Below are 104,714 nucleotides of genomic sequence, written 5' to 3' on the forward strand. Positions count from 1 at the left end.
AGTGGTAGGTGGAACAGACAGAGAACAGGGTACACATTATTGCGTATTATTATTTTATGCTTCAACTATTAAAAAATAGCAGATCTACAAGCTCACATCCTCAAGCTAGTAGATCTGCTATTTTTGAAAAATCGTGAACATTCGAATTTTGACCCGATTGTGTCTTCTACGTGAGTGGTTCTCAAAATATTTCATGTCAAGGACCCCTAGAATTATATGTATTTGACAAGAGCAACATTTGAGTTACAAATGTTCGCTTTAAAAATACGTAAATTCAAAGATTTGCACACATTTTCACGACGACAAATAGCAGATCTACAAGCTTGCAGCGTTGCACTCGATGCCGCGCTGTGAGCTTGTATATCTGCTATTTTTCTATAGTTAAAGCATTACATAAGTCTAGGCCTAAATGGCTTAAAGACAGAGGGGGAAGAAAGTCAGAATGGTAGGCACTAGGCAGCGGAGTGGTCGGCTGGAGAGAGATAGAGATAGATGGGCGAGAGAGAGAGAGAAAGAGCGTGGTAGGAGAGAGAGAGAGTGACAGTCTGTGTGGGTTGACATTCCCTCTCTTTGATGCTATGGTAACACGCACAGCTGAAGCTAATTAAGAGAGGAGAGGAAACCTATAGATTTTAGACCCCTAATTTCCCTATTCTTTTATGTTTTTGTAGACTATATTGTTCATTTGTACTTGAAGGAGCAAGCTGCGTGGTTCAAGAGAAAAGATAAAAGTACATTATATGCATTGATGAGGTTTTCACCCCTTGTTCATACAAGAGTTTGAAGACTTGAGTTCAGATTATGTATCTAATCGCAACTGTGGTGGATTGTTGATCAGCTCTTGGACTGTGAAATGACGAGGGAAATGAGAGAAAGAAAAACTAAAGTGAGGTTAATTCAGACTTCATGGATAGGATACAGTAACTATAGTAACTATAGGCTTTCTCCATGCTGTCCTGAACACTCTTTGTTCTGAATTGCTAGTATCATTTAGTAATACTAGTGTAGATTAGGCCAGGATAAAAAAAGAAATGGATGAACAGTGACAAAAACTACTGCAGCTATTCGGATGCAAAACTAGATGTATTTACATAGTGGGTATAGCATAACATCGTTGTAGGCTGGAAACCTCGTATCTCCAAGTTGCAAATGTGTACGTTCTTTCGCACAGTAAAGCCCTGCTTCATCATACAAGGCCGTCGCACAAAAGTAGTGAAAACAGCAGATCTACAAGCACACAACGCCTCGCGGTGTGAGGCGTTGCGTGCTTGTAGATCGGCTGTTTTCACTAGTTTAAATCATTTTTAATATGATAAATGCAAAACAAACGGTTTTGGACATACAAGGTTTTCACCCGACAACGACGATAACTTAATGAATAAAAGTTACTTTTTAGGCCCAGTTATAGATCAGCACTACTTCCATGTTTTTCATATTGACTTTAAATACACACACAAGAATGCTCTCACCAGCACAAGGTCATACTCAAGGTCATTTTCAGACAAATTCACACCTTCTCAGAGAGGAATGTGCTTACATTGTTTCCCCATGTTCATTGGAGCCCCACAGCATCCATACCAGACATACTGGACATAGATAGGTAAACCTTGGAATTCCATTGATGTCAATTCTAGATAGTACTTAAACTCTCAGTGTCAATACAAAGTATGCGCAACATCCATCCATCCATCCAAAGTGGTGCATTTTAGAAATCTTTCAACGCAGGGTCTGGGTTCAGTGTCTGGGCTCTTTTTCACAGCAAACTGCTAAAGCGTACAAATATTCTGGTTTGATCTTAACAGAATTCTCAGATGCAATAAAACAGTCAAGCATCTAGCAATGCATGCATGCCAGTAGAGCTCTGGGTGCAATCATAGCCAAATATACAGTATGTCTATGGGGTGGTTTTCCTTTCAAATGTTATATCCAGTACAGTATATAGTTTTTCTTTTGTATTTAGTATTTAGCTTTTTACAGTACTATAATCTATGTTTTATTTGTTTTTGATAAATGTCTCACAACTCCTTGTGAGTGGTCCACAACTTTTATTCTGGTACTTTGTATTTTAATATGTATCTTGTGGAGTAATCTCTCAAGATGGAGAGCTGATGGGTTCCCAGATTGGTTGTGGAGTGTCACTTTAATTAAAGTTTGTGTACAGAATAGAACTTGACTCTTCAGTTTCTGCATCAACTCTGGTATCCTGTGTTTTCCCTGAATCTCCAGTTCAAGCTAACAGTCCTAACTGATAGATTGATAGATTGAGTGGCCCCTACAGATTGAAATCTAAATTAAGTCTGATAAGGATGTACAGTACCAGTGCATGTTTAAATCATGTATATTTTACATTATTTAAGACCGTTTCCTTTCTTCTTCTTCTTTTTAAGCTGTTTTAACATTGAGGTGCACACTAAGGCGCCCACCTTTCCTGTAGTCAGTGGAATACGTTCCCACTACGTATGGTAACAATGCTGTGTTTCCAAATCATCACTGCTACAACCTTGCATCTCCAATCATAATGGTTTAATGGACAGATGGCATTGTCCACATTTGTAGGAAATTATTCATGACAGGGACTCTTTGAAAATATAATTGACAGCAGTTTGTTTTCTAGACTGAGTGGTGAGGTTGGGGACTAGGGTCTCTTGAAAGGTGGAGGGATATGATTATGACGTTGAGTTTTGGTTGATTAGGCCAATCAAATTAAAGTAGGTCCTGTGACAACTGGGACACCCTGGCCTACATACGCAGAATGATAGCAAGGCAGCTAGACAAACAGACACATCACACAGACAGGTGTATTATGATTGAGTAGGTGAACCTGAAATATGTTGATCTCTCTCTCTCTCTCTCTCTTTTGATGCCATAATCTTGTTCTTAAAAGTCCTTAAATGTCACTTCACTGTCATCTTGGGACCCCCTCCAAAAAAGAAGAAAATCGTGTGGGGACCCGACCCACAGTTTGAGAACCAATAGTCTATCTATTCTATAGTCAAATATACCCCCCATAGGCTATGCATGACAAATAAACCTCTCTATTTTCTCTCTCTCTCTCTCTCTATCTCTGTTTGGCTGGCTGCGTTACTGTTTGGTTGCATCATCCACAGTAGGATTATGAAACTGAGAGAAATGAACATGGAGGCAAGAAGACATTTGGGTTGAGATATTTAGACAAGGACACAAAGCAAGATGCTCCTTCACTTCTCAGAAAGGCCTCGACTTGAGCAGCATATCACATTGCTATGCCTTAGTAACAAACTATGGGATTCAGCCCAATCATAACAAATGATGATATGCGCCCAGAAGTATCACTTGACAGGTATTGACTCGTGTATGTTGATATTTAGAAACAAGAGATTCCCAAGAAGTTGATCAAATATATAATGAAGACACACATGGCAATTCATCACTGTATGGTTTATCTGGTAACAGTATAGCATATTGAACAACCTGGGATTTTTGTGAACTTGACAGTGTACTTAGTCATCACTTTTTTTAATAAACCAGTTATGTTTGACATGTACAGTAATCCTTCACTGGTATATTCTTTCACAAATAACCATTTCACATAAATGTCACACACTTTTTAGCCACAAGTGTTTGCCCCTGACACTGAGTCGTGTCCATTCCCATAGTTATGATGAAACAGAAAATACATTCTCAGCTCAGACAAGCAAATAAGAATTAAAAGCAATAAAGACCAAATAATAAATACAGTTCCAGCTGTTAAGCATGGTTTAGGCTAATATATCTTTGCATTCTGTACTTCCAGGAAGTAAAAATGTCATACATTTACCAAGACACAATATCTGATGTGTGTGCTGTGTACTGTGTATATATAGCCTACATTGTGCTTTTTAGGGTGAGAGATAACACCATGCATAAGAAAACAGTTGATCCACCAACTGAAAGGGAATCCATGACATCCAAACTACAGCAGGGAGCATGCTGTACTGAAGCCAGGCCATTTCAACAACAAAAACATCAATACCGGTAAATAGCTACAAATCGCTACACATCTGTAAGATAGACTCCATAAAGGCAGCAACTATCGATTATTTTCCTTGTGATACTTCTATCGCGCATTTGTTTGTCTTTATAAAAGAAAATAGAAAATGCATTTTCAGGTCGGAATGCCAATTTTATCCCATCAGGATACAGGATAAATAAGAGAAATTTAAGTGAAGACGCAAAGAAATGAGCAGACAAAATTGAAAGTGTTGGCAAAACAGTGAAATCGTTTTTGCCAGTGGTTCTCAACCTTTTCAGGCTGTGACCCCCAAAATAATCATATTGTGAGCTTTCAAGATTTTTAAGGTCAAGGATTTATTCTTTTTTCTTTTTTTTTTTTAAAGTTATTGGGGTTAGGGTTAAGGAATAAAGAAAATGTAAATTAGAATCGACGTTATTGTCACAACACAGCTTTAAAAGTGCAAAGAAGTGGGTGAAATTCCAATCTAATGCTGTGGATGGAAATGTCAGGGTAAAATGTAATGCCTTGCATAGACTACTCCTGCATAGAGTAGACTTCTACTTCCACTTAATTTGAGAATCATGAACTCATATGGAGCCCAAAGTACACAGTAAAATCCTTGATGATGGACCCAAAAGTGTCCATGATCCTTGTGTTAAATTTTGCTGAAGGCTATAGTTGCACCATTGCCGAACTACAAGCACATGAACACAACAGTTCCTAAGAGCAAGAGAACACATTTGGATTTCGATTCATAGGGTGGTGATTAGATTTATATCACAATTATAGATTTTTCTGCGATTCGTGATTCGAATCGCGATTATTGCGATTCTTTCCCACAATTTATATTGCTTTTTTATATAATGGTTGAAAGATTGACTATGTAAAGTTCAGGTGTAGTGACTGACAGGGGGGTGAGCAGGTGGTCATACGTAGGACCACAGCACTTTATTCTCTCACACAACCTTTTTTGTGCAGGCCTGAGTGTGTGTGTGTGTGTGTGTGTGTGTGTGTGTGTGTGTGTGTGTGTGTGTGTGTGTGTGTGTGTGTGTGTGTGTGTGTGTGTGTGTGTGTGTGTGTGTGTGTGTGTGTCGCGCTGTAAACTACTTCTGAGCAACGTGTATCAAGAGGTCAGGTCACCAATAAGACCTCTCAGAGAAGTTCAATAGATTAAGAAGCTTAACAAGCGTCAATTAAGAGCCGTATTCCTTCGGCTGAATTTCTCCTAAAATATATATAAAAATAAAATTAAAAACGATTCACGATTCACTTACCTCTCGATTCGATTAATTGAATTGTGGCATCAACATCGCGATTAATTGGTGAATCGATTTTTTGGCACACCCCTACTATTTTCACTATTTTGTTTGACCTGTCAGTCAATCTGGTTACTAGGGAGTAGGGACTACATTATGTCTCAGTCTAGTTCCAGTCCGGTCAATCATCTAATCATTTCAGCAACCATAGACCTTTTATTGATCCCATCATGAGGACAATTCAGCTGTCATGGCAATACCACACACGCAGTACGAGACACATTACAGATACAGAAAAAGTGATACAAGGCTGGAATTAAAACATATCTAAAAAGCAAAAGCAAACTACTTGAAAAGTACACTCCTTTGGGCAATTGGGCCTAGATAGAGTTGTATCGACATATGACAAAATGAAGTATATCAGAGTATCAGTGGAGAGAGCATGAAATACACCCCAGCTCTAGAATCATGAAATACATAGTCTCCAAAGCATCATCATAACATGGTGCTACGAGTACGAACATCTCCTTACCATTCCGGTCCACACAGTATTATAGCCAGTCAACTTCTACTATCAAGTCCGACAATCACCTGTTTGTCTTTGAAAGTTTATTTGCACTGTATTAAGCAATGAAAACCTTCTAAGAGGCACTGATTTTCTCAACGTAGTCCAACCCTCCCTGAGCCCTTTTATAAGAACCCATTTTAAAGAGTCCCAGATGACACGTCGTGCAGTCAGGTGGTCAGGCAGAGAATTCTCCCATCTGGGAGCAGCTGAGCATTTAACCGAGTTCCCATGATGTTACAGAGCTCGGTCTAAAAGAGACGCAGGATGTTGGTGGCCCACCTGAGGCGGCACTAGATCCATACCACGCACGTCATCACAGGCCTGAATCCAAGGCATGGGCAGCTCTCTGCCGTATTTCCTGTCCCGCTCCACTGGCCTCTATCTAATCAACAGGAAAGTGCAGCACCTTGAGAAGAGGCTGGAGGGGTGTGATGTGATGACGTTCTATGTGTGTACTTTTGACAGCTAGCACACAAAATATTCCGGTGCCAATAGAGCACTCAAGCACTTTGAAATTAAAACAGAGATCAGGGCACTGCAAGCCTATACACAGGCTCACAGAATGACTCTGACACGCACACACGCACACGCACACGCGCACACACACACACACACACACACACACACACACACACACACACACACACACACACACACACACACACACACACACAATACATAAATTAAACTGTAAGAGGCTTCTAGCCACAGCCCATATGTCTTTCTAGGCTAAAGCAGGGAACAACATGGCATGCTCCTTCATGCACAGAATGACAGAAACAGCATTAACAGTCAGCCTGGTGGAACAGTGGGATGCTGCACAGCTCAGCTACATAGAAATAGCTCTGATACTGGAGAATGCGTTATGTAATGAACAGTCCTCCTCCATGTGTGTCCATCAGACTAATCTAGCAGTCCTGGCCCGAACCAGGCATGTGCACACATAGACATCAAAGGGGGCTTGAGCCCCTATATCCGTCTGTAAGAAGTGCCTGCACACATTGACATCAAAAGGGGGCTTGAGCCCCTATATCCTTCTGTAAAAAGTGCCCTCTCCAGACCATGAATGCAGTTTTAACTATGGTGAAAGAAATGCAAATGCCCCCTTTCCTTGCCATATACCTGAAGGCAGCATTCAAGAGAATTGCCTTGTCCAAACTCTAGCATTCAAGAGAATTGCCTTGTCCAAACTCTCCTGAACTTGAATGCAGCATGTTGAAAGAATTGCCCTCTCTGTGTAGAAATCCATGCCTCATCTCCAGTATTGACTTGAAAATGTTCAGTGAGGTATCACGCACCAAAAATAGCCGACCTCCATGCTAAGCACGAAGCGTTGTGAGCTTGGAGGTCTGCTATTTTTGATATTTCCACCAAAAGGCCCTGTTAGAAATGTCAGCCCCTGCCTCTCTAACATTCTCTGCATGTCCCTGGCCTGAACTATAACCACACACAACTCTGACACGACTAATACACTTGCTCTACCACCATCAAGAACACATTCTGGCTCTTGTGGTCCCTTTGATGTAAAATATCCTGACTGTAAATGCATCAATTTGTAAGTAAAATTATTATTATTATTTCATTAACCAATATGTAAGGATGACGGCACTGTTGATGTTTTAGTGTGCATCAACACATTCAACAGTGTTAAACCTGAAGTCATTTCTATATATGCACAACATCTCCATTCAGAAACATTGCCATTCAGAAGATTGACTTCCATTATTCTAAATGGAGGTGTCACCTAAACCTAACCTTAACCCTGACCTCAGTGGGGGTGTTTCTGAATGGGCATGTTTCTAAGTGGGGGTGTTTCTGAATGGAGGTCTGCCCCCCAACAGCACAACACACAACATAACAAAACTAAACAACGCAGCATTAATAGGCTATACATTACATTCACAGCATGTCTCAAAGCCCAAAGTAAAGCAGTGTTTACCTGCTGTCCAGATCCCAACATTCACCCACGGTGACTGTTGTTAAACCGACACAGAAGTGGCGTGGGCTTCTCGAGAAGACGCGCAGTGAAATTCCTCTTTCGGGATCAAGCCGACTTCTTCTAACACATCATCAGCGTTCATCTTCTCAAGAAATCAAGCAAATGGGGAGAGGCTTTAAAATATAATTCCTCTTGCATTTTTCACCCCTTCTCCTTCCAGATTTCTCTAAAAAAATCTCCCGGGGAAGAAAGCAGGAACACCAGTGAGTGACACACACACCACCGCGCGCTGCGCAGCAGGAGTCCAAACGTCAATCACACGCAGGTAACCTAGGTAACTCAAGGAGGAGCCCTCCCTCTAGCCAACGCTGATTGGTAGCAGGTACGTGGGCAGGGTACCACAAGTCAGGAGAAGTCAAAGAAATGCAGATGGCAGCAGCAGCATCCCCGGAATGATGCTCAATGTACAATAAACAGTCGCGGAATGCAGTGCCTTGCAGTATGTCTGTCTGTCTGTCTGTCTGTCTGTCTGTCTGTCTGAGTCTCTCTCTCTCTCTCTCTCTCTCTCTCTCTCTCTCTCTCTCTCTCTCTCCCTCCCTCCCTCGCGCAGCACCAGTCTCCACTTATCTCTCCCCCGCTGTCTCTCACTCCCTCTCTGCCTATCTCTGCCTCCATAGCCTGCTGCTTTACAGTTGCTAGGCAACAGACCAGCGCGCGTGTGTGTGTGTGTGTGTGTGTGTGTGTGTGTGTGTGTGTGTGTGTGTGTGTGTGTGTGTGTGTGTGTGTGTGCGTGCGTGCGTGCGTGCGTGCGTGCGTGCGTGCGTGCGTGCGTGCGTGCGTGTGTGTTGCAAAAGGAGAAAAGTGTGAGAGGGAGTTCAAGTCCTCAACTCTCACAGTGTGGAGGATTATTCTGCATATCCAGTCAAATCAATTATGGGGCAATGATGCACTGTCACTCACAGCTTTGATTAACTATGGATGCACATCAGAACGTGAGTATTGGTATATCATTGTGTATGAACTGTTCAGGCTAACATTCTGATCCAGTTCATATCTACCCCAAGCCAGCATGGCTGAGAGAGATTTGAGAGAAGCTGAGAGAGATATTTACACCCAGGCCTCAATTTAATCCAAAACATATATTAAACATGAAATGAAAGGAGTTAACCACTATTTGTTTAATTAAATAACACAAGTCAGCCTGTCCATCCAACGTGAAATACTGTGAAAGAACAGAATCTAACAGGTGTCTTTCAAATCTGTTTGGAAGATATTGCAAATGAAGCAATGGAGCCTGTTTCAGCATCAGGGAAACTCTCAATTGGGCCTACCATTCTTGCCTCATTTTTCAATCTTTAAAACTGACTAGCCCTTAACCGTTCAAAGATATGAGCTCCAAAATGATGTGCAGTGTGTGGGTTATGGGATGTGCACTGTGCACACAGTATATGAGGGATGGAAAGTAACTTTAACTGGTGCTTGCATGATGTACTGTAGGAGCATCAATGTAAGAAACCCGTTTTGTTTAATGGCTACAGAGATACTGTCCCCCCCCCCCCCCCCCCCAGCCCACCCGCCCACCCGCCTGCACACACACCCGCCTGCACACACACACACACACACACACACACACACACACACACAGAGCTGGTTAAACATTTTGCCTCATGCTAGATGCAGAATAGATGTGCCTCAAGCTAGATGCAGAATAGATATAGATACAGCATAAAAATGCTAATATACAGCATACGATTTGTGAAAGTGACAAACGGGCTTCACAGTTATGTCAGGTGTGTTCATATGCTAATGGTGATGCGATTTCAGATCAATTGCTCCAGCCACTGAGGAGAAACGCTGTGACAGACACTCACTCACTCACTCAGACAGACATTCGCAAAATTATAGTATAGACTAGCCCTTACCCGTTCAAAGATATGAGCTCCAAAATGATGTGCAGTGTGTGGGTTATGGGATGTGCACTGTGCACACAGTATATGAGGGATGGAAAGTAACTTTAACTGGTGCTTGCATGATGTAGGAGCATCAATGTAAGAAACCCGTTTCGTTTAATGGCTACAGAGATACTATTTGCAAAAGTATAGTATAGATGGTACATCCAGCTGTCTGCAGGGGGCATCATTGTTCAGGAAGAGGCAATAAGGGAGATTTGTCTGATAGTCTGGTGATTGTAAGACAAATCAAAAGCAATGTCCACAGTGCCCAGTAATCTACACGGGTCTACAATGAAACTATTATGTGGCAAGACGAGTCACAAGCACCAAAAATAGCAGACCTGCAAGCTCACAATGTGTGTTGTGAGCTTGCAGATCAGTAATAACTATAGGACCTTGCCCGGGGGGTGTGCACACTGCACAGTATAGGAGGGATTGAATGTAGGAGTCTCAGAGGTAATGTTGGAGAACCCATACGTATCAGTGATGTCAGTCATCTCCAAATTTGGGCATTGTTTCAGCATGCAGATGTTACCATGGCACAGACGCATGCGCAGTACAGGCGGCGGTATCAGTGATGTTAGAAATGTGGTGTTGAACCTTCCTTGCCAGTCTATATTAAGCTGACCAACATTCAGAGATAAACTAAAGTAAATACTGTACTGTAGGCTATAATATGGACTCATTTGGCAACCACAAAAAGAAAAACATTTATCTCGGTATAGCACACCATTTATTTGAATAATTTGGAAAAACAGTGTATTGTGTAGAAATCACAAGTTATAGTAATTTAGGACAGGAAACAGTACAATAGGTAAAGGTATTTAAAAAAGGCATATTTAATGTGTAGGTCCACTGTACAGTACTCCCCACACCCTCACAACAAAGTCATTGACATAGTGACAGTTGCTACCAAACATTAGAGCAAAGCAACTCAATTCATCATGTATCTCTAGTGGTAACAACAGTAGTCAAACACAGGGACATGGCAGACATTTAGTCATCTGAACCATCTATTCTCCAATTATATAACAAGCTTTTTGGTTTCTTCTGGGACTCATTTGTGAAAAACATTTGACTGGATCCCATCAGATGTTTGGACTTCAGTGAAGAATGCTGGCCTAACAGGTTTGATCCTTATTAGAAGGGTGCAGTGGTGGGCAGCTAATGTGTGTTAGTTAGGGCTTGGCAATCTCCATATTATGTCAATATCTATTGTTTTGGGCATGCTGATAGAATTGTTTTTAGAGGTGTGCATTCAAGGACAAGGTTGGGAAAGAATACTATGGCCGTTAGATTTTTCGCTCAGTAGATTTTACATCACCTTTATGCTGCTTCCTCATTAGCTAAAAGTTACTCTATAATACATGAAGTAACTTGAATAGTAAAATGCAAAAACGTCAACCACACTCGCAATTTCCCAGAATTGCATCTTTCTAATTACATTACACATCATGTCTATTGAATGTGGGAAAGTAGTATACTGTGGCCAGACCACTGGGGAATATTGTGGGCAAAACCCAGGTGATTTTGAGTGTTCCTGGGTATCAAGGTCCATTATTTATTGGGCATTTGAGCCGCGGACCACCATTTGATGAGATCTAGCCTCTCAGACCCCAAAAAGATTTTGTCCAAAATTACATGCTTTATTGATGTTGGTACCATAGAGATACTAGGCAAACAAAATAGCAATTCTTCTACATTCTCTAAATGTGTAGACTTCTTGTAAATTAAGTAATGCAGATGTTTAACAATAATTAAACTCTTGGGAACCATAAGGGTCCATTTGTTTTTTGTTTTTTTTTTCTCAAGAGTTAAAGATCTATAAGGGTCCATTTGGTTACCAACTCTCCATCGTTTAGCTGTGGACCACCTGGAATCCAATCAAGGACCACTGGTTGAAAACCACTGCTCTATACAGAATTGCTCTATACAGAATTTTAATGGTATTCATTAAAATACGTTCCGGATTGCAGCTTAAATGTTCCTGTGATGATCAACCGTTGTCTCTCTGAAACACTGACTCAGATCCCAGAGGGAGAAGATGATGGAGTCACTGGGCCAGCTGAGGTGTGTAAACTGTAGCATGGTGTTTCGCTCCGGTGGGCTCCTGGACAAACACAAAGCATTGTTCTGCATTGGAAGTGACATCGGGGACCCTGTAGCCCTGAGGCAGAGACCTGAACATCTCACCAGAGACCGTGATAGAGGTTTACAGCCTAAACAAGCACGGACCCCTGATCTTGTAAAGGTAAGCAAGCCAATCCTGAACCTACCCAGCCAGTCAATAACACATACCCCTGGAGCAAGAAAATCCACACTCAACTATAACACATTGTTCAAGATAAAAATAGTAAACTACAAGAGTAAATTGGATTCTCGGTTGGATAATCTCTTTAATTATTAAAGTACAGAGTAGTGGGGAAAAAAGTGCTAAATGACGTGTGTGTGTGTGTGTGTGTGCGTGCGCGCGCGTGCGTGCGTGCGTGCATGTATGTGCACCTACTAGCTGAGAGGAGGGCAGAGACTACAACAGAGGAGAATAAGATGGAGTGATACTGATGTGTGTCAACCAGAGAGCCTGGCACTGCAGACCCTCACTGATGAGGTACCCTCCAGTGTTGATTCCGTCGACTAAAACTATGACGAAAAATGTTTGTCGACTGCCTTTTATCACTGACGGAAACTAAATAAAAACGAAATAAAAAACTAAGCTGTGATGACTAAAATTAAGACTAAATATATTGACAAAAAATAAAAACTAGACTAAAACCTTCGGGAGGTACTAGTGGAGAAGAGTCATTTTATGTTTGGTTGCTCTCAGGTGTTGCGTGCTGAAAATAGCTGATCTACAAGCTCACAACGCGTCGCAAGGCGACGCGTTGTGAGCTTGTAGATCGTCTATTTTCAGCACGCATCCAAGTGTAAAATCAGTCATTACGATGCCATCAAGGCCTGCCGAAAAACATTTCAGTTGACTAAATCAACTGTAGATTTAGTCGCCTAAAATCTTATGACATTTAGTCGACTAAAATTAGACTAAAACATTTCAGGTGACTGGTGACTAAATTATGACTAAAACAAAATGACATTTTATTCAAAAGACTATGACTAAAACTAAATCAAAATTTGCTGTCAAAAACAACACTGGTACCCTCTGATAAATAACTTCATCTGTCCCTATGACAACAGCCCAAGACATGAAGATCGCAACATCTTTTGCATCAACTTTAATACACAGTGAAATCCTCAGTGTTCATTTATCTCCCTGAGTTACAAATGGATAAAGTAACTCTGAGGAGTTTGTTTACTGTGTGTGGATAATCCTTCACGGTTTATGTAGACTCAAAACAAAACAAACTAATCCTAAACACAAAGAACTCATCAGGGCCAAAGGGCTCTGTTTATTCCTTAAAAGATCCCTTTGTTTTCTCCTGACTAATTAGCATCTCAAACATCAATTTCATGGCTTGAAAAGTGTATTTTTGTGTATTGCTGCTGCATCAGAGTTGAATGAGAGGGATGTAATAAACACCACTAAAACAGTATGATGTTATGCCTCAACAGGCATGGTCAGATTCAGTGATTATTCAGTGACTATGCTGTATATGGTAAGGTAGACAAATACATTGATATCAATATTGTGACGATTTGTATTGTGATAATTATGTTGTACAAAAATGTTCGTAAATAGCTCAAATAGATCTACAGCACAAGCTCATAACTGTGAGCCATGATGTGATAGTTGTGAGCTTGTATATTGGCTATTTTTTTTATTGGCTAGTTTTGAACAAAGTGAACGAAGTGACTGAAACCAGGAAAAGGAAATACTTCCCAAAGCCAGGATGATGTCTCAATAATCAATATAATGCCCAGTCATCGTCAGTAGACATATGCAGAAATAGGAAGGATGAAATGTGAGTTACAAAGCATCTCTCTATGGCTCAGTTTCACAAGTTGAGGAAGTCGATCGAAGAGACTCTGCCAAAGCCATCCAAGGGGAACACAGATACAGAGGTGAGCCCTTGATATGCTCTCTTCATGTATATCTGTTCATTCCACATCATCACACCAGTTGAGAAGTTAGACACATTTAGCTTGTATAAATCTGGTGTCATTCATATGGGCAACTACAGATTGTTTTTGTAGGGATTATTATATAGATTTTTGTATTTCTATTATTCAAATAATCAAGATATCTGATTATCTTTTTTAGATATCTGATTAAGTCCTATTTCATAACTGCTATTTTATTTTGTCGAAAAAGAAAATAACACATTAATTAAGTTGATTAACTGTTGCACCCCTACATATGGGTTTATTCAAAGAATAAAAAACAAACTGAAGAATATACTTCTACATGTGACTCCCAGCTCTGTGGGCATCAGGTGGGTCACGGTGAGAGAATGAAGGAGATGAAAGAGATGGCGTCGCTCCATGAGCGTCAACTAGCAGAAATAAAGGCACACAACCAGCACCTGGAGCTACAGAGAGATGGTAGGAGACCTTCTTAAATCTCAGCACCACTCATCTCATCCAGGGAATATTTGTGTGTTTTGGAAATCCCAGGATTCACTTTTACACTGTATATTTCTAGATAGTTTGTTTGCCTGCAAGTCTCTATGAGCCTCGCTATGACTCTTCCTGCGTGTGTGGGGAGTCTGGGGACAGATGGGTGTGTGCCTTTGTGTGATTGTGCATCAATGTGTGTGAATATACCTGCCTGTGTATGCAAATTGGTAATCATGAATCATAAGACTGATCTGTACTTAGGCTATTCAAAATGTACCAGTCGCCGATGCAATGTGTTCTTAGATAGGCAATTTTCTAAAAGTTAGAGAAAATCTGAAATTGAACATTTTGAAAAATGAAAGTGTGTGTGTGCGTGTGTGTGTGCGCGCGCGCGCGTGTGTGTGTGTGTGTGTGCGTGCGTGCGTGCCAGAGCTGGCCCGTCGGCTGGATGCCCTGGCGGGTCAGAACAGCACCAGTCACCTGGAGACTCTACTGCTGGAACTGAAAGAACAGGAGGGGAGGAACGAGGAAACACTGCAACAACTCACTGAACATCTCAACGCTCTGCAGTAAGTGTGAGTGTGTGTGTGTGTGTGTGTGTGTGTGTGTGTGTGTGTGTGTGTGTGTGTGTGTGTGTGTGTGTGTGTGTGTGTGTGTGTGTGTGTGTGTGTGTGATAGAGAACATGGAGGAGTGTAATTAATACTGACAGATCTGGTCTGTGATCTTTGGACTTCTGCACGCCTTCTTTTAGGGTCAAAGTGGTTTCTGTGCCCGCTGACCAGCCTGAACCGAGGATGCATCCTGTGATGTTTGACCTCATAGCCTCTGTGGATGGTCCTCTCTCTAACCAGATAAGGCAATGGTCCTCATTCATCCAGTCATTACCGTTTCATTTTGATGCTTTTTGTTACCTTTGTCTGGGTCCTGTTTAAAAAAAGTCACTGTAAATAAGAACTTGCCCTACTGATCTCCACAGCTAAATGAGTAATTAAAGTCAAATCTCTCCTCTGTCCAGAGCCCTGCGGCTGGCCTACATGCAGTCCGGTGGGTTAGATCCAGCTGTTCTGGCCCAGATGCACGACCTACAGGCCGAGGCCCAAACTCTGGAACAGACCCCGCCAGGACCTGGAGCCAAGGGCAGGAAGAAGAGTAAGAACCATAAAGAAGAAGGGTCAAATCTACTGTTACATGCAGTGGGCTTTATGAAACATGTGCCCTACAATGAGGCCAATTCTGTAGGATGCAGCAGCAACAGACAAATAAGTCGATGTGTCTTTACCTTGATTTCATATTGAACTGCTCTCTCTCTCTCTCTCTGTCCAGAGGTGAAGCCTCCTCAGGGCGGTCAGAGCTGGGAGTTGCTGGCTATGGAGCAGGAGAACCACAGACTTGAGGAGGAGATCCTCCGTCTACAGCTGGCCAGAGAGAGACACCATGGACATGAAGGTAGGATACCCGTACGCTTCACGGAGGAACGAAGATGAAAAGCCCCTCTTTTGATCCATGGAGTTCACAGAGAGTACAGAATCGACTAGTATTCCATAATATGACAGGTCACCCCTCACAGAGAGTGCTTGTTAACGTGTAGTGTGCAGGCTTTAGGATTCAAAGATATTGCTTCCACATCAAGTCTCAGACAAGTCAGAACCATCATGATTATATAAAACATGATTTTTAGTAGGCCTAATGGAATCTAGACAAATTTGAAGGTCACCCTGTAGTTTGCGCTGCCCAATCCTTGCTCATCGAAGTGTGTTGCTCCGCCTCTATTATGGAATATGCTTCTCAACAACTGTAATCTGACAATGTCTTCTATTGTGTTTAAGGCATGAATCATTGACCTTAACGTGAGGATATCTTCATATCTTTTAATGTGCTATCTAGCAGCAGCGGGCACAGAGATCCAGCTGTTGCAGAGAGACAACCTCCTCCAGATAGCCTCCGTACAGGCAGAGATAGAGAACCTTCGCCGGGAGATGGAGAGAGCTGGAGAGGCTCCAAGGCACCACAGACAGCCCCCTCCACCCCCACCTCCGCTCCCATTCCCTGTGGCCCTGATGGTACAGTACACTGTTTTCCCATTACCACTATTACTGTACATTTAAAAAAGCTTCTGTGTTCTATGCAGACTTACATAAGACTCATTTATGCCTTGTCATACAGTGGTATTGCTTGCAGTAAATCACGTTTCAAGCTTTGCACCATGTTGTTAGCTTGGAAATCAGCCCACAACTAATGTGATGGGTAATAGGTTAGATAGAATAGATATGCCTTTATTGATCCCGCAAGTGAAATTCATTTGCAAGTGTGACTCAAGTTGCGGTTGGTTGTTTAAGTTGGACAATATGTGTCCAAGATGTGGCCAAATGTTCCCAGAACAGGTCAAATATATCCTTCTGCTGAGCTGGGATGAGGTGTCATTGTGATGTCAGAAGAGTGGACAGACAGACAGACATGAGCTAGAGGTTTTCATACTTAGTTGGAGACCTACTGGCGCAACAAGTTCTTCCTCTTGCTCACTTGCTTCTCGATCTCCATGTGGAGTGGTTGGCCCTGATAGCCTCCAGCTTCCTCGGTACGCACACTTCCATCACATCCTTCACAGCGTCCAGTGTAGCCCCTACAACAGAGCCAGCCTTCCTTACAAACCTGTTAAGGCTAATTGTGCCCCCAGCCCTCATTCCCCAACCAGCAATCGCTAAGGAGAGGGCACGCCTGTTACACATGCCAAAGGGCCTTAGAGTACAGTTGCTGGCATCAGACAGAATTGGTGACATTAAAACAAATTACAATCTATTACGCACAAATCATAGTATTGTGTTGATTTCGATATCCTCTCCATTCCACAGCACCAGGCCAGGCTCCCTTCCTCTCCACTGGGAAGACATGTGATGGGCTCTCTGGACTCTCTGGGGCCAGCCCCCTATGATCCTACGTCAGTCTAAAAGTCCAAATCATAAGTCTATTTAAGCATCCAACTCAAATCAAGTAGTCAGTCCTATCAACTAGAGTTTACAAACATCATGTCAATCATATCTGTTTATTTCTTTTGAATGTCGTGCCATTCTAGAAGTGAAAATAAACCCGGCTTTCAGAGTTGGTTTGGTGTTAAGTCTATTGTATTCGATTCTATTTAGCATACATTCCCCTGGTTTTGCAGGGCTGGTTTTGTGATTTTCTATGACCTTGTGCTGGGAGTTGACGCTACTCTGAGCATGCTGCGTCTAGTAGTAGCTCTGTACTTGGGGGGCCAGGAGGTAGGACGGCCGACCCCACTGCCCACTGTCCAGTGCCAGCCAGGAAGAGTACTGCCCTACACCCACAGCCTATCCCATAGAAACTACGCCCACCTTTCAGCAAAGCAGCCAGTTCCCAGGTATGCGTCATCAAGAGGTATAGTTTGTAAACTAGCAGAATGTGTGTTGAGCGTTTTGTGACTAGAATTCACCGCTCCAAATTAGGGTAGACTAAATATTTTATACTCTCATCAAGATAATATAATTTCTCATCATTTAACAAAGCTGTAATAAATAATACCAGTACCTTTCTTGTCCTAATATGCAGATAAAGTATTATACCATATTATGGTTTACCTTCTATTCATAATCATAATACCCATTTTTGCTGTTCTCTCTGAAGAATGCAACCATCTCCCTCACTCTCTCTGGTGGTGGAGTTGCAAGCAGCAGGAGGTGTGGATATTTATGGCCAAGAAGTACAGAGACTGGTTTCCCTGGGCTGGGCCCGCCTGTCGCTTTTTGACCAATACAACCAGGTTCACAAATTCTCTGACATCACACACACATTTTAGCAAGGGTCTGCCAATGGACTCTTTGTGCATAACTGACTGTAGTCTCGGGCTTCCAGATGGTGGAATACACAGGGCCTGTTCCTGTTTCCCATAGTTTCGTTTGATGGTCTCTGCAACAGATTTGAACCAGAATTGTATATGACACCTGTGTTTCCAAATCGAATCTACTGCAGAAAAACATCTCTGGAAAGCTGAACAGGAAGAGAAAATGGGTATGCACCTTCTGGAAACCTAATAAGACAACATTTGAGCACAGAGCCTACATGTATATTAAAGCACAAAATCAAAAGTTAAGTGAAGTGGCCAATTATCAACTATACTTTAGTATTTCAACTGGAATTTAATGTACAGTAACTGCAATTGTGGGAATCTTGCACAAAATAATTACACACTCCTTTACAATTGGAGTATAAGTTGAATTAATACAATTTAAGTCAAATTTATTTGACACACACAAACAACTCTTGTTGACCAAATAACTGTATAGATAGACCATATAGAGACCAGACATACAGATGCAATTCCAAGACACAAATAAATGTGAGCCAATAAATATCTGACATTTGAAAGTGTGATATTTTTGCTACACATGAATCATTTGATGTGAGAAACAAAGGAAATGACTTGGGCCTAAAGCCAATCCCCACACTACCTCAGTCTGTACTGTAGTATGAGTACTAACTTTTCATTACTTCCCTCTAATACCAGGTCCATAGTGGCCACTGGAGGGTGCCAGTGCGCTGTCTGCCTGTGAGACCCTCACTAAGCGCTAGCCAGCTCAACTGTGTACCACAGGTATAAGAACACATAAAACATGTACCATATGTAAATATCATACACAAACACATACTGTATGTCAGTATTTTCCTATGAACACATTTACAACCAACCTGTATGGTAGAAGTGTAGGCTTATGTTAATTGGGTGTAACTGGTACATCTGCAGTGGTTAGAGATGGTCTCCCTTAGATCCTGTCGGGCAGGACACCTTCTGGTTAACAAAATAGTACTGCCTGAACCTCATAAATGCAAGTGGGATTCTGTTTCGACCGGGAGGTAGAAAGTTGGTCTCCCAAACAGGAACACCTGGGTTCACACATGGGGATTGCTTGAAATACTCAAGTTTAAAAAAAAAAAAAAAAGGGGGGGGGGGGGGGGATTAAACCCAAGAAAGCACCATCGCTTGTTTCCATTGGGGTCCCGTCTCCCATGTATTCAATTCATTGAAAAATGTAGGACACTAAACATATAGACTGCAGGTTTACGAAAACATTTGACCTTAATGTTATGGGTAAAGTGTAGAATGTTAAATTAAAGGTTGTGGGTCACAGTCTAGTAGGGATTTCTATTTGGATCAGGGATTAGACAACAGGTATAGATAACATGCATCAGCCTGACAGGGGGGGGTGTGTGTGTGCGTCTCTTTGAGGTGGGCATCATGGAGTTGTGTCTTCGGTTGGTCAATGCACGAGATGGGGATATACAGACCATGGTAAAACCTGATCCCAACAACACCGGCCATTACATGTATCCTATTATGGTAAGCATGGCAAACTTTGTTTCAGATATAAGATTAATGCTAAAAAGCCAGTCCACATAAATGCTGCATCTCCTTGCAACCATTGGTGCGGTCTGGCCTTAAAACACTATACAATCAACCGGACAACAAAAATAAAGCACTGACACTTGGAGTCCATTATTGAAAAAACTAAACTATTTCATTGCATTTCTGTCATACAGGCATCATCTAGCCTAGCTCCACACATTTCAATTCACCACCCCTTTGAAGACAATCAGCTTTCCACCAACCACCACTCTAATGAAGACAAAACCCCTCCTCCCACAGAGAAGCCCAAGCACAGCTGAGGAACAGAAGAGGGCCTTTCCATTACAAATCAAGATCTCACCTTTAAATTATGGCTTATCAGACAAGTTTGTATAATAATTTCCAGTTGAAGGCCAATGACAAGAATTGTTCACTGCATTGTATAGTAAATATTCTGAACATACATTTCCAGAGAATTTGTCACTTTATTCACACAGAAAGTGTGTGGGGGGTGTGGAAGGGGTTCAGCACTAAGTGTGTGGGGGGTGTGGAAGGGGTTCAGCACTAAGTGTGTGGGGGTGTGGAAGGGGTTCAGCACTAGTTTTTGCACTCGTGGAATATAGGCCAATACAGTCAAAAATTGGATGTAAAAGGGAGGGAGGACAAACGTCGCATCTGCAAATCTCCTTTATTAATTCATTTTTACTACAAGTATACAAAACTGGACCGACCAATCTGAAAATGGGTTCTTATTTACAAAAACAAAGTGTTGAAGGGAGGGGCTGGACAGTGGACAGGCATGCTGTGCTGGTTTGAGGATCAGGAAGACATGGAGAAGACCATCACGCTGATGACTGTACAGAGGCAGGCGGCTTTGCAGGCTACAGGAGAGAAAGAAAACACCATGAAACCAGAATATAGACTCCTTGTTCAAGATTAAAGTGACAAAGCTACGGCCAAGTATCAGTGGAATGCTCCATTTATCGCTACATCGAAGTTTACCTGCCATTTTAAGTGCACAACCTGTATCTGACCGCTATACTGAATTTATAATAGCTCGGTAAAATTGCATCTTTACCGCTTACTACAGTTCAGAGGCTCTTGATGGCCAGCAAACAGATACGCAAATGTGGCAGGATTAAAGCCAACACCAACTTTAAACAGACAAATTCATCCCAGGTTGTCTTAAAAAAAAACATCCAAAACTCAAAGCGCTTTTATAGCTCAAGCTTATTTTAGAGCAATTATCCAGCGCACCAGCTAGTACAGGTGTGTTAAGCCTAGCCATCACTCGCCTCCTTTGCCCCTTTCTCCTGGACTCCATTGCCGTTGCTGGCAGTGGAGCCGCCGCTGCCATTAACTGTGGCCTCCTGTTTGAGCTGCTTTGCCTCAGCGTCCTTATCTGGGCTCTCCTCCTCTGGTTTCCTCTGCAGATACAAAGACGAGGATCAACAACATAGTAAGGCTTCAAACTAACTGTACAGTTTGACCGCCCTCTAAAGTGGATATAAAAAAAAAAAAAAAAATCTAAATTTGGGTCTGAGAAAAAGTATATATTAGCCAGTTATACTGTATATAGACCAACTTCACCTCCAACTCAAGATTGCCAGCAGAAATATTACTGCACTTGTCATGGATGGAAAACCAGCAACCCGTGTTTCTTACTTTGACTGCCTCCATCTCGACACAAGCCCAACAAAAACGCCAACCGTTACCAAGCCACTATGCCAAAACTAACATGCAGAGCCCTCACATCAGATCTCAGATACTGGCAGCAAAATAAACTCACTGATAGCAGGCAAACACCATGCAACACCAACATATGCACTGGGGTGGTATAAACTGACACAGGCATGAACAGATGGAACATCAATGGTTCATCAGCACCTCTCCAAAAAAAAAAAAACTAAAACAAACACTGAATTTAACTGCATGGACTTCCACACACCATAAACATTATGCCGCCCCACACACAGAAATGTCAGTTTGTCTTCCCAAATGGTTTTAACCATTAGGACAGATTTAAAAAAAATGTGTTGAACATACAAAATAGCGGATCAACATGCTCACAACACGTTGCAGCGAAACGCACTACCAACTTATGTCACACAATGTCCTAGATCTGACATTTTCGGTGTGCGACACGATGTGCAACCAAGTATAAATCAGGCGTTAACGGCAGGATTAATAGAGTTGAGGTTGTATGCCCCACCTTTTTCCTGACGAGGTGGGAGATGTCCGAGACTGCCTTAGAAGATGAGTCGCCATCAGATGGCTTGACTGGGATCTGAAAGGAAACATCAAACTTAGAGGGGTACTGCAAAGCTTCATGATGCAGTACTAGGGTTTTTAAAACATTCTTGCACAAATGCTAAGTGTTTGCACAATACAACATGTCCAGTGGACAGGATGCCTACCTGACTGGGTGTTGCAAACGCTGATGAAGGACCACCGTTTGCTGATGAAGGACCACCGTTTTCACCGGTGAATGCTGACGAGGTAGAAGCCCCACCCTGGAAGAGAATACAGTCTTGTGTTATTCAAGTCAATTTATGCAACAGATGAGTCAGAACATCATGACCAGTAAGTTACAGAAAATGTAGAAGTCAAAGCAAGGGGAGCCTTACTTCCATTGGGGAACTACACTACCAATAGGCTGTGTGCACACCTTGAACTGGAAACATGTATGCCCCCTTTGATAAAACCAGGGTAGTTTGCCATAGCGCTGTTGGCGCAACATTTTTGCAGACAAACGCATAGGACAATTGTGTGTTTCGGATTTCAATTTGCTGCAGCAAGCAAACCTACAGTAACTATGGGAAACTGAGCCAGACACAAGTAAGCCACCTTTGGAAAAGCAGGACAATAATGAAAGCAGTCAATGAGTTGAGAGTACTCGAGGAATACAGACCTGGGCCTCCCATTCCTGCGTATCAACGTCTGGGTGTGGTGGATTTGCGTGACTTGTCCCTAAAGTAACCGCTCCTAGATCAAGGTGAGCAACACACCGAACTGAATCCTTTGTTACAAGTGTGTTGGTAGCTTAGCTTACTGTGCTGCCTACTCACCAGTGTGTGTTGGATGGCCTGAGAGGCTGCGCTGGCGGTTCTCTGGCTCTCCTTGGCATCTTCTACCTTCTCTTTGATCTCAGGCAAGAGCAGATTCAGCTCCTCCATCTCTTTCCTCTCATCAGCCACACCATCTGGGCCCTCTGCTGCGTCGATCGCCTCCTGCAGCACGGCTGCACACAAGACAATGCTTTTATCACCCTCTGCAGCGTGGCTGCCCACAAGACAACACACCCATCACCTCCTGTAGCATGGCTGCAAACAATAGTTCCATGTACAAGTCTTGCTCTCCCCCCCCCCAAAAAGTGTTGAAAAGTAGTCTCCAGGCACCACAGTAGACATTCCTAGAGACTAGAGACCACATATTGGATTTGACTGGCAAACAAAATGTGACATGCTGATTTGAGTGTCTACGCTTTGAGTGATGTAGTGCTGATGAGTGATACTAGATGTTCAGGTCTGAAATGGCAATCCCCCAAAATATCGATGCATTTTTCATTCAAGAATATTGTGTTGGAACATTTCGAACATTTCATTATCCAGGCTGTCTTACCGAGCCGATTCTCGATGACCTTTATGGAGCTACTGTAGTGCTGGATGGCCTGGCTGTATTGGTCCATGTAGCAGAGAGTGGTTGCAACGTGGTAGTGGCTCTCGGCCAGCAGACGGCTGTGGGGAGCGAGATGTTTCAGCTGCAGTGCAAGGCACTCCTGGAAGTCCTCCAGTGCCTGGGGGTAATTACCTGGAGGACAGACCTGCCGTTAGACACTACAACCACTGTGATGGCATTCTGGAGGAAAGATTTGTCAAGTTATGGTTTGAGATTCAGTTTAGTGTAGATTTTGACAGCAAACTGTGGTTTAGTTTTAGTCTTCTGAATAAAAATAATTTAGTTTCAAGAGATGTTAGGGTAGGGACAAACGAGTGCTTTGTAGACAAACTTTATAGCATGGACAAAACCTAGTAGTCAGATTGTTCTTCATGGCTGTTAAATGCCTAGATGGAATCAATGAGGAAGACAAGGAATGGGTTGGTCCCATTTTGTTCAGTAATTGTAAATGTCCTACCAGTTTCAGCACCGACTTCCCCAAGCTTCAACAAGGCCTGTGCTGCCATCAGCTGATCATCCTTGTTCTCTTTTCTGTGAAGAAAAACCAAGGACCAGAAGTTTTTCAAAACAATGTTGCAAAGCATTTTACAGTTAACACATTTTTCAGTTTCAGTTCAAACAAAAGGCTTGAAAAGCTAAACATGGAACTGTATTGTGAACATTATAAAGAATAGTTTCATCATCAACATTGAACAGGCAAGTAGAATTAAATCCCATAAACATAACCTAGGAAAAGATTATTACAGAACAAAAACAGTACTTTAAAGTGTTGGAGCTGACTTGACTTCTTTAAGAAAAGAATGTGTAAGCTTATTCTTCAGGGTGGGATTAAAAACACCTTCCTGACAAATTATCTTGAAGACTATACTTTGTCACGACAAAACATAAGTTTCAACTGAACTGAAAGTGCTGACAAACGAAAATATGCTTCGTTGAGCAACATAAATTAAGCCTAGTATGCTTTGTTGAGCAACAAATAAATTAAGCCTAGTATAATGCACAGCATTTTAGAGCCAGCAAGCTTAAATCAAACTGACATTGCCAGGTAGGCTACTAGTCTTCCAGTGCACAAGTCTTACACAAATGGACAACAATCAGATCAGAAAAAGCTTTCAGTACACTACTCCCATGAGTATAAATGTGACCTTTCAAATAACACAATGAAGTTGTAGCCAATATAAAGTACCACCATGAATGTCAAACTCTACAAAACAAGCCGTTATGTGTTCTGTTATGAATGAGGTGTTAAGATTGGCCAAAAAAGGAGAAAAAAAGAAAAGTGTATGAAATATAACAAAATGTACCTTTTGTAGATCACTTTAGCCACCTCTAGCATCTCCCATGCCAACTGCAAGTTGCCTACCTCATCTTCTTCCTGGAAACAGAAGGGCATTACAATCGTAACGTCAAAAGATAAGTGCTGTCAGCTAGACAGCATCTACAATAGACAAGACGCCGCTTTGGCCATTGCACGTCAACCTCATTGACAAGGCGAATTGCCACAGCATAAATATGCCCTAGTGACTAAACCATTTTTGGTTTTCATAACCGTTAAAGACTAGTGAAAACATTGAAATTCAGACCGCTGCTTAAATACATTTTCATTTTGAGAGGCTGCTAAAAGACAATCATGCAATAAGAGGCACAGCGTGCATCAACAGTAGTAGTTTAATTAGTTTCCAATTTATTAGCACTGCTGCTAACTAACACCCCAAGCATTCACATAACTTCTCAAAGGTGCACAGTCAGGTCGTAGCCAACGAGACTTGGACGCTTACCTTTTCTTCAGCATTTTCTCCATCTTCGTCGTCATCTTCATCATCGTCATCATCTTCTGAAGAAGCAAACAATAATTAGATGGCACATTCACAATGATAATGTAGTTCAACAGTTGAAGGAGCAAAACCATAATATGGCATGCAGTTCACCCAAGTGCATTTTTTCAGTGTAGACCTTTATTCCAGCAACCGATTCAACACCTATAACTGTGCTCCGATACTGTGCTCTGATACCAATAATTCCCCCAACTTATGCACCAGCTGACCAGTGGACTGTACGCAAAGTTCTACTACCCTCAGCTTCATCCGCAGCAACTTCCCCCAGAGCCTCAGCCTTGTCCTGTTCAGAGTTCTGCACCGTCTCAACGTTGACACAATCCTTTCCAGGAACTGTCCCGGCGTCGGTCACAGTAGGACTGGGACTCTTCTCAGCTCCATTTACTGGTGCCTCTCCAGAGCTGGTGGCCGTCTCAATCACATCACTCTCTTCCGCTTCCGTCACAACAATCACCACAGGACTCTTGGCATCAGCAATCACCACAGGACTCTTGGCATCAGCATCCACCACAGGACTCTTCCCAGCATCCACCACAGGACTCTTCCCAGCATCCACCACAGGACTCTTCCCAGCATCCACCACAGGACTCTTCCCAGCATCCACCACAGGACTCTTCCCCACGTCAGTCACAGGAGGGCTGGGAGTCTTCTCTGCTCCATTTACAAGTCCCTCTTCAGAGCTGGAGTCTGCCTCAGCAGAAACGACACTCCGATCTGCCCCAGTCACAACCTCATGACCCTTCTCCCCTTCCGTCACAGCCGTACCGTCGTCAGCCTTCACCTCTGTGGCACTGCCCCCATCACTAGACTCCACTTTGGAGTCTGCCCCCTCAGGCTTTTCCGGTTCAGCCATTGCATCATAAACCTGTCTGCGTAGAGCGTCTCTCTCATCGTCTGTACCCAGGGATTAAAGCAAAATAAATAAATAAAATCCCAAGACGTTGTATAAGTGGACAGCCCCCCCAACCTTGCATCCATCTGTCTACCTGTCCTAAACAGGGATAAAAGTTGGTGTAAGAGCTGTAAAACTAACATGGTGCACACAGCGCGCACCAGTTTTTGGGGTAGTAAAATGGCGTTTCTCTGAAGTTCTCAACTGCCTTCACTGTGAAGGTGTGTGCCAATCTATGCTTTATTTTATAAAAGCAGCTTATTTAGTTCCGTTGCATTCTGTAGTCCTGCCAATTCAAATACTCAGATCTTAAAATTACTGTAGGGTTTGGCCTTACAGCCACATGGTGCTTATAGCAGCAAATGCAATGTGTCAACTTATAGACATGTAGCTCACAATGAGCTTGTATATCTGCTATTTTTGGCAAAGATATAATTTGTGTAGTGGGAAAAGAGCAGATCAAGAACAGAACCAAAGGTTTTAAATGTCCAAATTCAACATATCATTGAAATTAATTCAATAATACAAAACTGTCACTGACAATAGTGCTGTTAAACACATCTATGAAAAAGTTTAATCTGGAACACAATTTGATACAATATGAAGTCCCTGCTTCATCTCTCTAGTAGACTCTCAGCTAAGGGGCCTTGACCTGAAAGTACATGACGGCAGACACCTTATTTTAATTGGGAGGATGATGAAAATCCACATCGGAGCGCAACATGTGTTGCAGACCAGATAGTCGCTGGTGCACAACAAAAATAACAAACGGAAAATTAAATGGTGTGTACCTGACATTATCAGAGCTACAGCTGTGTGCATCCCATTACTTTGCAGCATGAAATAAGTAACGCCACCACCACACCACTCACCTAATTCAGTGGAGGTCCAAATGGTTTAACACACTTCGAAACAGTGTACAATGTTTAAGCCACTGTTGAAGGTTTTCTTATCATAAATATTAACTTTAGCCAAACTATTGGGGGTAATCCACGTGATTTATATATCCTAACAGCATGCATCGTCGTAGCTTCCCGGTAGCTGCAACAAGTAGCCTAGCCAACAAGCAGGCATTTCCTCTCAGTACGCGGATATCAAAATAAGAGCCCATCATAATCTGATCAAGTCAACAGTCAAGTCTCGTCAACGTTTTTTAAATTTTTAAGTCTACTTACAGGAAGTAGTTGGCATGAATTAGAAGTACATGACACACGCCAGGCCAGTACTCTGTACCACACCACAGTAGTAACTGACGCTATGAAAATAATCAGCGCAGACGGCTCAAATTATTTTTGCGAATCTGCACTGATCTCATAAATATCCTAGTCTAGGGAATCCTCAAGACGGAAATCCGTCCCCAGGACAGAGAACAGCATGTGATCAAGCATCTGAGCATCTGAGCATCTACCAGTTTAAGGACACCATTAGGTGAATTCAGCATTGTACATGTGGATAGAAAGCAAGCTTTGAACACAATGAACTAAGTTAAGCCGTAAAAAGAAAAATACATTTTAGTAAACCAGAAACTTTTCTGGTCGCCACAACGCAATTCATTCACTTTACTGGTCATCGCAGAGCTTAACATTTTCCAATAAAGCATACTGACCGTCAAGGTTGTTGGCACTCTCAATGTTGGGGTTCTCAGGTTTATCCCCCTCCCCGTCTGATTCCTCTGGGACTCCCTCCAGAGCATTGCCAAGAACAGTGTTCTCCATCCTGACAAAACAATCCTGAAATGTCATCTGGGCAACCCGACGCTACTAAATGATAAGCCATTTTAGCAATCTAATACAAGACCAAGCATATTCTTCACTATATTTTATTATACAGTCATTTTTGCTTTAATTCACACATAATTCTCACCTCCTTACTCAACCCGTAAAAAAAAAAAAAAAAATCCATTTCAGTAAATTATCTCCTTGCACTACACCCCTCCCCAGAGGAAATTGGCACCACTTCAACACATGGGACTCTATAAACACTATGTGAAATATTTTAAGTGGTGGACGACGAAAGTCAGGGTGAACATGGTCAAATACGTGTTGGGCCATGGCAGTGGAAAATCAGCATGACCCCCAATAGTTGTTGGGGTATTTGCCAGGGACATGCATTTCATTTGTCCTCATTTACCCATCATAACCATTAGGTGCAGTGATAAGGTGAACCAGGGCCTACCGATTCCCAACTCCAACATAACCCGTTACACATTACGATATGTGCATAATGTAATTTGTGAACCAAGTAGCATACCAACCTGGCTAGCTCCAGCAGGGACTTCCCACACAAGAAGAAGGCCTCTCCACACTCATCTGCAGTGTCACCATACCTTGCAGCTCTGGACAGCACACGGACAAAGTACCACAATTAATCTGAGGGCCCATTCACAAATCCAGGTGTACTGTATACATCCCATTCAAGACTAAGCATATACACATTTTATTTAAGGCTGCCGAAATGCCTTAAGACAAGATATTGAGGTTTAATTGCCAACATAACATTTGAGTGTCATCAGTATGGATGCACCATGTTAATATATATATATATACACACAGTATATATATTATATAATAGATATAATTTGAGTACATCTTCTAGTAGCCCTAGCCTATATGTTTATAGTACTCACAGCATTCCACAAGCCTCCTGGAAGACATTGACAGCTGAAACAAAGTCCTCCATCACCAGATGTCTCTTCCCCGTGCCAATGAGCTTCTTTGCCTCTTCCATAACATCAGTACTGTAGATTAGAACACATAGTAAACACACAGACAGTAGTCTAGGTTCAAGCAATGTTTTGACATCCAGAAAACAAGCAGCTGTCCATCTGCTCACCTGTCCGGTGCAGAAGTGGATGAACAGGGCTTCTCTTCCATGCTGTAAGACCAATAAAGAAAGTGATGTTACAGTCTGTATGTGATGGACGTTTAACCCATTGGTTCTTAAAGTGGGGTCCGGGGACCCCAAGGGGTCACTTGAGGGAGTTCCAGGAGGGTCCCCAGCAAAATGATAGTTAGGAACCAAATGGACCCTTATGGGCATGTAACTCGAGAGCATACAAATGTAACCAAACAGATTTGTACACTTATTGTTAAATTAACATCGATTGTACACTATAAAAATATATTGTTCAATTCATATAAATTGGCGTCCCAGAGATGGAAATGCCATTAAAATAGGGGTCCGTAGCCTAATGCATGTCAAACTAGAAATTATAATGTTGGGAATCACTGCAGTAAAACTCTTGTTATGGCAAATCTTTTAGCATTTATTTTCAAATAGGGGTCCGCAAAGTGTCCTTGTTGAATGAACAAACACAACTAAACTTTTTTCCCCTTTATTTTTTTTATCCATGCCCTCCACATTATCAAGATGCAAATCGTGCTTCATTAGAGTTGTGGATGCGTTTATGTATTTATAAAACAGACCAATGGCGCGCCACTGTGAAGTGGAAACATGAAAAAATGCAGCCGGCATCATTGCGTAAACAGAGTGGTGTTGGTCGCTGCTTATGGACTCATACCTATGCTCGATACATAGAAACCATGAACCAAGGTCGCTAATGTTATGCTAGCTGCCGGGAAAAGGCCGATCTACAAGCTCAAAGCGCTTCGCGGAAACGACGCGATGTGAGCTTGTAGATCGGCCTTTTTCGACAGGGGGCACCGTCGTACGACGAACTTCGGACGAAGTAGGCGTTAGCTACACGCCAACTAGCTGCCTACCACCAGTAGTGTAAAGTAAGTACATTTACTCGAATATACTTTTTAAACTTTACTGGAGTGTTTACAGTTTTCTGTACTTTTACTTCTACTCCACAGCTCAAGGCAAATTTGTACTTTTTTTTTTACTCACTTACAATTTGAACGTAGTTAATTTAGATTTTGATTATTATTAAAAAAAAAACATAGGCAACAACTACTTTTAGACATTTGAAAATAGCCGATCTAAAAGCTTGTGAGCTATTAGATCGGCTAATTTCAGATTATACATTTTGAGCTGAAATGGATAATTCTGCACAAGTATTTTTACTTTTAATACCTTAAAGTACATTTTGATGCCAATACTTATACTCAAGTACATTTTGATTAGCTGACTTTTACTTGCAACAGATGTCATTTCTACACTGCATTATCGATACTTTTACTCGAGTAAAAAAAAAAAAAAAAAAAAAACTACTTTTCACCACTGCAGTATTGAATAAGTGGAGTAAAATTATCAATACTATTGATACTAAAAAAGAAGATTCCTTTCTCCACCACTGTTAGCTACCAGTGCTAACAATCCATGAGTGGCTGCAGACAGCGTTGTGTTGTGTTGTCTTACCCTGAGCTGGACGCGGCGGAGCTCTCCTCTGGCATGGCGGTCACTCTGACAACTGTAGGGAGAAGAGAAGAGCAAGCAAGCGGGGAGCGATGTGTTGTGGTGGTGAAGGTGAATGGAGGACAGTCTTTCTCTCCTTCGGCTTGCAACGCTCTTTCTCCAGGGCTTTGTTGGCGCGCTTAAATAGAGAAAAGGACACTTCCCATTTCCGCTGTGCTCTCGCACAACGCGGGAGATGCTCATTAAAGGGGACGTCGCTGCGAAAATGGCCTTCATTCTGTGCGCGCCAGTGGCGCCAGTTCAGACAAAGCTAAGGTATGGCAACATGACTGGTGTCTTGCACGCGCGCGAGCATCAGTCATGTTGCCATACCTTAGCAACAGGCACGATTATAGTACATTTTATTATTTCCCCCTGGAGCGCGCGTCATCTTTTCCGATCAGACAGTACAGTAGGGCTATATAAATAGAATAGAATAGATTGATTGATTGATTGATTGATTGATTGAAGTCTTATTATAGGTTTGCATAGAAAAGGTACAGTACAGTTTCATGACGGTACAGTTCACTGGTACAAGGTCAACTAAAAGGAGATCCTAGGAAAGCACTTGGCTTATTTACACAGGAAGCCATTGAAGTATCTCATATAACATTGAATGACAGACCATAGGCCTATATCAATATTGTCGAATTTAGCAGCAGTACTTGCTTGTAGAAGTTAGAACATAGCGGGAGTGCAGTGGTGGAGTGTAGAATATCTCAAAATGTATACCAGCACAAATGATAAAATCTATGGCTGACAATTCAGCACATAATCCAGCACTAAAGAATGATACCATTTATTCATGTTTTCATCATATGGGGTGGGGTTCCAATTTACTTCAATCACGGAGGTCCTCCACGTACACCTACCGTAGGCTATGTCGCTGCTGATCCACAGACAGGGCCCCTGGCCCTGTGGCTGTGTGGCCATCATGTTTTTGATCTCCATATAGGCTACATGTGCATTTGACTCTATATGGGTTGGTAAGCTTTTGACGGCAAATTCTTCATTTATTCATAATGTAAATTTCCATTTTGTAATTGATTTATGTGAAGTCTTCAGTCATTCATTAAATGTATTCATATCTAACATATAATTCACCAAATGTCTGAGTGAGTGTCTGAGTGAGTGTCTGAAACAGCGTTTCTCCTCAGTGGCTGGAGCAATTGATCTGAAATCGCATCACCATTAGCATATGAACACACCTGACATAACTGTGAAGCCCGTTTGTCACTTTCACAAATTGGCCTCATGGTGGCGCTATAACAGTCCACTTTACGTTTCGGCCTGTAACTCTTGAACCGTAGGTCGGAACATTAAATTTCTTTTTTCCCTGGATTCCTTGGGTCAATACGCATCTCCCGATATAGGCCCCGCCCATTTGCGTCAGGATAGATTTTCCGCCATTTTGAATTTTCTCCAAAACACACTTTTTGCTCCTTTTCCTACATATTTTCTTCAAATGTCACGAAAATGGGTACACATGATCTCTGAACCCATGCAATGAACATAGTCAAGGGATATTTTGATAGTCCATACCGTTCGTTCGTAACGGGCCTCCAAAGTTAGCGGGAGGGGCCCGTTTTGCAAACAATAGCCATAAATCACAAACAAAACGTCGAGTCAACACTGAATTTCTGCCACAGGTTGCGGGTGGCTTACTCAACGAATCCCCAGAAGCATTTCCAATTCGACCCGTAGAGGGCGTCACAAACGCGCAAAACGTAACCGTTTTGTTCCAAAACGCGTTTTTCAGGCGGACCGACCCTCTCAAAAAGAAACACAGACCACTCTGCGGATGGTCTCACGGTCCAAACCGCTGCACACACACACACACACACACACACACACACACACACACACACACACACACACACACACACACATAGCCATTAAACGAAACGGGTATTTCTTACATTGATGCTCCTACATATTATCATGCAAGTACCAGTTAAAGTTACTTTCCATCCCTCATATACCGTGTGCACAGTGCACATCCCATAACCCACACACTGCACATCATTTCGGAGCTCATATCTTTGAACGGGTAAGGACTAGTTAATGTTCATTTATGTGTAGTCTGTTGCAGTGGCAACAAATGACCACGAGGTGGTGGTCATGTCCCATTATATTTAGGTCTATGACACAGCCTTAGCCCTTAGCCTACCTTATTCAATGTGATTTCAAATCAAACTTATTAGTCAGGACAGTTAGTCATGTCATGTCTTGTGATCACCATACACGAGCATGTTGATTCAAGTGTAGCAATAATAAAAGTGTGTGTGTGTGTGTGTGTGTGTGTGTGTGTGTGTGTGTGTGTGTGTGTGTGTGTGTGTGTGTGTGTGTGTGTGTGTGTGCGTGCGTGCGTGCGTGAGAGAGGGAGAGGGAGAGGGAGAGAGAGATTAAACTACATTTCATAGTCTAGCCTACATAACATGTTGCGTCTGGACTGTGGTGTGTCCAGGCCGAGCGGTCATTCTGTAGAGCCCTCACAGAGACAGACCATAGGTCCAGGCTACAGATGAAGTTTTTTGGACACGTGGATGTGTTGACGATACCACGGACTTTTTGGAGCCCTTATTAACCAGCAGAACTCCTCTCTCCCCATCTCCACTCTGAGATGGTGCGATGTTCCGTCCGGCTCTTCAAAGCGTTGACTTGTTGCGGTTGAGTTTTATTTTTGTACTCATGATGAACGAAGCCGCCTGGTCTGCTGAGGTTGATAGTTGTTATGAGGTGAAGATGGCTTACATGATGCGACAAATAGGCACGGCGGAGTTGGTACCTGATCGACCGGGAACAGGTAACACAATCTTTCTTTTAATTTAAACCAGTCAATACATTTAAAGTTCATTGCTGCAGGTTTACACTTTGTGAGAGGGCATGAGTCCATTTCCCCATGACTAAACAGTTTAACATTAATAGTATAATAGGCATATAAAGTTTAAAGTTATTTAGACTGAGCTAAAATGAATGGGCTGGCTGACAGGCCTATACTGCAGTGATCATAAAACCTATTTTGACCTTTAGGTTCAGTCTAATTATGGGCCCATGTGTTATTAAAATGTTTTTTGTACTCTTGTCACGTGTGGCCTCAAAACAGCAACTGGGTCCCATTTGGGGGTGAGCATAACATTTTGAAACATGGGGATGAATTCCAAACTGGGGATCTCAAGGGATCATACAAGTGTCCTGTGACAGATTAAAAACACCAAATTCTTTTCATTGGCTCTGGAATGCCCCATAGGCTACACAGTACAGACAGAGCACACACTTTGTATATTTAGATGGTGGTGTTGGTGCAGACACCAGTTTATTATCTTCCTAAATAGGCCTACTCACATTATTAGGCAATTTAGGCCTATATATTCTCAGTTCTCACTTTTATTTGGTATATTGCTGACATTATATTTACACTGGAATTCATCAGAGGAGCATTCTGTTATCAGCATCATTAGACGAGCAATGCTGTGTCATTATGTGCCAGTAGTACTGTGTCAGACAGTACTGTGTTCTATCTGTCTTTCATTCAATGTTATACAAGTTAAAAAAGGATCTCAATTTAAATAATTGATTGTGCTTTCTTGGGCGTATCCTTTTAGTTGACCTTGTACCAGTGAACGGTACTGTCATGAAACTGTACCTTTTCCTGTGCAAACTTGTAATCAAACAATCAATCAATCAATCAATCAATCAATGACTAGGGAATATGTAGGCCTACACAATATGCAAGGAAATGTATGTCTGGCACCAGCACTGCCAGCATATGGCCTCAGCTCCCAGCAGAATGCCAGAGTCACTGCAGAAGAATGCATTCCTCAGACATAAATACACCTCCTCAACAGTATGCTAGTCACCTGGCCTGGGGAATGGAGCCCTTCATCAACATTATGCAGACCTACAGGTATATAGTAATTTTGATTTATGTTTTCAGCTGTAACAGCTACATCAAGGCAGGTGCTTACATCTTGGTCCCCATGAGCCCAATCTGTTCAAAACCTTTAATCCCTACTATCCGAGTGGATCAAATTTGGATTTTGGGTGTTAAAGGTATCAATTGATTAATCAAACTTATGTTTCTCATTGACATCATGTTTGCTGAGATAATTCAATGATCACACATCAGACATCAAATGCATATTTATTTTCCTTCTTTCTCTCTTTTTTTACTACACACAATCCGAATGTTATCCACTCCAATAGGGATTAAACGTTTTGAACTCATGGGGGGGGAAATTGTGATAACTGCTTCATCAGACAGATACGATGGCTGCTCAGACGGCACAGAGGGAATATGTTAGGGGTTATAGTCGCGCTCAGGGACACTTTGAGCCAAAATTCAAACTGGCAACCTTCCGATTCCCAGACAGCCTCTCTAGCCGCTCAGCTATGGCTTCCCCTAATTAACTCCTATTCGCTTAGAATACACTCTTCCTCAATATACTTGTAAGTCATTGCTACTTACAGAACATTTGTTTCGACCTGCTTGGAGTTGGAGACAGTTGTGTCAGGAAAATACCCAGCTGTTTTTCAAATAAATAAATCTGTTGTAAACTATTTATGTGAACCTCCACTTAAAACAAGCTCCTGTTTTATTTTTTCTCTCCTCCACTGAATCCTGTCTGACCGAGGTCCATGTGTGCGTGTGTGTGTGTGTGTGTGCATGCATGCGTGTCTGCAGTACAAGGCCTTATTAACCTTCTCTTTTACTGACATTCTTCCACTCTTGCCCTCTTTGATCTCCTCTCTCCCTGGTCCTTCTTTCAGTCTTTCCTAGCTCTCCATCTCTCTCTCTCTCTCTCTCTCTCTCTCTCTCTCTCTCTCACACACACACACACACACACACACACACACACACACACACACACACACACACACACACACACACACACACACACACACACACACACACACACACACACACACACACACTTGATCCAAGGGCAGCTGCTGCGCAGCTTGGCTTACAACAGTGCCAGAGTGGTCCTAATATCAGACACACACACATACAGTACTACACACACATTCATTGAGTGGTGAAGTATCACCCACTGTGCACGTCATCGGCTCTTGGCCCTGGCTCAATGAATTATCATTTTTGGAAAGTTTCAAAGTCACTCATGCATTTCATTCAGCAATGGTTCAATTGACCACACCTGCAGGATTTGAAACCCTGTCTGTTATTGAGGTGTTGATGTGTGCTAGCATGTTGGACTGTTGCATAGCTCAGTGGTTCTAAAAGTGGGGTCTGAGGACCCCTAGGGGTCCTTGTGGGGGGTTCCAAAAGTGGTCCCCAGCAAAAGTAGTTGATTCAGCATCACAATTCTAACCACTTTATCCATATGTTGGCTAGTCAAAAATAGCAGATCTACAACTCATATCATGTCACTTGCCGTGCTGCGAGCTTGTACATCTGATACTTCTGAACATTTTTGAACTCGGCTCAGTCATACTAATCGATGATGGACATAACAACTATCTCCACATGACTAGTCAAAAACCAACTAACTCCACTTCAGCTGGATCTGGGTAAAGTGATGATAATATAATGACATGCAAGTATCTCTTTGATTAGGCAGTGAAAACATGTTTATCGACATGATTTAGTAGGTTTCTGCCCGTTAGTAGAGATATATCAATTTGGGGGTCCTTGAAACAAATGCGTTTGAGAACTACTGATCTATGACAGTGTTTCTTTTCAGGCTGTGACCCACCAAAATAATCATATTTGAACTAGTGGGGACCCCCACATTGATAAGCATTTGGAATGTAGGACATGATAGCCTGGTAACCAGACAAATCTGCCGTTGCAAATTATTAGTCTGGCCACGGCAGGCTAAGGAGTTGGGGCTTTCAATTTAGTTTGACTCGGTTCCACAGATAAATATTGGGAAAATAGCAGTTCTACAAGCTCACAACACCTTGCAACACATTTTGCCTCTTTCTTATATTATTTGACAATTTGGCCAATGTCTTTTTTTTTATATATATATAGTTTGTTTGTTACTTTTGATGCAGCAAAGGTATTTCTTTCTTTGTCCGAAACAGTTACTTTTCAGGGGGAAAAGAAAAAAGAACAATATTTTTGGATGTGTAATTGTAGGCGAAAATGTTCTAATGTTTTCAGAATTTATCATGAATGGCGGAAAAAAACAACATACTGTATCTTGCTTTATTGGATGTTTTGAAATGTGCACTCACTGATCTCTTTCTCTCTCACCCTCTTCTTCTGTCTGTTTAATGCACGGGGGAGTGTTTATATGTTATTTAAGGGGCACAATGGGATGACATGCTATTATGAACCTTGACTTAAAAAACTTAAGGCATACCATATACATTTTAGAGGTGGTCAGACCATGTTTGAGCACAAACAGAAATGTTTATTTGGCCACAAGATAGAGCGCGCCTCCTCAGTGGCTTCCCATGGCATGTTCCCAAGTCCCAACCAGGGGCATAGTTCCACCGATTTAAAACGAATCCAATACGGAACTAAAACTTCCTTTGTTTGGCCGCTAGTTGCGCTGTTTTCCCCCCACGAGGTACCAAAAAGAATTTGTCTACATTGGACCCCATTCGTTTTCCCCTTTGATTTTCTAACCTTAATAAACGTTGTCATAAATACTTTATGGTTCCTGTCGCTAGTGAAAAACTCCCTTTCAATCACCATGATATGCGTTTTGTGCAAATATGGTCCCATTTATGTTAAAATTGATGATAAATTTGCGGGGGGAGTGGTCAACTAAACTGATACCAGCCGGCTGTGTTCTTCGTGTGCTTTATTTCGAGAGGCTCAACACCACATTCTCCCATGTATCCCTGCGGTTCCACATGACCGTTGGCAGGCAAAAGCATTCCTTGTGATTCCTGGGGTACCATTAAAACAATGATGGCTACACCCATACAAGGGACAAAAAAAACACAATTTTCGCAGCATAGAAACCAATGGCTTCGCATCGTCCATATTTTTTTTACAGTCTATGGTCCCAACGCGGGCCCATTTGGTTGGATAAGGACACAGCAGATTGACTCGGCCCCATCTCAGTCAATTCTGATCCGTTCTTTAAAATTTGAACTTCCACATATCCCCTGGGAAGTGTACATTCTTGTTTTGTACCAGCCGTCACTGTATTGTCTCACTATCAAACGAGATCAAGCTAATACACGATTTAGGGGGCTTTCATATCCATGCAGGATTGTGGCCATCGGGCAGATGTTTCGTTTTCGCTTGCTTTTGTACACAATACAGTCACGGCTGGTACCGGAAAGGAAAGTAGGCATCCAAAGGAGTATGGGGATTTATTTTAAAAATCGCCTTAGAATTGACGGAGATGTGGCTTCAAATCCATTTTACCATTGACCACTCTTGGCATCATGACCCATATCTCAGTCAATTCTGAACAGATTTCTAAAATAAAAAAAATCCCCATATTACTTGGGTAGCCTACTTTCCCTTCCGATACCAGCCGTGACTGTATTGTGTACAAAAGATAGCAAGCGAAAACGAAACATCGGCCGGTGATGGCCACGCATGCATGAAAGCCCCCCACTCCAGTTTCAATCCATTCACCAGTGGTCCGGGGACCTCCAGGGATCCTTGAGGGGGTTGCAGGTGGTCCAGCTAAATGACGGAGAGTTGGTAACCAAATGGATCCTTGTTAGATCTTTAACTCCTGAGAGCGTAAAATGAAACCGTGTAATGTTGGGACATTACACAACACATGAATCACTAAGATCCGCTTGGCTACCGCATTTGGGGAGCATACTTGTTGTTGTTGTCATTTGTCCTTTAGCTCTTAAGGCTTTTAAAGGGAATGACAGCCACCACTCTTATTGGTTTGATTAAATTAACGCCCAAACACGCCCATGACTAATTCAGAGCCTTTTTGCACATCGCCTTCCCGTAGTGTGCAAAATACTGATAGCATAATAGCAAAATTGCAATTGGTCACGCCTCCATCTCTTAATGAAAAAGCCGGAATTTCCTTAAGAGTTGCTCTTATTTGCATGTTCAAAATAGACCTCATTGTCTATTTAATTTAATTTAATTTAATTGTATTTAATTTAACTTTATTTTATTTTATTTTATTTTATTTTATTAATTGCTCCATCTTCTCTCTGTGTCTCAGGTGAGTCTCTCAGAGTGTGCATGCACACCGGTCCCAGCTGCTGTACCAGTAAGATGGAAGACAGCTATGTGGCTGCCGTTCGCAGTGAGACACAGCAGAAGATGCGATCCTACAGCTTCGAGCTCAAATACTTGATTACTGGACATACCAGGGCCTACCGCGGTAAGACCAGAGGGTAGAGAATAAAGCAAAGAGCAGCGGTTCCCAAATGCTTTCAGCTCGAGACCCACACTTACATTACTACACACTTAACATTTCGGGGAAAACTTTGAAAAAACGAAAAGCTTTGGGTCGGAAAAGGAGGAAATGTACTCACGAGTCACGATCCATGAAAACTGGTCTGTGACCCAATATGGCTCGCAAATCTTATGTTTGGGAAGCACTGCTTTTAGAGGGGGGAAATGTATCAGCTTGTCAGTTGTTCTATAGATAGATTAGGCAGGATTCCGGTGAAATTCCAGCCCATCTATTTTGGGCAACGATACCAACGTCTGAATGAGAGTGCAGCGGCTACACTTTCTAATTAGTGTGCACTCAGACATGAAGCTGTGTTCTTTCAGAAACAAACTCACTAGCACAGAGAACAGCGTATCGTTGCTGTCGGGCAGAAACCTGTTATCTTCATGTTTTATCTTTTTGTGTATTTTCGTAAATTAATGGCCAACTTGATCACACTACAGTGTCACACAAAAGCCTTTATAAGTAGCAGACCCACATGCTTGTACATCTGTTACTTTTGCTATTGTTGAATCCTGAAAGTAACAGTTTTGGACATATGAGGTTTCCACCCGACAGATGGTATGTACACAATGTACATGCCAGGCCTATAATTGGTATACAATGTAATACAATGTGAACTTACAATATGTTTGCATTCCTTTGAAAAGGCTGAATAACTTTTATTTCCTATCATTCCTCAGTCAGACAACAAACCTCTTTGTTAAATTGTTTCTATCTCAACTTGTGCTTTTCAAACAACCAATTACATCTACTGCATGGATGGGAGCCAATGTCAATACTTGACCAATTAAAACTCTTAATGAAATGTCTGCTGATAATGCCTGTGGTAACAGCACTTTGATGTATCAGTCAGGGCTGTCGTTGCATCTCTCATCATTAGTATTGTGTCGGTTCATCTTGAAACTCCTGGTTTGTTTGTGGTAGTGTACTCCTGTTTATTTTGTGCGGCGCCACAGTGGCTAGCCAAACAAACAACCAATGTTCGATTGACTCTTTGAGCGAGCAAACTCTCAGTGAGAGAAGCGGAAAACGTTGTTACTACTCTCTACACCCTCTCTCTGTGTGCCTCTCTCTCCGTCTGTGTGGTAATAAGGTTTTGTTCTGGACCAACGAGAGAGTGCAGGGCTAGAGAATGTTTACATTCAGTGTGTATCCCTGGCAAGGCGTTGTTGCTATGGGTAACAGCCGGTCTCTAACGGGCTGCTCTGAATAGGAGGAAGAATACTCTGCTTGTCCACTTGTCTCTCAACACTATTCACTAGCCTGCCTGCGCGTGTGTGTGCGGGATGCGCATGTGCGAGTGGCGAGTGCATAATGTGTGTGTGTGTGTGTGTGTGTGTGTGAGAGCGGGAGAGAGAGAGAGAGAGAGAGAGAGAGAGAGAGAGAGAGAGAGAGAGAGAGAGAGAGAGTGTGTGTGTGTGTGTGTGTGTGTGTGTGTGTGTGTGTGTGTGTGTGTGTGTGTGTGTGTGTGTGTGTGTGTGTGTGTGTGTGTGTGTGTGTGTGTGTGTTTGCGAGTGATGGTGAATATGACAGTATCTTTTATCTCAGGTCCTGCTGCCATAGAATGTGTTGTTTTATCTTCTGTTAACCTACTGTCCCTGACTGTAAATATAAAAATGGCCGCAAATAGCAGATCTGCTATTTTCAACAAAGAGATTTGTTATAGAGGGAAAAAAGGAGGGGCCATGTATAGACCCCTAAGGACTCCAGTCAATGTGGTCAAGTGTCTATTTGAACTCATCTAATACTGGTGATAACGCAGAGCTTGAAATCCATGGTGAATCTCTCATTGAACTACATAGAAATTAAATAACTGTGACTCTTTATATGGTCCTAGTGTTCTTGGACCACAGTTGGAGACCCCATTAGTCTAGAGCAGTGATTATATCTTCCTTTGGATTTCAAGGAACCCCAGTTTGATTTGAATTTAACAATTTTCCCCATTTTCCCTTTATTTAAAACCCTGGAACCCCATTCTACACTGTAAAATCCTGCTAATTTGGTGAATAAACGTTATTTTTGACCAATCTGTATTGAAGAGTAGGATAATACAATCTATATACTTTATGTATATGTATGTAAGTACAACTGCAGTGGTTGCATTTTGGTCTACCTCTGCTACTGAGAAATTTGGATTTAGCACCACTACTGGTTGAACAGGAGTATAGCATGAAGGTCAAAGTGCAAATTGTCCTCTGGCCAAGCAGGCTTTGAGCCCCATTTGCACCCAAGTGGCCTTTAATACCCACTGCATGGGGATTTAGAATGGCACAAGGGGCGTTCCTGTGGCCAAGTTGCTATCTTCTGACACCAGCCTAAAATATCCCTAAAAAAAACTGCGCTACCTGTTAGATTAGTCATAGGTGTGATATGGGCGTTACATTAATAAAACCAGTCAGCGTGCCAGATGCCATTGCCTTTAAGAGAAATGTCGCAGCTTGTCTCCGTCTGTCTGTCTGTCTGTATGTGTCAGTCAGTCAGTACACATTTTTACAGTCTATTGGTACCCTTGTCATTGTGACATCACGCTGATGTTACTGTGATGTCAGGGGAACCACTCTTAACAGAATGGGTTTGCTGCTCTGACATCATGCACGCTCTGGCTTGATGTCCCTTGTATGCCCATATATTTTATGCCCATATATAGTCGACAATGTGATGTCAGAACATGCCCATATATGGGCATTCCCAGATCACACTTGCAAATGAATTACATCCTTGTCCGGTTTATGCCCATATATGGCGATCCGTGTCCCAGTGTCATCAATATTAAGGGCATATCTGTGCATTCCCAGATCACACTTGCAAATTAATTACGTCCTTGTCCGTTCTATGCCCATATTTGGTAATGCCCATATATGGGCATGTTCTGCCAATCTCAACAGGCACTGTTGAGATCGGGTAACTGGTCCGATATACATCACATGGCCAGATAGCCAAGAATTGGCGCCCTGAGGCGTCTTACTAGTAAATTTAACTGTCAACTGCTGATAAAAAATAAAACGTATTGACTCAAGGAAATAACAGTCACACTTTTGTGGATTACAGTAAAATTGTGTAATGACAATCGCATTCACAATCACTTAATTCAGAAGTGTTGTGCTGTTTAACTCTGCAGCCGCAAACGGGTAGCGGGTAGTGCCATGGGGGAGCGTTTCGCTGTTACTATGTGTCATCTTTTCGACACCCAACCCAAACCCTTACCCTTACCCTAACCTCCGTGGGGTGAGTCGCTAACCCTCCCGACGCTCCTTTGTCGAAATGACGGTTGTTCGAAAGAGCGAGATTTCCCTGTGCCATGATATTGCGCAAGAAGGAAAATAGGGCCCTATAGCCTTTAGCTCAGCAGCTGAAATTGTGGCACTCGCACTAGGTGCCCGGGTTCGCTTCCCCTCAATTGCCTGCAATAAGTCGGTCGGAGCTAGCTTATCACCATTGGTGTGTGAATGTGGGAAGTGAGGACGCTGCCGTTGACCTCCCAATGTATCAATGAGTGGACCGTTGTAAAGCGCTTTGAGTGCTTAGAAATGCACTATAAAAATGCAATCCATTGTTTTTATTAACGGTCACGATGTTTAGAAAGCCCTTTCGACCGTGCTATCAATTAAGTCTTTATAAAAAGAAAAGTTGATGGCATTTTAAACGGAATTATTAAATGAAAACCTTCATGACACTGATTTTGGCTAACAGCTGAGTCTAATGAACTCTGTGGCTCATTGATTGAGGGCCTCTGGGCCAACTGAGACATGCCCAGTGGGGCTGTAGTCAAATGCCACCTTGTGAAGGCTCTATTTACACCCAGTGGATTACTGTTAGGATGGTAGGACTGCACGCGCACGTGTGTGTGTGTGTGTGTGTGTGTGTGTGTGTGTGTGTGTGTGTGTGTGTGTGTCTACTGTATGTTCTGGTACTGTAAGAGCCGTGTGCCCTCCCTCCCTGCCCAATCACAGAGGGTGAAAAAGTAATCACATGACTCCAGAGTAATCTCGCTCCTGTCACTCGATGCCGTTGTATTTGAGCTGCTGTTGCTAGGACACATGCATGAATGGATACGCACGTGCACGCACACGCACACACACACACACACACACACACACCACACGCACGCACGCACGCACGCACGCACGCACGCACGCACGCACGCACACACACACACACACACACACACACACACACACACACACGCACGCACGTACACACAAACAGAAGCATGAAGTACTGCGCTGTATGCTGTTTGGACAAGCTTTGCCCCTCAATACCCCCCCCCCCCCCTCCTCTCCCTCAAACTGTCATCACCCCAGACACTGCCTCCCCCCATTCACGTTTTTAATGCAGAGACTTTGTCATATCTGTGTATTGTCTAGTAAAAAGCCTTTTTATTGCAAATGTGTGAGTGATTAATTGCTGTCACTCAAAGAATGGCCACAGCCAGAGCTGACAGTGGAACACTGATCTGTTAGCAGTGCACCCCCCCCCCCCCCCCCCCCCCACACACACACACACTGACAGGCTGAGTGCCTCAGTGAAAGTTACAGACACACAGGCATCTCAAAGACAACAGTCGGGATCAGGTTTAATCCTCAAAAGCTCTCTGTCCATCACCCCTTCCTCCCCACTCCCCCTCTTCCCTCTCTCTCCCTCTCTCTCTCTCTCTCTTCTGTACACGCTCTCTTCCTCTCTCGTCCCCTCCCCTCTACCCTTGTCTCTCTCACCCCTCTGTCTTTCTCTGTGCCAGTTGTTGCCTCTTCTCTGTCTGTCAGAATGCCATCAGACTGACCTCACTCTCTGTAGAGTCCACTGGTCTCAAACACAGGGGCGTCGCACCAAATTCTGGGCCATGGGTACAAGGATTCACACACTTTTTGTGATTTAACTATTGAAAAATAGCAGATATACAAGCTCACAGCACTTCGAGCTTGTAGATCTGCTATTTTTGAAAAATCGTGAAAATTTGTGCAAGTCTTTGAATATTTCATGGGTTTTTTGAAAAACCCATGTTTCTGTGTCAGTGGTGCTCAAACCTTTTCAAGTGAAGGACCCCCAAAATGATATGTATTTGGCCACGGACCCCCATCTCAAAATATTTAGTTCCAGGGACCCCCCAGAAGCAAAAATTTAGTTACAAATGTTCGCTTAAAAAACAGCAGATCTACAAGCTCGCAGCGCGGCACTCGGTGCCACGCTGTGAGCTTGTATATCTGATATTTTTCAATAGCTAAAGTATAAAATAGTTAAGGCCCCTCCACCTTGGGCCCTAGTAACTCAGTCCCCCCCCCCCCCCCCCCTTGTGACACCCCTGTTCAAACAAACACACACACACACACACACACACACACACACACACACACACACACACACACACACACACACACACACACACACACACACACACACACACACTCGCTCCTGCAGTGCAGACACACAATCCTTTCTGTAAGCAGCGGGAGAAGTCCACTGTGCTAGTTGGGCATTGACTTACATAGGAAGCACAGTCACGAGATCAGGCCTCTCATTACCACCTGAATGTGGAAAAGTGGACGTTGAAATTGAGTGGCAGGAGGATGAATTCATTTTGTGTGCTATTTTGGACCGTGCGCTGCCAGTCAGCTCAAGGACACTGAGACTGAGACTGACTGGTCACCCGTGTTTCTTTTTATAAGTCTGAAAGCTGCCGCGATGCAGATGGCTGGGGTGGTGGCAGTACACACACTAGAAAATAGGGCTGTCACAATTATTACATAATAATCGTCTAATCGCAATTATTTGACATAATCGCGATTATTTTTCATAATCGTCATAATCGTTTCCATGTTGAAAAACTTTCATACCGGTATATGTTTTTTAAGTAAAACAAAATTTGGAAATAGCAGATCTACAAGCCCACAACGCTTCGCATCGCGACACGTTGTGATCTTGTAGATCGGCTAATGTTTTTTAAGTATAAAGTTTCAATTATGTCAGTCATTTCTTTGTATATTTAGGTTATGTGTCATATCTACCATGTGCAACTTCAAAGCCTAAAAGCCAAACAGTAATGTGATTGTCAACGACAAAAACACAATTAAATCGTTAATCGCAGTTAATTGAGTGACAATTAATCGTCATGTAAAATGTTATAATCGTGACAGCCCTATGGTCATTGTCATCCGACGTATGAGAGCATGCGTGCCTAATTTGGTGAAGAAATTCACACTTCTGCAACAGTGATATCAATTGTAGTATTTGTGGTTCCCCTGGGTGTAAAGGAAATCATTTTTGGCCCAGCGTTGTTTCAAGGCCCTTCAACGTGTGATTTGGGGCATATCAGACCTCTCTCTGATCATGTTCATGATTTCGGTCATTCTGGGCAAAACGGGCCCCACCTGCAAATTCTGGAAGCCAATCATAGCCAATCGGAATGCGATGTAAACAATGTGACGAATACTTTTTGATCACATAACTCCAGAGATAATGTGTACCGAGTTGTGTGATTTTGGACTAAATCTGTAAGAATAGTAGCAAAAAGTGTGTTTTGAGGAAAATGAAAAATGGTGGAAATGAGCGGGCTCATCAGAGAATTAAAGTTTCTTTGAAAGGACACTTTAACACTAGTAAAGTGGGTAGTCGGTCAATACTGGTGAAATGTCCCTTTGTGTCAGATTAGTCAATAACTCTCATGGGAAGCTTGCAAAACGCCACCATTCCCAACGGTTGCATAGGCTCCTCTGCAACCGTTTGCAGAGGAGCCTGCAAAGGGTCCAGCTTTTCTAAACAAAGGCCTGCATCACATAACTTGATCACATAACTCCAGAGATAATGTGTACTGATTTGTGTGAAGTTTTGACAAAATCTGTAGGAATAGTAGCAAAAAGTGTGTTTTGAGCAACATGAAAAATGGTGGAAATGAGCGGGCCTATATGGGGAGTTGTGTTTTATTGATTGTACGACCTACAGTTCAAGAGTGCCTCCATTATTATGACATGATGATGTCCAGAATAGGGACAGAAGGATGAAGGTGATTAAAGTTCTTTCCAGAAGCCATGTTGATATGATGAAGGCATCATCCTTTCCAGACCTGACATTCATATATTCCAAGACTTAAGAATTGTGTGGCCCTTTCAGACGGGGGGGATGCGCCCTTGTAATTCATTTTCAATGAGAGGCGGATGATTATTTGGGATGCGCGAAGAATTTGAGGCATGGAGAGATGAGCGGGCGCAGTCCCGTGAAATTCCCACGTGCGTGCTCGTTCATGCAGAGCTGGATTGTGGTCATCTTTGTGAAATACTGCCCGGCGTTTACTCGCGGAGCGATTGTGTTTGTTTCTCCACCGCGGTGCGATTCCCCGCTGATCCAAGCGAGAAAGACCACGGCAACCGCGCCCCATCTGTAAGGTGCTTAAGGGGCCAACCTTTTGAGATTAAGCCATCAGAGAATGAAAGTTTCTTTGAAAGGACACTTAAACACTAGTAAAGTGGGTGCTCGGTCACTACTGGTGAAATCCATTGGCTGAAGTGTCCCTTTGAGTCAGATTAGTCAATAACTCTCATGGGAAGCTTGCAAAATGCCACCATTCCCAACCGCATGTTTGCAGAGGAGCCTATAAACTATAAAGGGCACAGCTTTTCCAAACAAAGGCCTGCATGCATCAGGGAGGGTTCAGGCAGGCCCATGTGTTGCGGTGCCATACATCACCACGTCCCCTTTTGGTAAAAGAGGTTACGTTTGAAAATGACACAATTAAAACAAGATTTCATCATGGTTTAATTTAAGTCGCACTTTAGATTATCCCATGGTTTGGATGTTTCTGATTGCCAGTAAAAAATAAAACACCACAATATTAAAATTTGGATTAGTTTATTGCAGTGTTTCTCAAAGTGGATTCCAGGGACTCTGTGGGTTCCTTTAGGGGGGTCTAAATTGACTCATACAAGTCTGTAACTCTTGACAGTATACAAATGGAACCTCATTTGGTTCCATTTGTATACTGTCAGAGTTAAGGGGAGACCTTGAAATGTGAAAGTTTGAGAAACATTGGTTTAGTGAATGTCCATTGTCAATTCTATTGGCTCCAATCCATTCTCTTTCTTTCTTGCATTGTATATTGATGTATGAATATTAGGCTCTGTTCTCTTTTCCTTGTCACCCTCTCCTGCCCTCCATCTTTCCAGAGACCTTTGACTCACTCGTCTCCTTCACCTCTAACCTGACCAGTACTCTCTTTGACGAAGTCTACGCCCCTCTGGCCACCGACTGTCGCCCCCTGGTGTCTCAGCTGTTCAACGGCATCGGACTCCACCTCTCCGGAGACCCCGACGCCTCGCTGGAGCGCGCCGTGCACCGCTTCTACAACGACCTCTTCCCATTGGTCTACCGCCGCCTGCTCAACCCCGGGATTGGCCACGGCAGCAGGCCAATCAGAGACCCTCCTTTTCACCCCTCCTCCGCCAACCACGACGACTGCCTGAGGCTGACGCGTCAGGACGTCAGTCCGTTCGGGCCTCACCCTCGCCTCCTGGCGGGCAGCCTGGCCCGGGCCCTGGGGAGCGGCCGGGCCATGAACCTGCTGCTGAGGCTGGCCGGGGAGGTGGTGAACGCCACGGAGAGGGTGGGGCTCTCCCGAGAATGTGTGCAGGGCTTGGTGCGGATGCAGTACTGTTCCCACTGCAGAGGGCTCACGCTGATACGGCCCTGCACGGGACTGTGTGTCAACGTCATGAGAGGATGTCTGGTAAGTATAGTGTGTGTGTGTGTGTGTGTGTGTGTGTGTGTGTGTGCGTGTGTGTGTGTGTGTGTGTGTGTGTGTGTGTGTGTGTGTGTGTGTGTGTGTGTGTGTGTGTGTGTAGTGTGTGTGTGTGTGTGTGTGTGTGTGTGTGTGTGTAGTGTGTGTGTGTGTGTGTGTGTGTGTGTGTGTGTGTGTGTGTGTGTGTGTGTGTGTGTGCACGTGCACGTGCACGTGCACATGTGTGCGGCGTGTGTATGCATGCGTCTGTGTGTGTGTGTGTGTGTGTGTGTGTGTGTGTGTGTGTGCGCGCGTGTGTGCATGTGTGCATGTGTCACTTTCAATTGAACATTTTCAAGATTTTACCTAACATTGTAGGCATTCACTCGTTTAGGAATTATGTTAAAGGAGTAAATTACTTTTTTTCTATTGATTTCTCACGCCATGGAGACTTGATGAGTTCAATAATATTTTTTGTTTTTTGTCACATTCATAAGACAAAAAATTTTATTATAGTAAACCTGATGGTTTCCCCATCCCGGGTCATGCATTTGGGTCCCCATCCGGAATTAATGGGAGTACATTTTCTATAATCACATTTTTGTCTTAGGAATGCGACAAATACAAAAAATATTATTGAACTCAAGTCTCCATGGCATGAGTAATCAATAGAGAAAAAGTCATTTTGGGGGTGAACTACTCCTTTAAGTCAACGTTCTGTCTTCTTTAGCCTCTGTCCTGGCTGGCACCACGTCACGTTCTCCTTCTCTCCTTCCTTCCTCCACCTCTTCCTCTCTCATCCTTATCTCGTTAGGTGGGAGTGTCAGAGCTGGGCTCCCCCTGGGGGTCGTTAGTGGTACTGCTCCAACGGCTAGCCGCTCTGCTAGCAACTAGCAGTGGCCACCCCAGCATGGAGTTGGCGCTGCTAGCGGTCCGAAACCATGTAAATGATGCCATACTGCACGCTCAGCTGCACGGGCCCCGCATCACAGCCACGGTGAGCATATTGTAAAAAATAAAACACTCCCAGTGTGAAGTGAGCGGTGCTATTTATGTGTTCATTTCACTAAGCGTCCCGTGAAGTTTGGCCAATGTGGACAAAGTCAAACCTCACGACATAAGAATTGGAATGGATATTAGCTATATAAGCTCTTTCTACTGAACAATTAGTCCATTTGGGGTGAGTTTATGATATTAAAACATCCTTATTTACAAGCCACAATAATGCAGTGGAGACAGAAGACATTTCTTTTAGCATACGATAGTGATTGTCTCACTACAGCTTTGCACCTAGATAGGCTAAAAACTGTTTGCTCCATACAGAATTTGGGGTCCCCTCAATGTGTGTGTGTGTGTGTGTGTGTGTGTGTGTGTGTGTGTGTGTGTGCACAAGCGAGAGTGCGTCCGTGTGTGTGTGTGTGTGTGTGTGTGTGTGTGTGTGTGTGTGTGTGTGTGTGTGTGTGTGTGTGTGTGTGTGTGTGTGTGTGTGCATACAGATCCAGCACCAGACAAAGACTGGTTGGCTGGACAACCACTACCCAGAATGCAACAGAGGATGGTGTGATGAGAAAGTTTCTGTGGCTAATCTCTGAGCAAACACGCGCGTGCCCACACACTCACACACTCACACACACACGCACACTCACACTCACAGACAAGGTGATAGAGTAGCCATGCAACTCCAGTACATTGTGAGTAGATTCCTCAGAGGTAAACAAACAAACAAACAATCTCTCTCACACACACACACACACACACACACACACACACACACACACACACACACACACGCACACACACACACACACACACACACACACACACACACACACACACACACACACACACACACACGCACACACACACACACACACACACACACACACACACTGGAAACATTTTATTCTAATCTGAACAAAAACATGATTGTTGAAATGAATAAAAAGGTGTAATATATATGCAAAATCTCAATATTTCGTAGTCCCGCTGTTTCGAATATAGTAGATCTACTGTAGGTACAAGCTCGCAGCGTATATATCTGCAATTTCTTAATAGTTAAAGCATAAAATAATGGTTGAAGTGGTTCAAATCTAAAGCTTCCTTTGGCATCCCTATTTTGGGGGGAAAGAAAATATAACTTATTTTCTAATTCAAAATGTGTCCAAAATGTTTCGCCTCCTGATGCAATGCATTGTGAGCTTGTAAGATCGGCTATTCTCGCTATTTGTCGCGAGACAAAGTACATACAGTAGTGCTTACGTGGGTAAGAAAATGTTTTCTTTACAAATGGAACCCTTCCCTAACCCAGTGTTTCTCAACCACTGTGCCTGGGGACCTTTGGTGTGCCCCGGCCTGAGAAGGGTCAAGTGTGCCCCTTGAAAGTGCTTGAAAGCCAGTATTGTATTTATCATTTTAAAAATGATTTAAACTAGTGAAAACAGCCGATCTACAAGCACACAACGCCTTACTGTTGTGCGACAGCCTTGTATGATGAAGCAGGGCTTTGCTTTGCAAAGAAACGTACATATTTGAAACTTGGAGATACAAGGTTTCTTCCTGACAGTGATGATATTTACATCCCTGTATTATGTTGGTGTGCCCATGGATTCTTGGGACATGAAAAGTGTACCCATGCAGAAAAAAGGTTGAGAAACACTGCCCTAACCCATTAACCCCCCCCCCTCCCTCCCAACTCCCCCGCTCCACTGTCAGGTGGAGAAAGTGTGCGGGCCCCTAGAGCCCGGTGGTGTCACCGTGTCAACAACCCCGAACACCGTGACCTCTGCGACCCCCGCGGCGACGACATCAGTGACCTTTGGAACCTCGTCCGTGTCCCCGCCCACCCCACCCAGTCCTGCTGCTCTTCAGGAACTCCCGTCACAGCCCAGGAGGTGTGTGTGTGTGTGTGTGTGTGTGTGCGTGCGTGCGTGCGTGCGTGCGTGCGTGTGTGTGTGTCAAAAGATTTTACAGATCTTCTTTCCCAATTCCATGGCCACTTATTCTCATTGCACGTACCCTGTATGTGTGTGCATTTTTCAGGTCTCTTCCACTTAAAGGTTCCAGAGCTGATAAGCCTCGCAGCCTGAAGAAACTGTCCAGGTAAGACTAGATACGCTTTGCGCTCACATTAGCAGCGGCATGCAGGCTGCGTTGTCCATGGAAGCCTGCGATATGAAGATACCAGTAAGACTCCCTAATCGGGAGATAAGCGACCGTCAGGTCGCAGCGTGATTTTAGGGCAAAATCTGTAGGAGCAGTGTCCACAAATGTGTTTGAAAAAATCGGTCCTGATGGTGGCGCTATATGGGACAGATCCATGTTGAAGGCAAAATATGTAGGAGCAGTGTCCAAAAATGTGTTTTGCAAGAATCAGCCTCATGGTGGTGCTAGAAGAGGGTCATGTGAGAATTGATAGTTGGAGGTTGTGGTTTGGCAGGCAAGGAGTGTGTGCAAAATTTGGCATGGATCGGGCCAACGGTTGCAGAGATATGAGCAGGGCAAAAGTGTGACGTGTGACAGACTGACGGACAGCTGGTCGAGGTTTTGATAGTAACTGTGACCTGACGGTTGCAACAAACAACTGACGTACGGCAAAAGCTGCGAAACAAAGTCGAGCCGGCTTCAACCTTTTTCAGCACTCCGATGACGCAGTGAAGTGAATCATAATGTTTTTGTTTGACCATTTCCACTCCCTTTCTCTCTCTCCACACAAGTCCTGCTTGTAACTGGGGGAAAACAAGTCAGCCAGTTCCCTGTCATTTTAAGCCAAAGCCTTTATATCGTCACTGTCGGGCAGAAACCTTGTATCTCCAAGTTTCAAGTTTGTATGTTTTTTCACCAAGTAATGCCCTGCTTCATCATACAAAAGTAGTGAGAACAGCCGATCTACGTTGTGTGCTTGTAGATCTACTATTTTCACTAGTTTAGTTCATTTTTAAAACAATAAATACAAAATGAAAGGTTTTGGACTTACAAGGTTTCCACCCGACACCGACGATATTTTCCTTCACATTTTCCTCGCTCGTCACTCTCATGCGGACACACGCTCGCGCTCGACGACAAACCAACTGTCAGCGAGATGTCAAAGAGTGTGTTGAACAATCCTCTAACAGTAACAGTGACAGTGCGCCTGGCAACGCTTAGTCGTTTTGTAGCTTTTGGAGCTGATAAAGTGACAGGGATAAATTCATTAACCCATTAAAGACCCGAGGGCCATTCTACAAATGCCTTCTAAATCCTAAAAGTTCTCTGACGAGCACTAAGAGTTGAGGCATTACATTTTGTATAACACGATTCTATATATGCTCACAACGCCTCGCAACGCAAGGCAAGGCGTTGTGAGCATGTAGATCTGCTATTTTTACAATTTCTGTCTAATATTTGAAAATTTGGCCAATGTTTAATTTGTCATTTTAGATGTAATAAAAAGTCCTTAAATTGTCACTTTAGAAATGTGCAGATACCCTCTATACACTTATTTACTGTTGAGTGAGAAAACAATGTTGCACATTAAGTTAATCATCTGGGGACCCCCCAAAATCCACAGGTTGAGAACCACTGTCTTCCACCACTGCATGGGGGGCCCTTGCAGGTCTTTCATGCAGGTCAGAGCCAAATATCAATTGCTAGATATCTAGAAACGCTCGGGAAGAAATCGCAGAGCGCTATAATTGCGGCCAGATCTTCTCTCAGAGCTTTTCACACAAAACAAGCAAAACCTCGGCGAGCAGCCCAATCTTGCGGCAAATCTCTGTTTTTGTCGGCGAGCTCCAAAAATGGTCGGCGACAGCACAATCGGCTAGAACGGTCGGGCAGTGTGTTCGAGCCCTTATTCGATTTCTAATTAGAACATAATGTAGGATAATTAAGGTATAACTGTGTTTGTTTCTGTCTAATGAAAACATATTATTTCTAATTACAAACACATTATTTCTTATTATGGCTTTATTCTGTCTTATTCTGTACTGTAAATTAGGGTGGGCACAGCAGGTCTTTCTGTGTGACTCATGGTTGTTGTTGGTTGTTGTTCCAGGGAGTTCCAGGGCTCCATCCAGAGGTACCAGGGCTTCCTCTCTGAGCTGCCAGAGATGCTGTGTGAGAGCGAGATGGAAGTGGACCAGCACACCTGCTGGAGCGGAGACGACGTTGTAGAGAGGTGTGTGCGTGTGCGTGTGTGTTTGTTTTGTGTCCGTGTGTGTGTGTGTGTGTGTGCGCGTGCGAGTGAGTGAGTGCATATTTTTGTGTTAGTGTGTATGTGTGTATGTGTGTCTGGTAGAGTTGCCAGGGTGGGGGGGTGGCAGGGTTGTGAAGGTTAGGGAGTTCGTTTGGAACGTTCCAGAGTCTTTCTCATGGTGATTAGATTGGCAACTTTAGTCTAATGAGACAAATGGGCGCGCGCACACACACACATACATGCGCACGCGCATGTGCGAACGAAGTCAGCGAACAAATCACACACACAAAACATGTAAAAGTTGTACTCATCTTAATATCTGACATCTTCACATGCACACACACACGTATCGCACGCACGCACGCGCGCGCACACACACACACACACACACACACACACACACACACACACACACACACACACACACACACACACAGTACAGTATTAGCCAATCCATTCGATTGCAGACAGTTGGAGAATGCTTTGGAGACAGTACTGCATTTCTGCTCCATCAACCATGTGGAACGAGTTGAGTCGAGACCTCCAACACATACAGTCAAGTTGTCATGGCAGGAGCAGTGGGGAAGGACTTTATATTTGTGATTCAACCCGTCACAGTCCCACAACACAACACACATGACAACAGAGCAGGATTTCTACTCTCCTTCTCACTTTTAAATATAACCTAACTTTTTTTTGTGCAGTGCTGGGCAACATATCGAATTCTCCAATATGATGAATGTATTCTATAGTGCAGTGTTTCTCAATCTTTTTTGGCTTGAGTACCCCCTTTCCCAGATTTTTTAATCCAAAATGTTTTCCTTATAAAACTGCAATTAAAACCATAAAACCATCACAAATAAGAAAGGGAGTGAGAGTTTCGAACGGTGCCTCCTGAACAGATTTATTTTCAACACTTTCAGTCTTCGTGTCAATAACTTGCATTCAAACATCATTCAAACACATCCCAGTTGCCTGCCATAATTTGGGTTAGCAACTATCAGGCTCACAACACGTTTCTCCAAGTGTCATCATTAAACATAACAGTGATTTATAGGCCTACTTCTATTTTTTTTCTCGAGTACCCCCCACAGTACCTCCGCGTACCCCTAGGGTTACACGTACCCCCATTCGAGAAACACTGCTATAGTGAATATTTCTTTTCATAATGATCCATCAGCTTTTAACCACTTGAACCCTTTCGTCCCTATCCAGGGGTTGTGAGGTTGGCGAACATTCAACAAAAAAGCTTAAAGCTCGCATATGGGCTTTAACTGGTTAAAAATGGGAAGTGATGCTCCGTGAGCTTGTACAGTATCCATATAGGCCTATCTGGTATTTTTGAATAGCCAACGCAAAAACCTAAATTAACACAGACGCTTTCCTGGTTTAAATTAATCATCTAGATTTCTGCTGTGTAAAGTACATATAGCCTAGTAACATCTGATAGACTGGCAGCGGATGACAGCAATGGTACCATAACTCACTGTTTCCCAACAGTGGGTTGCAACCGATTTTTGTGGGTCCCAGTAAATATATATATATTTTTTTCTTTTAGTTTCCAACACTTTAGTTTGGGCCTTAAATGTTCTTATTTCAAAATATTTTAAAAAGTTGAAATCCATTAAAAACAATTCCAAACATTTTCAAAAGTATTTCATAACAAAAATCAGAAAATCTAATAATCTTCATAAATAAATGTAAAAAAAAAAGAAAAAAAAGGGGTTCCCAGTTCGATCCCGGGCTCCAACAGAGTTGGCTTTGAAGAGTCCTTGAGCAAGACTCTGAACCCCTTGCTCCCGGTGAGCAGGTTGGTGCATTGCATGGTTTCCTCTGCCATCTGTGTGTGAATGGGTGAATGTAATGCACAATCTCTCTAAAGCGCCTTGGATAAAGACGCTATATAAATGCACCATTTATCTACAAGCTCACAACACGGCGCGAAGCGAGCTTGTATATTTGCTATTTTCGCTAGTTTGTGTCCGAGGCAAACGTTTAATTTCGAGCTAAAAAGTCTGGGAACCACAGCCATAACTGGTTAATCTGACACCATTCACATTGTAAACGACACAAATGACATTCTTGGCAGACCACATACAACCGTGAAATAGGAAAGGTTTCATATTGATCTTGGACAGGTTCATCCAAGAAGGAGCTGACTGAATCCTCTCTAATTAAACAGTGTTTTTAGGGAATATTTCCGTTCGGAGGACTGAGAGAAGACGCTGGACTTGTTCTGTCCTGGAGTCCGGCCAGTCTGCGCCCCTCTCTGACCCCTTTACATCTTCTCTTCCCCTCCATCCATCCTGCTATTCATCCATGCATCCATCCTTTCATCCATCGAACCATCCATTCATCTATCCCTCCTTCCATTCAGTCATCCATTCATCTCCCCTACCCTCTGACCCACTTCACTGACAAATGTCTCAGTTTGTGTGTGTGTGTGTGTGTGTGTGTGTGTGTGTGTGTGTGTGTGTGTGTGTGTGTGTGTGTGTGTGTGTGAGAGAGAGAGAGAGAGATAGATAGATAGGCGGGTGAAAAAGGGCCACAATGTGAGAGAGAAAGGATAAGGCGGAGAGAGAACAAATGAGAGCGAGAGGAAAGAGTAGAGAAATAGAACCGGAATCAATGTTATTGACCAAGTGTGTTTTCTCATTCCAGGAACATAGTCTTGGTTGCTTTACACAATTGTCCAACAAAAAAGTCTCATACAACACTAAAACACACGCAATACCTTCTATGAAGACACACTGACTGTGGATAGTTTTTTACAGACTAAATCAATCGCTTAAACCCTATCGTCACTGTCAGGCAGAATCCTCGTATCTCCAATTTTCAAATTGTATATGTTTATTCGTAAATTAAAGCCCTACTTCATCATACAAGACTGTTGCACAAAAGTAGTGAAAATATCAGATTTACAAGCACACAACGCCTCGTGATGCAAGGTGTTGTGTGCTTGTAGATTGTCTATTTTCAATATTTGATTTATTTTTTCCTTTTAAAAAAAAATGTTTTTAAAATAACAACAAAAAAAGGAAGGTTTTGGACATACAAGGTTTCCACCCAATGCTTCTTTTACCGGTGTCCCGCAGGTCCCCTCCTTTCTCCCCTTCTACACAAAATCTCTGCCAAAAATCTATCTCACAACAGGTCACGTGTGAGTGACCCGTTGTGGGCTTGTAGATCAGCTAAGTGGCTGATTAGATGATAATGACCAAACGTTTTTTGTTTTGATTGATTGATTGATTGATTGATTGAAGACTTTATTAGAAGTTTGCATAGGAAAAGGTACAGTTTCATGACGGTACAGTTCACTGGTACAAGGTCTACTAAAAGGAGATCCATGAAAAGACTAAGCTTATTTCCACAGGAAACCATTTAAGTATCTCATATAACATTGAATGACAGACGAATAGAACACAGTACTATGCAGTAGACATGTAAAGAAAAAAAATGAGACCAAAAAAAGAAAACAGTAAGTCTAAACAAACAGTAAGTATATACAAAGAAGGGGCAGGGGAGGGTAGGGTTGGGCTAGGTTAGTTTTTTTTACCAGTTGCGAACGGCTGCTGCCTGTAAGTGGTTTTTCAGGGCAATTTTAAAGGATGCTAGTGATCCACACTCCTTTATGGCCTTCGGTAAGGCTTTCCACATTTTGGTGGTATAGCAGTTTGTTTTCCACTTCAGGTGAAACACTGCAGCAGTGTAAAAACATGACAGGCTGCAGAGTTTACGTGTCAATACTGTCTATCATCATGCTTGCACGTTGGTGGGCTCTGGACACTTCTATGAAAGTCTAACACACTCATTATTCATTTGTTTGGTGCAGCTGTGTTGCTTACTTTTCTGCATCTGCTGTAGTTTTCACCTGAAGTGGAAAACAAACTACAGAATCAGCCCTAGGGTGTTGTTCCCAGGTTGTGCAGGGCTGTAATAGCTGAGCATCACCAGTGGAGGGCATAATTACATAAGGAACCTACAGTACTATGTAACAAGGACAGCACCTCTCCCTTTGTTCTCTCTCTCTCTCTCTCTCTCTCTCTCTCTCTCTCTCTCTCTCTCTCTCTCTCTCTCTCTCTCTCTCTCTCTCTCTCTCTCTCACTATTGTCAGCTACCAGTATGCACAGTAAAATCAACAGTGTTCATTAGTCAATTAGTAACTCCCAAGCGTGTACATTTGGTTACTCTTCTTCATGTTCTTCAATTAGCTCAGAGGATTGTACTGTGTGTTAATTAATTAAGAAACCAGCATAACAAAAAGAAAGAAAAAAGAAAATACAACATTGAGACCTGTTTTACAACATTGAGGCTGGCAGAGAGAAAGGATGTTGGACAGGAGGGACAAGAATGTAGAGCAGGGGTCTTCAACAGGGGGACCGGGACCCCTAGGGGGTCCTCAGAGTTACCACAGGGGGTCCTCCAAATCTTTGTGTGAGAAACTCCCCCCCCCCTTTTTTTTATAATCACATTTTTTATTGAGTTTTCACATAAATGTGTGACAGAAAAGTATTACAATATTGTACAAACTGCAATAAAACAAATTAAAGACATACCAAACGGAAACAACAAGAACAGCAAAAAACAGACAAACACAAAAACAAAAATACGGGCGAACAGCACAATAGAATATTCATACAATTATCCATACTTATCCATACACAGTCAATTATTCAGAGTGGTAACTCCCCATTTTTATATTAACCACATGAACCCTAGCGTCCATATTCTGATAACTTTAGCCAAAAATAGCAGATCTACAAGCTCGTAGATCGGCTATTTTCAGCAAAGCGGTTTGGTGTAGAGGGGAAAAAGAGCAGATTAGTACAGAGTGAAAGGTCAAGTGTATTACTTATTCACCGTTCATGTAGTTAGATATTTGAAAACACACATTAACACGAATCCAAAATACACTGATGATTGTGCTGTCAAACGATGAAACTATATGGAATCTATGAAAAGACACACTGAACTGAAGCGATGGACAGAGAAAAAGTTGTTGAGAACCAGGTAGTTTGAGAAAGGCAGCCAGAGGGCAGAGATAGAGAGAAGGGGGGTGGGGGGGGGGGGGGCACAGAAACAGACATAAGAGAGGGAGACAGAGAGGTACAGTACAGTTCACTTTAACCAAATCCCATTAGACCACAGCATTGTGGTTGGAGATGTGGTACCTGAGCTGCATGCCTCAACTGTCTGCCTCTGTGTGCGCGTGTGTGTGTGTGTGTGTGTGTGTGTGTGTGTGTGTGTGTGTGTGTGTGTGTGTGTGTGTGTGTGTGTGTGTGTGTGTGTGTGTGCGTGCGTGCGTGCGTGCGTGCGTGCGTGCGTGCGTGCGCCGTGCGTGTGTCACAGCTGTGTAAATGGCTCCGCAGGAATGCAGCTTACATGTCATCACTGTAGGGCAGAAAAACCTCCTATATCTAACTTGTTGTGTCATTCCCCTAGATTGATGTTCCACTCGGTCGTACTAAAGTGTCACGCAGAAGTAGCAAAAATTGCGGTCTACAATCTCAAAACGCATCGCTACGCAAGGTGTTTTGAGCTATATTGTTTATAGCGCTTTGAGCTGATTTGAATCATGAAGTAACCGCTTTGGACCGAATGCAACGATGTACAGACCGCAACCCTTAATAATTACACCACATAATAATATCACCACAGAGATCACTATCTCTGGTAATTTGCTTTTAAACGTGTGTGCGCGAGCGCGCGTGCGCGTGTGTGTACTGACATTGCTGAGGTTTTTAATTGTTGCCTGCAGGGCTGAGGCAGAAGAATGGATCTGTGTGCATGTGTGTGTGTGTGTGTGTGTGTGTGTGTGTGTGTGTGTGTGTGTGTGTGTGTGTGTGTGTGTGTGTGTGTGTGTGTGTGTAGGTGTGTAGGTGTGTGGGTGTGTGTTTTATCGTAATCCGATGGCAGCAGCGAAGCAGCATTGCCATCACGTGCCTTACACATCTGTCATTCTCCAGATCTCCTTTAGTGTCTTTCACACTCATTTATCAATCATCACACATTTATCAATCATCTATTATCTGTTTCTTCAAGGTGAGGAGACATTAAATCTAAACTATAATCTTCTTCAGACAGACAGAAAGGCAGATATACAGACTAGGGATGGGACGATACGCGATATTATCGTTTATCGTGATAAAAAACACTCACGATAATCGTATTGTGGAGATTTAATTTATCGTGATATCGTCCTCCGTCATGCACTGGGATCAATTCACCTTTTATTTGCCGAGCTGCATATCTTACCACTTAAACCCTCTATAATTGGTAAAAGGTACTTCTAATATACCTACTTGATACAGTCTTTTTTCACTCTATCAAATGTCTTTGCCAAAAAATAGATCTGCTATTTTTTGGCAAATGTTCCACCCCAGGATAATGGATTTTGATTATCGCGATAATATCGTAAATCGCGATTTATTTTTTCACAATAATTGTGATCGTCCCATCCCTAATACAGACCAGGCAGCATGATGCCGGTCTGCAGGGCTCTAACCGCAGATTATTGAGAAGAAAATCGGAATAGGTTTCGCAGTTGTTATCATAAAAACTATATTGAATTATGCTATTGCTGTGCCACATGTATTCATTATCATAAACTAGTCCTGTGCCTGGGGGTGTGCACAGTATATGAGTGCACACTGACAGTATATGAGGTATATGTCCCACAGTCCCTGAAGAGTCTCAGAAGTAATGTTGGAGAACCCAGACCTGTGCTCTTTGGGCAGAATAGTCACCATTGACGTCCAGTTGTGCAATACCCGTTGTATCCGACTGTGTCTGTGTTTCATGCCCATACATTATATGGAGATCTCTTATCGCTGTCAGTCTGGCTCTCTTTTATGCCCATATATGGTGTTCCGTGTCCAGGCCAGTCTTTGATGTCATCTTCAAATTTGGGCACTGTAGTGATGTCAGTCATCTCCAAATGTGGTCACTTGTTTCATCGTGTCAGACAGACATTATTTGGATATTTTTTCAGCATGCGGCTGTTACCATGGTGGCGACACTGTTTAATATCAGTGATGTCAGCATGCCGACTGTTTCACCCGTTTATGCCCATATATGGTGTTCCGTGATGTCGGGCATTGTTTCAGCATGCGGCTGTTACCATGGCGTCGACACTGTTTAGTATCAGTGATGTCAGCAATAGTTCGATTTCATGGCAACCACCTTTCTTGTAGTGCTAAATGAAAGTGTCATCTTCATATTATGACCTCATAGTATTTGAGAGGAAACCAATCCAATCTGTAGACCAACGTGTTGTAATCGGTGGCATCTTGCCTGATTTGCACTTGCATTAGAATGCCGGTGTTGATTTACTCGGGCCATTATGCTCTAACGCCATACTGAGTATGACATGATGTAAGAGCAACATGATGGCTGGCCGTGTGAATGTGGTCAATGGGAGCATAAGGGTTTTTCCCCCGGCTGAGAACCACTAATCTCTCAACGCTTTATGAAATGTACGACAGCATATCGTCACTGTCGGGCAGAAACCTTGTATCTCCATGTTTCAAATTTGTAAATGTTTTCGCAAAGTAAAGCCCTGCTTCATCACAAAAGTAGTGAAAACAGCAGATCTACAAGCACACAACGCCTCACGGTGTGAGGCGTTGTGTGCTTGTAGATCGGCTGTTTTCACTAGTTTAAATCATTTTAAAATGATAAATACAAAACAAACGGTTTTGGACAAACAAGGTTTCCACCCGACAACGACGATAGATCTAATATTGGAGAGAAGATGAGTGAATGAGAATCACTCGTTTGAATAATAAAAGAAAAGCCTTAATATAAGACAATATGCAACGCGCATTGGAAAACGTATTATTAAATGACCACGAGGTCTATTTTTACTACCATTCCTATAAACTCCACGGTCTGGTGTTGGCATGTTTGGACGAATCCAGACCGAAAGATACGAGGCTCGTTCGTGGTACATTCCTGGTCCTAATTAAGATAAAGCGTGTCGTGATCTACTGTATGACAGAATGTTTGTGCGGTGGTGTCTGTGGAATGGCTGTGACAGATGTGTTTGAAGGGCGGCGTTGACAGTGAGCCCGGCAATCTTTGCTGGAGTCAGAAGAATTAGGGGATTTTCGCCCTGGGTCTCATTCATCTGGGTTCATAAAGGAGGTTTGTTTCTTTCATCCTCCTTTACTCACAGCTTTTATTTATTCTTCCTCTGTTCTGTTTTCTCTCCCCTGTTCCCTCCTTCCCTTCTTGTCCTTGTTTCCCTTTGTTACCTCTCTCCTCTCCTCTCCCCTTCCCTCCCCTCCCATCCCCTCCCCTTCCCTTCCCGTCATTTTATTAGATCAGTGGAGGATTCTGCAGCACCTATAATTACATTTGTGAGTGTGTTGACATGTACGGCGATATCCCGCCGTTACTGGTGATGGTCACATCTTGTGTTTTTGAGCACGCGAGTCATGTACGCATCGCGTCCTGTTTACATTACACAGATAAGCTCTTGTACCAATCCTAAGTAACCCCAAAGTAGCGTAGGCCATGTATACATCCTCTCACACACCTTAAGATCTCAAGCTGTCTACATCAGTGGTTCTCAAAGTGGGGTCTGGGGACCTCCAGGGGTCCATTTTCAGATCGGGGTCCACGGCCAAATATATATATATTTAAATAACATAGTTAGTTAGTGAGCAGAACTTGGACAAAATAAACAGCTTATCCCAAGTGAGACGGTAGTCCTAACAGTCCATTGTATGGTGGTGTTTTGCTCACCTAAAGTAACTGATCTACAAGCTCACAATGTGTTGCGATGCAACAAGTTGTGAGCTTGCAGATTTTCCCTTCGCAAAAAATCTCTCTGCTGAAAAATGTTTGTTGAGGTTAAGGTTAGGGTTAGGGTTAAGGTTAGGGTTAGAGTTAAGGTTAAGGTTAAGGTTAAGGTTAGGGTTAGAGTTAGAGTTAGGTTTTGGTGCACCTCTGCCGCGGTCCAAGTGACTACAATGGAGCGCTCCCTACCTCCGGTTCAGCCAATCACAAGCTTCAAAAATGAGTTTGGGGTGTCGTTATCCATCTTTCCAAGTGGGATCCATAATCACGCGTCCGGGACCCCTAGGAGGGGAGTTACTACAGGGGGGCCGCCAAATCTTTGTGATAGGATCATGTTTTTTACATTAACCATTTGAACCCGAGCATCCCAATTCCCAGTGAAACATTAGCCAAAAATAGCAGATCTACAAGCTTACAACGCCTTGCACTGCGAGGCGCTGTAAGCTTGTAGATCGGCTATTTTTGTCAAAGAAGGTTTGTTGAGGGAAAAGAAGGGCAGACTTTTGACAGGGCAGTATTTGACAGGTTCAAGTGGTTAAATGTCTGAAAATACACATACTCCAACAGCGCTGTCAAACAAGTCTAAGCTGTCTAAGAAATCTATGAACATTCTTAATCTGCAACACAATTTTATACAATGTGTAGTGGGGGTCCCTGCTTCATCTCTCTCTCAGCTAAGGGGTCCTTGGCCTGAAAAAACGTTGAAGACCCTGGCTGACCTAGATCCAACCCCCTGCCACCCCAACCCGACTACCCGCCCACCATCCCTCATCCCTGACCCCTTTGCCATAGGCTGTTTGTATTCTAGGGTGTTGGCCGAGTTTGTGGGTGATTACATCGCAGCTAGACAAACTGGTTTGGTGCGATTGATGATTTGCAGAGCGCTTCTGCCTCGCCCCGTAAGAATTGGTGTCACCTTTTTTTAGGTTTTTCCTCTCGTTGCGATGCCGATGGCGATCCAGGTAGGGATGGGACGATATGAAAATGTCATAATGATTATTGTGACAAAATATATTGCGATTTACGATATTATCGCGATAATCAAAATCCATTAACTCTCCCCACGCTTTGAACGTTAACGTTCGCCCCATTTTTTACAGAACCTCGATGCCAATACGGCGCTCGTTCGGTTCGTTCGTCTGATGACTGTAAGCTGATGAGGGGTCGCGCGGCCGTGTACTGTAAACCCATTTTCCGCGGTGATGGTGTAAAAAATCCATTATGCGTTAGATCAACGGAGAACAATTCACTTCCTTGTTGATTTCCTCTGGCTGTAAGGCTCTGTGGCCAGTGACTGGTCTTCTTCTTCTTCAACACATAACAGGCAAATTCACATTCATTCTCGCATGACGCCGCCCTCTGCTGCCTGGCAGACCAAAGTGCACTATTGCACAATAAAAAAAATAATAATAAATAAAACAAATAAATGTCTGTCTATCTACTATAACGTCGCAAAGGTAAGCCGCTTTTTGATGGCACCAGACCCAATAAATAAATAAATAATCTGGCAGTAGGAGAGTTAAGCTGGGGTGGAACATTTGCCAAAAAATTGCAGATCGGCTATTTTTTGGCAAAGACATTTGATAGAGAGTGAAAAAAAGACTAATACGTATATTATAAGTACCTTTTACCAATTATAGAGGGTTTAAGTGGTACTGGATATGCAGCTCGGCAAATAAAAGCTGAATTGATCCCAATGCAAGAAGGACGACGATATCGCGTTAAATCAAATCTCCACTATACGATTATCGTGAGTGTTTTTTATCATGATAACTGATAATATTGCGCATCGTCCCATCCCTAGATCCAGGCTCTGTATGTTCCTGCCGACAGCACTCAATCATATCACCTTGGCATGAGTCATCATGGGACTTCAATGATTCAATGACTTCCTGTCATGAGTGAGAGCCTGCGCTGCGTTATGGCCATGCAGGGTTAGCCAATTAAGAGCTGAGGCTGATGCTACTAAATGCCTTCTGAACCAGTAGTTCTTCTCAAGACGTTTTTTCTAAACTTTTCAATGATAGCAGATGTACATATTTCTGAATAGCCAACGCTAAAACCTAAAATTACACGGTTTAATGGGTTAAACTAATGTGTGTACATGTACTGTATACGCTATACAGTATGTGTGTGTGTGTGTGTGTGTGTGTGTGTGTGTGTGTGTGTGTGTGTGTGTGTGTGTGCGTGCGTGCGTGCGTGCGTGCGTGCGTGCGTGCGTGCGTGCGTGCGTGCGTGCGTGCATGTGCGCGCGTGTGTGTGTGTGTGTGCGTGCATGTTTTTGTGTATGGGGAATATTTAGATTAGCCCTGATAAAGCAGACTAGTATGACGGCGAGTAAACTGGGGCAGGAGAGCCATACACTCACACGCGCGCGCGCGCGCGCGCGCACACACACACACACACACACACACACACACACACACACACACACACACACACACACACACACACACACACACACACACACACAAACACACGCACACACACGCACACACACGCACCCAAACACACAGAACTGGGGCAGAAAGTAGCTGTTCTCTCTAGAGGTTGCGTGGATGATGTACTGAGGACTTACAGGTACTGTATGGTGGCAGTATGTCTTAGGCGAGAGAGAGCGAGAGACTACATCCATCTAAGGAGAGAGAGAGAGAGAGAGAGAGAGAGAGAGAGAGAGAGTGTGTTTGGTCTGTCTGGATGATTAATTTGTTATTCCCTAACTAATTTGCCTGACTACCTGACTTTATATGAGCCACCTGACTAACTACCAAGTTGGCCGACTGACCGGCTGACTAATAGTGAATGTGATTAATATCTTTCTCTCTCTCTCTCTCTCTCTCGGCAGCTATGTAGGTCATGTGGTGGGTAGCAGCCTAAAGGCCCAGAGAGAGAACCCAGAGATGACAGTCCGGAACAGCGATCATGTTCTGAAGGGGGTCAAACGGAGACTGGAACAACTCTTAAAGGTACTACTGGCACACACCCTCCACTCAGCGCTCAGCCATGCCTGTTGCCCAAAAATGTCAAGCTGTCTGTCAGCGGCATCATCAAGAGAGTTCTGGCTTCTGGTGTTCAATAGAGATAACATTTGTCAACTGCACCTCAGGGGGGATTTTCGCTTTCATGTACAGCAGTGGTTCTCAACCTGTGGGTCAGAACTTAATGTGCGATATTGTTTTCTCACTCAACAGTAAACGAACCAACATGAAGTTTATGTGTATAGAGGGAATATGCCCATTTCAAGTCATAATTGTCTCCACCAGCCGAAGGCATGGGGGAGAGTATGTTTTCCCCTCCGTCCGTCCGTCCGTCCGTGCGTGCGTCCGTCCGTCCGTGCGTCCTCGCAGTTTGTGAGCACCTAATCTCAGTCGCCGTTGGCCCGATCGCTGCCAAAGTGAGCACACACATTCCCTGGATGCCAATCTAGAACCTCTGCCCTAAATTTTTTAAATGGGCCTTTTCCAGCGCCACCTAGTGGCCGATGTTTGCAAAACACATTTCTGTGCACTACTCTTACAGATTTTGTCCAAAAATCATACAAATCGGTAGGTAGTATCTCGACAGTCATGTGATCGACACGGATCTGTCCGATTTTGCATATTCCATCCTGATTGGCTAAGATTGGCTTCCAAAGTTTGTAGGATCGAGCCGTTTTGAACAAAATGCCTCAAATCACAAACGCAAAGTGCGATTATCATGAAATCGCGCACACATGTTCCCACTAGGCCGAGGAAGAAATGCCACTTATTTTTTTTTAAATCAGCCTCATGGTGGCGCTATAACAGGCCGATTTGTGGTTTTACCTATAACTCCACCGATCAGTTTCAAACTTTGCAAGCAAGCACACTCCCTAGAAGCTAAGGATAAACCTTTGCCCTGCATCTTTCACATAAGCCTTTTATAGCGCCACCTTTGGGCCGACTTATGTAAAACACATTTTTGGATATTACTCCTTGAGATTTTATCCAAAAATCACGCAAATCGGTACACAGTATCTCTATAGTCATGTGATCAAGTCCGATCCGTCTGATATTTCATATGCCATCCTGATTGGCTAATATTAGCTTCCAAAGTTTGCCTGGTGGAGACCTGTGCTCGGAAGAGCACTGCTTCTAGTTTACAGACTTTTTAATACCTCTAAAATGTCAAATTAACCATTGGTCAAATTGTCAAGGCAGAAATTGTGAAAATAGCCGATCTACATGCTCACAACGCCTCTCAAGAATCGTGTTATACAAAATGTAATGGCTCAACTAGCGCTCGTCAGAGTGGGGGGTCCCCAATTAAAATACGATTATTTTGGGGGGTTGCGGCCTGAAAAGGTTAAGAATCACTGATGTACAGAAACAAGGTGGAGTTGTTTTGTTCAAACCAAACATTCTCAACACTGAGCTGTAGCTTGTGTTTGGCCCATTCCATGGTGTCGCTGTTGGGGCGGAAACCTTGAATGAACCCAAAACGTTACTTTTCAGGAAATGGAAAAAAAGAATGTGTTCCAAATGGAATGTAGTTATTTAGTCACAACCTCTTGTTAATACGTTTCATTGGTTCCGTGTTTATAAGACCCACAGAAACTCTTAACTGTAACTTAAAAAAATGTCACTCGTTGTGTCACTCTATGTGAATGCAGAGACAATAAATGTCTCATCTTATTTTCGTTAATAGCGGAAAGAAAGCCAGCTGGCTGAGCTTGTAGGTCTATTTCTGCTACAATTACGCATCGCTCTTGCGCGACGAAGTAGGACGAAGTAGGACATTGATTTACACCCCCAAATAAAAAATATATATACAATTTGAAATATGGAGATACAAGGTTTCTTCCTGGCTGACAGACACACATGTGTTTGTGCAGCGTGACATTCTTCATTCTTGCCACCAGTCCCGACTATCGACGCAGTAAATCAGCGTTTTCATGTAGCTAAGTGGTGACGTGAAGCAGATGAAAGCCAGACAGCTCTTAAGTGCAAGGTCCCATGTGGGAGATTTGATAAGCCCATCTCTCCCACACAGGCCTCATTCCTCCTGTCCTCACCCCGCGCTATCACGCATTGAGTTATGACGCTGTTAGCGTGCTGTTAGCATCCCTGCGCAGCGCACTGAGGGATAATGTTATCCCCACCTGTTCCTGCCCTTTTATATTATATACACACGTGGTCACCAGCGGCTTCTGTTGGGGCCATTAGCTTGTCAGCATCATAGCGGCGAGCTAAGTTCAACGAGCCTACGCCAGTGTACTATGGGGTCTAATGCCAGTGCCGAGTGTCTAATGCTATAGTGATGAGTGTTGCTAATGCTAGCAGCAGGGGTTGCACATGTAAAGATCAAGAAGGGAGTAGAGGGAGAGACGGAAAGAGAGACAGACAGACAGACGGCTCTTCTTTGGTTGTTACATCCCAAGGGAAGCATCATAGTGTGCGTGCATGTGTGCGCGCGCGTGTCTGCCCACATGCGAGATGCACGCTATCTCAGCTGGCTGTCATTTGTTGTCACCTTGTGTGAGAAGAATGTCAGAATCCAATAAACCTAAATGTCAGCCTTCTAAAGGCCCGTAGATAATAACACTCGACAAGGATTAAGGAATACATGATGAATTATGAAACTGGGTTTATTCAGCATTTTGAACAGGGTGTGCCAAAGTCATGTGCAGCTTTTTTAATATGGTTTGCATGTGTGATTCATAAGTTGTTGTTTTTCATACTAATATGAATCACAAAATGTTTCACAAAGATCATTCCCTGGAGATGGAGTTGATGTGGTGAAGAGCTTGGATCTCTGCTTGCCTTGATGAATGTCTTTTAGGACACAGAGCAGGCAGACGCAGAACACACACGTGCACACGTCCATTCTCATTGAAATGCATTGGCGGAAAGCGGATTCCACTCTCATAGGTATTTTGGTGTGTGGGCACCCTTACAAGTAAAAGTCCGGTATTCAAAATGTACTTGAGTAAAAGTACAAAAGTATTGGCATCAAAATTTACTTAATGTACCAAAAGTAAAAGTACAAAATGTTTGAAAATAGCAGATCTACAAGCTCGCAACGCATCGCGACGCGTTGTGAGCTTGTGGATCGCCTATTTTCAAATAGCCAAGGTATAAAATAGTTCTAAAGTAGTCCATGTATGTTTTAAAATATTATAACTTATATCTACAAAGTAACTAGTCACTAAAGTTGTCAAATAATTGCAGTGGAGTAAAAATATAATATTTGCCTCTGAGATGTAGTGGAGTAGAAGCAAAGGTATAGGAAATTGGAAATACTCCAGTAAAGTACAAATACCTCAACATTGTACTTAAGTAAAATTTACTTTGTTACTTTACACCACTGCACTCAAAGGTGTTGACAGACACAACACAAAAAGCTGGTCAGATAGGTCATGAGTCACATACTGTAGGTGTCTCAGCCTGTCAACGGGCTGGGCATTCAGTACCAGGTACACAGTAAACTCCTTGAGTGTTTCGTTAACTCTGGGAGTGAGTGAGTGAATAAACCAAATGGACCGTAACGGGTGTTGTGATGTGTGATGACAGGGCTTGTCAGATGAGCCAACTGGACGTGCAGATACAGCAACCAAGAGATTCAAGTCAGATGGCAAGTCATTATGTCATACTGTACTTGATCCATAAACTTGTGTGTGTTTGATTTCTCCACCATCTGTGCTCCGCCACCAAGGCTCGGTGGCTGGTATAGATCTGAGTGGCTTTTAAGGGGATAATAATCAACCCGAATAGCAAATGGAAGTAGTCATGGAAAAGTCATGGGATTAGAGGGTGCTTTCTGCTGTTGAAGCTGTTTCTTCTAACTCTCCTACTTGGCGGAGAGTCCATTAATCATGTTGCATTTACATGGAAGAAAAAGCCCCAGTCAGCAATTTACACAGAGGCACCCCCCCCCCCCCCCCCCCACCCAAAAAAAAGATAACACACACACACACACACACACACACACACACACAGACACACACAGACACACACACACACACACACACACACACACACACACACACACACATATGCACGCACGCACACATACACATACACACAAACCCACACACCATGCAATCATTTATGTATGAGATTTGCTTTTCCCGGTCTATTAATTCTGGTTATCCCCCCAGTGTCCCGTTAGCTGGCTATTAAAATAACGTTGAGGCTTCTGTACAGTAAATGTAAATGTTCCAGGCACACCCAAACACACACACACACACAGGGTGCAATAGAAGTAGTGTGTACACTTCTGATCCATTTCTCTCAGACTGGAGGGTTTCAGACCTTTAGACATTTAGACCTGAACGCAAATCTGTGTCACTTTGGATTTGAACCACTTTAACCATTATTTTATGCTTTAACTATTAAACTAGACCAGGTCAACCTGGTTGTGCCAGACCCCCTGTCTGTCATCATCATTTATGACATCATGCCTTTTGTAGGCATGTGTCATCATCATGTCATCATCATATATACCCTTTATATAGAAAACCCGGACCGACATTTGCTTATGTAGGCCTACCCATTTCATGGGTCTGGCAAAAATAGCAGATATACAAGCTCACAGCGCGGCTGCGAGCTTGTAGATCTGCTATTTTTGAAAAATTGTTGAATATCTTTGACCCGATTCTATGAATGTCATCTAAATCCTTCTTCTAAATCAGTGGCCCCCAAAATTACATGTATTTTTTACCACGGACCCCCATCTCAAAATATGTTGTTCCAGGGACCAACAGAAGCAAATATTTGAGTTACAAAATCTTCGCTTTTAAAAATATATTTTCAAAATCACGATTTTTCATAGCAGATCTTCAAGCTCACAGTAAGCTTGTATATCTGCTAAGCATTAAATAATTCTAGGTCTAAATGGGTTAAACCCTACCCAATATACTTAGTTGACCGGAGTCCCCTACAAGTCTACTTGGTCCCCTACTTATTAGCTGACAATAGCAGATCTAAGCTCACAGCGCCTCATAACGTGACTCGTTGTGAGCTAGAAGACCTGGCATTTTCACCAAACACTGGCCTTTTATGATATCTATTCCCAGAAAAAGGGATGCTATGGTTCATGACGTGGTTAATCACGAGATAAAATGTATTTATAGATTATGGGAGGTTGTTGCTGAGTCAACTGTAGAACCATAAATAGGCCCTGATACGTTTATTGATCCCATGGGGGAAATTCAGGCACCAACATCACGATAAAATGACAATATTAATAAATAAAAGTATACAGACGTACAGTATATATATATCTCGTCACTGTCAGGCAGAAACATCTCCAAGTTTCAATTATTATAATTTTCTTTTGTAAATTAAAGCCCTACTACTTCATCATACAAAAGTGTCGCACAAAAGTAGTGAAAATAGCAGATTGCAGAATGCTTGTAGATCGGCTATTTTCACTATTTTAAATCCTTTTTTAAATGTTAAATACAAAACGAACGGTTTTGGACATACAAGATTTCTACCCGACTACAACGATATACAATCCTCCTGCCTGGTGTTGAACACAAAGACACGGTCAATAAATAATAAAGCATACGTACAGTATGTATATGTGTCATAAGCCATACTGTACTCCCAACCTGCTGCCACTGCAGTTGAAAGCAGGTCACATGCCGGGGTTTCTCTTTTCACTTTGTTTTAAGGGATAGTTCAATTTTTTCTCTCCTATCAATTACTCACTCCATGGAGACTTCCATTCCATTCAAGGATATTTCTTTTGTTTTTGTCACATTCCTAAGACAGTAATTTGAGGAGACTCTGTGTGTCTCCATAGGGAACAAAGCAGGCTTTTTGTGTCTCCGTAGGGAACCACTGCTGGTCATCAAATGATTGGCTTAGGAATGCTACAAAAACAGAAAAAAATATCCATGAATTCAAGTCTCCGTGGGTTGAGTACAGTGTTGTACCTGAACGCGTTCAATGAACGATCGTTCACGAACGCGTTCATATTTTGGGCGAACGTGAACTGAACGTTCTTTGTTTCTGCTTGATGAATGCTATTGTCGAATGCGTTCATTCTGACGTCCATGAACAGTGCTCGTCGGCTCGTTCGCTCGTTCGGTCCGCGGTCTTCTGTCCTCGCGTCTTTCTTTTCATTAACATTTCACATTATGCTCCAATAACACCCAGATGCAGACTTGAATAGCCAAAAGTATAAAAATATTATGGTTAAAAAAAGAACTAAAAATAACTAAGTTAGTTCATTTTGAGGAACCATGAACTTTAGTTCAAAATGTAGAATTATGAACTTGGAAATGAACTAGTTCATGTTAGAAGTTTTGAACTTGAACCAGTTCATTTTGAAAGTGAACTTTCCCTATAACTATAACACACGCTGTAAGAAAAAGACAGAGAACATCTTAAAGGACAGCAGTCATCCCGCCCATTCCCTGTTCTATCTCCTCCCATCCAAAAAACGTTACCAGAGCATCTCATCGCACACCACTCGTTTCAGTAATAGTTTTTATGCTCAAGCAATCAGGTTGCTTAACGAAGAGATGAAAGCGAGACGTAGGTAGTCATGTGCACTGTACGCAGTTTTTAAACTGTACACTGTTACACTGTATGGTTTTTGTTGTTTTTGGGTTGTCTTGGGTGACTTGTTGTTGTCTTGTTGTTGGGTTGTTGTTTTTGTGTGTAATAAGGCTGAGAGTGCTCCTGGCACAAGCATTTCATTGTATGTCTGTACCTGTATGGATATGCGTGTGACAATAAACCTGAACCTGAACCTGAACCAACACTGGTTGAATAATCGATTAAAAAAAAAAAGTAATTTTGGGGGTGAACTATCCCTTTAATGGTGAAACAAAATGCGTACTCTACCAAAAACAACAGCGACAGGGTGGAACCACAGCAGCTGGAACATGTTCTGGCTTTCCCACGGCACAGGAACAAACCGTCATTGTCAGTCCGCTGCGTGATGACTTGCTGGTGATATCAGCCTCCACGTCCCCTGGGACAATTAAGTCACACAAACAGCCCGGTTTCTTTATGTTTCTCTCACCTGCGGTGCATTGGCACAAATTGCAGATGTCCCTCGCGCATCAATCATCATGTATTCGTCCCGTTTAGTTATTAGAAATATAATTAAAACTAGTACACCGTCGTTGTCGGGTGGAAACCTCGTATGTCCAAGACCGTTCGTTTTGTATTTATCATTTTAAAAATGAACTAAACTAGTGAAAATAGCAGATCTACAAGCACACAACGCCTCGCGGTGCGAGGCGTTGTGTGCTTGTAGATCGGCTGTTTTCACTACATTTGTGCGACAGCCTTGTATGATGAAGCAGGGCTTTGCTTGGTGAAAAAAGTACATATTTGAAACATGGAGATACGAGGTTTCTACTTTCTACTATTTTCTACTTGCCCAAAGGTCATGCCCACTTGCTCGAAAAGTAAATTGCCCATTAGAAAATGATAAGTAAATTACATTGTTTTAATCCAAATACCTACATAGTTATGATTGAATATGACTTCACATATCACACCTATTTTATATTTTTACAGTGAAAACAGCACATTATAGGCAAACAGTGCTTTTACTTTGCATTCCAAAGACCAGAAGACATAGTGCTTTGGCCACGTTCAGGTGTTTAGACAGATATCTCGTGCTGTGTTTATAGATGATTGCGTCCCCTTTCAAACTAGCACTTGCCTGGTCGGGCAACCTGAAAGCAAACCTAGCCTGCCCAAAAGTTTTATTTACCTGCCGGGGGCAGGTGGGCAAGCCTTAGTGTCAATGTCTGATACAGTGTTTTATAATTGCGATGATATTGAATGCTTCTTTTGCTATTTTATAAGTCGATGAATTAAGGGCTAAGGGCTTTTTGGGGGTGTTCCTCTTAGGCAGGGTGTTTGTACTTGTACTGTACTAAATCTTTTGTTTTTGTTTTGACTTTGTAATGTTCTTAATTTTTGTCTAATAAAAACAATTCAATCAATCATAAATAATTAAGTATTGTAGCCGTAGGTAGATCTTTGTTTACCCCGAGGGGCAAATAAAAAACACATTTTCTAAATACATTCCATTTACAGATTCGAACTTGTTGTTGTTTTCCAAAATAAGTTCCCTGGAGAATGGAACAATATTCAAGTACAAACCAGTGCGTGCTACAGGAGATCGCTGTTACTGTCGGACGAATATACCTTATGACAGGGGTCTTCAACGTTTTCAGGCCAAGGATCCCTTAGCAGAGAGAGAGATGAAGCAGGGACCCCCACTACATAATATTGTATAAATGTGTGATGGAGATTCTTGTCGATTTCATAGATAGATTCATAGACTTGTTTGACACTTAACCACTTAAACTCATAAATCGTCGATACTTAGTAAACTTGACCTTTCACTCTGTACTTGGTAGTTGGTACTGTACTTTTTTACCTATACACCAAACCTATTTGCCAAAAATAGCCGATCTACACACTCTCAACGTTGCGAGGCGTTGAAAGCTTGTAGATCTGCTATTTTTGGCTGAAGTTCTCCTCAAAGTATACGGATGCGAGGTGTTCAGTTGTTCATTTAAAATAATATCCTATCACACAAGGATTTGGCGGCCCCCCTGCAGTGACTATGAGGACCCCCTAGGGGTCCCGGACCCCCTGTTGAAGACCCCTGCCTTATGACAATGCACAGCACAATGTGTATAAGATGTTTAAGGACACTACATCATATTATCCACTCAACACTAGCCTCACACTGCCAGCCCCCCAACCTCACTCCACTCTGAGTGGAGGTCTGGAGAAACTCATTTCAAACAGTAGATAGAATGAGTGAGCAGCTCCCTCACTGGGGTGTGGCTACACTGTGATTGAGCCCTTTTTCGCACCGGGTGCAAACCAAAATTAGATTGAACAATTTATGTTGTTTCTGTTGGCTTTTTGTGTTTTTTTTTCTCGTAAATTAACGCCCACTACAGCATCACACAAAAAGGTTTCCACCCGACAGAGACTATACTGTATATATCAGCAAAATTGGAAGAGATGTATATTAAATTGATTGATTGATTGATTGATTGATTGATTGATTGACTGATTGATTGACTGATTGATTGACTGACGCAATGAACCGTATGTGTGAGATGTACATAGTGGTCAAAATGGACACAACAAGCCCAAGATCTTATTATCTCCATCTCCTGAGTCTTCACAACTGAGCAGCAGAGTTAGGATTCATACAAAGACAGGGTTACCTCAATTAGCATCTAACCTGACCTCTGTGTTCTTGTGTGTGCGTGCGTGTGTGTGTGTGTGTGTGTGTGTGTGTGTGTGTGTGTGTGTGTGGATGTGTGACTGTGTAGGTGTGTGTGTGTGTGTGTGTGTGTGTGTGTGTGTGTGTGTGTGTGAGTGCGTGCGTGTGTGTGTGTGTGTTAGTATGCGTGTGTGTGTGCGGGGGGTGGGGCACGGCGCCTGTGCGAGGGCGAGTGCGTATGTGCTTAGTGATTGATTGCGTACATCCCACACTACATGTTATCTATAATACATGTGTCCTGTGTGGGTGGGGGGTGGGAGGGGTGCATGTGACTGCATGTGCAGTGCCTGTGCATTTGTCTTAAATACGCTATCATGACATCATGAACCATCCAGATCTCTCAGGTCATCTAGGAAAGCTCTGCTTTCTGTCCCTAAAAGCAAACATTTCCGCAGGGAAGCAGCATTTATTGTCTCCGCCAGGCCGACAGGCATGGCCGAGATTATGTTTTGCACACTGTCTGTCTGTCCGTCCATGCGTCTTCCCGTGTGTGTGTCTGTGTGTGTGTGTCCTTCCGTTTGTGTACACTGTTGGCACGATGGCAGCGAAACTGTGCACGCGCCCTCCCTGGGTTTGGAACTGGATTTTGTCCAAAGTCTCTACACAGTATCTATGGTCATTAAACAAAAATGTTTCAGATTTTTCATATTCCATTAATTTTTTTCTTCTATAATTTTCATCCCACGATTTTGTAACCCATTTTTTTCACCCAGTGCCAATTGCCTAACCTGTAATCCTGGTTTCTGCTCTCCCTCTACCACACATTATCTCTATATTCAAGTGATCAAGATTTTTCATATTCCATACTGATTGCCGACTTCCGAACATTGCTCGCCCACAATATCCTACCTGACCTGGCGGAGACCTGTGCTCCGAGGAACACTTTTCTAGTTTTTTTTATGCACCACATAACAAACCCTCAGAAAACTGCAGGTCTGCTGCCACTCTTATTTCTTTTGAAACACATAAAGACCTTTCTGTTTGCCACTGCCTTTGATTGAGTTACTTTTCTTTCCACCCCCTCCTTTTGTCTCTTCTGCACTGTAACTGTATCTGTTATCTTTTACATCTTCTGTTTCACGCATCCCAATGTCGTTGTATAATATTGTGTTTCCTTTGCTTGGTGTATTCTGTGTAAAGCACACTGCATTGCCTTGTTGTTGAACTGTGCTGTACAAATAATCACATAGGAAGTGCATGCAGAGCTGGGCTGGGAAGACACGGCCAGACAGAAGAAGGAGGAAGAGGAGGGAGGGAGTGGACAGAGAGAGACTGGCAGCGGAGATGACTGTGATGATGAAGATGGCTGTGAAGGATCTGGAGGAGTGGATGGTAAGTCTCTCTCTTACGCACACACGCACACGCACACGCACACACACACACACACACGCACATACACGCACACACGCACACATGCACACACATACCTACTGTATGTGGATTGACAGACAGATGTGCAAATGAGATTCAGATTCACACTCATTCACGCACGCATGCACCACGCACGCACACACGCACAAGCACACATACTGTACACACACACACACACACATGCGCGCGCGCGTGTCAGTGTCTTCGCTGATATCAACACTAACACACACAGTCTCAACTCCTTGGCATGATGGAGGTTTTAAATTGCGGCAGCCTCCTTCTATCTCATGCCTGCATGGAAATACCCACGGGAACAACAGTTCTCTACTAGATGAGTTCATCTGTTTCACCCTCTCTCTATCGCTCTCTCTCTCTTTTTCCCTCGTTCTCTCCTTTCATCTTGTTTTCTTTCGCTCTCAAACTCTTCTCTTCTCTTCTCTTCTCTTCTCTTCTCTTCTCTTCTCTTCTCCTTCATCTCAGTTTCTTGCTGAGAGCAGCAGTTCAGTCCTCACTCGGTTGGAATGAATGATGCAGTAACAACTGCAGTACTGTGTAGGTCACACTGAAAACACACATGGAGTCATGTACTTATTCATTTGTCTCTGGACTTGTTCTTCCTTCTTATACTACTGTAATACATTATACCCCCTAGGGGGGGTCTGGAGACCCCCTAGGGGCCTTAAAATGATCCCAGCTGTGACCAAAAAAAAAAAAAGATATAAATAGATAATATTTCCTCTGCCATTTAATTTACTAATTAGGAAATCCATTCGGGCAGATGTCTGATTTAAAGCCTGAAGGCCTGAAAATGTGGAGATCTCCCACTGTGATTATTTCAATTGTGCATTTTAAATAATGGATAAGTCTAAACAAAGAGTCTCTTTCATCGTTCTCAGTAGCTATAGCTGGTCTACATGCATAGCTCCACGCATTCTTCCCAATTATGCTGTAAAGGTGGGATAGGACAGAAATAGTTCTTCCTGAAGTATCCTGGTCTTCCCATGTCCCTCACACAAGCATGAATGGAGGATATTAGCTTGTGACTGTCAACGCTAATTTAAACACCACCGTAGAACAGAAATAGCTGCTCTGCAATCTCAACGCTTGTAGATTTATGTGGCCAAACTTCATCACACAGCCCTTTACATAAAATAAAACAGAATTACTTTACTTCTGTTGCAAAACGGGTCATGCAGTATAATCAAGTATAACCTAGCCTAAGGAGGTCAGAGCGTCCTAAAGGGGTACTTCCGTAGTTATGCTCACTTATAGCTTAACCACTTACCCTATATACTTGATGCTCAGAATAGGGATGCTAGGGTTCACGTGTTAAAGCCCCACAGCAGAATATCCAGCAAATCAGTATCTATATTTAGCTGGAAAAACATATATGTTGATTGTCTGCTCCATACAGTGCCTTGGCAACATGATGTCATAACTTTCCATGATCCTGTTTGCTTGTGACTGTACTGTAGTTTCCATGGTGTTATAGTATTCGCTGACCACTGACCTGCTGTACTGTGTTGGTCAATCACTTTTCCAGCTACAAGTTGATTTTTGTAAACAGGAGAGCAGAGAGGCGGTTAGCGCTCTCCTAAACCTGGGAGACCACAAAGTCGAGCATTTATTTTTTTATTATTCGAATGTCAAAGTATCCTTGTATTACAATCAGCAGAGTGGCACCGGGGCACATTTTGATTGATTTGTTTACCGCTGTAAGAACTCACTACACAATGTACTGCAGCCCCAGCCTGACCCGTGACCAGAGGTTTTTGGTCGCAAAAACATCATCACATGATGCTGCTGCGGTGGTGTCCATCAGTGGAGGCACATTGTTATGTAACAGAGGTCAACCATCATCACTAGATCACTACCAGCCTCGCTATCAGCGCTCGTTATGCTAATGATTATCATGCTGTGTGCATCAGCTCCACACACTTAAAACCTCAGTGTTCATTTAAACTCTGTCAATGTTACTGATGTTAACCAGTTGGAAACCGTCTGGTTGCATTCGTACACTCGGGAGTTCCAAATGGACACATTAACACTGAGGATTTTACTGTGTATGAGGAGGTAATGCAGAGAGCTACTCTGTTTGCTTCAGGTGTAATAGCATTAAGCACAGCGGAGCTTTGGACATGCCAGTGAAGGCAGTGGAATGAGCAGACGAGGCACAGGGTTAACCCTGCAAAAAAAGAGTATAAATAATTAGTTTTCCTGTTCTTTTTTCACCTAAACATACTGTAACCATTGGATCCTATTGTTTAGTATTACAATGCCATTGGCCATGATATTTGCATATAAATACCACCTACAGAGGCTGACATTCACGCCACTTCAAGATCTCTGGAGTCCAATGTTTGGAGGGACAACATCTCACTTTTTCACTGAAGCTATTCCTCACAAAAACATAAGTAAAATGCCTGTAATAATGTTTTTGGTGATCATTAGAATGTCTAGATTAGAACATATACATATGTTATTATTGTGAAGAATATCCCCAAAATATAAATTAGGCCATGATTTATGATTTATGGCTATAAAACCTTACAAAAAACATAAAAAAATATATACAAAAAGAAAAGAAAAAAATCCCTCTGATTAGGACTTTTTTAGAAAAGTAGAAAATTCGGGTCTTGCAGGGTTCATTTTCCAGATTATTCTCACAAGCACAAGCTTTTAACATGAGCTCGACTACTCTGAGCCACATAGAATCAGAATCAGAAACCAATCCGCCTTATTGTCACATCACAGGTTTACAGGTGTAAACGACTTTTAAAATGTTGTTTTATGTGTTATCAATACTGCATAAATACAGTCTGGATTTGGGATGGGACGATATGCGATATTATCGTTTATCGTGATAAAAAAACACTCACGATAATCGTATCGTGGAGATTTAATATATCGTCCTCCGTCATGCACTGGGATCAATTCACCTTTTATTTGCCGAGCTGCATATCCGGTACCACTTCTATAATTGGTAAAAGGTACTTGATACAGTCATTTTTTTCACTCTCTATCAAATGTCTTTGCCAAAAAATAGCCGATCTACAAGCTCACAACGCGTCGCAATGCAACGCATTGTGAGCTTGTAGATCAGCTATTTTTTGGCAAATGTTCCGCCCCAGGATAATGGATTTTGATTATCGCGATAATATCGTAAATCGCGATTTCTTGTCATAATAATCGTGATATGAAATGTTCATATCGTCTCATCCCTAGTCTGGATGTTCATGAATGGATTTAAGGAAGTGGACTTGAATCAGTGATCTCTTTGTTGTTTTGTTGTGGTGAAGGTTGGCTCTTTCTCCACAGGTCTCTCTTCTTTACCTCATTACTACTCTTACTCTCTTCAGGAATTCGCCAGATTAAACTGATTGATTTTCTCTCCTCTAACTGACACAGTCTCCGCTCGCCCCCTTCAATCTGTCTGTGTCCCAAGACATGTCCACGTCCTATAATGTCAATAATGTAAATGTAATCACAGTGCGTCTTCTCTTCTCTTCTCTTCTCTTCTCTTCTCTTCTCTTCTCTTCTCTTCTCTTCTCCATACTAAAAGGCATGTTGTCTTACCCACAATGCACTGTGGCCCATTGAGGAGTGATTTGTATCTTCCGTGAGTGCAAGGTGCATTTTTGTGTTTGTGTGAGTGTGAATGTGTACTTGCAAGGACCTCTCATCTCAGTCCCGGTAACCATGGTTACCAGGTGGTCTCCCATCCCAAGGGATGGCTTTTAATGACGAGGATAGGATAGGGGTGGGCTCGGGGGGACTGTCCCTCTTTGGCAAATGGTGGGGTTTTACATGTGTTGCATACTCCCACATACAGCTTTATTTATCTCCATTCCAATACAGTGCAACATGATTCATTCCAACCCACTAAGGATGGGAGCTGATTGGCAGAGAGAGACATGCAGAGTGCTATAATGCATTCCAAATCCATACAAAAAAACTCAATATTTCAAGAACACAATACATTAAAATGTTCAGCTCACCCCATTTTCAGTGTGTTATTTATCCTTTCACCAAAGTCTGTTCTGACCTCTCTTTCATCTCGGTTCTGCTCTCCTGGACACATCTCTGCTTCCCTGGGGTCAGATTTACAAAAAGCCCTACACTGTAAAATCCTCAATGGTTATATAACTCGAGAGTGTATGAATGGTTCAATGTGTGCACTGTCAGTCACATTAACGCTAAAGATTTTACTGTGTCCATATTTCATCATAAGAGGATTCCAGTTTCAATCCTGCATTAATGGTTTTGCCATGTAAAAATATGTTCTATATTGTTAACATTCACTGTTGTTTATTTATCAAAAGTAGTAGGAAAAGAGAAGTGTACCACACATACAGTACAATCTGTGATGCCCCATTGATGAATGGATCCTTATACTGTATATAGAATGCATTTGAAAAAAGTACCTCATTAGGAATCTGTAATCCTGGCATATAAAAGTACAAACAAGCCTCATTTGGATGTAAATGACAAACAGTCCATCCATCCAGTCCCCCCTTTAGGCTGTTACGTAATTTGAAACGTCAGCCTGTAACGTATTACATTAATTAAAAAGCCGTGCTGTTCCTTTCTATTTCTTTGTAGCACATCCCCTTTTTACAGGCATCAAATAAAATAATAAATTGTGAATTAAGCTCCCCTCACTCAACTGAAATCACGTTTTTGCTTTATAATTTTTTACATACATGAGCGTTGCTCCGAGGAATGTTCACACTCCCAAAGAGAAAAAGAGTGAGAGGAGAAGAAGAAGAGGCAGGGGGGGATGAGAGCGGGGAGAGACAACGGTTGGGGGTATAGAGATAATATGGAAAAGAAAAGGAAATGACAGGGCTCACATACTGTGAGCGCGTGTGTGTGTGTGTGTGTGTGTGTGTGTGTGTGTGTGTGTGTGTGTGTGTGTGTGTGTGTGTGTGTGTGAGCAGGGCGTCACAAGGGGGGGAACGTGGGAATGAGTTACTAGGGCCCAAGGAGGAGGGGCCTTCATTATTTTATACTTTAGCTATTGAAAAATAGCAGATATACAAGATCACAGCGCTGCGAGCTTGTAGATCTGCTATCTTTGAAAAGTCGTGAAAATGTGTTCAAATCTTTGAATATATGTATTTTTAAAGCGAACATTTGTAACTCAAATGCTTGCTTCTGGGGGGTCCCTGGAACGAAATATTTTGAGATGGGGTTCCGTGGCCAAATACATATCATTTTGGTGGTCCTTCACTTGAAAAAGTTTGAAATAGTAGATCTACAAGTTCGCAGCGCAGCGAGCTTAAACCCCCTCCCCCTTATGAAGAACATTCATGGGGGGCCCACAGTGAATCCTTATACCCAGGGCCCAGAATTTGGTGCGACACCCCTGTGTGTGTGCGTGCGCGCGCACATGTATTATCTTTATGCAAGCGTGTACGAGGTGCCGTGCACGTGCGTGCGCAGCATGTGGCAGTGGTTAATAAACAGTATAGAGCGTCTCTGATAGATCCCATGGGGAGGAGATGGTCCTCATTAAAGAATTACACATTCACTTTGCTGTGCCGCTGTAGCTGCAGCGATGCAGGCCGCGTGCTGGTGGTGGTGGGGAGCCTCCGCTCTGGCTCCGTTAGACACGCCCACGGGGAGCTAGAAGAATTGATCTTTACACAGAATGTCACAGGATAGCTTGTGAATAACTAAGTACACGGCCCACTCCCCTGCTCTCCCACGTTATTAAGTCACATAAGACATCCTGTTGTACATGTCTGTCTGTCTGTCTGTCTGTCTAGAGCTGCAGCTGTCTGTCTGTCTGTCTGTCTGTCTGTCTGTCTGTCTGTCTGCCTGCTTGCCTGCATTCTTAGGTATGAATGAACGTGATTGTGTTTCCGTGCCTATACCCACCGAGGTAATTTTGCAACCGTGTCATAATATAGACATTATGCAACCAAAAACCAAAAAGCTCAGTGAATAATTATGGGACCGAAATCAATCTCGGCCACAGTAACCTCAATCTAAAGTATTTAGTCATTAGTGGAAAACTGAACTTTGGTTACTACCTGGCGTGTGTGTGTCTGTGTGTGTGTGTGTGTGTGTGTGTGTGTGCGTGCGTGGGTTCGTCTTTCTCCTTCTCCTCTGCGGGCCATATTTGACCAAAATATGCTCCCCTTGCTTTGTCTAGCGGTGTGGGCTTGTCTTGTGTTGGTGGCTTGGGGTGGGTGGGTGGGAGTTATTCCTGTATTCTAAATGGGTGTTATCATGCCACTCACCTGAGACATCCTTTTTTGGCTGACATTTTACACGGGTCATTAACCAATCACAGTGTTCACACAGTTGTTCACACAGTAAAATGTCTTCATTTGACCCTGAGAGGAGGGTCAATGTTTATACTCTCAGAGTCCCATTAACTGTACGGTAGCCTCTGAGCTCTCTTCACAGTGTTGCTTGCTTTCCTGCATCCCTCCTCCATCCATAGATTTTATAATTCCACCAGAGGCTCTGCTTGACCTTCATGTCCATGACCTTGGGTTGACGCTGCCCCACTGCAAGCAAGCCAGCAGTAGTAGCCTACAGTCCGTATTCTACCCAATTATTATTCATATCTCAGACTCGTATGTCACACCACAGTTCACGTCTTGCCTCATTAGCTTGCCTACTAATAATAGCTGGAGCCTGGGTGAAGATTTTACACTTGCCTCGATTGCTAGAAATGGCCATTTGAATGTTACAGAGATAATCCTACCACCACAATGTTGCCCACAGTTCTTTACTCTTTGCCCTCTACTCCTAAAAAAACAAGGCCAATAAGAAACATTTGGTTTCTGTGGTCTAGAGACCATTGGTTCCCAAACGGTGTGCCAAGGCACACTGGTGGAATGTGAGACATGTTCAGGTGTGCCTTGGGACCACCACACATTACTATTGCAATATAAACAGCTGTACAAAACCTTATGAATGTTATTTCAGCGACGCAATGTGAACTTGTAGATCCGCTAGAAACGTCTGATTTCTCTTTTGGGTCTCGAGCTGAAAAGTTTGCGAACCACTCGTGTGGAGGACAGTGATTCAGAACCACTGGTGTGGAGGACAGCGATTCAGAAGTCCTGAGTTGGTGTCGGTGTCACAACCTGGCTCAGAAGTGGACAAAGTGGAGACCGCACAAGCAAGTCAGTGGTGTAGTGTGTGTAGTATATGGACGTGTGAGGAACCAAAACAAATCAACTCAACCAAACCAAGCAAGAAGGAGAGACAGGATGAAGACTCAACCTCAATTTATAGGGTGAGCAATCACCCAGGTGTTAAAGATTCCACCACTAATTAACCTCCTCAGAGCCCAAGGAACCCATGGAAACATCGGTCTGCTGGGCCGTCACAGTGGACTACACTAGTCAACACTCTTGTGCCGCATCGCATCACATCGCATCGTGTCTTGAGATCTTGACCTCTTCCTTGTGTGAAAACCACTGGTCCACTGACACACCCCCAGCATCAGAGACACTTCCACTGCCAGTTACAGCAAATATCACATGGACATTGGTGGTGGCACTGTAGCAAAGACATATTGAAGGGCTTTGCACACAGGCGCGATTTTTCTTTTTTTTTTTTCTTTTTTTTTTTGTTTGCTGCATGATTAAAACACATTGGATTTGGTGTGCAATGCTGTGCGGAAATCCACGCTGCGAATCCAAAAAGGAGTCATAGAAGGAGCAATCTCTCGAGACAGAGTCAATGAGGAAGAGAGACAGACCGAGTGGGCGTTGCCCTTTCTTTGCGATGGCTCGCCAGATTGTAAAAGGAGTGATGAGTTTTTACCGCATGCGACAAGACGCACAAATCGAACTGGGTTCGATCGGGGAAAAAACGCACTGCTGCAGCCACCTGCCGCATGACAAATTCGGAGCCGGTGTGTATGAGGTCATAGAGAATCATTGTTTTCTTTAAAAAATCAAATCGTCAGTTCTTTTCGTGCTAAAAAACGCGTCTGTGTGCAAAGCCCTTTACAGTATACTTTCTGTAGTTGTGTGCCGGTGTCATGCTCGGTAAATAGCAGATCTACAAGCTTGTATATCTTCTATTTACGGCATGCAACAGCAGCGTGCAACTAAGTATAAATAAGCTAGGCTTCGCTCTCCTCATAATACAAGGTTATTCTGTGCATTCCCAGGAAAAGGCAACTCACAACAAGTGCACTACTTACCGTCTTTCACTAATTCTTTGTTTTCTTTTGTCGGTTGTTTTTGCCCAGTTTCTTGTTTCTTTCTACTTCCTTTCCTTTTGTGAATGCTCTTTTGTCTCTTATCTGTCTCTGTCTGTTTAGAGTCTGATAAATATTCGCTGAGGGCATAATCTACTGCTCCTTGTAACTTTACTCTAAGCAGTGTGTGTTTGTGTGTGTGCGTGCATGCGTGTGTGTGTGTGCGCGTGTGCGTGTGCGTGTATGTGTTGCCTCCCCAGGGAACTTGGGCCAAGGTAATGAAATTCTCATTACTGATTCAGCTGGAAATGCTGGGATACGTTTACCCGCCTACTCACACCCAGCACCTTGTACAGACGCTCGTCAAGGTCACCTCACATCTACACATCATTTGTGTATACGTATGCGTGCGTGTGTGTGTGTGTGTGTGTGTGTGTGTGTGTGTGTGTGTGTGTGTGTGTCCATTGTATACATACAAATTGAGTAGCAATGAGAGTGGGTGTAATGACAGTTCTGTACGCCACAGGCATCTGACATGATATACCGTCATTAACGCTCACACACGCACGCACGCACGCACACACGAACACACGCACGCACGCACGCACGCACGCACGCACGCACGCACACACACACACACACACACACACACACACACACACACACACACACTGCTTTTACCTCTGAAATCAAAGCATAGCTGACATAACTCCCTTCTACATGGATGTTATTGAAACACACACACACACACACACACACACACACACACACACACACACACATCTTTGAACCACTTGACATGTGCATAATATTACCTTCTGAGGCAAGACAGTTTCTGCTTCTGCTTTAGCCACGTGTTTATGGACCACACACACACACACACACACACACACACACACACACACACACACACACACACACACACACACACACACACACACACACACACACACACACACACACACAAACACAGGAGCTATTGTTTCACAAGATGTTATGCTATCTGGTATATATTGTGTCAGGCGACAGATCCGTAGGAATGTATGAATGTCAATTAAATATTAATATGCTGAGGGATGTTTTTTGATTTGACCACATAAACCCTAGCGTCCCTATTCTGGTGGGCCAACATTCGGTGAAAGTAGACGATCTACAAGCTCACAGCACGTCGCGTTGGAGTAGATTTTAAGTGGTTAAAACTAGGATGGCACAGAAAGGTTAGAAGAGATTTGATGTGTATTGAGATAACTATTTTGGCAAATTTGTTATCTCAAAACTATATGTCATATACTGTGTTTAACTTGGCTTAAATTGTGTGTGCTGCATCAAAGATGAGATTCTCAGGTTTTAATATTGTTTACATGTGTATTAACCTTTGTACTGTAAACATTTTCAACGTTTCATGATGTTTGTCATCAATTCGCTCGTTATTTACTCCTTACAAGAATCCATCAATAATAGTTGTGACGTACAGTATCCTCAATACTCAATTTGTAACAGAGGTGTATCAGAGGGGACTGGGGAGTGTACAAATGTTACCAATTGGGTCCATTTGATTACGTTTGTACACTTTCACTAACATGGAGGATTCTACTGTGTGTCTGTCAGTCTTTGACTCTCCTCACCAACAGGTCCTACCTGCTAAACAACAGTGAAGGAAATAGAAACCCATCTGTGACTACTGTTGATAGGCTTGTTCATAATTAAGTATTCATAAATATGAATTATTGTCATATAACATTTGTTCCTAAACGGTTTGCCGACACACCCTGGTCAGGTGTGCCTTAATTGGGATTTTGTGATAACCACACATTATTATTGTAATATATACACATACAATTAGTTATGAATATATATATACATATATTTTTATTAATTTACTATATCAGTATTTTAGTTTAGTATTTTGCACTCATTTACCAATGAAAATTTGATACCCTAAAAGATATACTTGAACCACTTTCAACCTGGTGTGTTTGGGGCACATGTCATTTTTAAAATGAGAATTTGTGAAAGTAATTAGTGAAAGCATAAACTTTTTTATTTGGCATTAGTAAATAAATAAAAATAAACACACAAAGTGAAAACACTTGCTATAGGGGCTATCTTGCATGCATGTGATATGTGCCTTGAGAGTTTGTTCCACTGATCTATTAGAGAGAGGTTTATGGCCAACAACACATCTCCAAATTATGGCCCAGCGGTCCGGCCACCTAGGCTCCATTGCAGCCTGACAGCGTGTCACAGGTTCAAGTCCCGAGACCTCTGCTGCATGTCACTCCCCGTCTCTCTCTTCCCATTTCCTGCCTGTATACTGTTATGTAGTGTATACTATCAATAAAGGCCAACAAAAAGCCACAAAACATAAATCTAAAAATCCAGAATGCAGACAGATTAGTTTCCATGACGTCCATGACCTCTGTCTGTAGAGTCATTTTCATACAGTTTACAGTTACCTTGAAGGCAACATAAATTACATTACTATGTTGTGAGTACATCAATGCCATCAAAGCACACACAGTAGTTTTTCCACGAGTTTCCACAAAAATAAATGTGTCCGTTTTAGACAGCTATTCCTGTAACTGCGTACAACTGTGTGTGTGTGTGTGTGTGTGTGTGTGTGTGTGTGTGTGTGTGTGTGTGTGTGTGTGTGCGTGCGTGCGTGCGTGCGTGCGTGCGTGCGTGCGTGCGTGCGTGCGTGCGTGCGTGCGTGCGTGTACGTCTACTTGGCAATACCTCTCCTGTTGTCATGGTCATGTCTGTTTCCTGTGTGTGTGTGTGTGTGTGTGTGTGTGTGTGTTACCGCAACGCTGATTAATGGCCCCCACCCCACCTGGTAGAGACCAGTGCTGTCGCCCTTGGGAAACCCCTTGGATTGGGGCCAAACCCACTTGAAAGCATTACATTTATAAATACATGGTTCACAAGAATTCATTCGTTTTTTTCCCCCGCGCTTGTGATTTCTGACTGAGCGTCCTTTGTTTTACACTTGGTGTCCCTGTTCGCCCGCAGTGCCGTTTAGTGGCCACCATTTTTGTCAGGAGCATTTGTCTGCTTCCTTTTTGCGGACGCTGAGTGTTGAGATTGAAGAGCTTTTAACCTACAGGTATTCCTTTGTTTTAGTTTTCCGTGACCAAGTTTTTACTCAACGATTTTCTGAGCGGAAGGGACATTACGTTTTGCAAACAGTTCACACAAATTCCCACGACAGATTAAAGGGTTGCATCATGTCCATCAGTCTGTGGTCATTGAGTGATAGAGTTCTTTGTTTCTTTCTTCTTTGTTTTAACCACTTGAACCCCAGGCGTCCATATTATCGGGGGAGGGGGGTAGCCAAAATTAGTAGATCTACAAGCTTTCTGACCTGTTTTTTGGCAAAGAGATTCGGTGTCGCTAGAAATAATCTGTCCAAATAAGGAGTCAACTCAGGTCCAGTTTACTACATCCTGTAAAGGGCCATGCACACTGAGCACTATAACTATAAATATATCGTCGTTGTCCGGTGGAAACCTTGTATCTCCAAGTTTCAAATGTGTACGCTCTTTCGCAAAGTAAAGCCCTGCTTCATCATACAAGGCCGTCGCACAAAAGTAGTGAAAACAGCAGATCTACAAGCACACAACGCCGTTGTGTGCTTGTAGATCGGCTGTTTTCACTAGTTTAAATCATTTTCAAAATGATAAATGTAAAACGAACGGTTTTGGACATACAAGGTTTTCACCCGACAACGACGATATCATTTACTGTTGTATTTGTTATAGTTGTGGTGTGATCTCTGCCATCCACTTACTGTACATTAGAACAATTTTTATTTATTTTATACCATTTTTATTCCACGATTTTGTAACCCATTTTTCACCCAGTACCGCTTCTTTTCACCTGACAGGGGGGAGTTATCCCCGGTAGAACGTAGCGCATGGAAGGAAGGAACACGTTATTTGAACCAGTTCCTTTCCGTTCCATCAGGCGCCCCGGCTGACCAGGGGGAGGCAGTATATTCTACAGCATGTTTTTTTTGTGAGGGTACCTGCCTAGCCTAGGGGATCCACGGAGAACATGCAAACTCCACACAGAAAGGCTCTTTCACCAACCCCACCTACGTTATGAGCCCCAGCGTCCACAGCGCACCCCCGGGATCTTCTAGCTGTGAGGAGACAGCGCCACCGTGCCCCCATTAGAACCATTTTTAAACCATATTGTCTATAATTATAGTTACAGTTATAATTATAGAAAATATGGTTTAAAAATGGTTCTAATGGGGGCACAGTGACGCAGTCGGTGATGCTGTTGCCTAAATCCATATTTTCTGTCATTATAGTTACAGTTATAGTGCTTGTTGTGAATAGCCCTTAAGAATGTTTAATGGTATTTTCAATGGAGCTGAAAATGGGCCGATCGGGATGATGCAATCCACTGTAGTCCAGGATTGTGCTTGAATCCTTCAAATGTCACTCCTACATTGCTATTAACACACACACATGCACACACAAACTGTACATGCACACGCGCACGCACGCACGCACGCGCGCACGCACGCACGCACACACACACACACACACACACACACACACACACACACACACACACACACACACACACACACTCATTACTCATCTAGGGAAAGGTTAAACTCCCCCATGAGCATGACCAGTGACACTATTCATCACTCACCTCTGTCACACGCAACGTGTGTGTGTGTGTGTGTGTGTGTGTGTGTGTGTGTGTGTGTGTGTGTGTGTGTGTGTGTGTGTGTGTGTGTGTGTGTGTGTGTGTGTGTGTGTGTGTGTGTGCGCGTGCGTGCGTGCGAGCGTATGCACGCGCGTGTGTGTTTTACAAATCTGCCATATGTGAGTGTTGCTAAGAGACAAACAGGCTGAAGGGCATGCAGGTGGAGATGGCACGTAGCCACCAGCCTCTTAAGACATACACCAGCATGCACACAAACACATTGTCGATGTCTAGCCGCAATTTGCAACTCTAGATTTTCTTTTAATATCGTCACTGCAGGGCAGAAACCTTGTATCTCCAAGTTTCAAATGTGTATGTTTTTTCATAAAGTAAAGCCGTGCTTCATCATACAAGACTGTCGCACAAACCTAGTCAAAATAGCAGATCTACAAGCACACAACGCCTCGCATTAAATCGTTTTTAAAAATGATAAATACAAAACGAACGGTTTTGGATGTACAAGGTTTGAATCTAGAGTTGCACCATCAACCATTGAGGGCCCATACATCCAAAAAGTAAAGTACTATCTGATTGTATTAAAGGTACTGTATAGTTCACCCCAAAAATATATTTTTTTTCCTATTGATTACTCACCCCATGGAGACTTGAATTCATGGATATTCTTTTAGTTTTTGTCTCATTCCTAAGCCAATAATTTGATGGCCAACAGCGGTTTTCCTATGGAGACACAAAGAGCCTGCTTTGTTCACTGTGGAGACAAAAAAAAAGAGTCTCCTCAAATTATTGGAGAGAGAGAGAGAGAGAGAGAGAGAGAAATTCCATTATTTTTCTAAGTGTAGGCGTTTTCGGTAACGCAGCTTCAAACGAGCGCTTCCACACTCACCACACAACACTTACGGTAAATAAAATAATCACCTGCGCAGAATTTCTTGACAGAAAATAGCTCATAACATGTCTAAAATGGATTTTTATGAAACAAACACTTTACAGATAGAAAGAAAAAACTTTTTGTTATTTGCTTTTATTTGACAGTCTTGTTTGATGAAGTAAAGCATTCATTTACGAAACTAACATAAAGAGCTTAAATATGAAGAAATTAGGTTTCTGCCCGATCACAATGATACATGAGACACATTATTGTTTTTAACTTTTTAAATTATTATATTACTCTTAGTTGTGTCTTCTTAATTTCTTTCTTATGTATCTGTCCTGTGTTTCAAACTGCAGTACTGCCATGACATAGACATCAATAAAGGTATATCTATCATTTGACATGCTAAACGCAAGCCTTTTCCAAAAAACCTTCAGACGGACACGTTGGGTTGTAACACTGTCACGATTACAACATTAATTGTCATAATTGTAATTAACGATTTAATCGTGTGTTTTTGGCTTTGAGCATTGGAACATAAATAACATGTGTCTTCATATTATGAAGACACATGTTATTTCTGTTTGCCTTTTAGGCGTCGTAATCAAGAATAGCACAGGTCCGATATGACAAATAGCTTAAATAAAGAAAAGCTTACAACGTGTCACAAAGTGATGCATTTGTATAGTGTAGATCAGCTATTTCTGCTTTCTTTTAGTATTAGAAAATGCATGAACATTTTTCAACTTGACGATTATGCAAAAGATTCGCGATTATCTCAAAATAATTGCGTTTAGACGATTACGTCATAATTGTGACTGGCCTAGACACCTAGTGAGCTAGTAGATCTGCTATTTTCAGTACACGGCACCGTCATACAATGGAGTATAATGCCTGATTTGTATTTGGTTTGCGCATCTTCATTCGTGTATCATCATCATACCACGCATCGAGAAAGAAATCTGCTATTTTCAGTGCGCGACAAACCGCACGCGACTAAGTGTAAATCTGGCATTAGCGCAGCTGATCACTTCACAGGCTTTTCTATTCTTGCGGGACGTGGGGAGGTGGACGTGCACCGGAGTGCACACACACACACACACACACACACACACACACACACACACACACACACACACACACACACACACACACACACACACACACACACACACACACACACACACATTTACACAGCTGCAACTCCCACAGTCCCATATTGCTCCATGCAGCTGAGAGAGTATGAAATCAAGGGCAGATGCTTAGTTGGTAAACAATGAATGCACTGCTGATAAATCATCTGAGAAAACACACACACACACACACACACACACACACACACACACACACACACACACACACACACACACACACACACACACACACACACACACATTTAGAGCATTCTCCTGCACGTTCACCAGTCAATCTGCGGTCATATGCTGATATCACACTGACAGCGCCACATGTTGAGACTTCTTGCCAGTATGTTTGTGCATATTTTGGATTACTATCATATTATATTGCTGTATTTGGGTATTAGTGTGTGTGTGTGTGTGTGTGTGTGTGTGTGTGTGTGTGTGTGTGTGTGTGTGTGTGTGTGTGTGTGTGTGTGTGTGTGTGTGTGTGTGTGTGTGTCTGTGTCTGTGTGTGTGTCTGTGTTTATGTAATTGAGATTAGGATGTATATTGGATCTATTTGCAGCTACTAGCTAAACGTGATCATGATTGATGGTGTGTTCCTTGCTATAGTGAACGTATAGTGTTACAGTCACATCGTATGTTTGTGTGTCTGACTGTGTAATGTGTGCCCATTCCTAAACTATGTATGCATGTATATTTCATTCAGTGTGTGTGTGTGTGTGTGTGTGTGTGTGTGTGTGTGTGTGTGTGTGTGTGTGTGTGTGTGTGTGTGTGTGTGTGAGTGTGCGCGCGTGCGCGCGTGCGTGCGTGTGTGTGTGTGAATGTTAACACCTCACCTCATTCCTCTGCTGCTGAAAGAGTTTCTTTGTCTATTGTACTCCAAAACAATGTCCATTGTAGGTAGACGGAATCACATTTCTGCACAAGCAGGTGTGTGTGTGTGTGTGTGTGTGTGTGTGTGTGTGTGTGTGTGTGTGTGTGTGTGTGTGTGTGTGTGTGTGTGTGTGTGCGTGCGTGCGTGCGTGCGTGCGTGCGTGCGTGCGTGCGTGCGTGCGTGCGTGTGTGTGCACGCGAAAAAGGGATAGTGTATATTTAAGTGCGTTTTTGTGACAGAGGAGGTGTGTAGGAGAATCCCTTTTCTATGTCTGATCCCTGTCGCTCTCTCTTGTGTGTGTGTGTGTGTGTGTGTGTGTGTGTGTGTGTGTGTGTGTGTGTGTGTGTGTGTGTGTGTGTGTGTGTGCGTGCGCGTGCAGTGCGCGTACGTGTGCGTGTGCGTGCACTGCACAGGCATTATGCCCACGGCAGTGTCTGTCTCTCTCCTGTCCTAATCCACTCATTTACCTGAGTTCCTCCCAGGAGGGGTTTGGAGAAATGCCAACACACATGCGCACACACACGCACGCACACACACACACACACACACACACACACACACACACACACACACACACACACACACACACACACACACACACACACACACACACACACACACACACACACGAAAAGTGTTAAGCAGCTGGTGGGATCCAAGGGTGTGCCAATTAAATTAAGCAACAAATTCATGCGTGTGTGTGTGTGTGTGTGTGTGCCAGTGTGCGCGTGTCAGTGTGTCAGTGTGTCTGTGCGTCTGTGCACAGTGAGTGTATGTGTGGGCGGTGGAGCCAGGACCATAAATTATCCTGGCCTTGACAACAACAACAAAACAATTAGGTTTCCCTGACGACCATGAGAAATCTGGTTGCCGTGGGACCAGTAATGGGCCCAGAATCCCTTTTGGACCAGGCTGACCTGTTCTTACTGGGAGAGAAATATGTTTGACACTGATGTTCAATGTTTTAACCACTTAAACCCTATATACGTCCCCCATTTACACTCCCCCAGGGGTCTGTAAATGGTGCCCTCCTTTTCTCCCCTCAAATCCCTTTGCCGACAAGGCCTTGCACCTATTGTATATATATTGGCTGTTTTCACTAAATGCCTGCCGATTTTTTGGCCGATTTGTCGCCTATTTTGACCAGAATAGGAATAGGATCCCACTGGTGCAGGTGGACTGGTGGTGTCGTGAGCAACCTCAATTGCTCACCATCACTTGATGAGTAGTCTAACCTAACGCGGACATTCTATGCCCCCGGCAGATCTCACCGGGTCCTCCGGCGTCTCGGAATGGACGCGGTGCGGGACGTGACTCCTGCTGCTGTCCGCTTTGAGTAAATGAGGAAGTGATCCGTAGTGATAAATGATAGCGATTTCATAATATAATGGATAAATAAGCCTAAACAAACCAGTTCACATGAACAATACTGATGTAAAATAAGATATCTGAACGGCTACATATATTTCATATACAATTAAAATGTTGTGTGCCACAGCAGGGGCGCTAGCCCAGGCTTTTCTCTTTGAAATGCCTGGATCCTGAGGCTACTTGATGAGAGCAATCAAGTATTCCTCATGCTCTTCCAAGTGTTCAAAAGCATTTTTGGTTTCCCAAAAAGGGTTTACAGTGTGCATCTCAGCCTCTCCACGAACAGGGATCGGTGCCCGGGAGAGTGTCGCTGTTACTACATGTCATCTTCTCGACACCCGACTCTAACCCTCACCGTATCCCTAACCTCTGTGGAGTGAGTCGCTAACCTTCCGGTCGAAATGATGATCGTTCGAAAGGATTTTCCCTTGGTACCCACACATGGGGAAGGTAGCCTACAGAAAGGTTTCTGGGGCAGTAAAACAATAATAATAATAATTTTGAACCGGGGAGATAGTGGAGCACACAGAGGTTTTATTAGGTGCAGACTAGCGGGTCGACGCCACACACGTCTTCATCAGAGTCGGCTCAGACTCAGATGAAGACGTGTGTGGCGTTGTTAATCTAATTAATTCCCTGTGGGCTCCAGTGTCTTCCTTGGCCAAGGATTTATATGGCGTGGCTCTTCAGGAGGCCAGCTGTCTTACTGTATAAGAGGGTCTGCCTGTGTGCGTTTGTCTGTCGGTCTGCTTGTCTGTCCATTGCATTTTCCTGTAATTATTCTGGTACCTTTTTCCTATTTTGAAAAGCCATTTATTTAGATATCTATATAAAATGTACCTATTTTATCCAATCAGCTGAGTGAACTCACACAGGATAGAGATGAATCAAGTGAAATTGGAAGTGAAGACACAAAGAAATGATCAGATAAAATTGGAACATGGATCACTATAACATTGAAGCCGATGAGTGGGTGCTCTCCTGAACATGGCAACGTTGGGTCCAGGCCGCCCTCTGGTTCCTGGAGAGGGGTTCCACATGGACCCTTCCAGGTCTGTATCAAGGAAGTTCAGATAAGGAAAGGACGCTGAAGCGTTTTTTTTGGCACCACGGCTATGCGCCATGACACTCTCGGTGGCAAAACTAGCACCGGAAGTTCGGTGAATAACATTGGAGTTTAATAACATTATGTACTGTGCACATCAAAAAGCATGTGATTGTAAAAATACCTGTGAAGTGTCTTCTTTTATATTCCTGGAGCGATTATATAACAAAGGTCGCAATAGTTCCGAATTATTTTTTGTTCATGAGCTGTCACAGCCGGCTCTCATAGACTCCAATGTTATTCATCGAACTTACGGTGCGAGTTTTTCCACCGAAAGTGTCATGGCGCATAGCCGTGGTCACTGTGTGTCTTCTCCTCGTAGTCTTCTTGGTCTGTATGTAACTCTGCAGTGGTTCCATTTGTATACACTTTTATTAAGGGGGTCCTTATAATTAGTTTGAGAACGACTGAGCCGCATGCAGTCTGTTTTTACTAGAATGATGCCGTTGCTGGACGTAGTCAGAGAATTACAAGTACAAGTACTGTTGTCTCCAAGGGGTAAAATCCATCTGGAGTTTACGATTCATTTTGTTCCAACACCGCATCACTGTGCTGTGTACTATTTATTTCCTCGTGTCCCGCTGTCAGGAACAGTAGCAAAGCTACTGTATCTCAGTGAGATGACACACAGAAACAAACACCCGCACGCGCACGCACGCACGCACGCACGCACGCACGCACGCACACACACACACACACACACACACACAGTGGAACCAATGTGCACACGAGAGATGCAATAAGTAACAGTCAGGGCTATAGACTCTGTGCTGAGGACAGCTTAATGTGATCTCCCTCCACTCGTAACTTTTTATTCTGTTCTTTTTCTGCTGTGTCTCTGACTCTTCCTGCTTCTGTTGCGGTCTTCTCCTAACCCCCCCAACCCCCACACCCTTCTCAATTGATTTCCAGTTCAGTTCAATTCCTCTCTATTCAAATGACGCGTCATTGGCGTGGCACTGAAAAACCTTACGCTGCCAAAGCGGAGGCGAGGAGTGACAAAACTGATTACTAAGAATTATCAGAGCCATGTGTCTTTCTCTCTCTCTCCCTCTCCAGGTGAGAATGAGTCAGGTGGTGTTTCCAGTGGACATAGTCCAGTTGTAAAGGACGTACCCCCTCTTCATCACCCTGTCACTCCTCAGCGCCCCCCGCCTCCTCAGGTAGGTCATAGCAACTGATTAGATGTATTTCCTTTCATTTGTATCCTATCAAGCTGTACACACCATCTGTACTGTATATCTGTATTCCTCCATCCTTCATCCTTCACATTTCTCTCTTATCAATGATGATTAAATTAGATTTGATCATCTCTTTTTACATCTCTTATTGTTCTGTTGAGTTTAGTAGCACACCTCAGTAAGGAATGAACAACATAGTACAGTCTTTTTTTATATTGCACTTTTCATTGTTGCATTTCTCAATCAGTTTGGTCAATTGACTCTATCTTCCTTCCATTGCAAGACTTTTCTTCGATATATTCCGACCGATGCAGTTGTCATTTTTACGCCAGGTGCCCCCGATATTTAGATAGCAAATCTAGGGATGCCAATGGAAATTAAAACTTTTCAATATTCTTGGCAGTCTCCAAATTGATTTTAACATTTCATTTCACAGAGTTTTTATTTCCCTTGTGTCTCCTGACATCAGTATTATCAAAAAAAATGTACTGCTCCTACAGACGTCCAAATTAAATTGTTTGCGTCTCTTCCAACGTGCTAAAATCTGTCGAAGGTACACCTGCTGATTGGGTTCATTAATGAAACGCCCCAAAACACACCCATGACTGATTCCAAGAGTAAATACCCTTTCATGCTCCAACCTTCAATGCATGCTAGCAAAACTGACAAGGACACAACCCGACACATTTTGCACCCATTAAAGATGGGGTTCTATGATTCTTTCCCCCTCTAAAACATGATTATCAACTATTATGATTATACTAGGAGGAAGATTTTTTCCAAAAAAGTTTACAGAAAGAGTTAAAGGTCCGTTGTAGAATCAAATACATAGCGATGGGATGATATGAAATTTTCATATCACGATTATTGTGACCAAAGAAATCACGATTTACGATGTTATCGCAATAATCAAAATATCCCCAACATCCATTATACTGGGACGGAACATTTGCCAAAAAATTGCAGATCTCCAATTGTTTTGGCAAATAGATTTGGCAGAGAGTGAAAAAAAGACTGTATCAAATACGTACAGTATATTATATGTACGTTTTACCAATAGAGGGTTTAAATGGTACCGGATATGCAGCTCGGCAAATAAAAGGTGAATTGATCCCAGTGCATGACAGAGGACGATTTCACCATAAATTAAATCTCCATAATACGATTATCGTTTTTTTTTATCACGATGAACGATAATATCGCTTATCGTCCCATCCTTACAATGACATAATGCATCTATCCTCTCACCCGCCCTCAGGTGGCCGTTCGAAGCTCCGCCCACACGCTGGCCTCCTCCCGCCTGTCACCCTTAAGCCTGACGCCGTTGCTCTTGCTGTTCCTGCTGCTGTGCCCATGGGAGGAGCCTCTCTGACCGGCGCCCCAACACAGATACTGGAGAGAGCGACAGACCCACAGATAGAGAGACAGCAGCGCAGACAGCCAGGCACGCAGCAGAGGCAGACAGACAGACAGACAGACAGACAGACAGACAGACAGACAGACAGGTACTCGGAAGGAAAGGAACACCACAGACAAGGCGCAGAGAGTAGGCAGTCAGTCAAGCAGACAGACAGAAGACCCATGTCATGTGATGGCGTTTGAAGTTGCAAAGGTCTCCGTATCCATAATGGAGACCCCGCTTTTTTTTTTTTCAGTTATATCTCTGTAACCTTGTGTTGTAGACAGTCTGGTCATATGGACTTGAGAACTGCTGTTCATTTTACAATGTTTGTTTATTTGTGTATTTCTTTTTTTCTATCTACTATACTTACCTTTGCATGTATTTTGTTATTCTATATTGTATTTAACTGGGATAGTTTGTACAGCACTACTGACTCTCTGAAAGAGAAATGTAAATACGGAAATATATATTTATATAAACAGAGTTTGTATAGGATACGAAGAGGGCTTGACGTGTAAATATATAGATTAATTATGTAGAACAGCACAGACTGACTTGGGGTCATTGGTATAGGAAACATGAGTGTATGAGATTATGAACACGGATTACGTTTCGCTCAACTATACAGTAGATACTGGCTGTAAACCAAACGAGTCGAGTCGATTCAACTAGTTTATTTGTTCCCAGATGGGCAATTGGATGTCCAGCAGTAAAAAACACTAATGACACACGCACGCACACGCACGCATACACACACACACACGCACGCACGCACGCACGCACGCACGCACGCACGCACGCACGCACGCACGCACGCACGCACGCACGCACGCACGCACGCACGCACGCACGCACGCACGCACGCACACACACACACACACACACACACACACACACACACACACACCATCGCTGTCGGATGTCCAAAACTGTTGCTTTTCAGGAAATGGAAAACAAGAACACGTGTTCCAATCTAGTTGTTGTTTAGTTAAAGTTATACCATGTAACTTTTTTTATAAAACAAATCTTAAAATTGTCCTAACTGTTAAATCGCTAAAGTTTTAGAACCCCCACTCCGTTAATTTCAGCTTCTAAAGCCTTCTCTTTATATGTTTTCTATGAGCCGTGAGGGGGGGAGAATTTCGTGGCAAAATGACGTCATCTGCATCATGTGTATACGTTGGCCAATCATATCGCCGATCATAAACACATGGTACACTACCGGCCAATCACAGGCGCATCTTGCTGACTTCTCAGGAAGTAGCTTGCCTCAACATAACAACAACATACTCGGGTGAAGGAGTCCGTTTCTCCGGAATGCCTGAACGCACAGGAACCAGGGACCCCTCTAAAGATAGATCTCGGCGAGCTGCAGGCGGACGCGGTGGCGAGAGGCCCGGTCCGCGGCGGAATAAGGCCCAAAGACGCGGACGCGACCGCGGTTTGCTATACAGCTCTGACCACTAGTTGAGCAACTTACACAGTATAGCTTTAAGCTCTTGTTAATACCTTTCATTGGTTCAATATTGATAAAACCTACTGACAGACACTTTCACTTGAATATAAATTCATATATAGAAAAAGTAGGGCATTAATTTATGAAAAAACAGTTGAAATATGGATATACAAGGTTTCTGCCCGACAGCAACGCTATACTGTATGCATACATATACACTAGTGTAAAACACACAAGTAACACAAGTACTCTATGTTTAAGTAGTCTATACTAAAATTAAATCCATATTTATCAAACATTGTTGGGTGATCAAGCTGATATTACCTTTTACTATTGGGGGTTTAGCAGTGAAAATTGCTACGGTCATTGGTTCTCAAACTGGGGCCCGGGGACCCCCAGGGGTCCTTGAGGAGTTATGGGTCTGTAACTCTGAGAGTGTATGAATGGAAACATTTGGTTCCATTCGTACACTCCCAGAGTTAGACTTTTAGATTAGGGTCCCACTACAGAGATAGAAATTTGTTTCTACCACTTTTTGTGGTCACATGTTCAGATACTGGATTCTGATTGGCTTAAAACAGTGGTAAATCAGTCAACAACCTTGAGTTGGCTCATGGACCCCGCCCACTGTTGTGTTGCAGTTGTATAACTAAATAACCTTGCAAGTTACAACTGTGTTTTCTTTCATTTATATGGTAGAAGTGGTAGAAAAGCAATTTACCATTCGAGGGTTGTTTGGCACTCGGCTTCGCCTCGTGCCACAACCCTGAAACAGTGGTAAATCAGCCAACAACCCACTCCCTCTCATGGTAAATGGCTTACATTTAGTACGTCATGCACATCAAACTGGGGGTCCTTGAAATTAAAACGTTTGGGAAGCTAAGGGTATGATATTGATAGCTGATATTACCTTCTCCTACTGGAGTTTAGCGGTGTTTTGTTAATGGGTACATGAAGTTCACTATGTGTGCAGGAGGGGAGCTGATAAGACAGGATACATTCTGCTTTAACCACCTAAACCCTATACTTTGTTGACCGTAGTGGAGTCCCCCAGGGCTCTGTACTAAGATTTCGGCAAAAATAGCCGGCCTACAAGCTCACAACGACGACAGCCCAGAATATGGGACAACATAGTGTTTGTTATATAAATCAAACAAACGTTTCTGTTGAGTACCTGTGATTCTACTATTTTTTATTTCACTGTTGGTGTGAAGTAACGAAGTACAGCTTACAGTAAATAGTTTTGGGATTGATCTACGTATACTTTACTCTATTTTTTTGTAATTATCACGACTCTTACTTTATTTCACTGCATTAAAGAAACATGTACTTTTTACTCCACTACATTAACATTGGACACCTCGTTACTCGCTATAAAATAAGATCTGAACATATTTAGTGTCAGTCTCTCATCATCATGACCGTGGATTTATTGGGACTGTGAGTATATGAACTGGTGCTCTCGTCAAGATAAGGGCATCTACAGTACCAGTGCATAGCAGTGGTTCTCAACCTGTGGGCCAGGGCCCACTGGTGCGCCATGAGGACATTGCAAGGGGGGGCCTCCAACATTAATATAAAAAATATATACAATTAAATTAAACACAAAATGTCATGGTATTTGTTCTTTAAAACCTAGATTTTCCCCCCCATTTGCTAATTGATCAATGATCAATTGACTGATTGATCAGAACGGGTACACATTATTGCGTATCATTATTTTATGCTTTTTAACTATTGAAAAATAGCAGATATACAAGCTCGCAAGTGTCTTTTGAATCCTTCTAAGGTTTTTTGAAAAACCTAGGTTTCTATGTCAGCAATCTGGCTGGCCATCGTCAAAGAAAAGGTCCTTTTCACTTAACTGGAGCTCAGTTAGTCTGTTCTTGAGAGACTACTATGTCAGTGGTTCTCAAACTTTTTCATGTGAAGGACACCCAAATGATATGTATTTGGCCACGGACCCCTGTCTCAAAATATTTAGTTCCAGTTTGAGTTACAAACTTTCACTTTGAAAATACATATATTCAAAGATTTGCACACATTGTTACGACTTTTTCAAAAATAGCAGATCTACAAGCTCGCAGTGCGGCACTCGGTGCCGTGCTGTGAGCTTGTATATCTGCTATTTTTCACTGGTTAAAGCATTCAATAATTCTAGGCCTAAATGGGTTAAAATAAACATGCTCTGATGTGAACACCTAACAAGTGGTCAGATGGGCGGGCCTGGGCCACCAACGCTTGGGCCCTGATCCAGAAGAGGTTGAGAAGTGAACCAGTGTGTACCAGTGAGTAGCATTCAGTGACACACCATCATTAGAATGTTCAGTTCCCGCAACATTTCTAATTGCTTAATGTGAGATCGTTCACCTGAAACAATGTTACAGGGGCAAAATAAGTATTTTTCAAAAAGTTCAGTTAATAAAGCTTGGAGAGAACAAAAAAAACAAAAAACGTTTTTGTCTGTTTTGTTTGCTTCGCACTTTTAAAAGCACGTTGGGCCCGATTCATCAAGCACTTTACGGCCGAATTACATCCATATTTTGATCTTACCGGCATTTATAGGACAATTCCCAAGTTAGGGGTCAGATTCAGCAATGTTTTTTTGTCTGGGATTTTGAAGGTAAGACAGAAGCCAGATTTAGTCACTTTATTTACATTATAAACGACCAGATTGATGAATCGGACCCAATGAGCTTTTACCTTTCATACTTGAAGTTTTACTGTGTATCTTTTTTTATATTGCGACCGAAGGTCGCATATACTCTGAAAAACCGTGTCGCTTGAGTGTCCTTCCTTCCTTCCTTCCGTAACCTCTGTGATGTCAGTGTGATGTCAGCGAGTTGTGACATCACTTCCTGTACGGGGCGGCTACACGAAATGTGGATAACACTATATATGGAGATAGTCCAGTCCATCATGTCATATGGGACTACCGTCATAGACAGTAGCCAAAAGAGAAGGATACACAAGACTAAGAAAGACAAAAAAAGGAGGAGGAGGATAAAGATACCAAAAGGAGAGAGAAGAAAGGGTGGATGAGGTACAATGTGCGGTATCCTCCTTGTCAAGCTCGACGTTGGTCATTTGGACCTATACATGGAGAAATGGAGCGAACCTGTTTGGCCTAAACATGGAGATGTGGTACAGAATGACTCATATATGGGCATAAAAAGTATGTCATTTGACATCACTTCCTGTACAGACAGTCAGACAGACAGACAGACAGCCATTGACTCCGGCCTAACAATGGCTACTGTCTATGACGGTAGTCCCATATGACATGATGGACTGGACTATCTCCATATATAGTGTTCTCCACATCTCCATGTTTAGGCCCTATCTCTCACACCCTAGGTGGGGTTGGCGATAGGGCCTTTCTGTGTGGAGTTTGCATGTTCTCCCCGTGTCTCCTAGGGTTGATACCCCCACAAAAACATGAACAAACTCCCCCCAGAATGATAACAACTAGAATCGTCAGAGAAACGCTGTGGTTGGCCAGATAGTCAAGAATTGGCGCATGTCACCCTGAGGTCGCATTCCACCCTCGGTTGTCTACTAGTAAGTATGCTTTATTGTCTCAAAACTAGTGAGGCTATACATCACTTATACACTTCCTGATAGAGATATTTTTATTTAGATTTAGATTTTCGCAGATCTATTGATATTTTTCGACCAACTTCACACCTTGTACCGTACTCCTTTGTGTCTTCAGCGATACACACACAGAATTTGTAGTCGATCAGTCTGAGCGAGTGACAGAAACACATGCACACTGACACACACGCACACAGAGATTTTGTGAATGTATACTGTAAAAAAGGAACATAGTGAACGTAGGCAGCTTCCTCAGACAAAAAAGGCACTGATGGCATTTGACCACATACTGTATTGATATCCCAATCAATGCTCAGCTTTATTGCCCAAGTGCTAGTGCGACTAGTCCTGACCATACATTTTAATGTTGACAGTAGGGCATTCACCAAATATTGTGAAAATAGCAGATCTACAAGCATGTAGATCGGCTATTTTCACAATGTTCGCCTCTTGCGTACTTAATATTTGACAGTTTGGCCAGTTTGGCGAGTCCTGTCGAATATTCGACTATTCGAATACTTTGAGGTCGAATAATTCGAATACTATAAATCACTGTTCGTGAATGCCCTAGTTGACAGGATTGATGACATCTAAAGTCAATACACATGCTTTGGTCTTGGTCACATTTAAATCTAAAAAGGCTTCTTGACACCATTCAGAAACATAATCTATGACAGGACCATGGGATATTTCATCCTCCTTCAGAAGACTCACTATAACCGTATCATCTGCAAACTTTACAATGTGATGGTTTTCAGTGTCAGCGCGGCAGTCATTACTGTACAGGATGTATAGAAGAGGAGAGAGGACACAGCCCTGGGGAGTTTGGGTGTAATATTTTGTCATTGTTCTATATTCAGCATCAGCAGCAAGCAGAATAACATTTCTTTTTCTTTTTTTCTTTTTTTACTGTGACAGACCACAAAACGGGTCATGTAAACTTTGAAATAAGCGTCAACCTTCGGGCCAGTTATAAATTTAAATCTAATTAAATGTAGCAAGTGAAATTACTCAACTCTATACAGTAGCAGGTCTTTTTTTCTTTCTTTTTTTGCAAAGCATTTCATGAGTTCCTGTAACAGTATACAGTGATGAGAAGACAGGAAGACTGACAGTAGCGTACAGTAACGGGAGTAACCGAGTAAGACATAACTCGAGACTCTCAGACCCATGTGTGCAGTGGTGTAAAGTAACTAAGTGCATGTACTCAAATACTGTACTTAAGTGCAATTTTGAGGTACTTTTACTTTCCTGGAGTATTTCCAATTTTTGATACTTTTACGTTCCTGAAGTATTTCCAATTTTCAATACAAACTACTATTATTAGTCAAGGAATTACATTTATATCAGTGCGATTCAGAGCTGGGAAATGATTTAGTATAATAAGGCCTACAGTATGAAATTGGTGGATTTTCTGATGCTCATTATTTCACTCCAACAGTGGAAAGGAGACTGGATAATGACATTTTAAAAACATAGTACAGTATGCACCACAAACCACTGAGCCACCATGCAGGTTACATAGCATTATTTCACTTTTTCCCCCTCCAAAATGTGCTTCGTTACCAAATACAGACGAAACCCCAGTGCTAATGTGCACTAACTCTCAAATACCTGGAAGGCGCCCGATTCGCGTTAGATTTTAACCACTTTAACCATTATTTTATGCTTTAACTTTAGAAAAATCGTGAAAATGAGTGCAAGTCTTTGAATATCTTTGACCCGATCTTTGACCCGACTTCTAAATCCTTCCTCTAAATCATGCTGTTCTCAAACCTTTTCATGTCAAGGACCCCCAAAATTACAGGTATTTGGCCACGGACCCCCATCTCAAAATATGTTGTTCCAGGGACCACCCAGAAGTAAATATTTGAGTTACAAATGTTCGCTTTTAAGTAGATATATTCAAAGACTTGCCAAAAAAAAACATGATTTAAAAAAAAAATAGCAGATCTACAAGCTTGCAGCGCGGCACTCGGTGCCGCGCTGTGAGCTTGTATATCTGCTATTTTTCACTGGTTAAAGCAGTCAATAATCCTAGGCCTAAATGGGCTAAACCAGAGACTGTCATGCACAGCTTTCTATGAACTTGCCTAACAGTTCCCTGCCAGAGTGCTATGCCATACTATGCTTATTACAGTGCAGAAGGATGTTTCATTATTATTTCATTTTGCTATAAAGAATATATAGAGAATATGTCAAGCTGTCACAGTTGTCATTCCATCTTGACATGATTGACAATAATATACTGCAACTGCACCCACATTTCTTTCACAAAAACTAATTGGTTGTGTGGCTGTCTTCTTGTATTATGACAAAGCACATCATTAGCCTAATTTCATACAGATTCCATATTTTCAACCCCAGTTCATTTTGGAAGATCAATACTAAAATTATTATATGTTTTTTTTTTTTTTTTTTTACTTTACACAGCAACATTACTCAGTCAGCATGCTATAAGACCATTTTTACACCCTTGGAGTTAAAGCTGAAATAGGCTATACGTGTACTTTGGTTTCCCATGTGGGAACCAAATATGCTACCTTCCAAGAGAGAATCTCCGCTTGGCTGGGAGAGATATTTCGCTTATGAGCTTAGCTTGTAGATCTGCTATTTTTGCTTCTTTTGTATGAGACATGACAAAGTAGGACGTATAGCAATAAGCAATGTGGCCCTCTGCCTCTGGAGTGAAGGTGGAAATATAGTGGCCCTCGCCATCATCGAAGTTGCACACCCCTGGTGTAGGGAGACCACCTCCAACGACTGCAGATGTAGTTTTACTGCACTCTACCAAACTGACTGTAGTAATGCGTTCCGGGTCGCAGCTTTAAATGAACACTCAGGTTTTTGCTGTGTGAGGAATGGAGAAACGGCTCAGTAGGCTACGTACACCTTTAGCGGATGCTTGAGTTATGCAGCACCTCCCCACCTCTTTCTTTAATTGCTGAGGTGGTGGAAAGAAAGACGGGTTGGGAGAGACCAGTGCCCTATGCAGAAGAAGGCTGGGACAGCTGCCACGGCTCTTTGGCCTCTGGCCCTTGAACGGATTACTGTGATTGGATTGGCATGGTCAGGACGTTGGCAGGGATGGGCCTGCTTGGCACCTAAAGCTATACCAGGGGGTGGACGGGAAATAAAGACATCATTGAATGCAAATCATCACAGGGGAAGAGACACAAAGAGCCAAGAGAGCGATGGAGATAAAGAGATGGAGTCCAGGGCGAGAGAGAAGAGGAAGGGGAAGTTGAAAGGGGGAAGAGATACAGATGACACAGCCAGGAGAGAAATGTTTAATTTATGGGCGCGCATGCATCGTGAAATGTGAGCTTGTAGATTGGCTATTTTTGGCATGCGACTCCGTCATATGATGATGTAGAGATCAGGCTAAAGTGCGATGGAGAGACAAGAAAAATGAACACGGAGAAATGGGTGGATGAGAGGAAGAGGATGCGACAACACTGTAAAGTTGAGGGATGGAGGGAGGAAAGAGGGCAGGGCTTTAGAGAAAGCTGTTTCGACAGGCCTGTTATCTGGCTCGGTTTAATTGTATTGCGACCCTGTGCCAAACTCGATGAAATCGGAGCGCTGATTCTCTGCGTATATACATACCCTGCAATTATATCCATATAATTGGTTTTGTTTATTGCGGATACATTTTGTCAGCCCTGCCATAGTAGCTGCAGGTGTTTGATGCTGTACATATATAGAGATTATGAGCGATGGCTCTTTCTGTAGGCCTATGTGATACTACAACTCCTTGTGATTTAATGCTGCTTCAGCAGTACACTGTTTTATGCCTCTTGGCACAGCATTCCTGACAGCCTCATGATGGAGTGTTATTGGGGAAACTCCACACCAACATACCTGCTATTG

General features: G+C 42.9%; 3 protein-coding genes across 3 annotated transcripts; 2 read left to right on the forward strand and 1 right to left on the reverse strand.

The window, feature by feature from the left end:
- Positions 1-11,735: 11,735 nt before the first annotated feature.
- ccdc17 (coiled-coil domain containing 17) lies at positions 11,736-19,877 on the forward strand (the record flags this gene model as incomplete). The annotated part of the gene is made up of 13 exons (XM_080727537.1): positions 11,736-11,939; positions 14,077-14,185; positions 14,631-14,769; positions 14,953-15,057; positions 15,217-15,350; positions 15,525-15,647; positions 16,086-16,261; positions 17,051-17,136; positions 17,362-17,577; positions 17,841-17,976; positions 18,721-18,807; positions 19,441-19,551; positions 19,752-19,877. 13 exons carry the CDS (start codon positions 11,736-11,738, stop codon positions 19,875-19,877), a joined length of 1,752 nt encoding a protein of 583 aa, XP_080583663.1.
- A 394-nt stretch (positions 19,878-20,271) lies between these two features.
- On the reverse strand, positions 20,272-30,452 carry nasp (nuclear autoantigenic sperm protein (histone-binding)). The gene is made up of 14 exons (XM_080733330.1): positions 30,286-30,452; positions 28,795-28,836; positions 28,589-28,699; positions 28,217-28,297; positions 27,569-27,678; positions 25,014-25,069; positions 24,540-24,610; positions 23,693-23,766; positions 23,179-23,367; positions 22,626-22,798; positions 21,975-22,070; positions 21,770-21,844; positions 20,853-20,984; positions 20,272-20,438 (listed from the first exon to the last, which is right to left on the reverse strand). Exons 1-14 carry the CDS (start codon positions 30,318-30,320, stop codon positions 20,400-20,402), a joined length of 1,284 nt encoding a protein of 427 aa, XP_080589456.1. The 5' UTR covers positions 30,321-30,452; the 3' UTR covers positions 20,272-20,399.
- Positions 30,453-33,014: 2,562 nt separating this feature from the next.
- On the forward strand, positions 33,015-95,825 carry gpc5b (glypican 5b). The gene is made up of 11 exons (XM_080722947.1): positions 33,015-33,127; positions 38,451-38,612; positions 46,841-47,400; positions 48,206-48,388; positions 50,104-50,282; positions 50,431-50,490; positions 52,424-52,546; positions 64,212-64,332; positions 74,800-74,941; positions 94,265-94,368; positions 95,645-95,825. Exons 1-11 carry the CDS (start codon positions 33,016-33,018, stop codon positions 95,756-95,758), a joined length of 1,860 nt encoding a protein of 619 aa, XP_080579073.1. The 5' UTR covers position 33,015; the 3' UTR covers positions 95,759-95,825.
- Positions 95,826-104,714: the final 8,889 nt, after the last annotated feature.

Source organism: Nannobrachium achirus, assembly GCF_963921795.1.
Source record: "Nannobrachium achirus genome assembly, chromosome: 1".
Classification (NCBI taxonomy): domain Eukaryota; kingdom Metazoa; phylum Chordata; class Actinopteri; order Myctophiformes; family Myctophidae; genus Nannobrachium; species Nannobrachium achirus.

Excerpts from the sequence above, each read along its gene's own strand:
- gpc5b (XM_080722947.1), top strand. The coding sequence starts at position 33,016 with ATGAACGAAGCCGCCTGGTCTGCTGAGGTTGATAGTTGTTATGAGGTG. Across the intron at positions 47,401-48,205 it reads ACGTCATGAGAGGATGTCTG|GTGGGAGTGTCAGAGCTGGG; the intron begins GTAAGTATAGTG and ends TTATCTCGTTAG. Across the intron at positions 50,283-50,430 it reads CTCCCGTCACAGCCCAGGAG|GTCTCTTCCACTTAAAGGTT; the intron begins GTGTGTGTGTGT and ends TGCATTTTTCAG.
- nasp (XM_080733330.1), bottom strand. The coding sequence starts at position 30,320 with ATGCCAGAGGAGAGCTCCGCCGCGTCCAGCTCAGG. Across the intron at positions 27,679-28,216 it reads TCCCTGCTGGAGCTAGCCAG|GATGGAGAACACTGTTCTTG; the intron begins GTTGGTATGCTA and ends TTGTTTTGTCAG. Across the intron at positions 24,611-25,013 it reads GAGAAAATGCTGAAGAAAAG|GAAGAAGATGAGGTAGGCAA; the intron begins GTAAGCGTCCAA and ends TTCTGTTTCCAG.